Source organism: Phaseolus vulgaris, chromosome 2 (genome assembly GCF_051622355.1).
Source record: "Phaseolus vulgaris cultivar YP4 chromosome 2, ASM5162235v1, whole genome shotgun sequence".
Classification (NCBI taxonomy): Eukaryota; Viridiplantae; Streptophyta; class Magnoliopsida; order Fabales; family Fabaceae; genus Phaseolus; species Phaseolus vulgaris.
In genome coordinates, this window is record NC_143499.1 from 39,490,708 (window position 1) to 39,634,886 (window position 144,179).

General features: G+C 32.2%; 12 protein-coding genes and 1 non-coding gene across 18 annotated transcripts; 5 read left to right on the forward strand and 8 right to left on the reverse strand.

The window, feature by feature from the left end:
- The first annotated feature begins 14,860 nt into the window (after positions 1–14,860).
- On the forward strand, positions 14,861–21,033 carry LOC137811956 (G-type lectin S-receptor-like serine/threonine-protein kinase At1g11410). The gene is made up of 7 exons (XM_068613818.2): positions 14,861–16,211; positions 18,979–19,110; positions 19,205–19,389; positions 19,507–19,717; positions 19,877–20,114; positions 20,220–20,370; positions 20,454–21,033. The coding sequence occupies exons 1-7, from the start codon at positions 14,921–14,923 to the stop codon at positions 20,757–20,759; spliced, it is 2,514 nt and encodes an 837-aa protein (XP_068469919.1). The 5' UTR covers positions 14,861–14,920; the 3' UTR covers positions 20,760–21,033.
- Positions 21,034–21,185: 152 nt separating this feature from the next.
- On the reverse strand, positions 21,186–25,513 carry LOC137809477 (G-type lectin S-receptor-like serine/threonine-protein kinase RKS1). Its single transcript, XM_068610586.2, has 7 exons — positions 24,035–25,513; positions 23,807–23,935; positions 22,838–23,007; positions 22,493–22,703; positions 22,096–22,333; positions 21,860–22,010; positions 21,186–21,770 (listed from the first exon to the last, which is right to left on the reverse strand). The coding sequence occupies exons 1-7, from the start codon at positions 25,365–25,367 to the stop codon at positions 21,468–21,470; spliced, it is 2,535 nt and encodes an 844-aa protein (XP_068466687.2). The 5' UTR covers positions 25,368–25,513; the 3' UTR covers positions 21,186–21,467.
- Positions 25,514–28,793: 3,280 nt separating this feature from the next.
- Positions 28,794–33,208, reverse strand: LOC137809478 (G-type lectin S-receptor-like serine/threonine-protein kinase RKS1). The gene is given in 6 exon segments (XM_068610587.2): positions 28,794–29,275; positions 29,365–29,515; positions 29,601–29,838; positions 29,999–30,511; positions 31,658–31,786; positions 31,886–33,208. Coding segments are annotated over 6 exon segments (2,634 nt in total). The 5' UTR covers positions 33,192–33,208; the 3' UTR covers positions 28,794–28,978.
- A 7,144-nt stretch (positions 33,209–40,352) lies between these two features.
- Positions 40,353–48,779, reverse strand: LOC137811958 (receptor-like serine/threonine-protein kinase SD1-8). 2 transcript variants are annotated; one of them, XR_016518717.1, is made up of 7 exons: positions 47,058–48,444; positions 42,219–42,374; positions 41,942–42,132; positions 41,632–41,837; positions 41,316–41,553; positions 41,064–41,214; positions 40,353–40,955 (listed from the first exon to the last, which is right to left on the reverse strand). XR_016518717.1 is itself a non-coding variant. In XM_068613822.2 (7 exons), the coding sequence occupies exons 1-7, from the start codon at positions 48,328–48,330 to the stop codon at positions 40,644–40,646; spliced, it is 2,532 nt and encodes an 843-aa protein (XP_068469923.1). In that variant the 5' UTR covers positions 48,331–48,779; the 3' UTR covers positions 40,353–40,643. The 2 variants fall into 2 exon arrangements, 1 of the variants encoding a protein (XP_068469923.1); XM_068613822.2 differs by having other exon boundaries at positions 41,632–41,842; positions 47,058–48,779.
- Positions 48,780–52,906: 4,127 nt separating this feature from the next.
- On the forward strand, positions 52,907–54,763 carry LOC137809479 (glycosyl hydrolase 5 family protein). Its single transcript, XM_068610588.1, has 3 exons — positions 52,907–53,476; positions 53,643–54,237; positions 54,339–54,763. The coding sequence occupies exons 1-3, from the start codon at positions 52,907–52,909 to the stop codon at positions 54,761–54,763; spliced, it is 1,590 nt and encodes a 529-aa protein (XP_068466689.1).
- An 853-nt stretch (positions 54,764–55,616) lies between these two features.
- On the reverse strand, positions 55,617–65,135 carry LOC137811957 (Pentatricopeptide repeat (PPR) superfamily protein). Its single transcript, XM_068613821.2, has 4 exons — positions 62,425–65,135; positions 61,721–61,969; positions 61,348–61,449; positions 55,617–56,482 (listed from the first exon to the last, which is right to left on the reverse strand). The coding sequence occupies exons 1-2, from the start codon at positions 64,956–64,958 to the stop codon at positions 61,843–61,845; spliced, it is 2,661 nt and encodes an 886-aa protein (XP_068469922.2). The 5' UTR covers positions 64,959–65,135; the 3' UTR covers positions 55,617–56,482; positions 61,348–61,449; positions 61,721–61,842.
- A 1,965-nt stretch (positions 65,136–67,100) lies between these two features.
- Positions 67,101–70,951, reverse strand: LOC137811959 (G-type lectin S-receptor-like serine/threonine-protein kinase B120). Of its 3 annotated transcripts, none has more exons than XM_068613823.2 (6): positions 69,503–70,951; positions 69,022–69,141; positions 68,697–68,914; positions 68,296–68,506; positions 67,933–68,170; positions 67,101–67,843 (listed from the first exon to the last, which is right to left on the reverse strand). In XM_068613823.2, exons 1-6 carry the CDS (start codon positions 70,773–70,775, stop codon positions 67,387–67,389), a joined length of 2,517 nt encoding a protein of 838 aa, XP_068469924.1. In that variant the 5' UTR covers positions 70,776–70,951; the 3' UTR covers positions 67,101–67,386. The 3 variants fall into 3 exon arrangements, with proteins under 3 accessions (XP_068469924.1, XP_090154913.1, XP_090154912.1); XM_090298787.1 differs by having other exon boundaries at positions 69,022–69,176; positions 69,503–69,640; XM_090298786.1 differs by lacking the exons at positions 67,101–67,843; positions 67,933–68,170; positions 68,296–68,506; positions 68,697–68,914 and having other exon boundaries at positions 69,038–69,176; positions 69,503–70,907.
- Positions 70,952–76,921: 5,970 nt separating this feature from the next.
- LOC137811960 (uncharacterized) lies at positions 76,922–79,232 on the forward strand. The gene is made up of 5 exons (XM_068613824.1): positions 76,922–77,361; positions 77,715–77,778; positions 77,905–78,069; positions 78,255–78,320; positions 78,619–79,232. The coding sequence occupies exons 1-5, from the start codon at positions 77,099–77,101 to the stop codon at positions 78,817–78,819; spliced, it is 759 nt and encodes a 252-aa protein (XP_068469925.1). The 5' UTR covers positions 76,922–77,098; the 3' UTR covers positions 78,820–79,232.
- On the reverse strand, positions 79,213–79,286 carry TRNAT-AGU (transfer RNA threonine (anticodon AGU)). Its single transcript has one exon. It is a non-coding gene; the product is annotated as a tRNA-Thr (tRNA).
- A 3,035-nt stretch (positions 79,287–82,321) lies between these two features.
- Positions 82,322–83,964, reverse strand: LOC137811962 (uncharacterized). Its single transcript, XM_068613825.2, has 2 exons — positions 83,653–83,964; positions 82,322–83,557 (listed from the first exon to the last, which is right to left on the reverse strand). The coding sequence occupies exons 1-2, from the start codon at positions 83,891–83,893 to the stop codon at positions 82,518–82,520; spliced, it is 1,281 nt and encodes a 426-aa protein (XP_068469926.2). The 5' UTR covers positions 83,894–83,964; the 3' UTR covers positions 82,322–82,517.
- Positions 83,965–104,343: 20,379 nt separating this feature from the next.
- On the forward strand, positions 104,344–110,631 carry LOC137811963 (lysine-specific demethylase JMJ28). Of its 3 annotated transcripts, none has more exons than XM_068613826.2 (12): positions 104,344–105,314; positions 105,419–105,564; positions 106,364–106,469; positions 106,562–106,694; positions 106,788–106,851; positions 106,941–107,667; positions 107,834–108,157; positions 108,837–109,394; positions 109,470–109,542; positions 109,623–109,708; positions 110,095–110,214; positions 110,320–110,631. In XM_068613826.2, the coding sequence occupies exons 1-12, from the start codon at positions 104,631–104,633 to the stop codon at positions 110,389–110,391; spliced, it is 3,093 nt and encodes a 1,030-aa protein (XP_068469927.1). In that variant the 5' UTR covers positions 104,344–104,630; the 3' UTR covers positions 110,392–110,631. The 3 variants fall into 3 exon arrangements, with proteins under 3 accessions (XP_068469927.1, XP_090154915.1, XP_090154914.1); XM_090298788.1 differs by having other exon boundaries at positions 104,457–105,314; positions 106,364–106,464; XM_090298789.1 differs by lacking the exons at positions 108,837–109,394; positions 109,470–109,542; positions 109,623–109,708; positions 110,095–110,214; positions 110,320–110,631 and adding an exon at positions 108,274–108,409.
- Positions 110,632–124,582: 13,951 nt separating this feature from the next.
- Positions 124,583–126,226, reverse strand: LOC137811964 (transcription factor MYB102). Its single transcript, XM_068613827.2, has 3 exons — positions 125,987–126,226; positions 125,768–125,897; positions 124,583–125,645 (listed from the first exon to the last, which is right to left on the reverse strand). The coding sequence occupies exons 1-3, from the start codon at positions 126,117–126,119 to the stop codon at positions 124,820–124,822; spliced, it is 1,089 nt and encodes a 362-aa protein (XP_068469928.2). The 5' UTR covers positions 126,120–126,226; the 3' UTR covers positions 124,583–124,819.
- Positions 126,227–138,070: 11,844 nt separating this feature from the next.
- On the forward strand, positions 138,071–142,866 carry LOC137811965 (vesicle-associated protein 4-2). Its single transcript, XM_068613828.1, has 7 exons — positions 138,071–138,668; positions 140,211–140,281; positions 140,559–140,640; positions 140,742–140,854; positions 142,021–142,098; positions 142,318–142,437; positions 142,533–142,866. The coding sequence occupies exons 1-7, from the start codon at positions 138,398–138,400 to the stop codon at positions 142,593–142,595; spliced, it is 798 nt and encodes a 265-aa protein (XP_068469929.1). The 5' UTR covers positions 138,071–138,397; the 3' UTR covers positions 142,596–142,866.
- Positions 142,867–144,179: the final 1,313 nt, after the last annotated feature.

Consider the following 144,179-nt stretch of genomic DNA (forward strand, 5'->3'; position numbering starts at 1 on the left):
GATTTTATTTTAAATAATAAGTTGTAACTAAATATAATATTTTTTATTATTTCTATAACTCTTTTTTATATTATAAAAAAAGTATGAGATTTTAAAGGTATGAGTAATATCTTAAAAATATTCAAATAATAATTATTTAATTTAATTTATAATAAATAATATAATTTAAATTTATGTCTCACAAAAACTATATATATATATATATATATATATATATATAAATATGCTAAATGAAAAACTATCATACATATTATCATAAAATTAATATTAAAAGATTATACAGAATTTTTTTTTTTTAGTATTCTTGTTTGGATCTAGAATTTTCTTATGTGCGATTGTTGTTAATACTGAGGTCTTGTAAGTGTCAGATGGATATGGTAAAAGGTCTTCCAACGGTTAAGTCAATTTTTTATATTTCATAGTTTAGTGTACATTGACATGTTGTGAGTTAATCAATTTACAAGAACTTCTTGTTCTTAATTTTGTATTAATATACGATTTTTCATTAATTTTCTAAAACATAATTTTGTCTATTAAAATTAATTGAAGTTTATTTTGGTTGATGGGTCTCGACCTATAATGATACATTTAATTTTTTATTCTTTTCTTAAATTTTATAAAACTATTAATGCAAATATTTTTCTTCAAAATATATATTTGAATAATAAAAAATTATTTTTTTATATTTTAATTACCATTACAACTTTAAATATTATATATAGAAAGTGAGTTTATCCTATATTTTCTTAAACTTAACCTAACTCTCTTTCTTAAGATAAAAATATACTACAGGATATAATAAATAATAAAATAAAATTATCATATTGGTAGAAAAACTATATTACTTTAAAATATAATAGTTATTATGTTCTATATTTGTCAAATTTATCCACAAAATAGGTCCTAGATTCTATTACTCAAACCTATAACTCTATAGTTACGTTGTGGATATTATAATGTCTAGTGACAAATTTTTTAGGTATAATTTGAGTATGGTGGTCCAGTTTTTTAGTTGTAGTTTTCCTTTTTTTTCCCTTTTCTGTAATTATGCCTTTTATAGAATACATTTTTTGTTAGGATTAAAACAATCTTCTATGTTGTCTGTATTCTTTCAAGTTATAAAAAGTTATGTTGATTTACAAAGGGCATCTCACGAAATTGGACTGGATTTGGCATTTGTATTTTGCTAGTCATGTGACTCGAGCATGCATGGAGTTATTTTATTATTAGATTTTTTCAAAGTTATATATTAAATTTAAATTATAAAAATGTAATATTAGTTGAAAAATAGAAACATTGATAAATATTAAATAAAATAGTAATGACATGTTAAGACTGTGTTTATTAAAAGCAAATAAAATGCCTAAATAGATTAAAATCGAAGTATTAAAGTAATGTTTTATTATTTGTTTGAAATTGAAATGAAGACTTAAATTCATCCTCTAGCACAATCTCCAGGGAAAAAAAAAGTTAATTCTCTAAAAAAATATTCAGATTGATAGTGTTGTACTTTCTGTTAATAAAATCAAATCAAATTTTAGTTAATATGTGTTTAGCCATTAATGGTTTGTATTTAAGATATAAGAAGAGTTAAAGCCTATATATTAGATTATTTGTATGGTATTTTCCATAATGATCAAAGTTTTTATACATTATTTACTTCAGATATCCATAAATATGCTTATATAACTATACTATGAAATTCTAATAGAGTAATTTGTTTTTATTGTACAAATTTAAACAACAGGAATTTAAATTCAACATAAACATTACCTGTGGTTTATAAATTTTGAAATATTTCAGTGTATACAAAAGTAATGTTTGTATATCTTTCCTTTTTTTCACATCAGAATTTTCAATTTTTTTTATGAAATAATCTTTGAAATTGTAACATGTACCGGTTGGGACCGGACGGTTTCGATCGACATGTTTAAAATGTATTAAGATTAAAAGATGATTAACAAGGCTAAACCATACAAAGAACTAAGTAATACGCTTTTAATCATAATTCATATGTTAATCTCGGTCCAACAATAATATAGTCAACAATCATATAAATAGGTACAACCTTCAAGGAAAATGTATATCATTATTACATATTTATTGTACAGAATACCAAACACTTACTTGAACATCAAAGCACCTTTTGTATGTGTCTTTCCGACCAAGAGCGAACGAAAGAACGAAAGCAAAGGAAGGAAGCAGAGTCCAAACAAACCTGAAGAGTAAAGAAGGAACGAAGGAAGGTAGTACTGCCTGAAACGAAGAAGTTAAATTTTCAATTGGTAGAAGTTCTCTTAGTCCCTCGCATAAAAGAAAATTGATTGAAAAAAAAAACTCCCATACTTTAATAATACCTTGAGTTTTATTAATTGTCATTGAAAAATAATGAAAGGAAATGTTTTTTTTTTTTAAATAATTACTAATTTTTTTTTCTTCAAGATCGTTCTTTCCCATTTTGGTAACGATAAGACTAATATCATTCCATTAATAAAAAAGTTTAGTTTATTTCCCTTAATAACATAATTGGTACACTAACCTTATTCTAATCTATCATTTCAAACACTATAACAACTTATGAGGTTGATAATTGGTGGTATCTCATCTACACAACTAATACTTTCATTATCTAAAGATGGATTATTAAAACTTAGATATTATGTTTCTTCTTAAAAAAATATTTAATGATTTTTTACATCACACGTTAAAATTATTTAATAATTTATTATTTTTTACAAGTGTAAAATTAGTCTTTCACATAAAGTTGTTTACATTGGAGTGTTAGAGAATTCAATTAAAACTCGACATTTGTCTTAGATCGTATGTTAGTTCGACATAAATTTACAAATCCTTGGTTCAACGTAAAACTGTTTTTAATTAGGATTCTCAGCTCCTTCTTCCTTAAGATTCCAATACAATTTCTTTCCCCTTCTCATTTTCTTTTATGACGACGGTGGTGTTGGTATTAATGAATATTTTAGAGATTGCTTTTGTGGTCTAAATCAGTGATTGTAGGTGTTTCGTGGTGGTAGATGCTTTTCTCTTATTCCTTAGAAGTTTTTGTTCTTCCAATTCTATCATTTAAGTAGTTGTTTTGAATTTTTATGGTAATTTTTAGGGATCTTAATCACGATATATACGTACTATCAAATTCCTTAATAAATCATTTATTGAAACATAAAATTAGATACATGATATATTTATCATATAAGGAAAATAAATTCAGAAAACTAATAATTTATTGATAAATAAAATTTCAGTAAGATGATTTACCAAGAAGTAATCATAATATTTTAATGATAAAAGATTCTCATTGAGTAGATTCAATCTTCACACATCTCTTCTTTGCACCTTTGTTTGAAGATACGTTACTGTCACTCAAATAAGTAATTTAATACTGTCAAGTTGTCAAGTTCATCTTGAATCATCATCTTCACTATTTATAATATAGTTGTTATTTTTGTGTGTGTAGATTATCTTCGGCTCATTCAACTTTAAACAAAAAATGTTTGCATATTTGTGTCACATTATGCTTAGAATTTAGCAAAAAAAGAAGTTGAAAAATTAATAGTCGTAATTATTTAACCTTAAAAATATAAACCAATTTAGTTCTAAAATTAAAATTATACGAACAAAAATGTAAAACTTCATTTTTATTTGAAAATTGCAATTGAAAACTAAAAGAGAAACAATAATAAAACATTCCAACTATAATTTCTATTTGATAAATCTGTTATTAGAAGGTAACATTCAAATGAAACTTTCTAAGTATCTCCATTTTTTTTTTATGTGGATGAGGTATAGAAAGAACGAGGGTGGTAAAAACAATATCATTGAAGAAACTATATCACAGCTTTTGGACCACACTAGTTTGGACCACTTGTTGTTAGAGCATACAATGGGCCTGTTTCTCTTACTAAAAGGCTTCTTTCTACATCCCAACAAATTTCTTCCTATACCCTCATTTTTAAAAAAAAAGACTGTTTTATTTCTTTTAAAAATAATTTTTGAATTATTTTTTTCGAAATATTTCTGAAACATATATTTTGAAATATATTTTACAAATTTTAGATTTTTTATTTTAGAAGTCAAAGTTTCAAAAAGGATATTTTAGAATAGTATTTTGTTTTCTGAATTTCTTATTTCGAGCACAATTTTTACATATGAAACATTTCCTATTTCAAAATCACCTAAAATTCTAAAATTATTAAAGATATTTTGAATATTTCGAAGAATATAAGGCTGCAGAAAGAAAAATAAAAATGTAGAACCACATGAAAAACACCGCTTACTAAAAGGCCAGATGCTACAAACTTGGGCATTTTTTTGGTAACCATTTACTATTCGCAATCCCATTCCCTATATATTTTCGTAATTTTTTGTTAATTTTTTTTAAAACATTCTACTTTAGGTTCATTGTTGTACATTTGCGAAACTATGAAAAGTAGATCGGTTTCCGGAATTTAAACTTCAGCATTGTACGAAATAAAATTAGACAAAATTTAATTTTTGGTAGTTTCTAAATTGAATTTCCAAACTCTATTTTTACCCATTTTATGATTATTTGATATTATAAAATTATTTTTGCACGTTGCATAAAAATTAAACTCAAAATATTAGTATAAAAATAAATTGAGAAATGCTTAATTTGACTATATATTAAAGGTAACAGATAATAGAGCAAATTGTACTGACACTCAGGCATAAGTTTTGTGTTTTTTTTAACGTTTACAATAAATTTTTTATAGGGTAAAGAGTGTAATATATTTAATCAAATAATTAAGGAGAGACAATGAAATATACAAAGGCTTGAGTGTAATGTTTTTTAAGCAATTAAGGAGATTAGTGTAGGTGTGAAGAAATATTGTTATTTGATAAATTTGACAAAATTTAAAGGATGTCGATTTAATTTACTCAAAAAAATATGATAAAAAAAATCAAAGGAGAAAACTTAGATTTATAATATATATTGCATAAGTTACTATAAGAAAATTATTAAATAAAAAATTAAATAAAAATAATAATTAATTATTATATTAAGTAAATTAAATATAATTTTATAAACTAAAAAGTTATTGATATAGAAAGTAGTTTTTATTATTAATAAAAAAATTATAAATTAGTGTTTAAATTGATATTTATTTAGATATCAATTTAGAATTAGTTACCAATTTAGAAGTTAGTTTAATTTTTTTTATTAATAATAGAAACTACTTTAGACATCAATAAGTTTTTGATTTATAAAATAATATATAATTTATTTTAATAATTAATTATTTTGTGTCTTTAAATTTAATTTCTATTTAATAACTTTTAGTAATAAGTGTGGAGAAAAAAAATTCTTAAATGAATATATATATATATATATATATATATATATATATGATTTTTAATCAAAGGAATACCATCACTCTTAATAAAAGAGAGAAGATCATCCTCATTAGAGAAATGAGAAATAGGAAAAATCTGTCGAACCCAACTCCAAATACCCAAAGCATTAGAACATTCAAAAAATAAATGCTAAATAGATTTTTCGTGCTCTTCACAAAGCGTACACATAGAACTGTACCGGTAGGCACCGGACGAACGTGGCCGACCGACCGAACCAACCGAACCCATAATAAATGTGAGGCATGTGTGACAAAGCTAAAGTGGTTAAGATACACCTACGAAGAATAAGGAATACGCGTTTAAGGAAGATATGTTCCCCGGGCATTCCGGAGCACGATTGGCAAGACCTATCCACAACCACCCTAAGCCCAAGGGATAGAAAGCCCATTAGGCAATCCTATAAATATGTGCTCAAGCCAGAGAAAGGTACGTTTTGATTCACTTACTAAACCACACTTAGAATCTCATACTTACTTGAGCGTCGGAGTGCCTTCGCAGGTACCCTCCCCCGCCCGACCGAAGGAGACACCAAGAAGGAGCGACCGACCGAAAGAGAAGAAGACCGACACGTCAGCAACTACACTACATCAACCGATCGTGCCTGGGCCCCATCTCTCCACTCAGGTACAATTGGCGCCCACCGTGGGGCCGAGGCAAATTTTCAATTTTTGAAGCTATAATGGTTGCAACAAGAAACAACAACGACGCTATGGCAGAACAGATGACTATGATTCAAACCCTCCAAACTCAGATGGAGGAACTGCGACAAAAGGGGATGGAAGATCATCGTCAACATGAAGAAGATAGATGCCGCCAAGAAGAAGAAATCGCCTTATTGAGAGAGCAGAATGCACGACTCCAACGACAGGTCGATAATCCCGAACGAGAAGGCCAATCCCATATGGCCGACCGAACCACCTCTCGCATACCTACACCGACCAATCCTGCTTCCAGAGCTGAAACAGTCGAAAGAAAGTCAAGTAAAAGGGGTCATCCTTTTACAGACGAAATTATCACCACACCACTTCCTGACAAATGGAGAGGTCTCGCTATTAAACTCTATGACGGCTCGACCGACCCGGACGAGCATTTAAATGTCTACAAGATGCAAATGACTTTGTATACCACAGATAATAATGTGTGGTGTAAAGTTTTCCCCACGTCCCTTCAGGGAGAACCTCTTACCTGGTTTACAGAGCTGCCGCCGAACTCCATTGACGACTTTGACATCTTAGCCGTAAAATTCTCCACTCAATATGCCACCAGCCGACCGCATCACATGTCCTCCATGTCTCTCCTAGCGGTACAACAAGAAAAAGGCGAATCTCTCAGGACCTTTCTAGATAGGTTCAACAAAGCATGTATGCACATCCGAGGACTCAAGCAGGAAGTTGCATTGCACCATTTGGTCTCGGCCATCCGGCCGAGCCGTTTTACTGAGAGTCTCATCAAGAAGCCGCCTCAAGACATGGAAGACCTTCGAACTCGAGCAACCAAATTCATGCAAATCGAAGAACACATCGATTACCACCAACGGTTCAAAACCGTCGGATCCGGAGTCCTCAAAGACCAAACCCCGAACAAAGAAAGAGAAGTCGAGACCGAACGAACCGTCCCAACCACTCCTTAAATGTTTGACACCCGACCAAGCTTTCTATGTCGTCCGAGAGTTGCACGAAGGAATTTGCGGAACTCACTCCGGCGCACGAACAATGGCTGCCAAAGTATTCCGGGCCGGATACTACTGGCCGACCGTCCAAGGTGACTGCACCAATTTCGTCCAAAAATGTCTTAAATGCCAAGAGTTTGGCACTTTGTCCCATCAAAAACCTGAGGAACTCCATTTTATGTTATCACCTTGGCCGTTCGTCCAATGGGGTATGGACATCATTGGCCCTTTCGCCCCCGGTAAAGGCCAATGTAAATTCTTACTAGTCGGCATTGATTATTTCTCCAAGTGGATCGAAGCCGAGCCTCTGACTGCAATCACCGCCCGCAATGTTCAAAATTTCGTATGGAAAAATATCGTTTGCCGCTTCGGGCTTCCACAGATCATCATCACCGATAACGGTCGACAATTCACCGACCGGACGTTAGCTGAATTTTACGAGAAGCTCCACATCAAACACATCGCTAGTTCAGTCGAACATCCGCAAACAAACGGACAAGCAGAAGCTGCAAACAAGGTCATCTTGAACGAACTGAAGAAACGTCTCGCCCAGCAAAGGGCAACTGGACTGAAGAACTCTTAGAGGTCTTATGGGCATATCGCTGTACCCCTCAAACGACTACACAAGAAACGCTGTACAGCCTAACGTATGACACTGAAGCTATGATCCCCGTCGAGATTGGAGAACCCTCTCTCCGCCGACAAACCCTTGATCTTGATCTAAACAAGGAAAGCCTCTCGGTCGGCCTCGATCTCATCAACGAACTTCGGGACAAGTGTAGAATTAGAGAGGAAGCATGCAAAATTCGGGCGGCCAGACGATACAACTCCAAAGTCAAACCAAGATTGTTCCACAAAGGCGACTTAGTATGCCGAATGCGGAGCAGCGCCCGGAAGGAAGGAGACAAGTTCTCTAGCAATTGGGAAGGACCATTCCGCATAGCAGATACGGCAGCCGGTGGAGCCTATTACTTAGAACATTTATCTGGGAAGGACATACCGAGAACGTGGAATGCCACGCATCTCAAATTTTATTACAGTTGAACTTAATAAAAGTGCACTCTTTCCTCGCTCGGTCGGTTTTTCCCTAAGGAGGGTTTACGACCGAGAAGGTTTTAACGAGGCACTATAAATTAAAATCAGTCTCCTACTTTTATTACTCTCAATTTATGCCTCGTTCGGCATCCGAATTAACATTACTAACGTAATCAGGATTATTTATGCCTTGTTCGGCATCCGAATTAACATTATTAACGTAATCAGGATTATTTATGCCTCGTTCGGCATCCGAATCAACATTACTTATCGTAATCAGGATTATCTATGCCTCGTTCGGCATCCGAATTAACATTACACGTAATCGCAATTATTTATGCCTTGTTCGAATTAACATTACTAACGTAATCAGGATTATTTATGCCTCGTTCGGCATCCGAATTAACTTATTACTTTAACGTAATCAGGATTATTTATGCCTCGTTCGGCATCTGCATTAACTTTAATGTAATCAGGATTATTTATGCCTCGTTCGGCATCCGAATATACCTATTACTTTAACGGTCAGGATTATTTATGCCTCGTTCGGCACCAGAATTAACTTATTACTTTAACGAAATCGCAATTATTTATGCCTCGTTCGGCATCAGGATTAACTTATTACTTTTTTCAGAATCATCCAGACCTCGTTCGACATTCGCATTATTGCTAACGAAATCAACTACGCCTCGGCCGACATCCAAATTAATAAAATCTACTTACAACAAACAAACAAGGTTCAAAAATACCAATCCGGTCGATCAGCAATCCAAAATAAAACCATGGTACGATGCCCACATGCCGGGTCCAGCAATTATCTATGGAATATTCATTAATTCTTCGAACGAGGCGTCCGGTTGTGGTCCCGGAGTCTCCGCCTCAGCCTCCTCATTAATGTCCCCAGGGTTGGTCGGCACAAGTTTTCCTTCAACCACCATTTTCTCAATGTCATAACGGTCGTCCTCCAGTGGCGTATCGTGCAGACAAGCCACTTGTTGGATGCCCAACCGGAAGTATTCTTCGCTAATGCGAAGCATGAAGTCGTGACACTTGGCCACTTCCGTTTTTAAAGCCTCCTCTCGGTCGGCTCCTCCTTTCAATTGCGCCTTAAGACTCTTCGTGAGTTCTTCTTGCGCTTTTAAGGCCGTCTGCTTCTCCTCCAACTGGACCTTCAACCTCTCGGCCTTCTCGGTCGACATCTTAGTGGCTTGAGTAGCCTCGGTCACATCTTTCTTTAACCGGGGTATGGTAACGGTCGTCACTCTCGCGAGCTCTTCAACCACCGTACGGCTTGCCATAAGCGCCCGACTTTGTAACTCTAATGTTTCCACCATCAGTTTAGTTGTAGGGATGGTGGCAAAAATTTCATTCTCTTCGGCGGTCAGCTCCGCCTGCAGATGGGCAGCTATGTCCATGCCGACCGCCAACAGCGTTGGCTCAGAGGTCGTTCGGGATGGCCCAGCTCGGCCGTCCTGATTTCCCTTTGGAGGCTGACCCCTTTTCTTCGCAGCAGCCGAGGCCCCCGCCGCAGGAACCGTTGTAGACGGAACTGCCGCCAACACCCCGGCCGTGTCGACAGAGGCCGACTGACCATCCCTACTCTGGCACAGCTTGTTCATATACTCATGCAAAGAAGCGTCCGCCCGACTCATGATTTTTGCAAAACACACAGGAATTAAACACTATTAATGAAGTTACTCAACCAAACCAAATTTACAATCACATACCAATAAAATCCGCCCAGGGATCGGACGACGCATATAACGAAATTATCTCCCTCGTAGGTAACTTGTGAGGGAGTTGGTCAAACACCACCATAACAGCCTTATCCAAAGCCGACAGGGCCGTACGGGAACTCGTGTTAAGCACAGTCAGATTCTGGGTCCAATGGAACGAAAACTTGGTAACATCATTATTATAAAAATACTCTCGTCCGTCCTGCTCCACAAATATCTTGAAATATCGTTCCTTGAAGCTCTTGTAGGACGTGGTGAAAGCCGCAAAACGCACACCCCCCGGACGGCTGGTCAACGACACCCAACTTACCGGGTTGGACGAATGTGTGTTATAATAAAATAAAAACACTTCCGCTCTGGGCGTCAAGTCAAAAAGTTGACACACCATTCGGAAGGCCTGCATGCACGCCCATGAGTTCGGATGAAGTTGGGTTGGAGCTAGGTTCAAAAACCGTAGCACATCCATTGTGAACTCATCGAACGACAACGTCACTTTCAAATCAGCGAATAACGTACTATAAACATAAAAGAAATCTACCGGAGCGTTCTCCCTTCCATGACAGACACGGTTGGTATACCCACATATTTCGGCAATAAGAATATCTGAAGGTAAACCCGGCCGCACGACCGGGGCCCTAGCTATCATTTTATCCAGGTCGTCCGGTGTCTTAAAAACAGTGGGTATATTCCTAACGCTAATATCTACCCACTCATAACTCGGACCCACAGACCCACTCGTACTTTCGTCACTTCCGGATGATGACTCCCCACTCTCACTCGACTCCCTACTACTTGCTCTATTTGAAGAAAGTTGAGACATAACTAACCTTTCGTTCACAAATCTACACCTCGGTCGGCAACTATGTTTCGTACAGCGCAACAACTCGCAAAGTGGACTCGGCAATCGGAGCAACTCGGATGCCGAACTCAAGGAAACGTGGTCTCCCTACAACTGGGGATGCTATTTATAGCATTTCCCTCTCACCCTCATCCGTTGGATTCCCGCTCATCCTACGACCCATATCAACTGGAAGTCGAAACGTCATTTAATCCACACCGCCGGATCCATCTCCGCCGTCTTCAACAAAAAGCGAACGTCCCGTCATTCCGTTACATTTAATGCCTGACACCTCGAAAGGCACAACATTCATTACGACTCTTCGGTATTTATTCACCTCGAGCCTGGGGGGGCAAGTGTACCGGTAGGCACCGGACGAACGTGGCCGACCGACCGAACCGACCGAACCCATAATAAATGTGAGGCATGTGTGACAAAGCTAAAGTGGTTAAGATACACCTCCGAAGAATAAGGAATACGCGTTTAAGGAAGATATGTTCCCCGGGCATTCCGGAGCACGATTGGCAAGACCTATCCACAACCACCCTAAGCCCAAGGGATAGAAAACCCATTAGGCAATCCTATAAATATGTGCTCAAGCCAGAGAAAGGTACGTTTTGATTCACTTACTAAACCACACTTAGAATTTCATACTTACTTGAGCGTCGGAGTGCCTTCGCAGGTACCCTCCCCCGCCCGACCGAAGGAGACACCAAGAAGGAGCGACCGACCGAAAGAGAAGAAGACCGACACGTCAGCAACTACACTACATCAACCGATCGTGCCTGGGCCCCATCTCTCCACTCAGGTACAAGAACATATGCAAACCTTTATTTTTAATATGCTAATCTATAAGAAGTCGGCCATGAAAAACTTTCCAAAGGACCAAAGCTTTGGAAGACAGAAGATATGAAGACCAAATAAATTTGCTCCAACCACATGGAACTCCTGGATCCAAGAAAAAGGTCCTAGCTGATTTAAGAGTAAAACGACCAGACTCATCTAGAATCCAATTAGGAATATCCTGTTCCGACCTAACCATGACATGACTAAAAAGATGAGGCATCTGTTGTAAAGACAATAGAATATTCCAATCACTACCTACCCAAAACTGAGAGACTATATCTAGAATGCTAGCACCATCAGATAATCCTACAATATTTTCTATAGAAGAATTACCACACCATTTATCATTTTAGAAATTAATAAGATAACCTGTACGAACAGTCCAAGAAGTATAATCAAGTATAGTAGAATAAAACTGCTTAATTCCAGGCCAAAGAGATGAGGATTTATAAACCATTTGAAACTCGTATTTTGATTTAAAAACCCTGGCTTTAAAGAGCAAAGACCAAGGCTTGTTGCTATAAGAAAACTTCCAAGCAAGCTTAAGAAAATATGCATTATTTTCATGGTGAAGGTAATAATCTTCAAACCTCCATTCTCAAGGGGAGAACAAATCGTATCCCAATTAACAATAACTATACATTTTTTTCAGAATATCACCAGTTCAGATAAAATTTCGACACCACTGCTTAATTTGCTTAAGAAGAGAGACAAACCATTTATACAAATTAAAACTATAAGTTAGAAGACTCGTAACCACCGTATTGACCAACTGAACACGACCCATCATACTAAGAGATTTACCTTTCCAAGAAGCAAGTTTCAATTTGACTTTATCAGCTAAAGGGTTAAGAAAACGACCCCTTGGAGCACCAACAAAAATAGGCACTCCTAAATAAGTGAAAGGAAAATAGCCATGACTACAAGAAAGAATACGCTGAATTTTGGTGACAAATCTTGTAGAATTATCCATGGTGAAGAAAATACTCTTAAAATTATTAACATATTGACATAAGAAATCACCATATGTTTTAAGAAAAATATTCAAATTTCTAATAGACTTATTAACTGCCTTACAAAAAACAAAAATGTCATCCGCATATAAAATATGAGAGGGAGTGAGAAAACCTTGCCTTCTAGCCATATGTAGTATCTTTTTATCATTCACAAGCTTTGAGAGGCCTCTACTAAGAACTTCCTCTGCAAGACAGAAAAGTAGAGGAGACAAAGGATTCCCTTGTCTAACACCTCTACTACAAGGAAATAAACCCACCAAACTGTCATTTATTCTGATAAAAGCATAGTTGAACGGAGAATAGTACTAATCCAACCGACAAATGAAGGGTGAAAACCAAAGCGTGACAAAACTAATTGTAAAAACCTCAAACTCAGAGTGTCAAAGGCTTTGTGAATATCAACCCTGTAAGCCACATTACCTTCATGAACCTTTTTAGAAAGCAAGTTAATAGCTTTAGAAGCAATACCAATACAATCCTGAATCTCTGCCTTGCACAAACCCATACTGATTAGGAGAAATAATTTTGGCAACCACAAAAGCAAGCCGATCGTCTGCGCAGTGCGACTACTTGCGATTAGGGTTCTTGCTGGAGGCGCTAGGGTGTTGTGGCGGCGCGGGCTGTGCAGATCAGGGTGTCATCTTGTGACTATGGAACAACATCCTCTGGCGATGCGCGAATTGCAGATTTGGTGCAACGGTGACGATGTTGCAGTTTACGGAGTGCGCAGTCGTTCGCGACACAGAGTGAGTAGACTTGGTCTGGTCAATGCTACTGAGAAGCAAGTTTGAAACTTGTGAGATTGTCAGTTTGTCGATCATCTCCACATAGTTGTGAGGGGGAGATTTGTTGGGTTGGGCTTACTTCCTATGTAGAGGCTCAGTCCAATATTAATCACCTTTAGGATTTTTTCTTGAACAAATAGAGAGTGTCGTCAGTAGAGACAGAGAGAGAAAATAAAAGGAGAAAAGAGTGAAGAGAGGAAGTTTTGTTCAGCAACTTCCGGCCACCACCGACGCTCTGTCCATCATTGGATCGGGATGAAACTTTGTCACCAGGTTCATAACTTGTGGTACTTCAATTTGACCGTTCAGATCTTTGAGAAGTTGTTTGAGAAGTGAGAAATTTGTCTCACACTGCAACAACGTTTTCAACATTTTTTTGAGGACGAATTGTTTTTGGATCGTCGTTGCTGCTTTGTCTACCGTTGGATCGGGTTTACATTTTGTCAGCAGGTTCATAACTCATGGTGCTTCAATTTGACCGTTATAATTGTTGAAAAGTCACTGGAACATTGACCTATAGGCCGCGTACGGTAGTTGCAGTTTTGTGAATTTTCTGGTTTTTTGTTTTCTATTTCATCTCTGTTGTCTTGTTATTTGGCTAATTATTGAGTACAATTTGTGTTGTGACTTGAGACTCTTTTGTAACCTTAATTTTGACATATAATAATGGAGCTTGATTGACTGACTTGTGTTCGTGGATTTTACTTCTATGTGTCTTTGTTGCCATTATTTGTTATTGTTCTTCATAGATTCTTTCAAGTTGTAAAAATTATTATCCGCTGCTTATTACTTTTGTTGAGTTATTATTTTAATGTGTTGCCTATTCTCAGCTTTTTTTATTTATTTAATTTGTAGTGTCTTCGTAAGCAAATTTTACATTTAAGTTAACTAAAAATTAGCCTCCACATTTAAGTTAGCGTGAATTTGTTTCTCACTATTAACTTATGCTTAATGAAAACTGAACCCACTCTATTATTAGTTTAACCTACACTAGTTAATATTAACAAGGATACAAACAAAATTAGTTTCCAATTTTGGATTATGGAACGCTAAGTCAACACTCTCTCTAGCGTCCACTTCCTCCCTCTTGTGCGTGTTTGGCTCCGTCTAAACCTTACATTCCTTGTAGTGAAAAGTCAACAAAATAAATAACACTTCTCTTGGTCTCTGTCTTTTTTTTTTTGTTGAACTTTTAGCCAACAAAATACATATATTAGTACTAGATTTGACAAAGTGAAGGCGGTTATTTAGATAAGACAGAATTATTAATTCATGAACATTATATTTGATCTGCCTTTTAAGATGGATTGGCTAAAGCAACTAATAACCCAACCCATCTGTACTATGTGTCGCTCTGAGCCACATGGAGAAACCAAGTATTTAATGTGAATCAACCACCCATAATTGAAATTTAGTTGTGTGTCTCAATCACACTCTCTTCACATGCACGACCTTGACTAAAAACAACTCATGCGTATCAATCTTCACGGAAAAATATCAGCACCATCATAAATACCGATTCAAGGAGCTCCTCCAATCATTTAAGGCTTTCTCTTAATAAATACTCCATTCACACACCAACATACAACTACAACACCATTATCATGAAGTTGCTTTCAGCTAAGGAGTTTCTCAGTGTGTTTCTTCTGCTCATGCTTCTTTACCCTTGTTGCCATTCACTCTACAACACCATAACCATAAGCCATCCCATGAAAGACGGCGACGTTTTGGTCTCCGACGGGTTAGGAAACTTTGCACTCGGTTTCTTCAGCCCACGAAACTCCACAAGCCGATACGTTGGGATATGGTACAACAAAATTTCGGAACAATCGGTAGTGTGGGTTGCCAACAGGGACACTCCGCTTAGCGACACTTCCGGTGTTCTATCTATTAACAACCACGGAAACCTCGTACTCCACGATAATAACACCCGAAACCTCGACCCCGTTTGGTCTTCAAAGGCTTCCATGACATCAACGAACGTTTCGGCCAAGCTTTTGGACACGGGAAACCTAGTTTTGATCCAAACAGACAAAAATGTTGTTCGTTGGCAGAGTTTTGATTATCCTAGTAATACCATGCTTTCATTCATGAAACTCGGGTTGGACCGAAAAAGCGGTCTGAACCGGTTTTTAACATCTTGGAAATCAGAAACAGACCCTGGAACCGGGAACTTGACGTATAAAATCGACCCAACCGGGTTTCCGCAACTGTTTCTTTACAAAGGCGACGCCCCGTTGTGGAGGGTCGGGTCATGGACGGGTCAGAGATGGAGCGGTGTGCCCGAGATGACTCCGAATTTTATTTTCAACGTTAGCTACGTGAACGACGAGAATGAGGTTTCGATAATGTACGGAGTGAAGGACCCGACGGTGTTCTCGAGAATGGTGCTGGAGGAGAGTGGGCACATGACGAGGTCCACGTGGCAGGATCACGAGCGCAGGTGGTTTCAGATATGGGACGCGCCAAAGGAGGAGTGCGACAACTTCAGGCGGTGCGGGTCGAACACGAACTGCGACCCTTATCAGGCGGATAAGTTCGAGTGCGAGTGTTTGCCGGGGTTCGAACCGAGGTCTGAGAGGGAGTGGTTTCTTCGGGACGGTTCGGGTGGGTGCACGCGGAAGAAAAATGTGTCCACGTGTGGAAGTGGAGAGGGGTTCGTGGAGGTGGCACGTGTGAAGGTTCCGGACACGTCGAAGGCGCGTGTGGTAGCCATGATTGGAATGAGAGAGTGCAGAGATAGATGCTTGAAGGATTGCACGTGTGCGGCGTACACGAGTGCGAACGTGAGCTTGGAGAGTGGGTGTGTTACTTGGCACGGTGACATGGAGGACACGAGGACGTACACGCAAGCAGGACAGAGCTTGTTCGTGAGAGTAGATGCCCTTGAATTAGGTACATTCCCATTTTCTTATTTAATTAATAGGATTTCCTTTCTTTTAGTGTGTGTAGAGATTAACATTAATTTTAAAATCAGTTATAGTTTATACTGTATACATTATTAAAACTAAGATATACTTTAGTAATAACTTGAATGGAATACTAAATAGTTAACGAGAAATTATTTTATTGTTAACAAAAATATAAAGATTCTATTTTTTATTTAATAAACAGTTTAATTAATGAAAGATTATCTTAATGAAAATTTATAAATGTCTTATTACACTTAATATTAACTAAATAAATGTAGGTGTAAACCAAAATAATAAAAATAAAAACATTACATGACTAGGATCAGATACCTCCTAGTAGACGCCAAAACATCTTACAACATCATTATTAGAAGATCATCCCTCAATAAACTAGGAGTCATTATTAAGGAAATAATAATTATAAAATTATATGCAATTATTGTATGCAATATTTGACGATATTGTACCCAATTATATGCAATTAATTTAATAACTATAGAATCTCATGATTAGTATCTTACCTAATTAGATTGTAATTTGGGAGAGAGAAACTCCCTATATTTGGAAGTCGAGGTCGTCACCCTCCATTCCGACCAGAGGACTTATTACGAAATGCACTTTAAACTTAACTCAACCCCATAAAACCGACTCATGAGGTTGGGGTTTGCACCCATTTATATACAATGAAAGACTCTAATCTTTAGTCGATGTGGGATCTCCAACACACCCCCTCACGCCGAAACTACCAACTCGTGCGTGGGACTATATATTATGGGTGGTCTGATAGCGGTCTGATAGCGGGTGACATGATAGGCCCAACACAAACACTCGCTAGGATAGGCTCGAAATGGCTCTGATACCATTGCTATTTTTCGAGCCATTTTGAGCCTATCCTAGCGAGTGTTTGTTGGGCTTATCGGGTCACCCGTTATCGGATCACCCATAATATATTATCCCACGCACGAGCTGTCACTCTTGGCGTGAGGGGATGTGTTGGAGATCCCACATCGACTAGAGATTAGGACATTTCATTGTATATAAGTGGGTGCAAACCTCACCTCATGAGCCGATTTTATGGGGTTGAGTTAGGCTTAAAGTCCACTTCGTAATAGGACTGCTAGAGATTGTTACGCAACAAGTCTGAGAATACACCCTCCACCTCCAAGCCAGAGGTTGGAAGTCCATTAGGTGACAGTCATGAGCAACTTGGATCCTAGACCACATGACGAACCTCGCGTAGAGCCAAAGGATGAGACAATATTGTGGCAGATGGGCCAACCGGGACAAGATACACGTCTTGGTTCGACCTTGAAGGAGGGGGAGAAGGATTTGATCACCGCTATGTTAGTAGAGAATGCTGATTTGTTTGCTTGGATGGCAGTCGACATGCGGGGTAAGAAAGGAGACTGATCGCTGAACAGGAGACACAAAAGCTCCTAGATGCTGGTTTCATCCGAGAGGTACATTATACCACTTGGTTGGCGAATATAGTCTTAGTGTAGAAAAACAACGAGAAGTGGCAGATGTGCACCAACTCGGACCCCCGGACACGGACGAAAATAAAGTGGTGATGGAAAGGAAGACATGGTTACCTCCGATGACACTTCAACTGGCACACACAAATTAAGTTTTCACTCGACTCTCGGTTACTCGAAGCAAATTCACTGTTCACGCATGAAAAATGGAACCCACTACTACCCCTATTTATAGGTGGGGGAGAAGGCGAATACGAACCGTCACATCTAATCTGCACCGTTGGATCGCTACACCTCAACGGTCCAAATCAACATTTTGACACCATGTCACATCCACGCACCTTGAACACAACAAAGAGATCCCCTACTCGGCTTCTAGGATACATGGGCAAATCACATGGCGACAAGTCAATAGGAAGTGCCAACCACGCGGGGTAACGACTATCCAACATATCTACCATATAAGACCCTGCGTATAGTTCCCATACTAGGGCCTGGGGGCATATGACCCAGGATGAATATCTAGGCTAAAGATAAAACAAATTTTCTTTTATAGACTCTATGTTCGCACTTAAACCGCTCCACTTGAGCCTGGGGAAAATGTACTACCAGATGGCCGAAAGGACGAAACGTTCGAATAGTAGGAAAGACCAAATAAACTCTCCTAATCCGAACACATCTCATAAACCTACAATTAATCATGATTAAGCCATACTTAACAGTAAACCATGATTAAGGGATAGTTGCGCCCTCTCTTGGACCCACATGCAAGCCCATAAACAGCTGAGGCCCATCCAAAAAGTATAAATATCATAGGAGACCCCAACATAAAAGGTAATTTTTCACCCCTTATTCACCTGCATATAGTACTCAGACTGATTTGATCGTCGGAATGCCTTCACAACCTGCCCCCCACCCCCCAATTCGGCTTGGAGGATTGGAAAGCAGACAACAGATTGTCATACCTGAAGGCCGAGAAGACCAGAAGACTTGGATGGAAGAAGTTACTTCGTAGGATCTCGACCTTGTAAGAACAATACCCATTAATGCTGTGAGCAAAAGATCAGGTAGACTACATTCAGAGTTCAAATAAGTCCAAAATCAGAGTAAATCGATGAATGAACCTCACTAGGATAAGCAAACTAATTGAAATAAGTAAACATAATTATAGCAGTAAAAAGAAGAGTTTTACAACCCATTAATTTAACAGTATATAGTTGATTTTTCTGTCATTACTTCTTCTACTTATAATAACTTTACATTTGGATTTTGCAGCTAAATATGCAAAACATCCGTATGGTTCTCTTGGAAAGAAGGGGATGGTGGCAATTTTAACCGTTGCTATTTTTATATTATTGTTTTTGGCAGTCACTTTCGTGTATTGGTTTGTTAAAGCCAGGAAACAAGGTAAGTTTTACAATTATTATTTACCAAGCTTGGGGTTCTCAATTCTAAATTAATAGTGTGCTCAAATGTATTTGTTTCCTTGTTTGTTGACAAGGGATAAGAAGGGATCGCAAGCATTCCTTTCGTCTTAAATTGGAGGACTCTACCCATCTACAAGAATTTGACACTACAAAAAATTCAGATTTACCATTCTTTGATCTTAGCTCCATAGCTGCTGCCACAGACAATTTCTCTGATTCTAACAAGCTTGGCCAAGGGGGTTTTGGTTCTGTTTATAAGGTAGCCATTCTTCTTTAACAAGTTCATATTCAACTCCATTTTGCTCTTTTTAACGCCTAGTATCCATATCACATTACATATCCATATTGTTAAGTTTACCTTGGATGGTGACTTCAGGGTTTACTGAGTAATGGAATGGAAATAGCAGTGAAGAGGCTGTCAAAGTACTCTGGACAAGGCATAGAAGAGTTTAAAAATGAGGTAGTTTTGATCTCAAAGCTCCAACACAGAAATCTGGTGAGGATTTTAGGTTGCTGCGTTCAAGGAGACGAGAAGATGTTAATCTATGAGTATTTGCCTAACAAGAGTTTGGACTCTTTAATTTTTGGTATGTCTTGTTTTCATCTTTGCTGCTTAGTACTTGAGCTCTCACCATTTACAGTAGCCATGTCCATACCTAACCATTTACAGTGAAACGTTCATATGTGAAGTATTAGAACAATGAATCCTACATGCCTCACTCTTGATACCTTGAATTTTGGCCCAGATGAATCTAAAAGGTCACAACTAGACTGGAAAAAGCGATTTGATATCGTATGTGGGATTGCTAGAGGAGTCTTATACCTTCACCAAGATTCACGATTGAGAATCATTCATAGAGACCTAAAAGCCAGCAATGTCTTGCTGGACTCTGCATTGAACCCCAAAATTGCAGATTTTGGTATGGCTAGAATATTTGGTGGAGACCAAATTGAAGCAAACACAAATCGTGTTGTTGGAACCTAGTAAGTAATCAACAAGCACAACATTAATAATCTTCATTGCATTCTCTGTTACTCAGACAGTACATTAGTAAATATGGTGATTTCATTTTTGTTTTCCTTTTGTAGTGGCTATATGTCACCAGAATATGCCATGGAAGGACAATTTTCTATAAAGTCTGATGTATACAGCTTCGGAGTTTTACTTCTAGAGATTATTACAGGCAGAAAGAATAGTGGTCAACACGAAGACATTACAGCCACAAATTTAGTTGGACATGTTAGTATTTTTATGAGAACTTCTGCTGCAATTTAAATATATCCCTTCAATGATCCAATTGACCTGATTTTCAATTAATGTAGATATGGGATCTGTGGAGAGAAGGGAAAACCATGGAGATTGTTGACCAATCACTAGGAGAGTCGCGCTGTGACCTTGAAGTCCAAAGATGCATACAAATTGGTCTTTTATGCGTGCAAGATTATGCCGCTGACAGACCATCTATGTCAGCAGTTGTTTTCATGCTGGGTAATGACTCAACTCTTCCTGCTCCAAAACAACCAGCGTTTATTTTCAAGAAAACTAATTATGAGAGTTCAAATCCATCAACCAGTGAAGGAATTTATTCAGTAAATGATGCAAGTATAACTATGATTGAAGCTCGCTGAAGACCAAGGTTTTTGGAATTTTGTGTGGAAAATGCTATTATGGTGCTTGTGTCATGAATACAACAACAATACTAAGGTTTGCCAAAATCTTGTATATGATAAATTTAAAAATTATCCAATTTAGAAAGATGATGTAAAAATAAAGGGTAATAAGGTAGTGTAGTACACATTTTCCTTCTTGTTGAATAACTACACTGCTCTGAGTACATTTTATATGAAAGAAGCTGTAAATCTCGTTAATATGATGATTAGAGTTACTTCTTTTTTTCTTTGACTTTTTGTTTTGAATTTAGAAATTAATTTAAAGATAAACTATAGTTGTAGGCTGTCATAAAGCTACCACGCAATGCCTTGAAAGAGAAGAGCAAAATAAATGTTGTATGTATGATGGCTATCATTATATCCTTACAATGAAGCAGTGCAACCTGCGAACTTCAAAGCTGGAAAAGTATTTCTCATGAATAAACCATGGCTTCTGGTCTGTTATTTTTAGAGCCTCCAGGCCACCACAATTTCAATGGATATCAGTGCACAAAATTCCATTTATTTATTTTACATGACCATAATGCGCCAAATGATTTTAGGTGCTATAGCTAAGCTAGTAGCTAAAAAGCAAGGATGAGAAGCATATTGGCAAAATGCTACACATGTACCACAAACATTTAAAATAAAATCTACTCCACCTTAAACAACTGAGGTGGCTTTTAGCTAGCGGGCGATGATGGTAGTGGCTGTTACTTCATATATCGAAGATCCTCCCCCTGATGTTGATGGCTCCGGCCAATCTTTGTCTCCATTGAATAAAAATGCTGGCTTTTCGGGTGGGGATAGAGGTGTTTCATTGCCTAGCATGAAAACAACTTCTGACAAGGAAGGTCTATTTGCTGAATTTTCTTGCACGCACAATAGACCAATTTGAATGCACCTCAGAACAAGAGATGGAGAATAAGACTGAGGCAGTGTTGAATCAACTATATCCAAGGCCCTTCCTTCTGTCCAAACTATCCACACCTACACGTGTATAACATAATCATTAAATTAATCAGTGATAACACAATAATTTGTCTGCCACTTTTAATGATTTTTCTCTCTCAACTTACATGTCCAATCAAATTTAGAGAGGGACTTCCCTTTTCACAATCTGTATTCCTCTTCCCAGCAATAATCTCTAGGAGTAAGACCCCAAAACTAAAGACATCAGATTTTGTTGAATAGCGTCCATCCATTGCATATTCTGGTGACATATAACCACTGCATGATGTAAAACGGTTAGAACATTACGAATAATACATATGAATAACTCCTGTCTATAGGTTTACATGAATAATAGACCTACTATGTTCCAACCACTCTTCTCGTCCTTGCTTGGATTTGATCTTCTCCAAATATTCTAGCCATACCAAAATCTGAGATTTTGGGATTCATTGCAGCATCAAGGAGAACATTGCTGGCTTTTAGATCTCTATGAATTATTTTCAGCCTTGAATCTTGATGAAGATATAAAACACCTCGAGCAATCCCCAAAATGATTTCAAAGCGCTTATCCCAAGTCAGTGATGACCTTCGCTTTTCATCTGAATTTAAGCGTTCAAATTCTCAGATATGTATAAAAAATGTCATGAAACAGGAGTATAACATTTTCTTTGGTATGATGTTACAGTGGTTTAATCAGGGGATCTATGAAATTTATATAAAAAGGTTGGGGAGAAATGAGTGAGTAGAGAAAGACATACCGAATATGAAGAAGTCCAAGCTTTTATTTGGTAGGTATTCATAAACTAACATCCTTTCTTCTTTTTCAAAGCAACAACCGAGCAACCTCACAAGATTTCTGTGTTGAAGTTTAACTAATAATCTAACTTCAGTTTTAAACTCTTCTGTTCCTTGACCTGAATGTTCGGACAATCTTTTCACTGCTATCTCTTGTCCATTGGCTAGGCAGCCCTGAAATGTTTATAACTCTTGAACCTCATTTCACCTTTTTTTTCATCATTTTTCTACAATTCTATCGAATGAAAGTAAAGACATAAAAGACACTTCTCACAACAGTAGCTCATGCATGGTAGAGTTTGAGTTACCTTATAGACAGAACCAAATCCACCTTGCCCAAGCATATTCTCATCACCAAAATTTCTTGTTGCTTCTGTAATCACTTTAAGGCTGAAGAAGGGAAGATTTGAATGTGTGTTGCTTTGGATATCGTGGTCATCTTCAGAGGAAAATTGGTTTAAATGTTGCATCACTTTATCTGAAATTATAAATGCACGACATCAAATAATAAGCTGCTCTTACATTTTTTGTGTGCTATTTCTACAAATTATTCCCTTTAATTGAAATAAGGGAAAACAAGTTCTAAAGTCTCTTCTTTTTCAGAGGGTAAATTGTAGTGGATGAGCTATAAATATTTGTATATAAATTGTATACATGTCGATGCGTCTATACATTTTGCTAGTGTTTCCAATGTAAGGATCCCTCTTATTTATTATAAATAAAATCTTAGATGCAATACCTGCAGTTGCTAACGAATCTTAAGATTGGTCAAGTAGCCTTACTAACTATACCATAGTACGCAGTCCATATAATGAGTAAAACAAAACAAAAAAGGAATTTCTAAACCAGAAGAAACTGATAAATATACCAATTTTCATGAATATATCCATAGTTGTTGCATATTGACAATGAAGTTATTAAGAGGTATTCAAGAGACTAACAAATAGTATTGAACCATAAAAAACGGGATATCACTACGGAGGTTATAAAACAGGGAAGCGACTTCTCAAAAGAGGCCACATTGGAATTGGTAAATTTCCTCTAACGGTTTGATCATTATCCGTTGTTATATAAGACAGTTGATGTCAAAAGGTTTGAGCCATAGTTTTTAAATACAAAAGAAATTAATTTAAACACGCATATATATACATTTATATACATTGTCATTCAACCCAAGGCTATACAGAGATCATTATAGTGACGGCACATAAATTTAAAACTTGTCTTTTAATCATTGGAGTGCTGTGTAATAGCATCCTTAATAGTAAATGACGCACCTTTGCTTTTTCTCTTCCACAAGTAATATACACAGGAGAAAAGAATGAGACTTGCTAGTACTGAAGCAATCAGAATTGCAACCATCCTCTTTTTACCGCTTACTCCTTTTGTTTTTTTGTTATAATTTGCTGACAAGAAGAAACAGTTCAGATAGGTTGTAGCAGCAGAATCCTACTATATATACGTGGTGTTAAATTCAAGAAGTAAAAGATAGTGTGAGGGAGTACCTAGTTCAACTGCATCAACACGGACAAATAAATCTTGGCCTTGATCACTCAGTTTTTGTATGTCTATCAAATTTCCATGCCATGCCAAGCACCCACTTCCACCATTTCTTACATCAAGAACTGCATATGCAGTGCAAGAGCAGTTTCTCAAGCAATCCTCCTCACACTTTTCCAAACTCCAACCCTCTTTGGCAGTTGCCTCGGAGGTATCAGGAAGCTTCAAGCCTTCAAGTTTCACAAACCCTTCTCCATTCCCACAAACGGATGCACCTTGCTTCCTCACGCACCCTCCTGACCCATCTCTGTTATCATACCAATCATGTGGGGATTTGGGTTCAAACCCAGGTAGACAAGAACACCGAAATTCCTCAAAGTTCAAAGGGTCACAGTTACTGTTTGATCCACAGGTTCCATAGTTATCACATTGATTTGTTGGTTCAGACCAGTACCTATTCCATTGACTCTTTTGGTTATCCCAAGTGAATACTTGAAAGAAACCTGACGGTTGAACTACTACCCGAGAGACCAAGGGCTTATCAACCGTGTTATATGAGAGTACTACCTGGTTGTCATCTTCTATAAAAGAAACGTTAAAAGTAAAGATTTCTCTCTTCATGTCGGGTATACCCATAAATAATTCACCGTTCCACGATCCGCCTCGCCAAAAGGGAATGTTCAGGTGATAAAAGAACAGCTGTGGTTTCCCAGTGCTGCTTATTTTCAAAGTGTAAGAACCTGTTCCGGGATCATCATCTGTTTTCCAAGATTGGAGGAACCAACTCTGGTTTGTTCTTCTGTTAAATCCAACTTTTAGATCTTGAAGCAAGGTATCAGTGGGATGGTCAAAGCTTTGCCAGATGAAAGCTTCGGTGTTCTCAAGAATCAGAACAAGGTTACCTATATCTGTGAGTTTAGCCATGACTTTGGTGCTGTTTGATTGGGAAGTTGAAATATTGGTAGACCAAACGGGAATGGTGCTATATTTGTGTTGGAGTACTAGGTTTCCATCTGGGTTGATTGAAAGAAACCCAGAAGTGTCATTGATGGGAGTGTTTCTGTTTGCCACCCAAGCAACAGTTTGTTCTTGGACGTTGTTGTACCATATTCCCACATAGCGGAAGTTGGACTTGCCTGGACTGAAGAATCCAAGAGCAAATGTCTGGGCTTTTGAAACAAGAAGCTCTCCATCTCTGATGCCTTTGTCAGCAAATAGGGTATCAGAAGAAGAGCAATACGAGAAGCTGAATAGTAGAATCTTAGCGCAAAGCAGGTAGATGCTATGCTTGTTGTATTGACTCATGAGAAAGCTTGAAGGACTTTTAGCATAGTGCATGGAGTTGTTGTTTCATACTCCTCTTGCATATTATGAGGAGAAATAAATAGCAGTGGTGTGAAATCCAATATGCTCGTACTCCTTGTACTAATTTATCTCTCTAGCAGATTCATGTACCCACAACTACGCAAGACTTTCACTTGGATTGAGGACTAGTACACTTGGGAACACTCATTCCTTTTGTGAAGCTTGTCTTTGGAACGTCGTGGAGGCTGCTGAATGCCCACCCAACAAAGGCCGTACCTAAAACGTCACTCTTTTCTGCCTACAAATAACTGTTGCATGGTGTAACATTGCATTGCTTGCACCACCAATTGCACAAAGACACATGACACATTATGTTTCAAACAATACCGTATTTTTAGGAGGGAGTAGTGGATAAATATACATTTAATAACTTCTTAGAATCATTACTGTTGTTTTGTGTTATCACTTTTCTCGTCATTCTGCATTTCTATGTAGTACTATATTACTATATTCATCTCAGAATACGCGATTTTGCTTAACTCAACTATTAACTTAACCCATACGGTAAGAGATGGTTATCACTAATTAATCTATATATATAGATAATCTCTTGGTCGATATCTCTCTTCTTCTTTTCAAATTTTGAGATGATGAAAACAACTTTTTAATGTTTCTTGAGCTTATCATATATTTAATATATTATCTCAATATCATCAGTACTTCCATTTCATGGAATAGTTCTTCATGATTAGAAACTTTCTCAATTTTTCATTGATTTGACAATTTGAAAAAAAAAAACTTCATTAATTTACAACTATCAACAAGTTAACATGATTTTACCATTGTTAGTCAGATGCAAATTTTTTATCAACAACAAATTAATTCAAGATGAATTTTTACATAAGGATCATTTCATATGTAGTCAAACCCGGGTACATAAAGGCGGACTCAAACACTCTACAAACTCTAAAAAACGTAGTCGAAAAGATACTAACAAAACCAACAAAACCTTTGAAAAATACCACCCCCAACTCAAGAAACACCACCCCACCAACCAAGAACATAAACAAATGAGACTAAGACGACGTAAACATATCAAAGGGGCAAGACACCAATCTGAATAGGAAAAATAAGCAAATGACACTTTAGAAGATAACCTAGACCAAACCTTTAGTTGAGACAAAGATAAAATTTCATAATGATCCAACACTCCATCCTTGAAAATGATTGAAAATGATCTTATTCCTATGTCCTTAGATCTCATTTACCACTGCAATCCAAACATTCCGCAAAACTAAGTTAACAGAATTAGAATCAGAAGCGTTACACAAATTGAACTATAAGAAGTGTGAATGAGCGTCGAAAGGATCAGCTGACATCCACCCTAACCATGCATAACAGAGATTCCACACTAACTAGGTGATTCTACAACCAAAAAACAAGTGATTTAAAGTCTCTTCTTCAACCATACGTCTAACCAAATTAATCTTAGTAACAATCTTGTTTTCCAACACCTTCCAGACGGTAATGTGGACAAAGGGTAAAGCTTAATCCTCCAAAAAACCTTAAACAACCGCGCACGATCGCCATTTAACTCTCCTCTTAGAATATCATAAGCAGATTTAATCGATAACTCTAGCAAACTCACAATTTTTCCAAACCCGTTTATCATCAGTTTCCACAACAGGACACGAGTCATGCACCACATCAAGAGGTGACTAACCTGATTCTTCTCCCAATCAAAAAGACTCATTCTCCACTCCAAATTCCACACTCATACACTATTAACCCAATACCTGCAAAGATCCAACGTTAAAGCTTTGTTAGGATAAAGAGAAAACAATCTTGGAAATTGGTTCTTTAAAACAACATTACCCACCCACCTATCCTCCCAAAAGGTAATGTTCTTACCATTACCAACTTCCCACTTACAACAGTCTTCGAAATCCCTACCCCAGTCTTTTATCTCCCAAATCGCCTTCAAATCTCTCCACCACAGGAGTCTTTGTTATAAGATATGTTTTCTTTCAAACTTCTCCAACCTCCGTATTTAGATTGTAATGCCTCCTTTCATAAACCACTTTGAACCTAACCTCCAAATCCATTTACTTAACAAGGCCAAATTGAAAAGTTTAACATTAATGATACCGAACCCACCACCTTCACCAGACACACAAACCTTCTCCTAAGAGGTCCAAGCGATCTTCCTCCCTTCAAACCCCAAACCCTAAAGAAAATTTCTTTGTACTTTGACAATCTATTTCAACACAACTGAAGGCATCCTAAACATGGATATATAGAACAACTAGATTTTTTTTTTTATCTGAGCTCTTAAATGAGAAACATAGTATATGTGTAGCTTTGTCAAGAAGAAGATAAACCTATCATTTTGGTGAAATAAACATATTCATGGATGCTAGAAGTCAGACCACCACCAACTTATATTTTGTTCGTTGATGTAGTCTTGATTTACTATGTTGGTTAAAGCATCCTCTAGTGTGAGAAATTGGAGAGCAACATGTTCGTCAATAAATTTGGTGAGTTGAAGAACTTTGACAGTAACAAACACCTACTCTTAAATGAGAAAAAGTTATTATCTTCAAGTTTGAGAGAAATAAGTGTATTGAATGTGTGACAAAGAAAACAGGAAGTGTCGTCGAATTTGTAAATTGCATGGTGGGAGAAAAAAATATTATAGCTCGTGATGGAAGTTAAGCAACTCTAATACTATGTTAGAAAGGAAAAGGAGAGTATTATTCATCAATTGTATATTGCATAAGCAATAAATAAATAAATATATATATAAATATATATAATATATATATATATATTATATATATTTATATATATATAATATATATATATATATTATATATATTTATATATATATATATATATATTATATATATATATATATATATATATATATATATATATATATATGCGCGCGCTAAAGAATAACAGATATTTCTGTTAATTTTATTATTTGCTATCACATCAAGAAGTGATTGAGCAGAAAAGTATTTTTTAACTTTATCCCTCTACAAAGAAACAAAATAATAATAAATAGAATATCGGATAAGTGTTGTTATCACATTTATTTAATTAAGTACGATATCCATTGTAGTCACATTTACATGTTGAATTTGTATAAATTAACATTATTTCATTATTAGATTATTATGAATATTATCAATAATGAAAATTAATATTTTATTATGCTAATTACAATAATAAATATTTGTTAATAAAGTTTATGATGTGCTTCTACTTTCAGTTAGATTTTAAGTAATAAGAGGCTCTGCGTCGTTATAAAACTGGAAAAACACTACACAACATTTGGAAGCACCTCTTGATTAAATAAAAACATGAACCACCAGATAAAGTGTACTTTTCCTTCATTCCTTTTCTTGAAATAAAGGTTATAAACATAGATTCAAGATGCCCTTTCTTAGTACACACATTTCAAACTTCTCTGATTAGATTGTGTCGCAAAAATTCAAGATTTAATCTCTAAAGTTTCTACCATCACACACAAGCACATAAAAGAAGGCGATATTCCAGAACTTTAAACTACTATAGAACCTAGAGTAGAAAGATTCACATTTTATGTGAACAATATACATGTCTGAGGTAACTTTTAGCTAACGAGCACTGATAGTAGTTGCTGTTATTTCATTTATTGAAGATCCTCCACCTAATGTTAATGACTCGGGCAAATCTCCATTCAGTAAAAATGCTGGCTTTTCGGGTGGAGAAAGAGGTGTTTCATTGCCTAGCATGAAAACAACTTCTGACAAGGAAGGTCTATTCGCTGAATTTTCTTGCACGCACAATAGACCAATTTGAATGCACCTCAGAACAAGAGATGGAGAATAAGACTGAGGTAGTGTTGAATCAACTACATCCAAGGCCCTTCCTTCTGTCCAAACTGTCCACACCTACACGTGTATAACATAATCATTAAATTAATCAGTGATAACACAATAATTTGTTTGCCACTTTTAATGATTTTTCTCTCTCAACTTACATGTCCAATCAAATTTAGAGAGGGTCTTCCCTTTTCACAATCTGTGTTCCTCTTCCCAGCAATAATCTCTAGGAGTAAGACCCCAAAACTAAAGACATCAGATTTTGTTGAATAGCGTCCATGCATTGCATATTCAGGTGACATATAACCACTGCATAATCCAAAACGGTTAGAACATTACGAATAATACATGTTAATAACTCCTGTCTATAGGTTTACATGAATAATAGACCTACTATGTTCCAACCACTCTTCTCGTCCTTGCTTGGATTTGATCTTCTCCAAATATTCTAGCCATACCAAAATCTGAGATTTTGGGATTCATTGCAGCATCAAGGAGCACATTGCTGGCTTTTAGATCTCTATGAATTATTTTCAGCCTTGAATCTTGATGAAGATATAACACACCTCGAGCAATCCCCAAAATGATTTCAAAGCGCTTATCCCAAGTCAGTGATGACCTTCGCTTTTCATCTGAATTTAAGCGTTCAAATTCTCAGATATGTATAAAAAATGTCATGAAACAGGAGTATAACATTTTTTTTTGGTATAATGTTACAGTGGTTTAATCAGGGGATCTATGAAATTTATATATGAAGGTTGGGGAGAAATGAGTGAGTAGAGAAAGACATACCGAATATGAAGAAGTCCAAGCTTTTATTTGGTAGGTATTCATAAACTAACATCCTTTCTTCTTTTTCAAAGCAACAACCGAGCAACCTCACAAGATTTCTGTGTTGAAGTTTAACTAATAATCTAACTTCAGTTTTAAACTCTTCTGTCCCTTGACCTGAATGTTCGGACAATCTTTTCACTGCTATCTCTTGTCCATTGGCTAGGCAGCCCTGAAATGTTTATAACTCTTGAACCCCATTTCACTTTTTTTTCATCATTTCTACAATACTATTGAAGGAAAAGTAAAGACATAAAAGACACTTCTCACAACAGTAGCTCATGCATGGTAGAGTTTGAGTTACCTTATAGACAGAACCAAATCCACCTTGCCCAAGCATATTCTCATCACCAAAATTTCTTGTGGCTTCCGTTATCACTTTAAGGCTGAAGAAGGGAAGGTTTGAATGTGTGTTGCTTTGGATATCGTGGTCGTCTTCAGGGTAAAATTGGTTTAAATGTTGCATCACTTTATCTGAAATTAGAAATGCCTTTAGATAAGACTTAAAGCAATATAACCACCACATTCTTTAAGAATAAAAGGGAGGGGGCAGAGGAATTCTGTCAATGGAGTGAGCATACATATAATACCTCTGACATTCTGTGTTATTGCTTATTACTAAACAAGTCTTAACATATGCTGTCTTTTTCAGAGGGGAAATATTTAATGTACCACATGCTTTTGCTAACAAACATTTCAATGTTTATAAAATTATTCATTTATCTAGTGTTGAAAATGTAATGATCCCTTTTATGTTATTGTTTTCTTAAATAAAACTTAAATGTTGTCTACTGATACAAAAGAAAATTAGAGATTGGTAAAACAGCTATACTAACTGTAACATATTTTATACAGTCCATAAAATAGTTGAATACCACACACACACACAAAAACAAAAGAATTCGTAATATAAAAGAAACTACCAGATGTTTTTCATGCATACTGGTGAGTGTGTGATTCACAATAATATATATTAGTATTAGTTTAAAGAATAAAAATATTTTGTTTATAATTTTTGTACAATAGAACTTATTTATTGTATTTTTTCTTTGATTTATAATTGTAGATTTATTTCCTTAAATGTGTAATTATAGTTTGTATTGAAATTAGACTTCAATCGAGAACTAATTCCGTTCAATTAAAAAGAGAAAAGAAGAGTTTTAGAAAGCATGGAAAACATGTGTTTGAAGGAGAGTATGAAAACCATGACCAAGCATGGAATGTTCTCTATTTCCACTTCTTATTCATCTTTTCTATTTCTTTAGTTTCATTAGTTACATTACTTGTTTTTTTTTTAACTTCGCACCATTAGTATACTATTTTATGTTCATATTGTTTCCTTTATTCATGACATGTTCTTATTTTAATTCTTGTTTATATGTTGGAATCCTTCATGTTTTTAAAGAAATGAGGTTTATTTTATGATTATGATCTTGGAAAGATATTGAAACTTAAAAAGCTTCCAAGACTTATATGTTCTATCACATACAGAAAATAATAATGAACCATAAAGAACAGGGGATATCATTGCTAAATTTATAAAACAGGGAAGTTAGTTATCTTGAAAAGTCATAATGGAGTTTGAAGTTACTGCAGCCGTTTGGGATGACGATGACGAACCTTTGCTTTTTTTCTTGGAGAGGTAATACAGACCGGAGAGGATAATGAAACTTGTTAGTACTGAAGCAATCAGAACTGTAACCATCCTCTTTTTACCGCGTAATCCTTTAGTTTTTTTGTTATAATTTGCTGATAAGAAGAAACAGTTCAGATAGGTTGTAGCAGCAGAATCCTACTATATATACGTGGTGTTAAATTCAAGAAGTAAAAGATAGTGTGAGGGAGTACCTAGTTCAACTGCATCAACACGGACAAATAAATCTTGGCCTTGATCACTCAGTTTTTGTATGTCTATCAAATTTCCATGCCATGCCAAGCACCCACTTCCACCATTTCTTACATCAAGAACTGCATATGCAGTGCAAGAGCAGTTTCTCAAGCAATCCTCCCCACACTTTTCCAAACTCCAACCCTCTTTGGCAGTTGCCTCGGAGGTATCAGGAAGCTTCAAGCCTTCAAGTTTCACAAACCCTTCTCCATTCCCACAAACGGATGCACCTTGCTTCCTCACGCACCCTCCTGACCCATCTCTGTTATCATACCAATCATTTGTGGATTTGGGTTCAAACCCAGGTAGACAAGTACACCGAAATTCGTCAAAGTTCAAAGGGTTACATTTACCGTTGGATCCACACGTTCCATAGTTATCACATTGGTTTATTGGCACAGACCAGTACCTGTTCCACTGATTCTTTTGGTTATCCCAAGTGAATACATTAAAGAAACCTGATTGCTGAACTACCACCCAAGTGATCAAGGACTTATGAAGCGGGTTAAATGAGAGTGCTACGAGGTTGTCATCTTCCGTAAAAGAAACATTAAATGTAAGCAAATCTCTTTTCATGTTGGGTACACCCATAAATAATTCACCGTTCCACGATCCTCCTCGCCACAAGGGAAGGTTCTGGTGATACAAGAACAACTGTGGCTTCCCACTTCTGCTCAGTTCCAATGTGTAAGAACCTGTTCCGGGGTCATCATCTGTCTTCCAAGATTGGAGGATCCAACTCTGGTTAGCTCTTCTGTCAAAACCAATTCTTAGATATGGAATCAAGGTGTCTGTGGGATGATCAAAGCTTTGCCAGATGACAGTTTTGGTGTCGTTAAGAATCAGAACAAGGTTTGCTAGGTCTGAGAGTTGAGCTATGACGTTAGTGCTAGTGCTATTTGATTGGGTGAGTGAAACACTGGTAGACCAAATGGGACTAGAGCTATAGTTGTGGTGGAGGACTAGGTTTCCATCTGGGTTGATTGAGAGAACCCCAGAGGTGTCGTTGATGGGAGTGTTTCTGTTTGCAACCCAAACAGCAGTTTGTTCTTGCACGTTGTTGAACCATATTCCCAAATAGCGGGATTTGGATTTTCCTGGACTGAAAAATCCAAGAGCAAAGGTTTTGGCTTTGGAAACAACAAGTTCGCCATCTCTGATGGCTTTGTCAGTAGATATGGTATCAGAACAAGAACAAAATTGGAAGGTGAAGAGTAGAATCAAAGAGCTTAGCAGCCATATTTTATGCTTATGTGTTTGGCTCATGGCAAAAAAAGGGAGTGTTTTCATGTTAGTGGAGTGTTACTCTATCATATTTCATTTCATACCACCTCTTGCATTATATGAGAAGGAAACGTGGTTGGCACCAAAATCTGTATATTTGTAGTTAATTTTTTTTCTACAGGGATTAATTATTTACTCTTAGATCCAAGTTCAAAGTATGTTTTATTTGGTTTTGAATGTGATTAAACAATGAAGTGTAAAAAACGATTTTTTTGTGTGTATCATATCATGTCAGATGCAAAGTGTTCACTTTAGTCCAACAAACATAAGTTGTGTGATTGAATAGATAGAAATGTTGTTTAATATGTGTTTCGCTTGACAAATCAAGTATCATGTCAGATGCAAAGTGTTAAGTTTAGTCCAACAAACATAAGTTGTGTGATTGAATAGATAAAAATGTTGTTTAATATGTGTTATGCTTGACAAATCAAGTTTCTTATGTATGTTGTTCATCTTAAACAAGCTTGAACATACGTACACAAGTTTAGTTTATCTACTAAACGTTTACTTGGAGTGCCAATAGAATACTTCATTAATAGACAACGTTCTGAACAATTCATAATATACGTCAAACTAATAAATGTTTATTTTATACTTGCAATATACTCCTTCATTCTTTCAGGATAATCTTGCAATATTTTGTCAACATCAAAACTTCTTGAAAAACACTTTAAAAGTTATTTTAGGCAAACAACTTTTATGAAAAAAGGCATGATGTTAGTGTTGTAGAGTTAGCCAGTTGTACCAGGTCCTATGTGTGTCTCAAAAGGTGGAAGGAAGCTACCGACCTAGGTTTGTGAAGCTATGTCATGTTCCTGATGTGTTGGCAAAGAAGTCACGTGCATTTAATGCTTAACCAAAAGCACTAAATGCATCTTGCAACTTCAAAACATGCTCAAATGTAAGAAGAAGAAGCAATCGAAGAAGAACTAGTCGAAGAAGACCCTCACAACAACTCAGAGGGTTTTGCATCAACCATTTCCTTCTCAAACTATTTAAAGCTCTTTGTGAAGAATGATGACTAACAAAATTCTTGCAACAAGAACTTGCACAAACGTAATTATGAGAAAGAACATTGGTTTTGTTCATCTATGTATAGAAAAGTGTATTTTATCTTTATCAATCGTAAGACATTATCCTATTTTTAGTGAGCAATCATGTAATCTTTTAGATAATCTTATTAGTAAAACCTTATTTTAGTTAGGAGTGATTGCATTCCAAAGAATACTTTATGGTTTAGTCATGAGTGACTATGTTTCAAACAATATTCAGTTTTAGTTAAGAGTAGTTGTGGTCCAAACAATAATATTCGGTGGTTTAGCTAGGACGAGTTGTGTTCCAAATAATACTCATATATTAGACAATAGTGGTTGAGTTAGGACGAGTTGTGTTTCAAACAATACTCATATACTTGATGGTTTAGCTATGAGTAGTTACATTTTAAACAATACTTGTTTTTAGTAAAAAATAGTTGTGTTTCAAACAATACTCGTGCTTAATTAAAAGGGATTGAAACTAAAAAATACTTAATTATACATTGTAGCATTAGCCTGTAATAAAGAAACTTGATCTTGTTAATAAAAGATTCGATATAAACTGAATTATTAAACAAATCATATAAAATATGTAAATATCTTTAACACTTAACTTTTTTTTATCTTATATATTACTAATTTACGACTAACCTTAGAAGAATAGTTATGTGAAAATTAGATTTGATAAAGTATTTTTTGCATTGCGTTTTTAAAGTCTTTTAAATTTGAGGTTGTGCTTGTACTATTAAGAAAATTGATTAACAAAAGTAAACTTCGTCTAATAGTACCTATCAAACAAAATTTTTCTAAAATATTTTAAAAAAAGTCGTAAAACATAATTTAATCTTTTCTTTTCTATTTTCACATATTTTCTACATTAATAAATCATAAAAAAAATTACACTAGTATTATAATTACAAAAAAATGAGTTAATGACATAATAAAATACATACACACAGTAATTTCACATGGCTTAAAAGACTACAAAATTTATCCAATTTTTCTATTAGTAATTTATTATTAGTAATCATTTTTATTATTGGTTAATAATATCTTGACACCTAATAAATTTAAACAACTTAGTTACGTAAATCATTAAAAAAAACTAATTTTTTTTATTATAAAGAAAGAAAAATAATATGTCAACTAATTTTACAAAATTTATTGGAGAAAAATATCATAATCGTGCCAATTTTAAATTTTAAAATCTATATTCAACATAAATAAAATATTCTTAAGATATTATTAGTCTTTTTTTACCAATAATTTTATATATTATTAAAAAGCCGTGATACGTTGATACTATTATTTATTTTCCACATTCACTTTACAACTCTATATAGTATTATTTCATTATATAATGTTTTATTACAAACTCAGTTGTGAAGTAGATATACTTAGTGAATAGTGGTGTTAAGAAATAATTTTTGCATTATTAAATTTGGAGAGGTCAAAAGAGTGGGACTTTAGTTATATTTGCATTAATTTAGCCGCCTATACAGTAACTTGGAATTTTTTATGAAATGCAAAAGACTACTAATGTGTAGAGAATATTTCATATAATCTTGATATGAATTTTAAAACTAAAAACATTAAAGAAACATCATCATTGTCAAAATTAAAACACCGCTAAAAATATTAAATTTTATAAACGAGTGTTGATAGTTTATATATTGTTAATTATTTATATATTACTACGACTTCGATGCAATAATCGTTGTTTCGGTTGTGAATAATTTTATTTTCACTCGAATATATTTTATAATGTGTTTTGATAAAATAAATTAAGAGTATAATTCATTTTAAAAAAATTAAAATAGTTTATTATTTTGAGTAATAAAATTTTAAAAGATTTTTTTTTAACAATTTCATTAGAATAGCTAAAATACTTAAAATTAGATAATTGTAAATTTCCTTAAAAAAATGATTTTTTTTTTATAATCTCAAATTTTTTAATGTACTAAAAATAGTGAAATTATTTATTTAAACACAATATTAACAAAATAATAAATTATTTTATTATTTTATTAGTTAAAAATGTATAGCTCATAAATTTAATTGTGCAACTTTACATATGAGAAAAATGTAAGAATGGTAATTTTAAATAGTTTTTAAAATATATGCTGTCACTAAAAAATTATAAGAAAATATATTATTATTAAACGTAAATCTTTGTATAAATTATTCAATGTACTAAGTCAATCCCAGCGATTTTTTTATTGAATTTTTTTAATATAATTGTTTACAGACAGCAAGACAAGGAAGATAGAAAAAAGACTGAATATATTATATGATAGTTTTAATAACATATATATATATATATATATATATATATATATATAAAATAAAGGTAAATTTGTATTTAGTTGGTTGTTAAGTATCAAAGTCCTAGAAAACATCCATAAATGACATCCATTAAATCAAAGAGACTTTGGCTTACTTGAGCAGTGTATGTCAATTGTTATAAATTCTTTGCATTTGTATTCAATTCCTAAGAAAAAAAAAATACATTTAGTGAAGTGAAAGAACATTTTTTAGCCTATGTTTTCTAATAAATAAAATATATACTAAATAATGCAAAACCTTTTTTTTTACATATTGTCATCTAATTATAAGCTTATATGTATATGACACGGTGAGTTTTATTAGATAAAAGTTTTAAAATATCGTATTAATAATTACCTTTTATTTATTGAATTTACACTTACAATATTAACTGTAACATTTTTGATAAATTTCATTTATTTTTTATTTTTTCTGCAAAGTATTCAGTATTTTTTTCTTGATGATTATTCTAAGTTGAAAAGATATGATCAACTATTTATAATAATATTTTTGTCTCAATTACTCCCTACATTTTTTTATTTGCCTATTAAGAGTTTTATTCCAAACTACAAAATGGAATTCATGTTCTTAGTCTAAGAAAACATTTATGAGATATTATATTTTTTTTATTTTTGTCACAATAAATAAATATATATATATATATATATAATTATTACATTTAAACTTTGAAAACATATGATGTAATACTACAAAAAAAAATTATTTTTAACGGTGACATTACCTGCGGTTTTAATCCTTACTAAGTGCGTTATCTGTAGTTTGTTTTTTTTCTTGGAAGATCTAGCGTCGCTAACTGATTACCGACGGTTTGAAAACCCCCGCTATTTCTGACGATTTAAAATCTCTGTTTTTCCCAGTAGTTTGAAAACCTCCGCTATTTCCGACGGTTTGAAAACTCCCGCTATTTCCGGCGATTTGAAAATTCCCACTACTTTCGACAGTTTGAAAATCCCTGCTACTTCCGGTGGTTTGAAAACCCTATTTTTGACGATTTTTTTTTGCCTTCCATCTAGATGTTTTACATTTCTTATAAAAATCATTATCTTTGTCTTCTCCTAAGTACAACATGCAATCATTTGGACAAACATCAATTTTGGTGTAATGAAGACCAAACTTGTTAATGTTTTTCTTCACCTCATAGAATGAGTGCGGAATTTTAACATGTTCAAAGGCATTTGCTAACAACTCTAGTATCATGAACATTGCCTTGTCACTTATTTTCCATAGACATTTGATGTGGTACAACTTGAGCAAGAAAGAAAGTTTAGAATATTTATCACACCCTTCATATAAACTCTCTTGACCATCTTGCATTAACTCAAGAAAGTCTTCAATATCATCATTCACAATATGGCTTGATTGTGCACTCGTTTCCTTATCATTCACCATGTCATTGCTATATTGATGATGCCCAAATGCATCGTTAACCATATCACACATAAGATGATTCTCAACAATTCTTTCATTATCTTCTTGCGGCATTACATGTGCTTCATTTGTCACATTTACTCATATTCTCTCCCCATGTAGAAGCTAGACTTTATATCCACTTGGAAAAGGTTTAACAATCAAGTGCTCATACACTACTTCACGACACTCCCATTTGTTAAAGTTGCACTTCTGGCATGGGCATATTATCTTCCCCCTCACACCATTATTAGCAAATGCAAAGTTCAAAAATTTATTCAAGCCTTCTATATATTCCGGTGTATTTCTTGGCATGTCTATCCAAGATTTATCCATTGAAATGAGGTCTGTTCAAACAACGATTGATACATCATTTCAAGGAAATAAGAAACTTGGAGAGAAAAGGCAGGGATTGAGTGAGAAAACAATTAGACTAGGAACGAGAAACAAGTATCACAGGGCCCACCAAGCAACAGTTGTTCAAAGTGTGGCAGCTATGCAAGGTGGAGGTGGGGTGGTTGGCACACATAATTTACAATAACAAGAAAGTAAAGTGAATATAGTCCTAGCAAGTTATCAGCAATGTCATTCTATTTCCAAAACAAAACCACCAAACAACGTGTAATTTTAAAATCAAAGGCTCAAATTAAAAAACATATATTCAGACAAATTATACATACAAAAGAACACCAATTGTTCCAGAACACCAAAAAACTAAAAATCATAACAAAGGTTGGGTGAAACAAACAAATGCGGATCAAAATAGAGAAAAATGAAGGTCTCAACCTTGAACATGAAGGATTACTAATATGGGAAGTGCACCACCTATAATAAAGAGATAGTTACAATCCAAATGATGATTTAGTTTATTTATAGACCATATACAACAAAATAAAAAATTAAGAGAAGAATTATTACAGCAAAGTGTATTTTCAATTTCAATTTAAGGAGATTACCAAAAGAATAGGAAAATAGTTCACATATTGACTTAATTAACCATTCTTCTAGTTAATTCATCCTAAACCAATAACTAATTCACTAAAATATCTTAACACCATTTTTATCATGCTAAACATAATTTTCTTTGGATAATTAGATTTCACCCACCATGGTAGATTTCATACACAATAGTCTAGAGTAAGTAACCATCACTCAAATCACAATCTCAAATTACTTTTGAATTATACAATCCCAAAACTAATTACAAGTCTAGAAAAAAAACTTCCAAATTACATAATTCAAAATATTACCAAAGAATTTTTTTAAATAAAAAAATTTATAAAAATGAGAAAAGAACATATATATTTTAAAATAGTCCATTCTATTTTCTTAAACCAAACCCTATATTAGAATCATAGTCCAATGGACCATTTTTGGGCTAATTGGAAATTAAAGAGGTTTACCAACTATCCATAAAAAAAAAATCATGAGATATAATTGTTTAAAGTTTGATATTCATCACACATGCATTATATAATAACATCACATCACTCACTTTTTTCTAATATTACTTGAAACAATTATATTAATCTCTCTATTATTAATAAAATATATAATTAAAACAAGTCAAAATTAATAAAAGTAAACAAAAAAATTAAATCAATATGAATTTGACCACCTTAATTAGAGTAATAACTAATTACATATTAATTTAAAAGTTATTTATTAATAATATAAATTATTTTAAATATTAATAACTTTTTTTAAATCCTAAAATGTAAAATAATATTTAATTTAATTAATATAGTATTTTTATCTTTAAAACTAATTTCTATTTAATAATTCTGTTTTATTTTCACTCATATGCATGATATTAAAATTTATGGAGTATAAATCATCATAATCCAAATCAATTTTACTTTAGAAATTAAATCACATGATTTTTCAGGGAACTACAATTTTTTAATGCTCAAGTGGTAAAGAAGTTCCTTTCTTTTTTTAATGATTAAGTGACAAAGAACTTTCTTTCTCTTATACAAAGAAAGAACTTTATATAAGGCCCTTCATTCTTTACATCAATTGTTTGATGGAGATATAAAATGATTTGAGATAATTTAAAACGTGAGTATGAAATGAGAAAAAAAATTGAAAAAAATAAATCAACATTAATTTAAATATTGATTGTGACATGTAAAAAAGAACAAAATTAAGTATTTATGATGATTGATATAATAGGGGGAAAAAAAGAAAAAAAAATTGCATTGTATAAGAAAACAAGTCTTAAATAGCTAACATTATGTGCAAATAAAAATCACAACTATTAAAAGAAATGTACTATATATCACTCAGTCATTACCAAAAGACACAAACTCTGGTAAAAATGGAAAGTGATAGATTCATACTATCAAAGAGTATATTAAGATAAGCTTAAATCTAAGATAAATATTATATAAATGCATTGGTTTAATAATAGTGAAGATTTGGTGGTATAAAACAATTACTTTGTCTTCTTCTGTTAAGAGAGCTCAATAACTATATAGTACAATTTAACTAAGGCATCTCTAATATACACCAAAAACAAGATCATACTGTGTCTCAAAGACACTGCAATGCAACTATCATCAATGGAGGGATTCTTCTTGTTTAAACTTGAAAAAAATAATGTGATTATACTGGTGTGCTAGATAGATGAGGTCACATTCTCTTACTACCTAGCATCTAGCATTGTGACAGTGACTTGGTTCACAGTGCATGATTCTTCTTGTTTACTTGAAGAAGATTCAGTTTCCATGGGATTCGTTCCTAGACAAAACCCAGGATTTTTGGGTTGTGACATTGATGCAGTATCACTACTCAGCATCAAGACCACTGAAGACATTGTTGGCCTATCTTCTGCGCGCTCTTGCACGCATAAGAGACCCACTTGTATGCATCTTTGAACTTCTGATGCTGAGTTTAAAGTGTCAATAGACGAATCACTCAGTTCCCACGCATTTCCTTCTATCCACAACTTCCACGCCTACAGTACAAGAAAGCACCATCACTTCTTTGCTATCAAACATGACATTATATTAGAACCAACCAACAAACATACAACTAAAAGAGTAACAGCAACGGTTGCACATACATGTCCTAGAAGGTTCAATTCTTTGTTTGCCAAATAGAATCCTCTGTTTTTCTTTCCACTTACTATCTCCAGCACAAGAACCCCAAAACTAAAAACATCAGATTTTACTGAAAAGATTCCATCCATAGCATATTCAGGGGACATGTATCCACTGCATACAAAAATTTGTAAATAGTAAATAGTAAATATCACAATGTTTGTTACTCTTGGCTAATAGTAGTGTGTGTATGTGACATGATACGTAGTACTCACTATGTTCCAACAATTCTCATCGTATTTGCTTCTATCTGATCCGTTCCAAAAATTCTAGCCATACCAAAGTCTGATATCTTTGGATTCATCTCTTTGTCAAGTAGAATATTGCTTGCTTTAAGATCTCTATGTATGATCCTAAATCTGGAATCTTGGTGCAAATATAGAAGCCCTCTAGCAATGCCACATATAATGTTGAAACGCATTTGCCAGTCAAGTGAGGATTTTTTTGCCTTATCTGGATCACGGTTATTATCAATATCAAGTGTTTGAAATTTGAATACACATTAAGAATCAGAATGTTGAAATGACTCACCAAACAAAATTGCATCAAGGCTTCTATTTTCCATGTATTCATAGACCAGCATCTTCTCATCCATTTGAATGCTGCAACCAAGCAAACGAACTAGATTTCGATGTTGAAGCTTGACAATTAACTTGACCTCATTCTTGAACTCCTCAATTCCTTGGCCAGAAGTTTTTGATAATCTCTTCACAGCAATGTGCTGACCTTCCTTCAAACTGCCCTGGTATAAACACAATTATAACAGTTATGTATTCATGGATCATAATTCATAAGTGAATTCAAGGACCCGTTTGTGGCGACATCTATCAAAACTGCTTACTTTGTAAACACTACCAAAGCCTCCTTGTCCAAGTTTATTTTCTTCAGAGAAGTTATTTGTAGCCATTGTTATGGTGTTAAAATCAAACAATGGCAACTCTAGGTCGTCCATGTTACTTTCACCGGACTGTTCTCTGTCACTTGATAACACTCCCTCATTTATTAAAAAGTCCTGACTTCTTTCTGAAAAACCTGATTTTGGAACAAAAACCATAATATATCATCATACTACATAGTTGCAATGTGTACTAACATGTGGGGCAGTAACTGTGTATTACCTCTTTTTTCTGTCTTCCCTTTCAATATAGGTTGCAATTTCCTCTTCTTCCACAAGATAAAGATACCCAATGCCAATAGTATAAAACCTGCAACACCAACTACAATGCCTATATCCCTTATTGTATCACTTGTCTTGCCAGAATCACCTTCTATCCCTAAGTCATTACAGAAACAGCCTTTTTAGTTGAGATATTCACTTTACATTTGATCTAGTTGATGAAAAGTAATAGCTTTCCAACAAAGCAAATTATAACTGAACTGTAAGCAATTTAAAAGAAACAAATAAGCTCCTTAAAAAGAAGGAAAATTGATATCATTGGTTTTAACTACAAGGGAATCACATTCATCTTCCTTGCATGGAATTTCTGCAACAAAGGGATGTGACAAGAAGCTAAAGAAGGAACCAATTAATTTCAAACTGGGAATGGAGATTTAGTTTTTTCATAATATAATTTGTGAATTTGGACCTTCCCGTTTCAGGAAGATCTGCAACTTTCTGAAGACACCTACTACCACCAAAATGGATAAAAAAAATCCCATTTGGCTGCAACCAATAGAATAGAAGGTATTGTGTTGGACTCCATTTTATTGACCAAATCCCCATCCTTTGCAATCTCTTGGTCCCGCAAGAAGGCCATTCAAACATTTTTCCTCTGTCATTAATCAACCTTTTCCACATCCCTCTTAAACCCTCCTTTCTTTTTGTCAAATTTCAACAGCATCATGCTTGCTCTTGATAAGATAAGATGTCAACTTCACCACAACACTGAACATTTTATTGCGAGTACTCACATTATGGGGCCAGAATTATAACTCTATACAACACCACTGTTTAATTTAGTTTCGACAAGTGTAAGTGTGAAAAACGATTTCATTCCAAATAAATGCAAACTCGTTTTTTCTCACATCTACATCTTTGCACTGTCTTATTAAATAGTTGTATAGTTTTTTATTTCTTTATTTATCGATTATAATAATTGTATGCCTAAATTATTTTAAGAGTTAAGGTACAATAAGACAAAAAAATAATAAATATATTAATAAAATTCTAAAAATACAAGTATAAAAGAATAATTTTTTTGTCAGAAGAGACTAATGAAAAGAAAGAAAGAAAGAGAAGGGAGTATATTTATAGTATTGATGCAGAATATTTATCATGATTACTACTTTCGATAGAAGAATTTGATTATTATTTTAGTGTTTTAGTGGAAGTGTTTTTTGTATCTATGATTTGGTAGAGTTAAATTAGAGATTTTATTTAAGAAATTTGAATCTAAAACGCTATTGGTGCAACAACCCTTTCTTTTGCATCAAAGGTTGGACTAAAGCATAGAAAAAAAAAAAAAAAAAAAAAGAGAGGAAGAGCCACGAGGTGTGGGCTCATAGAACCTAAGAAGTAAAAAATATTTGAATCCAGAAAAGTGATTTGACAAAAAAGTAAGAAAGAAAAGCACTTAAGTGGTCCCAGAGAACTTAAAGTAGCTTATTTAATTATTGAGTTAATTTGATTAACTCACGCAACAAATCAAGGGGGCAGCATAGTGGAGTCACTTTGGGTGCCGTCATCAACCTTTATCTTCCTCTAAAAGTAGTTCATCCACGTTGGTTTGTGAGAATAAAAGAATCATTCATCATCAATTGTGAATCTCTTCTTTTTTTAGCACAAAGAAGACAAGGAAAAGCAAATCAATTCTGAATCTAATCCAAAGATAGAGTGAGAAAGACAAAACAAAATCAATCACATCTAATCTTTTATATATGTCTTTAGTGAAGGTAAAGTGATCATGTTTTCATTTTTTTTCCAAATTTAAAAATTATTATTATTTTGTCTAAATATTGCATGACTCTGGTTAAGAGTAAATGAGTTCAACAAAAAGTAAGTGACACTTGTTATATAATGTCAGCATATAACACCTATAAATTTATTAAAATTTGCAAAATAAATACTGTCTATCTATTATAAAATAAATATTAAGGAGTAAAAATATTAATTTGAATTTTTTTAGAGGTAACACAAACAAATGAATAGTCAAAACTTACTTACACATCTTCCCAGCGCAAAGATCTTATATAGTATTCTAAATATGAACTTTTTATGTAAGATATTTGGAACATTCTACATATTAACTGATGGAGATACTACTAATATAGAAAAGGAAAAATATTGCTTGATAACACCTTTTTCTCTTCCATTTATTTTACAATTGGTTTTATTAATAAAATATTATATTAGAATAATAATAATTAATATAAATAAAATATTACAATAAAATAATAATTTATAGGGTTGTGTAAGTTTAGTAAGAGAAATGATAAGATGTCAAAGTATTAACTCTGTATATTAACCAGATAAATTCATGCTGTTGTAATACTGATAAGGAAAAGTTTAAAAGTTTAGGCACTAAAAAGTAAAGCATATCTACTTAACAATTTGTTATAATAATATAATAATATTTCATCTTAAAAATAAATTAAAAATGATTTAAATATTATTTTATTGGATTTTTAAGTGAATATATTTTTATTATTTGTGGTTTGAACCTACTAGCGTGATAAGTAATTCTCGAGATGTATTATTTTCATAAAACATTCTTGCAAGTTTTGTTTCAATTGTTAAATCTTATAAAACCTACACTTTTATAATTTTTATTTGCATTTCAATTTTGTATAACTTAAAAACTAATTTAATTTTTATAATTAACTATTATTTTAATTTGATTATAATTATATGAAAAAGATAATATGGTGTATTGTCAATATTTAAATTAATTATTATAATTAAATATTATTAAACAAAACAAATAATTTTTTCGTGAATAAAAGTATATTTTTTTTATACTGATTATAAATTATGGTTTTGAACTCACAAGGCCAAACTTGGACAACTATTTTTCCTCTTAAATTAGTTATCTAAATACATGTTATTCATATTAAATAAAAATATATAGAATGTGTAAATTAGTGATAGTATCCATATTTCATTACTATTTCAACAACAGTAAGGGAAAATAGTATATATACAGAGTACTTTTAACGTGATTTTAAATTAATTTTATAAAAATTAATAATTAAACACATAAATTAATTATTTTTTATACATTTATAATAAATTTTACATGACAATATAAACTATTTAAATTCTCCATAAGTGGAAATTAAACTCAAATGTTATCACTTCCACTTTGTAATAAGTGATTTTATACAAGAATCAAGATAATTACTAAATAATTTAAGAAGCAAAACAACTTCATTAAATTATTTTATTAGTTATCGAAAAATTTAATGCGCTTATTACCGAAAGGTGTAAATTATTGTTTCAATTATAAAAAACCTTTCAGTGAACCCTTGACCAATACACCACAAAATCTTCCATCAAGAATTTGAGGTGCGTTGGCTTGCTTCATGTGGAAGCATTTGGAAAATCCTATATAGACATAATTAATTTTCTGGTCACCGATGCATCTGCCACAAATGGTATCAATAACCATTCACAGCGACACATCTTGCACCAGACAACACTGATTGCTCATAAGTTAATGATTATTTAACACAGTTTCATCTATTTCGCACCAAAAAGAGTTATTATATTATTATGATATAATATTTTATTTCAAAAAATAATAGTTGAATTCTTGTTCTTTTACTATTTTCTAACTCATGTATCTACCTCTAGCTACACACTTGTAGATGTGTTAGAGGAGGGAGGTCAGAAATATCTAAATTCTAGCTATATCTAACTACTCTTTTACACAACTGCAACTTAAAATGCATTTTGCTGTTATTCTCATGTAATCTTTTTTTTTTAATTCTTCTAATTTCTTAATCAGCTGTAATGGTTAGGGGACGTATTGTTAATACCACCATCATTAGAGTGATAATTAAAAAATAAATTTACAAGAAACAGTGAAATTGGTTAAAATTTAAACAGTGATTCCTAAGTTCTATTTGCCTACATCCATCCGAAGTGGGAAAGGTAACAAAAAATAAAAGATACTGACAGAAAACAAATACTTCATACAGCAGTGGGACCGAACCATTGAATATCACATGTAGCAGCTACAGGCTATGGACAACTAAACACTCTCTCTCATAGGTTTTGTTGTTTCATATATTTGGTCTCCCTCACATTACAATGTCTCACTGAGTTAGTTCCCATTGCAGAGAAAACACTCTCTCTCATAGATTTTATTTGAATTATTACTTTCTAAGACAAAACTCAATCTGCTAATTTTTCTTTTCTTGTTTGTTTGTAAATCTGCTAATGTTCTCATGGATAATATATTTTGATAAAATATTTCCTTGGATTAAATTAAAAATCTTTAGTAACATCTAAAACCAGTTACTACTTCTAGAATCTTATTCCTCTGTATAATATTTCACACACTCTAAGTTACTTCAAAAAAAAGTAACTCTTTCCAAAAAGTTTTCATTTTGAACATGACAGATAAGTACTGCTAAACTTAAATAGGTCTATAAAGGTAAGGTGAGCATGTCAAAGGAGTTATATTCCAGTCATTCATATTTCAATATTCTCTCTAATCATTCAACAACTAATGATGTAGAGCACCCTAAACCCTTCCGTTCCACTCATTTGGTGTACAGTTTTAAAATTCTCTTAACTGCAATATTTATTACACACCCATTTTTATTGACTTTTTTCTCAATGAGTGTAAATATGATTCTATTTCACTCAACTGTGTTTGGTTCAACCTTGTAGTGATCAACAGTTCAAATTAAAACTAAAACTAAAACTAAAAATAACAACTTTTATCAAATTCAAGCAACCAAAATGAAACAGAAAGAAAGTGTAGCAGAATCAGAATTCAGAAAAAACATACCTACATCAGAAGCCGCCAATCTGACATAAAGATCTTGCCCTCCTGAAGGGTAGCCTCTAACGTCCAAGAGCTCCCCAACCCACATCACGCACCCACTGCCTCCATTCCTAATCTCAATATTGGCATAAGCAGTGCACGAACAATTCCTCTGGCACAAATCCCCACACTCCACCAGCCCCATGCTCCTGTTCACGAACACCGACGTAGTATCTGGCAATTTCACCCTCTGCATATGCAGAAACCTGTCACTCCCACACGATAATCCCGTCTTCCTCACACACCCTTCAGACCCATCTCGCAAATTCCACGCCGGCTGGTTCCTGGGGCGGAACCCTGTGATACACTGACACACCGGTGACGCGTTGGTGTCACAGACCCCGTAGGCACCGCACTCTCGGTAGTTGTCGCATTGGTCTTTCGGAGCGTACCAGAATTTGTTCCAAACCTGGGTGCTTTGTATCCACGTGAGGCGTTGGAGTTGCCCGACTGAGTTCACAGAGAGTCTTGAGAACAAGGAGTTGTTCCCAATTGAGAATGTGTAGTATACTTGGTGCTGATCCGCGTAGAACGTGAACTTAATGGAATCGGTGACGGGTTGCATCTCGGGTACCCCGCTGAATCTGTCGCCATTCCAAGGTCCACTTCGGTAGATTATCTGGTCCTTGTTCCAGAGGAATATTTCCGGGAGGCCACGGCAATCTAGCTTGAAGGAAAAATCCCCGCTTGAAGGGTCTTGGTTTGTGACCCTCCACGAGGTTATGTGTTTCTCCATGCCCGTGTCGAAGTTCCATCCTAGTTTCATGCCGGGTAACAAGGTATCTGTCGGGTAATCAAAGCTCTGCCAGAGAAACCTTGTGGGGTCATTCTCGTTTTCTTCTCGAAGAACCAGGTTCCCGGAATCCAAGAGCTCAAGAACTGGGTTGGTTATTGGTGTGGAGTGGTTGGAGGACCACACGGGTTTGTGGGATTGGTTTACAATGAGGAGGTTTCCCTTGTCGTCAATTTTGAGAAAGCCGATGGAATTTTGAAGTGGGGTGTCACGATTTGCCACCCACACCACAGTTTTCTCTGTGTCGTGGATGGTTTTGTACCATATGGCCAAGTACCAGGTGGAATTAGTGTAGGAAAAGAAACCCAGCTCGAAAATTGCATTTGGGGAGAGGAGGGTTTGGTTGGTTTGGAGGGATTGAGATTTTGTTAAGGTGTTTGTGGAGATGGAAAGTTTGGGGAAGCATAAAAGGAAGAATGAGAAGAGAATAGTTGAACCTCCCATGTTTGGAGAGGCAGAATAAGAGTCAGGGGCTTTGTTAGTGAGTGGAGGGTAAATTTAAGTACTTGAGACAAAAGGCGGTGCTTCAACTATTCTTTCTTCTCCTGAGTTTATTAGTGAGACACTACATAACACTCCATTTTTTTCTTTTTCCTTTTCATTGACCCTTTACCAGTTTTTTCAAAACCATGCATTAGGTGGATGTATAGCTTACGTGGCATGTCATTTTTGTAAAATGACATCGCTGACGTGGCATGGCGTTTTTGTAAAAAGGAATTTGAATTTTGTTTCACAAATCCCTGAACCCTAAGTGGGTGCTGCTCAAACGCAAGGAGTGTGGGTGCGAAGCGGCTGCGGTTGCGGTGCGAAGCGGTGGCGGTTCGAAGCGGTTGCAAATCGTGCTGATCGTAGAGGTCACCGGAATCAGAATCGGTACCACTCCAAATCGCACTGAGAAAATGGGGCTGATTTTGGCTTTCTAAAACCTACTCTTTTACTATAGAACCCTAAATTTTAAATTTTGCCACCTCAACAATACTGGCCACATCATAATACTTTATTATATTTTCATCCACATCAGCAGGCGTAATCTGGCGCAACACTTAATTGGGTGTTAAATTATCGGTTCCCTATTTCAATACTCAGAGGTAGACATTCCTTCCTCCTCCTCCTCCATGTATTTATTTCCCCTCCAATTTTATAATATCAATTTTTTATTTTTTTTAATGGTATATTTTAAAAATTATTTTTTATTTTTGGATTATATAATTTAATGATTATTTTTGGTTTTTAATTACACAATCATGGAATTATTTTTGACGTAAAGATTATATAATCTAGAAAACATACAAATATCGAAGTCAAGACTCTAAAATACAAATACTTTTAAAAACATACAATTTAGATAGTATAATTTGAAATTATTTTATTAAGAAAAAATAACTTCCAAATCGTGAGATAAGAAATTTTTTTCGAATTTTACCATTCAAAAAGTTTTTTAAATTCGGATTATGTAATTCAAAAAAATAAAATAAAAATATACATAAATAAAGGAGTGCAGAAGGAAAATGTGGAGGTGGAGGAAGAAACGTTCAAGAGAGGTTATCTTCATTTGTGGTCTTTCAACTAAGGCAGTTTCTTCCTGCACCCCCACATTTTTCTCCCTGCACCCCCACAAGGTTGCGCAAAGACAAAACTGTCCCTCTATAAACTGTATATTTATTTTTTGTTGTATTTTGGATTATGAAATTCGGTAAATTTTCGAATTGGCGCTTCCGGTAAATTTTCGGATTGGTGCATCCGGTAATCTCCTGAATTGATACTTCCAGTAGAACATGAATAATAGTGTCAATTCAAAATACAAAAATGCAAAACATTCATAATTGAAAAAATCATTCCGGATCTGTCAATCCGTAATTCAAAATATGCATTCTGGATTCAGAAATCCATAATTAAAAATATCATTCCAGATCCACCAATCCATAATAGAAATTAGGTTTTCAGATTCAGCAATCCGAAATCAATAATTTATGCAAACTTCAGGAATGCACCATGATTCACTTCCGGATTGATGAATCCGTAGCACACTCCCAAATCTCGAAATTTTGGGGGTCAGTTTCGGAATTTACAAAATTGTGGGGGTGCAGGAAGAAAAATATAGGGGTGCAGGAAGAAACTGCCTTCAACTAATTTGTGTTTCATATTCATAAGCCCACCTCTAGCGCATGAACCCATTTTCTAATGGGGAATTGTTAACTGCACCTCTTTTTTCTTTTTCTAGCATTAATACCCCATGCTTTGTAGTTAATGGGGGAATTATTCTAATCTTTAAAGAACAGATGAACAAGTTATCCCAACCAAACTTAAGTATAACTATAACATTCAAAAGTTCTCTAAATCTGATTTTCACATCAACATAATTGCATGTATAAATTAATTTCATCGCCATATTAATTTTAATTAGAGGGCTATATCAACCCTATGCACATTCCCAAAATCTTCCACCAATATACTTTTCCTATAAAATGTTGTATAAACAATTTTAGTAATATATTTTCATTTTCAAACATTTTAATCATCCACCTATATATTTTTCTTATAAAAAAAATATTATAAACAATTCTAATAATATATTCCCACTTCAAACATTTCAATTTGTCCATCCATAGGTATTCAACGTAAGAATATTTAGAATATCTTATACCCTTCCTCAATATCTTAATCAAAACAATAAGAGTTTTGATTAATTACTCTTACCTAAAAAATTGTATTGTTTTAACTTAATTTCAAGTTACACACAAACAATAAGAGTTTTGACTAATTATCTTATTTCATTCGCAGAGAGAAAATAATTATAATATTCTACATGTTTTGAAGTTACACCTTTGTTATGAAGTTTCTCATTATATAACCTTTTATTTACACAAGAGTCTTTCCTTAGCTTCACCTTTTTCTATGAATTCAAAAGTAACAATTAATAATACTTACAATACTTAGTTTTATGAAGAGATTAGCACATAATAATTAGGAGAGACTTTATATACTTATGTTTGTATAAATATTCTTATACTTATAGGTGATTTATCATCGGATAGCTTGTTGATCTACATAGAAAGAAGTCTCAAACTCTATTCAACTCCCTTTCTAACTAATCATAGAGTGTTTCATATGATTTCGTTTTGATACTAAAGTGATGTAACACATAAGTTCTCAATAAATTTTTCATAAATTAATTTGTAAACAAAGAAAATTATATTTTACACCACCAAAAGGTGGTAAATTGGTGTTTTAAAACCTTTTGAAGAGATTAATAGACTTTGAATCTAGAAAGATTATTAGATTATTTTGTTTATTGTTAAATATAAAAACCCATTAAGAAAAATGTAATTAACTATTTAAATGATATGATTAATCACAAACACGTGTTTTAAAATAAATCCAAACAATAGATTATTAACAAAGATGATTGATTAACTCATTTATATTAGTCCATTACACTAAAAATAAACTAGTTTTTTTCTTAAAGCTTTTTAAAAATATTTTCAAAAATATGGTTAATCCAAAAAATGACAATGAGGAACATAATACACAATTTAATAAATACTTATTTACATACATAAATCACATTCAATCACTCATGAAAGTATTAACGTACAATATTACAATAAATTTGATTTATTATCAAAACAAAAAATTTAAACACAACAGTCTTCAATCTTGTGTGTCCCTTAATAACTTGATCAATAATCTCCCTCTTTTCATAATGACTAAGACTTACATGGATTTTCAAGTAATGGTATGAATTTTGCAACAATAATACAAACTTTTATCCTCCTCTAAGCATTATAAAAAAAGACTTATAGAAAAGACAATATGTATGTAGAAAAAATATATTTCTTCATTGATTATCATATAATATATTCACTAACAAAAAAACAACTTTAATTAGAAAAAAAAAAACATCAAAAATCAAAACAACAAAAGACACCAAACATGGTATGATGAAAAAACATAAGGATTATTTCATTACACTAGAGGATTTAGATCTCTTCCAATATAATTTTTGCATAAACACTTTTGAAAGCTAAAAATCGATTCATCAATATTGTCCATGGACATACCATACTCTTCTTATCTTTCAAACTTTTAGTTGTACATTCTGTCAAGTTTGTTCAACATAGTCATCTCAAAAAGAGTTAGGGATTTTTCAAGTCTCTCAAGAGATTGTTCAAGTTCTACCAGTGCTACTCCTCGAGATCATATTTGAAAAATAATTAGTTACTATATTGATATTATTTTAGAGACTAAAAAATTCTTGGTATCTAAAGTGGTTTCTATTATGAATAAAAAATTATAAAATGATTTCTAAATTAGCTACCAAAGTTAGGCTTAAAGTCCACTCAACCTCATAAAATCAACTTATAAAGTGAGGTTTGCACCCACTTATATACAATGAAATGATCTAATCTCTAGTCGACGTGGGATCTCCAACAAAATGGGACATAAAATTTAATTACACATTTACTTTATATGTCTTAAAATAATATTTATTATATATTTATATTTTAAATTAATGATATAATAATAATATTAATGGTTTAAAATTAATAATTTTATTAAATAAAAGAAAAATAAAATGTAATTTAAATTTAACAATAATAATAGACTATTATTGTAACATATTAATTGTATTATAGGTTTTTTAGTTTGAATTGGATAATGGTTCTATATTACGTCAACTAACACTCTTATCCAAAAGCAGTGATTAAAGTGAAGTATGACTTTGACATCACTTATGTTTCTTGGGTGTTTGTTATTGTTTAAGTGAAATAGAAACTAATGTTAGTTACACTGTTTAGTTAATATATAAAATATAAAAAAAATATTAATATCAGGTTATATACGAATTTTAGAAAGAAAATGTATAGATTTAATTTATTCAGTTATAATTTAAAAGTTTGTTAGATGATTCAGTTATGTATATTAATAAGAATAAGTTAATATTAAAAATATAATCCAAGATTAGGAGTACATATACAAAGACATGCAAAGATGAGAAGTGACAGTTGAAGAAAAAACGATGGTGAAATCCTCTCTTGTCTTAGTGTGCTTCTTGGCCATATTCACATCATGCTGCAACTCTATGCCTCTCTCAGTTCAGAAGAGATGGATCATCGACGACGCAACGGGAGAACGAGTGAAGCTGCACTGTACACATTGGGTGGTTCATGCCCAGCCAATGCTTGCTGAGGGTCTTGACAAATCACCCTTGAATGTCATTGCAGCTAACGTCGCAAAAGCGGGATTCAACTGTGTTCGTTTGTCTTATGCTACGTACATGTTCACTCGCCATGCCAATAACACCGTTCGCGACACCTTCCACTCTTATGACGTTCCAGAGATGGTGACAGCGATTCAGAAACACAACCCTTCGGTGTTGAACATGACCCATCTTCAGGCCTATGAGGCTGTGGTTGATGCTCTAGGGGCACATGGGGTCATGGTGCTCATTGATAACCATCTCAGTTTGCCAGACTGGTGCTGTGCCAATGACGATCAGAATGGATTCTTCGGAGATAGGCACTTCAACACTTCTGAATGGATTCAAGGGTTAGCCATTGTAGCTCACCACTTCAAGGGAAAACCCAATGTAAGTAATCTGCATTCTGGCATTGAAAAACAAATTTTTGTTGTGTTCTTCTTGTCAATAATCAAAAGGGGTGGGTGTAAAATTGAATTGGTATCAGTATCAACCAAACCTTTTTATTCTTGGTCTTGTGAAGTGTTTTACAATTGGTGTTGCACGTGGTATGTAGGTGTTCGCCATGGACTTGCGAAACGAGCTAAGGGGTTCACGTCAAAACTGGAATGTTTGGTACAAGTACGTGAGCGAAGGAGCAAAGACGATTCACGAAATTAACCCGGATTTACTAATCATCATTTCAGGGTTAAGCTTTGACAACGACCTTAGCTACTTGAAGACAAGGCCTCTTCATTTGAACATCCCTAACAAAATTGTGTATGAGTCGCATATATACTCCTTCTCAGGAGACACAGGAAGGTGGCACGTGCAACCAGCGAATTGGGTGTGCAACGCCACCATTCAGACGTTCAACCGGCAATCAGGTTTTCTTCTTAGTGGTAAGAATCCAGCACCTTTGTTTGTGAGTGAATTTGGATACAACATGGATGGTGGGAATTTCGCTGACGACAGCTACTGGCCATGCGTTGTGGCACATTTTACCTCCGTCGACTTGGAATGGAGCTTGTGGGCTTTCCAGGGAAGCTATTACCTTAGACAGGGAAATGTTGGACCTGGAGAATCATATGGGGTAATGGACTTCGAATGGGAAAATTATAGAGACCCAAATTTCACTCAAAAGTTTCAGCTTCTACAAAGGATCATTCAAGGTATGTAGATTTCATATTTGCACAAAAAAAAGGTGTGATACATCTTTGTGAGTGCGTTGTACATTGTGTGTCTAAAGTGTAGTGATTTACTTGTTGTGCAGATCCAAATTCAAAGGCCTCAAAGTCTCATATAATCTTCCATCCATCGACTGGCTACTGTGCACATGTGAATGATAAGGAGCTTGTAATGGGTGATTGTAAGAGTAACAGCCTATGGAGTTTCGAAGGAGATGGCTCTCCAATTAGGTTGATGAACTCTGCTATGTGTCTAAAGGCAGTTGGTGAAGGGCTTCCTCCAACTCTCTCAGAAGATTGTTTGTCTGCACAAAGTTCTTGGAAAGCTGTTTCAATGAGTGGTCTTCACTTGGCCAGTTTTGATAAGAATGGAGACCTTTTGTGTCTGGAAAAGGATTCCAATTCTACCAAGTTAGTGACCAGAAAATGCATCTGTATAGAAAATGATGACTCTTCATGTTTGGACAGTCCCCTAAACCAATGGTTCCGACTTGTTCCTACTAATGTTTAGATGAAAATTAGGGATTGAAACAAGTGTAACAAGAAAGAAACTAAGTGTAACAAGTAAAGAAATCATAAAGAAACAGATTGACACAAGGTAATTGAAAAATTACTTATATTGGATTTCTCATAGAATAAAGTAATTTTCTATTTCTATTATAAATGGAATATGAGAATCATAAATGATATATGCATATGAATTTACTACACACACCATGGATTACAATACCCTAATTTTAAAATTTAAACGAATTAAAATGTAAGATTAACTTAAATTAAAAATAAAAACAAAAATGTAAAGAAGTATCAGTTAAAACCCCTAATTAGAATTAAGGAAAATGAAATCGTTGAACCTTTATACTAACGTGAAGAACCCAATTTTATTGGGCAGGTATTAAAGAGCCTACCCTGAAAAGGAAGTTTCACCCGAATCCTCTTTGTTGTTATCATTTTTTATCTTTAAATACGAATAATTAAGATGCAACCAATGAATTCTCCAGAGAGTTATGATATCTCGCCCCAATCTATCTCATACAACTACAACATAATCACTCTAAATTTTAAATAATTTTTTTTGTTGACTTTATTTTAATTAGCTCATTAAGTATTATATTTTATTATTAAAATAAAGTTGTGAAGTGATTGTTTATAAATATTTAGCTGTCAAAAAGATAATTTTCCTTCTTCAAATGGAATTAGTTAATTTTTTAAATTATCTTATAATCGTTTATTGTCTATGTCTCTTCGATGCTAGTCCAAATTTCATCAACTGTAGCTGCAAACATCATAGACCATTGAATTTGATCCTTCCATTTATTCTGTCTGCTAATGTTATAACACTACAAAACAATAGGACATGAACATACTACTGAACTTTATACTTTCTGACTTTTATTTTCCTCGGGAACTATTTATTGCAAGATGACACAGTCCAAAAAGAGCACAATGTGCGGCACTCAAAACACAAAAGGAAACAATAACCGTCAAAATATTACGTTGTTCTGTTCCAATGAATTTAACATTATTAGATATATTTCGCTAAGAAAAACATCACATTGGATGTTATATCCTTCCATCTCTTCTGTCTGCTAATGTTATGGATTAACCAATCTTTTAGTTGAAGCAGGAAAAAGTCCGTTGGGATCTTCAGAGATTTCCGTGAAGTTTAAAAGTTTTTGCTGTGTATTATATATATCTAAGGGAATGGAATTTACGTTAGATATAAGGGGACATGCGGGTTCAGACGGCTCTGAATATCACAACTGACTCCTCGTGCCAAACCCTGCGCCCCATATCAAGAGCATTTGATGACCTTATGCAGTACAAGAACTATTTCGCAGCCAATTTCCCTCAAAGAATACGGTAACTTCCTACACTTACTCGCCAAAACAGACCAGATAATCAAACATTCATCTCTGTTCCAGAAGTATCAGCTCTCAGCCTTCAGTGGAGTCATGCTCTTTCATGACTTGGTTCTGACCCTTTTATTAGTACTCTTTTGTCCATTCAATTGATAGAAGGATATCAGTTCAAAATAGTGAACCTTGAAATGCTAGCTCTTTATGCTCATGGCTACAACTGGCAAGGTGGAGCTATTACTCCGTTGCATATATTGATCCATCACTATTTGTCCCTAGAGTGTATCTCCATTTCCAACATTAAGGAGCACAATTACTTCCTTGATAGCCATTGAGGTGTTCATGCGCATAAGTTGAGGCACATACACCATCTGTTTCAAGATAAGAGACTTGAGTATATCCTTAACTACAATTGACAGATGATCAGAATATAAGAAAATAAAAAATACAAAGTTTAAGTAGATAACCACATGATCAAAGAAAATCTCAATTCAAAATTACTTGATTTGATGTGTTATCATTTACAAACTCCAATTTAAAATCTTTGTATGGGAATCAAACTAAGATAGGCTGTAGGACAGGATAAACAGAGAAAGTAATGAATAAAACTGTACCAGTGCATGACAATATTTCAACCTGATGCGTTGTCGAGTAGAAAACTTAATTGGAAAATCACCATCTAGATAACAGCTGATCTAATTGGTAAATTAGAAACTAAAACAAACAAATTCAAGAAGTAGGAATTGAAATGGACGAAATGAGATAAAAACCTCATGAATGGTTCAATAGTGAACCTTACACATCTCAGGATATCCATCATAGAATAATAATATTCATATATTGTTGCATAATCAGGAGAATTATGTTATAATTAAGTGCAGATTCTATTTTATATTTATTAGGACAGATTTGTTAGTGATTTGATTTGATTTGTACAGCTTTAAACACTCATTATTTCTGGCTTTCATTGCCTATTATTTCTTTCTTTAATTAGGTTGTAAAACAGTCTATAAATAGAGACTGTAATCACATTTGTAAAATATCTTAGAAATATATTTCACTTATTTCTTTCCACTTGGTATCAGAGCTCCTGATCTAGGAGACTCTGCTTCCGCAAATTTTTTTTTAGCCTTCATTGCTGTAATCATTTTCCTTGACAGCCTTCATTGCTGCAATTATTTGTTGGACAGCCTTCATTGCTGCAACTTTCTATTTTCCTTATCCTTTCTCCATTGACCACCACCACCACCTTGCACCATTGACCACCACCGACCACCACTGCCGTCGCTCGCCGGAAACTGCACCGCTCGCCGGAACTGCCACTGCTCGCCGGAAACCGCCGCTGGCCGCCTGAAACCGCCACCGGAAAATTTTTCCGGCAGATTTTTTTTCCTGTGTGTGTGAACAGGATCAAATTTTGCCAATCTGAAAAACTCAGTTGGTTTTGAACTCTCATGGACTCCCTTAGTAAGCCATCTAGCTATTGTTCCTTTACTATGAGTGGTAAGAGTTCTAGTTTTTTATCCTTTAATGCTTCTAGTACTGAAAATATCTGGATTATAGACTCTGGTGCTACTGATCATATGACACCTCATTCCTCTTCTTTTTCATCCTACACTACTTTATCCGGTAAGCCATATATTACTATTGCTAATGGTTCCACTACCCCCATTAATGGTCGTGGTAACATTCACCTTCAACCTTCATTTCCTTTAAAAAATGTGCTTCATGTTCCCAAACTATCCAATAACCTCTTGTCTATTCAAAAGATTACCCAAGATTTAAATTGTACAGTGGTATTTTTCCCTTCCCATTGTGTTTTTCAGGATCTTGTCACGGGGAAGACTATTGGAATTGCTAAAGAGCAGGGCGGGTTATATTATTTACAGCATGAAGAAAGTAAAAAGGGTGCTAGACTACAGGCACACACTTCTAATCTTCAGCAAGGTCGTGAATCTTGGTCATCCTCTCAGATATGGCTTCAACACAGACGTCTTGGTCATCCTCCATTTAGTACCCTAAAGTCCTTATTTCCTGTTTTATTTACAAAAGTGTCTGCTGAGTCATTTCATTGTGATGTTTGTCAGTTTGCTAAACACCATCGGACAACTTTTCCTCCCAATGGTAATAAAAGTTCTAAACCTTTTGATCTTATTCATTCAGATGTATGGGGACCTTCACCTATTCCTAATATCTCGGGTACAAAATGGTTTGTTTCATTTATTGATGATTGTACTCGGGTTACTTGGTTATTTCTCATGAAAGATAAGTCTGAAGTTTTTCACTTGTTTGTAAAGTTTTACAGAATGATTCAAACACAATTTGAAAGTTCAATTAAGAGATTGCGTTCTGATAATGGAAGAGAATATGTGAACCAAAACCTTTCCAAGTTCCTTGAGGAAAATGGAGTTGTTCATGAATTAACCTGTGTGGACACTCCTCAACAAAATGGGGTTGCTGAAAGGAAAAATCGTCATCTCCTTGAGGTTACTCGAGCTTTACTTTTCCAAACATCTGTTCCTAGATCTTACTGGGGGGAAGCAGTCCTGACTGCCACTTATTTGATTAATAGATTACCCTCTCGGGTTCTAGAGGGTGTTACTCCTATTCAGGTTATGACCACATTCTATCCTTCTATTCCCATGTTGAATAGTCTTCAGAATCGTGTCTTTGGTTGTCCTGCTTTTGTCCATGTTCATAGTCCTAATCGGGGTAAGTTAGATCCTCGTGCCATCAAATGTGTCTTCATCGGTTATGCCCCCTACAAAAAGGGGTACAAATGTTATCATCCTCAAAGTCGTAAAGTTTATATTTCCAAAGATGTCACCTTCCATGAAACAGAGTCTTTCTTTCCTAGTTCTCAGCTTCAGGGGGAGAGTATTCAAGAAGCTGAGGACCTTGAGTTGCCACCTTTTCCTTTGTTACAGGATTTCGTTCTTAGGAAGGATGACAAAGACCCTGCACCAACATCATTACCAGAGAAGAATAATGAAGACAAATATTTTGGAAAACAATATCAGCGAAGGCAACAAGAACCCGTCCTGGTCGAACAGCAACTTCAATTGTCTGAACCGGAGGTAAGAACTCATACCAGTGAGACTCTTGAGGACACCTTAAATACTGCTTTTGAACCTAACCTAAATGATTTACCTATTGCCTTGAGAAAAGAAAAAAGATCTTGTGCCAAATATCCTATATCCCAATTTGTGTCTACAGAAAAACTTTCTATGCAGCACCAGAGTTTTCTTTCAGCTATTGATTCTATCAAAATCCCTACATCGGTACAAGAAGCCTTAAAAGATGATAACTGGATTCGAGCCATGAATGAAGAAATGAGCGCGTTAGAAAGGAATGAGACTTGGGAGATTGTAGAGAGACCAAAAGATAAGAAAGCAGTGGGTTGTAGGTGGATATACACAGTTAAGTATAAGTCTGATGGCACACTGGATCGGTATAAAGCAAGGTTGGTTGCAAAAGGGTACACTCAAACCTATGGGATCGATTATGAGGAGACTTTTGCTCCAGTGGCAAAAATGAATACCGTCAGGATTATTCTCTCCCTGGCGGCACACTTTGGTTGGGCAATGCATCAATTTGATGTTAAAAATGCCTTCTTGCATGGAAGCTTGGAGGAAGAAGTATACATGGAGATTCCACCTGGGTATGGTATTGTTAATGAAGGGAATAAGGCGTGCAGACTTAAGAAGGCCCTATATGGTCTTAAACAATCACCTCGTGCTTGGTTTGGAAGGTTTACTCAAGCTATGGTATCTTTGGGGTACCGACAAAGCCAAGGTGACCATACTCTGTTTATAAAACATTCTCAGAATGGTAAACTCACTCTACTTTTGGTCTATGTAGATGATATGATTATTACAGGTGATGATGAGATTGAAAAACAAAATTTGAGGGAGAGACTAGCTGCTCAATTTGAAATGAAGGATCTTGGGAAGCTGAAGTACTTCCTTGGGATAGAGGTTGCTTACTCGAGACAGGGCATCTTTATTTCTCAAAGGAAATACATCCTTGATCTTCTCAAAGAGATTGGTAAGTTGGGTTGTAAGCCCACTGGAGTGCCAATAGAGCAAAATCATAGGATTGGGAATGATGAGGAAAACCCAAAAGTGGAGAAGACACAATATCAAAGACTTGTGGGAAAACTCATTTATCTTTCAAACACTAGGCCAGATATAGCCTATGCAGTTAGTGTGGTTAGTCAATTTATGCATGATCCAAGAGAAAGACACTTGCAAGCAGTAGATAAAATTATTCAGTACTTAAAAGCCTCTCCAGGAAAAGGATTGCTATTCAAAAAGGGGGAAAACTTATCCATGAAAGTATATACTGATGCTGACTATGCAGGATCGATTGTTGATAGGAGATCCACCACAGGCTACTGCATGTTCTTGGGTGGAAATCTGGTGACATGGAGGAGCAAGAAGCAAAATGTAGTTGCAAGATCAAGTGCAGAGGCAGAATTTAGAGCCATGGCTCAAGGGGTGTGTGAACTCTTATGGATGAAGATCATACTTGATGACCTAAAAATAAAATATGAAGCTCCTATGAGTTTGGCATGTGATAATAAGTCCGCTATCAGTATTGCACACAATCCGGTTCAACATGATCGAACAAAGCACGTAGAGATAGACCGACACTTTATTAAAGAAAAGTTGGATGATGGTCTTATAGCCACTGAGTACATCCCTTCAAGACTCCAATTGGCAGATATGTTTACTAAGGGACTTCCCGCAAAACAATTCGAAGATCTTACTTGCAAGTTGGGAATGATAGATATACATTCACCAACTTGAGGGGGAGTGTTGCATAATCAGGAGAATTATGTTATAATTAAGTGCAGATTCTATTTTATATTTATTAGGACAGATTTGTTAGTGATTTGATTTGATTTGTACAGCTTTAAACACTCATTATTTCTGGCTTTCATTGCCTATTATTTCTTTCTTTAATTAGGTTGTAAAACAGTCTATAAATAGAGACTGTAATCACATTTGTAAAATATCTTAGAAATATATTTCACTTATTTCTTTCCACTTATATTATGGTTTTAAATTACATTTTGAATGTTAATTATGATGGCACGTAACCTTTCCCTGTACATTCAGACCCAAGTTTCATAAACAGTCAAGGAGATAATGTTGCAGTGTTTAGAATTATTCTATTACTTTTTTACCTAGATACCAGAAAAAAATGCAATTCAGCCACATCAAACCCTTACCAATTGTCCAGAAAATTCACTCAAAATCTGAACATTCTGCATCAAACTGTCTTCCCTTGGCATCCAAGAACAAGGAGTCACAATCCTTAAATGTAATCCAACCTGCATTCATTTTAAAGGTGAGGAGTTTCTCAAGCAGATGCAAAAAGACAAAAAGACCCTTAGAGGCCTTGCTAACGGCATGTTCAACTACTCTTTCAAACCAATTATCTGACTGCCTTTCTGTTCACTTGCCAGAAAATCAATATATGTTCCACATATATATACAAAAGGGAAAAAGTATACATCAATCTTTGTACAACTCATAAAGAGATCAGTGGTGTGTATCCTTGCATTGAGAGGAATAGAGATTTTATTGAAAACCTTTACTTACAAGAGATCTTCAATATCTCCAACCCTCAAACCTTTAAATTCTATGATCTGCTGCTCCTCCTGTCCCACCTTTGAGGTTGAAACTTAGGGAAGGGGCAAAAATTCCCCAACAAAAACGAACAATTAACCACTACCATCATAGTAGTCAAGAAAATCATTTGGCTGAGACTGCAAACTAGTTATACTTCCTTGACCCCAGCCTTTCTGCACACGCTTAAGAGTTTTCAGTGCAATTCCGCTGCCACCATCCCTGTCATATAATAGAAAGATCATTAGTGAAGATGGAAGAATATGCAGCATAAGTAAATTATGGATAGCACTCATGAAAAAGCCATAGACATTATAGAACCTGTGACAATCAAAGTTTCAATGCTAAATTAGTAAGATCCATTAGCTTGATAGAAGTACAATGTTTGAGATGACTAATTGGTGATAATTTTAAATGTCACATGATATAGCGACTCTTTCAAATTGGTGATAAAACATCTGTATGTTTGTGAGTTCTTCAACCAAATGGAGTTGGAAACCATCTCACTGATAAGGTTGAGAATGAGAACCCACAAAATCCATCACGTTATGTTGTCCAACTCATCCAAAAACAATTTTCACTCCTACTATCAAATTAAGAACCTTGTTTTCCAAATATGAACAGAATCCAAAAAAAAAAGGAATAATTGATGATCTTCATCACCCATATGGTCATACCTGTTAACTATGTCCTTCCAGTCACTGCCTCCATCATTATGTAGTTTTCCAGGAATGACTCTGTTTCTGTTTTGACAAGTCCTATCGACAGGTCTATCTTCTAATGCCAATTCCATCATCCTCTTTGCTAGTTCATCCGCTTTCTGTTTTTGTCCTCTTTTATTTAAGCCATCAATCACTGGCATGAATGATGCATGGTCGAAGCCATATCCCTTATCAATCAATTTATGAAGAAGGCTACTAGCATCTGCTAACCTTTCATCCTGGCAAAGTCTTTCAATAAAATCTTTATACATGAAATTCTTCAATGTCAGATATCTATCTAACGAAGCTTCAAATAGCTCCTTTGCTTCAGAGAGTTGTCCTCCACCAAGTAATTCATTGAACAACGAACTGTACAAGGCTTCTTTGTGGCCACATATACTCAAAGCTACCTCAAATAATTCACAAGCTACTTTAAAATCACTAGACTTGCAGAGGGCTTTAATCAATATTTTGAAGGAAGATATATTAGGAGATATGCCCTTATCCAACATTTCATGTAAAAGAGTAAAGGCATCATTTGCTTTTCCTCCTTCGCAGAGGCAACTGATTATATTATTATAAGTGAAAATATCTGGATTTATCCCTTTTTCTTTCATCTCATCCATCAATCCATATATTTCAAATATTTGCTTTTTACTTCCTAAACCTAGGATCAATGCATTATAAGTTTGAAGAGTCTTGCTACAACCATTTCTCTCCATATCCTTCAAGACACGGAAGGCCGATGATATCTTCCCTTGTTTAGAGAAACTCCATATGAATGTATCATAAGTTACCGAATCAGGGTGCAAGTTTTTTGCCAACATCTCAATAAACTTCTTTTTCGCTTCCTCTAGCCTCCCAGCTTTGCAAAGTCCATTAATTAAAGTTGTGTACGTGATTCCATCAGGCAAGCAGTTTGATACATTACTGATTGAATTAATAAGAGTGGCAAAAGTGTTTCCTTTATCAAGGGATGTTGGTCCATTAGTCCACATCTCACTTACAATTTCCATTGCCTTGTCCAATTCTCCATTTCTAGAGAGACCATTGACCACAATATTGCATGTTACAGTATCCGGTTGATAGCATTTTTCATTCATCTTTTGCAGCATTTCCTCTGCCTCTAGCGTTCTCCCTTCTTTCCACAGGCTATGCAGCAACGTGTTGCAAGTATAAGTATTAGGCTGACAACCATTCCTTATCATTTCATGAAGAACATGTTTAGCTTCAGAAACCTTCCCTTTAATGCAGTATCCATGCAGGAGTGTACTATAAGTAACCGTATCTGGGAAAACCCCATTGCTTTTCATCACATGCATCAACCCTCTTGCATCTGACAGCATATGGTTCCTGCATAACCCATCCACCATAATGTTATACGTGTAAGCATTCGGTTCAATGCCTTTGGCCGTCATTTCATCAAGAACTAACCGAGCCTCCAATAGCTCCCCATTCCTGAGCAAACCCAACAACCATATGTTATAACTTTTCAGAGAGACGAAATTCCCAGCTTTCTTCATGGTGTCAACCAAACCCCGTGCATCCTCTATCATCCCATGCTTACAGAACCCCTTAAGCATCAAGTTATAAGTTACAACATTGGGTCTAGGAAGCCCCAATGCCTCGTCCATCTGCATATCTCTGAAAATCCTCGATGCCTCATGAACCTTCCCAGCTTTACAAAGCGCCGAAATCCTCGAATTAAAAGTAACAACATCAGGCAACACCCCTAGCTCGCTCATCCTCTCAACAAGTTTCTCAGCTTCATCATTTAGCTCATCTCTACAAAATGCTGAAACAAGAGTATTGTACACAACCCTATTAGCAATACGACACGAATTGTTACTGTTATTGTCATTGTTATTGCTATAACTATTGTTAACAAGCTCCAAGGCTTGTCTGACGCGGCCAGCGCGGCACAAGCCACGAACCAGAATCCCGAGAGTGAACTCGTTGGGGTGACATCCTTTTTGGGACATTTTGTCGAACAGTTGGAGGGCGTGATCGAAGGCGCGAGAGTCGCAGAGAGACCGGATGAGGAGGTTAAAGGTGTAGGTCTGAGGGGTGAAACCTGCGGCGATCATGTCTGTGTAGAGCCACGTGACGAGGTTGGGGCGGTTGTGTTGGATGGTGGAGCGGAGGAGGAGGTTGTAGAAGGGGAGGGAGGGAGGGGATGAGGGGAATTGGGCTCTGAGGGATTTGAAGTGGGAGAGGGCCTCGTCGATGTGGCCCCATTGGGCGAGGACTCGGACCATGGAAACTATGGAAGGGTGCGCAATGTGGTATGGCTGAGAGGCTAGGAGAAGTTTGTGGAGGCCGTGGAGTTCAAGGTGCATGTTGGCGCCTGCGAGGATGCGTGTTGTGACGGTGACAAGGTGCTGCGTCTGATTGGTGACGGAAGAGGCAGAGGAAGGGGAAGAGAGAACGCGCTTCACCAATTGCCACGCCAATTTTGGATTCTTGCTGTTCTTAAGAACACCTTCTATCACCTTCCTCCTTTGCTCCATCCGATTATTTGTTTGCTTTTTCAGAAACAGGGTCGCAGTTTTATACTAGTTATAGTTTCGAAGGAGAGGAAAATTTTGGCCTTTTAATATTCAACTTGGCTCCACTTTATTTAAGTGTTCATGAGTAGAGTTCTCACCTCTTACTGGAAATTTTCCTTATGGTTTCGAAATTTTTATGGCATATGTTTTACTCCATGTGATATATAAAACTAGAAAAAAATATATGCATGCATAAAAAAAAAGTGATATGTGTATATTGAAAGAGAGAATATGGAAAAAGATAAAATGCATAAAACTGAATTTCTAATCGAATGCAAGATGAGAAACAGCTTATTAGTTATATTATATAACTAAGAGGAAAAAACGAAATATTTGTATTCTAAGACAAAACAGAAAACTAAAACCTAACAACCTCATTTCAAGCTATATTGTATATGTCCATTGTTCCGATCTTGGAAATAATGGTGTTGAAACTTCCATTTTGAAGAGGTTTGATGAGGATATTAGTAGTTTGATAAGCAAATGTAACGAAAGCAAATGGAATAATTTGATGTGAGAATCTATTTGAATGTATGTGAAAGTTATATGTCTTGCAAATTGGTTGTTTAACAAAGTGTATTTTAATTATTAAATCATCTAATAGATGTTTCAACGCACATGATGGTTGCAAGATTATGATACTCCACTTCGGATGATGAGTGATGTTTACCAAGACATTTGTATATGCACAATTAAAAATGTAATGATAATAGTCCTTTAGAAAAACGGGTGTTCTTTTGTTCTTGAGTGTATTCATTGACAATGTCTTTATTATTAATTTGTACAAACAAACAATTCAACAACTATCTTTTTGTTGGTTACTTACGGTAACAAAAACACAATTTTTTATATAAGGAAACACATCTTCATAGAACTTAATATCTTTAGAAAAAATATTTCTCTAATCTTAGTATTAAGAACAATATACGTCTTTGTGTCTTTCGTGTTAATAGGAATTACAAGAAAGATTTTAGAATATAGTAATTGATTGTTATTTAAGAATATCATTGAAATACGTTTAGTTAATATATAAAAACGATTTTTATATAAGAATCAATTTTAATACTCGTTATTATTTTATATTATAAATTATAAAGATGTAAAGTAACTCGGTTTTAATTTTATTTCCCAATTAATTTAACCATTTGAGAAGAAAAAAAGGTTAACAAGTGAGTTCAAAACTTCAAAAAAAGGGTACCATTAGTAGTAGTCTTTCTCTTAGAAGAGATAAGAGTTGGGAAGAAAGCGAAGATTCTTTGGAAGACTTTCAAAAGTGATAGGCTTCAAGTAGGCTTAGAAATAACATTATATTCTTCTGCATATTTAAAAGAAGACAAAGTTATTTCAACTTTCTCAATCCGTGTGTTTGAATAGGAAAAAAAACACATTTTCCAGATATTTGTTTTCGTCCAATTATATCTTCCTTTCCACACTAAAACCCTCTGAAAATTAAATAATGATGTCATAAGCCTCTCAAAAAGAAAAATAAGAAAATAATTCAAATTATTTTTTTATAACTTAATCTTGCAAAAAAATTTCAATATGATTTTTTAAAAGTTTATACAAAAATGAGTTTAAATTTATGAGAAATCAAATGTAAATGCCTCCTAGAGAGTAATTTGCTCAAAGTAGAAGGGAAAATTTGATTCAAACGTAAATGTTATCTCGTGAAGGCTAGCGCAAGATTATTTCATTTTTATTTTGTGAAGTTTGAGTCCTGAATTATTTCCAGTAAACATATTTTTGGTTTATGGGAAAAGAAAATTTGAAATGCGTTTGAAATAGTAGTAGACAATGTTAAAAAGATTCAAATGTCAATGTTATGTAGCGGATCAAAGCATACGATTGTTTGAACTTAGTCTTAAACGTATAATTGTCTAAAGAAAAGTTTATTGTCCTTCTTAGTCTTATCTTATCCGAGCCGAATAAGATTATCCACTACAAAGTACCTAAAATCCATATGAAATAAAGTATTCAAATGTAATCACGTTGACAAGTTATACTGAGAGAGATTTAAAAAGGAAGATGCTCCTACCAGAATACAATAATCTGCAAGTGTAGGCATCATAGTACATCAAAACACAAATCAATGCAATATATATATACACACACACAACTTGCATGCAGATGGTCTTGCTATGATCTCTCCATACGAGAGCCATCAAACCAGAAGACTTCTTTATTGATCAGGAATCAAGGCACTTTTTCTGAGTCTCAAAAGATATTTTGGTTTATAAATTATATATATACAAGGACTAAAGATCAAGAAGCTAGTTTCAAAAGGAAGGGAGGCAAAATGAGAAGGAAAACTGCTTTGTACTTTTGTAGATTGAAAAGAGTCTAAACAAAACTGAATAGAAAAGGAAAATATAATGTAATATAAACACTTCTATCTCCCTGTGACCATTGTAGCTGTCAAATCATTTGACACATCAAGGCCTTCGCTATAAGATTGATCTTGGTCATCTAATTTGCTGGTGGAAATTGTGCGCAAAGGTTGTTTAGGCAAAGGAAGAGTTGTGGCTTCACTTGCCAGCATTAACAATACAGAGGCCATATTTGGTCTACGGGATGCTGAATCTTGCACGCATAACATCGCTATGTGTATGTATCTCAATGCTTTACTCTTTGGAGTTGAATCACCAATGGAAGAATCAAGAAGCTCCATTACTCTCTGCTCACTCCAAAGGTGCCAGGCATATCCTATGAGACTTGAATCGTCTGTGTTGCGAAAGCTAGTGTTCCTGCGCCCACTCATAATCTCTAGTAGCAATACACCAAAACTATAGACATCAGATTTAACTGAAAATAGACCTTCCATTGCATATTCTGGCGCCATATAGCCACTGCATCAAAGATATAGAGATTAGTAGTCTACTACACATAGGATTGAAGAGAGTGATTTGTCAAACAAGTGAAATCAAAGCATACTTACTATGTACCAACCACTCTGTTTGTGTTGGCTTCATTTTGGTTTCCTCCAAATATTCTGGCTAAGCCAAAGTCTGAAATTTTTGGATTCATGTTTTCATCTAATAAAATGTTGCTTGCTTTTAGATCCCGATGAATGATTCGTAGTCTTGAATCCTGGTGCAGGTAAAGCAGCCCTCTTGCAATGCCTTCAATTATTTCAAAGCGCTTTGTCCAGTCTAGTTGTGTTTGCTTCACCGGATCTGCAATGATGTTACAAGAACAAGCCAAATATTAAGAACATGCATGCACTGGTTGCTTCTGTTTCAAACTTATCCATATTAAGATGAAGAAAAAGAATATGCTTAGTTAATGGTAAGAAACATACCAAATAAAAAACAGTCCAAGCTTTTGTTTGGCAAGTACTCATATACCAGAATTTTTTCTTCTCCCTGAATGGAACATCCCAATAGTCTAACCAGATTTCTATGTTGCAGTTTGGCTATTAGCATCATTTCATTCTTGAACTCCTCTAAGCCTTGACTAGACTTTCTTGAAAGCCTCTTAACAGCTACTTCCTCTCCTCCTGGAAGGTTCCCCTGGTAAATAGATAAATGAAGCCATTAACCTTTTATTACCAAATGAATTGTGTGTTTATAAAACACCTTTTTTTTCTCTCTTTCCATCACATCCCATACTTTTTTCTCACTCATTTTTGTAAAATTTGTAGCATAATTTGTTGTACAATTAACGTTCTTCCGAAGGTAAGCTTAACAGTTAAATTCTTACCCAGTATACCGGACCAAATCCCCCTTGTCCCAGCTTATTTTTTTGGGAGAAATTGTCTGTTGCTGCTGCAATGAAACTAAAAGTGAACAATGGAAGTTCTGCATTATTCCCTTCCAAACCTAACTCAGTTGATCCTGAAAATTCTGCTGATAAGTCTGTACTCCTCGTTAGATCAATGACTGGAAAATCACCATTGTTATTAGCAGAAGCTGAGGAAACTGTTGACAAATAGAAAGGAAGAGAGAATATAGAGAAGTGAGTATCAAGAAACTGTTTGTAATACCTTGTCATTCATTCATGAGCAGGATGAAAATAAATATATTACCTTTACGTTTTCTCTTAAACCTCCATACCAGCAATACAAAGATTCCAAGGCAGATCAGCCCAACCACAACAGGTACTATTATTATCCAAATTTTGGTCTTTTTCTCCCCATCGACTGCTTCTGAAAACATAAAAATCATATGCTGTAAATACAACCTGACAATCAATGAAACTTGTGAGAACTTGGGTGACATTTGAAGTGATATTTGCCATCTCATCATACTCACAGACAGCAGATTAACAGATATTCCTCCTCCTATATGCCATACGATTAATCTCTAACTGAACGCATTAAGCAAATAATATCGTGTGCATTGAATGGAATATGGACAAGATTTTTCTAAAATTGATTAGTTTGCATATGACAAATTGAAATAGCTCCTCGAGAAAGCATGTAAGGTGGGATGTAAAATGGATTTATAAATCAAAATTAAAAAAAAAAAAATCAATGAAAAAGAAAGAGAAATTACTTCAGATCTTACCAAACTCAGAATCAGCAAGACGGATGTTGAGTACATTTCCAATACTATTTTCAGTGTGTTGAATATCAACTAAGTCCACATACCAAATCATGCACCCAATTCCAATCGTATATGAATACGCAGTACAAGAACTATTCTGCAGACAAAACCGTTGACAATCCCCATCGTCAGAAGGACTCTCCAAACGTGCAAAATCTGGCAACTTTGTACACCTTTGAACGTAGAAATCATCTTCACCAACACTAACCTCAGTTCCAGAACTATTTCTCTCAGCCTTCAGTAGAGTCCTCCTCTTACAACCCCCTGAATTTCCCCCATTCCACTCGCCTCCTTGAAACCCTTGCATGCAACTACAAACATCTGCCTTAGAGATATCACACAATGCAAAATTGCCACAAAAATTATAAGTCTCACACTTATTATAAGGCTCATGTTGTGTATTATTCCATTGTTGTTGATCTTCATCCGATACGAACTTCTTTTCAAACCCATCCCAAGTTATCTGAAACCTCACCTTTTCAGGGCCATTCCATGTATATGTAAAGTTATCCCCATTCAATTTAAAACCAAAAAGAGAGCTTCCAGTCATATTGGAGACACCAACGAATACTCTACCATCCCAATACCCACTTCTCCACCTCTTTTTCTCCCCATCCATAATCAAAATCTGTAGCGTTGATCCCGTAGAGTCAACCCCCATTGAGTAGTTTCCCGGTGCGGGATTCGTTGCTGATTTCCATGACCTGAACAGACCGACTCCAGCACTAGCTGGCAGTGACATACCTGGCACGAAAGTATCAGTTGGGTTCTCAAAGCTTTGCCACACATCTTTCTCATGTTCTGATTCTTCTGAAAGAACAAGGTTCCCATCATCACGAAGAACAGCTTTTGTGATGTTCCTTGACAATGACTTGTTAGTTGACCACACCTCGTTGTTCTCTCCATCGAGAACAACCAAGTTTCCGTCACCTTTGATTTTGATGGAACCTCCTCTTCCGTTGATGGGTTTCTCTCTATTCGCTACCCATATGAATGCTGAAGCTGAACTAGGAAACTTGTGGTACCAAATCCCAACGTATCTTGAAGAGTTATCAAAACCAAAGAAACCCATTTCAAAGGTGAGATTTTCTGACACCAAATTGTCAACACCATTATTGTCTTTGATTTCTGTCTCTCCTGTTAGGGAATTGGCAGCATGAGAGAAGAAGGTATGAAAAGAGAAGAGAAAGATTAGAAGGAGCAGAAAATCTGTATATTTGGCTACAGTGGTCATGCCAATGTCCCTGAGATTACACCGAGGATTACGTGGTTTGGTGTGTTAATGGGAATAACATTGATGACAACTGAGTAAATAATAAATATGAAGACGAATTTTCGATGGCTCCGAATGCTGCACTTCTCTGACCAACTACGTCTCACGTTGACATATGTTGGACCACTTTAGGCTATAATGATGAACACTCCCAAAGTTTATTTATTTATTCCTTTCAACTCATTCATAATTAATAATCAATCATTTTTGTTATTCATAGTTAAACGAATAATTTCATTTATAGTCTCCATATGTTTAAAACATTTTCTATGTGATCCCTTCAATTGTACGATGCATTGTTAAGTTTACGTCTACGCAAAAATTCTTAAGTTTATCATCACAGATAATATATTTTTAATTTGATTCAAGGGTGCTCTTAAATTGGTCTTTCCAGGTAGGGGACCAAATTAAATTATTTCTCTAATATATAGGAGTAAATTGAAAATGTGTAAAATAAATATTGGTGATAGACACCAAATCTATAATATTTTACTTATAGGATTTTCATTTTCATAAGATTTTATGTTTAAGAATTAAATTGAGAAGTTATTCGTAAAAGAAATACTTGTATAAATACTAAATTAGTATACTATATATAACCTCTTAATTTTAATTTTTATTTCATTTAATAATACTATTTTCAAAAGCGAAAACAATCATATGAGAACTGTTTTCTAATAACAAAATCTTATATCCAGAATAAATGAAAAATAAGAAATATTGAAAAGAAAATGACTTGGTACACTAAATTCTCAATTGTCTATGTAAGATAAATTTAATAAAAGACATCACGTTTATTTATCTTGTCAACAAATTGAGAACTTAAAAATTTTTAAGAATGCATTAAGAAAACAAATATAGAGATTAAAAATCCTATTTAACGTAGTAAAAGTTATGTAAAATAAAATAGAAAGTGACTGTGAGCAAGAAGTCGCAGACACAGGGATAAAATGGTACGAAAACTATTCAAAAAATTGAAACACGTGGTGGTTAGTTAATGAATATTGAGAAAGTTTGAATATGGAAATATTCATGGTAACAGGTATACCTTCTGAATTGAATATTATTTTTGCCTCACAAAAGAAGTGGTTGTATAGAATTAGAAGAATTTTATTATGGGTAATATATTGACTTTAACATCTTGGATTGAAAAAGGGAAGACTCCAGGAACCAACAAACCTTGGAATATTTTCCTTTCCGGCTTATGCGCATCATGATACATTTTTCAACCACACGGAATGGGGAAAATTCTCAACATTCAAAAGGGACTCCTATCATCTTCACCATCATCATCAACTATATCACCAAACACCACCATAATACTTGTTGTAGTATAACTGGACTACTGTGAGTCGGTCAAAAACCCTAAACTATCTGAACGTTCGTACACGACAAGAAAGGTCGCGTGATAACACGTGGTCGACCGATTCATGACGACGAATTATGGGTTGACCAAGTCAGCAAGACTAACCCATAATTAAATGTTGCTTAGTGCAACCTTAAACATGAACCAACCTCCTAATTTGTCTCATCAACCAAGACCCATTAAGGTAATATAAATAATGCAGATTCCAAGAATCAAGTACGTCATTATCTACAGTATTTTGACAACCGAATGTCAACACCCTTACTGACTTGTATCTTCTGCAGGTATCATCCGACTGTGTTATCGGACAACCAAGAAAAGAAAGAAAGAACTAGAGAATTTAAAAGCTGAATATGAAAACGGCTGACCGAGAGAAGCAACAAGCAATCATTCTCTAAGTCTCTGTTTGAAACACTTAACTCCTTAACTCCTTTAAATTTTATTCAGTGTATCTAAATCAAATAGGCTTTGGTAACACATTTATGAGGGTTTCAAATTCAATAACATACACGTGGTGTCATGGGTTTGGTCCTATTATTTAGTCTATAAGATCTTGCTTGACCTTAAATCGAGAATTTGTGGTCTCATAGATTATATCCAAAAAAAAATTAAACTCTGGCAAATAAAATTAAAGCTAATATAAATATATTTTTAAATAATAATAAACATTCAATTCGAAATACGAGAATCTCATTATTTTTTCTTCATATCATTATAATAACTTAAATAACGGATGAAGATTGATCTTTTGAAAAAAAAAATTCAGATTAAGTATTGAAAAAAGACTAAACAAATATAAAGGTGAAAAAGAAGAAGTAAAACATATAAGGGACGTATATGATGAAAAAAAAAACATGAATTCAACTAAGGATCTGTTTCTGACTAAAAGTTATTATTGGTAGTATACATCATTTTGCTATAACAGTACCCGATCCAATTCATGAGTTTAAAAATATTATTTGTCTTATCATTTTTCTATGTAGAGAATACAGTGATATAGTTAATTATTCTTCATCCTTGTCATTTCATTTCAATATAATATAATTTTTACATGATAACTCGTCTTAATGGTTCGATTACAAGATAATAAAAGGTAATTGATCCCTCCTCTTTGAAATTATTTTATAAATGTTTTGAGTGAATATTCATGATTAATAAGACTAGAACACTTCTTTTAAATGGTGTAAGACACACGTATCAGTGTCAATATTCGTAGGATACTTATCGGTAAAGTGTTTGATTCAAAAATTATTTGTTGGATTTCTGAAAATTCTAACACGGTTCTAACACAATTTTTAAAATGATAAATAAAATAATATTTCAAAAACTCAAATTTATTGTATAAATTTTTATTATGATTATAAAAATAAGAAATAAATTATTTTGAACTAGTCATGAAAAACATCTTTTTCTTCAAAAAAAATCTGAAATCAGGAAATTAATTTTAATAAAAAATTATAATTTAATATTTCTATTTCAATAGTTATCTAAATCAGGAAATTCCTTTTTTATGTATAAATTTGGTTTTTAAATTTTATCCTTTATATTATTAAAATATGATGTATTTAATGGTTATTTATTTTAAACTGAAAAATTGAATTTTAAATAATTTGAAAAAAAATAAATTTGAAAAAAAAAACAAAAAAAAAACTCAATTTCTTACTATATTTTACCTTTCAAATAATTACCTTTTCAAATAATTATTCTCAATAAAAAAATCACCTACACAATAAAAAAAATTAACCTACAATAAAAAAAAGTTTATTTTTAAATTACTTTGTTAACTCATCGTAAGAGGATATTTTTTTTTATATTCTTATTACTACAAAAACTTTGATTTTTCTCTATAAGTATATCGAATCAACTGGTATAATATCATTTAAAGTAAGAATGTTGAACCCACATAGAATAATTTTAATTAAGATGTTTTGTTATAAAACTCATTAAGTATAGAAAATAAATGTGAGAACTTGTTCATAACCAAATTAACACTTTCACCAAAAATAACTCAAAGTTTATGATTTTATTCAACAAGTAACGAAACTAACTTATCAAATATAGACAAAAAAATAATGGGGATTGAATTGTTTCTATGTCTATCATCTATATTTTGGAATAATACAATATATAATACTCAAAACTATTTATTCTTATGCAGTAATTTAAAGTCATTCATCTTGATTCCTCACCGATGAAATTCACACTAGTGCAAAATGTATAAACAAGTGCGGCTTAAACTACTAAAACTACTTAAACTAAATTAATACTGAAATTAATGTTAAACAAAATGATAAAACCAGTTTTTGTTCATTATGCATGAGAAGTATCAATCTCCTCTTACGATTTTTGTACAATAGCCTTATCTTTGAATCCATCTCGTGAAATTTGGATTCTTTGATAAGTACATTCCACATTATCTGGTAGTAGATTTCCTAAGAATTTGTTGATTGCATTTCTGTCATAGTGAATTCATCTACCTTTGACTTTGACCTTCAAATCATTTGAACCTTCAGCCAAAACATTTGTGTAAAATTCAAGAACTATAGTTTGATCATATTTGGGATAATGATCTGTCAACTTTCTCCAATTTATTTGCATCAACCCATTAAAAAATGAGTTAATTTCTTGAGGTAAAACTGTCACTTTCCTTTCTGAAATGAAAGACTAAGTTTTTAACTCATCATATCTTTGCTTCTTGTCTTTGCTTGACTTAATTTTTCTTGGTGGCTGGGTGAATCAACTCTAACTCTTTTTCCTTTCTTAAAGGGTGTTGGATTAATACCAATTGTAGATTTGGTACAACCCATTTTTCTGCACATGTAAGAATAAACATTTCTCAAAACCAATGTGTTATATTTTATTGGCATTTTAACAAAGACTTGGTATGCATGATGTAGAGTGACATTGAATGAGTAATTTTTTGTATTTAATCCATGAAAAACAATACTTAACTTTGAATAAACCTAAAACAACAATCATATTGATGTTAAGAAGAATGTTTTCTCTCTTATTACAACTTTTTGTTGAGACTATTGTTAGTTGAGATGTTCTCTTATTACAAGAAGAATATTGTTAGCTGAGATGTTCTCTTCCTTTTCTCTTTTCTCCTTTCTTTGATGATAAATATTTTTATAAAGACACTTTAACAGTCAAGATAATTAAGATAATATAAACTAATAAATAAATGAGCAATACATACCTCAATATCTTCACTTATACTTTAATATTTTAATTTATTTTTATCTACATAGTTTAAATTATATGTCCTATACGTCTTAGTACATAATTAGTGTTTATGAAATTATTGAGAAGACAAAAGCCTATAAAAGAAAATTATCACATCTTTAATTGAAATCATCTCATTGTTACGAGGAGGAATTTACAAAAAAGAAATTTCATATCTTCATTTAATATCACTTCAAATTTTCGTCAATATAAATAATAAGATATAAAAATATTTAATTTTAATTACATAAGATAATAATATTATCTTTCAGTAACGATTTATCTTTCGAATAGGGTAAGTGGACAAGTAAATATAACACATGACTTTATATAATTATAAATATTACCAAATTAAAAATTAATTAATTAGATATTGATGCTTATTTTAAAAACAAATGCAACTTGCAAGAAACTATCATGATCAAAGTCAAAGTAGCACCTGGATGAAGAAATGTTTATTTACGTTAAATAAAAGAATTATATATTATATATGACACGTTCTAGTGTTAATTGAATTCTTGTTTGGAAAAAGAAATACTTATAATTTGGTCCGTGTTTTGTTGAAATATAATGGTATTAGCGTTTTTCATGGAAATATGTCAGACAAAAATATAAAGCTTTTTCCCTGTCTAAGACCAGAAGCGCAAAATTTTCTTAAGAAAAAACTAAGACGAAAAATTATTTTAAGCATGTGAATAAAATTTAACATTAAATGATTTTGTCAACAAAGTCTAAATGGTAAATGATGTTTCAAACATTTCAAAGATTAGTTCGTCAAGTTTCAAACCCATCAATAATAATAATATTTTATATCTTCAAGCAAGTCATACATGAACTATATTATGGAACTTAGTACAATTTTGGAAGTAAATCCAAAACAATTATTAACATTATAAAATCACGATCTTTTTGGTCAACAAAAAATCAAACGTATATTTATTCATACATTACCAGTTAATCTACCTATAAACAAATCTTCCAAACAATTTATTTTTGCGTCTAAAACATTACAACAAACTTTTACGTTAAAACAATACATCTAAGATAATATTTACTTACGTGATTCTTCCTCAATTATGTTAAATCCCATAAAATTGAAGTCAAACTGTCACTGGTTGTTTCTTAGTCTTATTGGCATGTCAATTTCCCAACCTTTCTTCTCTCACGCAAACACAAAGTTTCGAGGATTCAGTGGCAATGGCGTGAAGTTTCTGCTATTTTTGGTAGTTGGGTTTGAAGCTGGCTTCTTATAATTGATTTAGTTTATTGTTAGAAACTCTGTCTTGCGGCTAAAACAAAAACGTAGAAACCAAAAACCAACTTGTTAAATTATTTAAAACAGTTTCTGAATTAGTGGGAAAAAGATAGGAATAAGATCCACTATGAAATTGGTAGCACACACCGTTAATTTGGTGTTTAGTGGAGAAAACACAGCTACTATGTTCCACTTTCCACGTGCCAACAGTTGCACCCTTATAATGGATACATATTTTGGGTCCCCATACAATTATTTCCCGCCAACTAAGACATTCATCAATGTGTCAACCCACATTCACCAACAAAACAACCGTCCTTATCTTATCTTCTTCTTTTAATAATATAAATAATCTTGCTTTTCTTTTCTCTATCTATCATTCTTTGTTCAAAACAAAGCCACCAACTGTTTCGGAAGGGTCAACTTTGATTTCAGGCTATGGGGGATTTCGAGAAGCAGGAGAGGACCATGGAAGAGGAAGAGAGAGAGAGTTTGCTGGAGGGTGTGGCGGTTTTGGACTTTGATGTGCTTTGTTCCACTGTGGCTCTGCAAGCTGGGCATGGAAAATGGGGGAAGCTTGGAGTTGGATATGATGATGATGATGAAGAAGAGGGTGGTCAGTTTGGTGGTGTTCTAAGGATGTGGGAGGGTGAGATTCTTGAGTGTTTTGATGATCATCGCATCGCCCTTGAATCCACATGGTAATGAATTGTTCATTCCGTTTTTTTTTTTCCTTCTGGGTATTCATCATTGCTCATTCTGCTCTTTTTTTTTTTTTTCTTTCTGGGTATTCATCATTGTTCATTTTGAGGTCTGTCTTGTCTTTTCAATTATGCCATGTATAACTGTTTGTAAAAAAACCTTTTTTGTTTTTGTTTTTTGGATTGAAGTATTGAAAATGAGCTTAGCTAATATTATTCTAAAGGTAAAAACTGTGTTCATTATTAATTTAGTCCTTTATGGAGTTCAAAATTTCAGTTTCAAGATAGGGGTTAAGATATTTGATATGGTCATGATCTGTGATTTCTGAAAATAGTTCATTTGGTTGTTGCAGTTGTCCTTGCTACCGATTTGGGAAGAACATGAAGAGAGCTGGTTTTGGTTCTTCCTACATTCAGGTATCAGAGCGAACAAACTTAACACAATCTTTAGAAATTTCTTAGAACGCTTTCATCATTTTTACCAACACAAAAGCTGATTAACCTCTCTGGAATTCGAACTTAATTCCTTGTCTTATTTTGCAGGCAGCGATTTATTTTGTTCTTACCATTGGTGCCTTTCTTAACTGCATTGCCTTTGCTGTCACGAGACATCACTGCAATCTATACCTGGCAGTTGCCTTCGTTGTTTCCTTTGGAGCATATTTAGGATTCTTCCGAACACGACTAAGAAAGAAGTTCAACATCAATGTGGGTATTTTCTGTAATTATTTGGATTTAGTGATGGATGATTCAACAATTATGGTTAACATTGAGTCGTGTAACTTCCTATTGCGTGGATTCAAATGCAAGATTATAGTGCTGTTGTTTTATTTGCTTATATAATGTGATATGTTTTGACAAACTCATGTGCTGTTTATTTGTAACTTTTTTAGGCCAGTGACAGTTCCTTGGACGATTGCGTTTACCATTTCGCCTGTCCTTGCTGTACATTATGTCAGGTCACTTTCGAAACTCTCCTTTCCTTCTCAATTAAGTTATCTCCAATTATTTTGATTGCCATGTCTTAAGGTGATATTCTTAACTCAGTTCTTACAACTGAAATTCATATCAGTTTCTTCCAATGATAATACTGAATAAGGATAATTTCTTAGCTAGTTAAAAGAACTTGTATTGGAGATGATGATCTATCAATAAAATCAAGGGTGGCCATGACCAAAACGGGGTATTTGATCTACAGTAATTGGTGTGTGAATGGTGATATATATTTAACATGTGTGTCTTGGAAACATGGTGCAGGAGTCTAGAACGCTGGAGATGAACAATGTTGAAGATGGCACTTGGCATGGTCGGGGTGACAAAATATGCATAGGTGGTTTTGGCCAAAAGAGCAATGGATTCTTTGATCAGTTACATCCTCCTTCCATTGTGTCCATCATGAATATTGATGAAAGTTCCTTTGAAACAAAAGCAAACACAAATGTCAGCAATCCATCTTAAAGTCAAGGTAGTGAGGAACATTTGAAACAATGGTGCTTAATCTCAAGGCATTTAAGATGCAGCTTGGCCACACATTTAAAAATTCCATTGAATTTCCTACCGAGATGAAATGTAGTGACCATTCCTCCATACATGGAAGGTTCATGATAAGAGAAGTGAGAAACAATTATATTGTTTCTGGGATGGCTTTCCATTTGCACGAAGAACACGATGGTTTGTTTCAGATTCCCTTTGGGAAGGAGATGTTGACATAGTGATGGTGTACATAATCTTCTTCCAGTTTTAAGTAATGGGGACTTGTAATATATTCTGATGATGGTACAAAAATGCTGTCATCATGTTGTGCATAATGTAAAAATTGAGAAAATGGAAAACAAAAATTATAAATAGTAATGCTTTCATTGAGAGTCGAACTCAAGACCTCCCGCTTACTAAACGGGTGCTCTAACCAACTGAGCTATGAAAGCTTTATTTACTTATGCAAACTTTAAAGGTAATACCTTTATAACCACATGACTTGATTGGGTAAGGTGGGATAGTGTTAAGTGGGCATGGAACTCCCAATCTCAAGTTCACTTATTTCTTTTTAATAATTTTTTTTCTATTTTTTCTTCTTTATTTATCTTCTATCTACATGTAGAGCACATCATCCATATATTTACTCTTTTTTTTCCTTTTTTGTTTTTTCTTTGTACTTTGTCTTTATTTCACCTTTCGTTGAAATTGTTTCTAAATCTATACAATTTGAAAGTTCTGCCCTATATTAATCATCACATTACTATAAATTATAACAACCATTCTTCCTATATATATATTTTTTATTTATTTTAATTCTTTGTACGTATATAAAATAAATTATCATAATATAGTTAGTAAATTAAAAGGTTTTTAAAGAATCAAGTTTCTATTTTTTTTTCTTAATTAATTTGGCATTAAAACTTTTACACTATTAAACTATTTCATAATTATGTGATATTAATCAATTTCATTGTTAAACTATTTGATATTACATGTATAATCTTAAATGCTTAAAATCCTCAACTAATCTAAAAATGTGACTTTTTTTTCAATATATAGAAAACTATCACACATGATACACTTTATTTTATTTATTTTTTCTGAGTTTCGTAAAAAAAAATTACTCTTCACCGTTGACAACTTGAAAAAAGTTGTCTTCATTGCTGGCAACTTCTATTCAAATAGCATGCACACCTTCATTTCCTCACATGTTATTCTTTCTTTCTCACATAAGTAATTTTTTTCTCAATAGCAATTCTTACTTCGATCATATGAATATAATAATTGAGTAACAATACTCAAAGATTCTCTAGTGTGGATGATTTATTTATAATACCTATTTAATAGACTCCTACTCTGGTCTCCTCACATTCAACCACGCTGAAATGTTTATTTACATGTGCAATTTTTTTTTGAAATGCAAGTGTACCAATTTACTTTCAAAGGTCATTTTTCTCTTTACATATTAATATAATTGTATATTATATATAAATTATGAATATTTTTCTATTATATTTTTTTAGTCTTATGAATATTTTAGTATGATATTATATATAAATATTTTTATATTATATTACTACATATGTATCAATATATTTTTAAGACATTATTTGTACGTTAATTATATATAAATATTTCTATTAGTTATGCATATTTTATATTATATTATATATGAATAATTTTTTTAAATGTTATAAATATTTTATTATTATTTTTTTTTAAACTTAAGAATATTTTAGTATGACATTATATATAAATATTTTTATATTACTAAATATCAATATTTTTTTCGTCTTACCTGTATTGTTACGTTACATTATATATAATTAATTTTTTTTATTATTTATGAATATTCTATATTATATTATACATGAATAAGTTTTTAAGATGTTATAATTTTTTTTTTAATTTTATGAATATTTTACTATGATATTCTATATAAATATTTTGATATTATATTATTACATATCAATATTATTTTTCGGTCTTACCAGTATTTTTATGTTACATTATATATAAATATTTTTTTTAATTACTTATGAATATTCTATATTATATTATATATAAATAATTTTTTAAGATGTTATAAATATTTTTTATTATATCTTTTTTAATGTTTTTAATATTTTGGTATGATATTATATATATGAATATTTTTATATTATATTACTATATATCAATATACTTTTCGATCTTAGTCGTATTTTTTATTATATATATAAATAAATATTTTTATATTATATTATATATGAATATTTTTTTTAAATGTTATAAACTTTTTTTATTATAATTTTTTAGTCTTATAAATATTTTGTTACGATATTATATATGAATCTTTTTATATTATATTATTACATGAGTGATAAAGTGAGTATTAAGTATTTGAATACTCTTTCAAATTGTATTTATGACCTTTAAGCTTCCTAAAATATCTACTTAATTAATATTTATTTTTAAATATAAAGTTGATTTACAAAATAACCGAATACTGTTTTTAAATATACGAGATAATAAAAAATACATTACAATTACCTGAGCATGTATGCTTGATAATGGCTAACTAACCTTAAATATATAACATTAAATTTACTTGAATATAATAATTAGTTTAATTTGACGCGGTTCTTTATTTTGAATTTGAATTAAATGACCCGGTTGAGAAAAATATAGATTGAAATAATTAAAAAATAGTTTTAATGATTTTTTTTTATATTTTAGATGAATGTTTAGTTGTTTGATTGAATTGGTTGGACTTTGAATGATTCTAATTTTAGTTATGGACATGTTGATTTTGTTTTTTGTTTTTTTCTCTCTAATAGAATAACTTATGAAGAAATTGATTTAAATAGAGCCTTAAAACTCATATTAAATGTGAAAATTAGGGGTAGTTGGGGTTGAACAAAGAGAGATATTCGTTTAGGCACTAATGGACCACCATATTCTGTATCGAATAATAACCGAAGGTAAGGAAGAAGAAAATATATAGTTAATTTTTATTTAGTTAATTTTTACTTTAGTTAGTTAATTTTTTTAACGTTATAACTAAAATAATATGCACTGATTGCAGATAATATGGGAGAACCTTAAGACATTCCTTATCCAATATTTCTCCTTGTCATAAAATACGTTTGTTTCTTTAATAGGAAAAATACAAAAGCTTCTTTCTTTTATTCAGGTTGAGATCAGATCAAAAGATTCCCTCCATAGTTTGCTTGTGGAAATAGAATATGCCCAAATACCCATAATTGAATACATATGATTTAAAGCTCCACTATATTTTAACAGCAAAAATATAATAACATGAAAAACAAACCTAGATTTTATTAAAATTTAGAAAGCAATTTAAAAAGAATCGTATTCCTTCTTAATAACTAAATCAATTTTAAAGCTCTGGTTTAATTTTAATTTACATAAAAGGCAGAAAGGCCACAATAATCTGCAAATTATTTTTTATCCGAAAATAAAACCTAAATATAAAAAAGCATTGGCAGCAAAAAGAAATATCATTTATTAATGATGTCTTTTATAATGTACAACCTGATATAACTTGCTCAAACAAATTTATGTAATTACCATTTGTGGCTTGTAATGCATTCAATTCTGCAGGCACGTGTACACACGAATTAAACATTTGCATGATCGTAGTAATAATAATTTAGCATCCCAGGACAAAAACCGGTTCAGTTATTCAGGGAATTGGGGCCCCGACCCACTACATACTCCGCTCCACCTCTCTTGGGTTCATCAGCACCAGTCATCGGCATCATCGGGTGAAGGGGAACCGGACCGGAGTTCGGCACGGCTTGATACATGTGCTGTTTGAAACCGTCGTGAACCACTGCGGCGGAAGGATTGTAAGGTTGCAGTGGACTCACCTGCCTCACGCCTGCACCATATACTTGACCCGAACCCGGAATCAAATGATGGTAGCCGATGGGAACCTGAGATGGCATCACTGCATGGTAAGGTTGTTGAACGTAGGGGTAAGGTGTCTGCTGCAAAGGAACCGGCACAGTTCCCGGTCGAACCGGACTGGGAACGTAGTAAACAGGAACCGGATTTACTGAATGAGCAGAATAAGCAGGTTCTTGGGGATAGTGAATTACAGGGTTACCCGGGTAGAGATTGTGGTTGAGGTTCGGTTGAGGTTCCGTTTCAGGTTCGATTGGACTTTCCTTGAAGTCCGAATCAGGAACAGGGTTCGAAAGTTTAGTCTTTACTGGGGGAAGGTTGGGAAGAGAAGGCACGCAGGGCGCTGATGAGGTGGAACAGTATGGGGAGGAAACAACCGGGGCGGGGGAACCCGGATCCGAAACTGAGACGTTATCTTGGAGCACGGGTCGATCCTTGGGTCGTGGGTCGCGTTGGTGAGTTTCTTCTGAGTTGTCTAATCCGAAAAGGTAATCAGGTACTTCCGAGACCATGGAAGATGCTTCAGAGCGGCCACGCTCGAGACCAGAAACGCCGCCGTTTAGTGCGTCGAGGAACCAGTTCTCGCGTTTGGCTGAGCCGTTCAATAGCGAGCTGATGCTACTGGTTCGAGAGTCCTCGCCTTCGGGAAAGAGGAAGAGCCGAAGCCGCGCCGATCGCGGGTTCTGGTTCTGTGCGACGCGGTCGTACTCGTCCATCATGTTCTCCACGTCTTCGTCAGTCGTGACCGAGATCAACGCGTCCAGATCCTCGTTCGGGAGCTGGTACTTCGCGGTTATATTGGCCATGCCTGCATCCAATAGAACCCCCACAAAAACAAAAAATTATAACTGTAATTAAAAGTTCAAAGACGAAGGATGTGATGTGAGGTTGGTTTTTTCGTACCTGAGAGTTTGGAGAGTTTGAGAATGAGGGTGGAGAAGGAGATGGAGCGGTGGACGGCCACGATTCGAGTGTCGCCGCCGACATAACGGAGCTGGTTGTCATGGGGGCGGGGGAGGATCTTGCCGCCAAAGCTGCACATGAAGCGGACGCGAGGCGGCGCGTTGTGGAAATGGTCGGAGCGAGGGGAAGAGGTGACGGAGTCGGCGTCTAAATCAGGTTGGTAGTGAGAGTGTGACGTCATTATCCGGCGAGTGGAAGTGGAAGCGTTACTTTAGAATGTGGATTCGGTGTCAGAGACACGTAGCTTCCCCCGCTGGCATTGTTGTGGTTGATCTCTGAATTTATATAGGACCCCCTCCTTTACCCACTTTATGTTCCATATTCCTTCTGTTTTCAATATTTTTTATTTTTACAAAATGCCCAGGCTGTAATGTGATGCAATATATAATAACTTAATAATATATACTCAATAAAGATTGTATTACTTTCTATAATATCACTTCTAAGGCTTTCTCTCTTTTCGCGATGAAATAAAAGTATTCGACTAAATATATTCAGTAGTTTTTATTTATATAATTTTATCTTCTTTCATTGCGTAATCTATTTATATATATATATATATATATATATATATATTTTTGTTTGGGTATTGGAGTCCAGAGAACGATTGTTATCTTCTTCGCATTTTGACTCTTTTGCTGGGAGTGGTTCTCTTAATAAAGTTATTGATAATGAGAGTAGTGAGTCTCCTTCGGGTCATACAAAGTCGAACTGTGTGAGAGGAAATTCCTTTTTCTCCTCCATCCATTTTTGTACCTAATAAGATTAGGGAAAACCCTAAAACAAAAATTCACTTTAAAAGAAGGAATGGTTGAACCTTTTCGTTCCCCAAAAAATTTGTTATTTAACTTTTTTAGTTTGTATGCTCCATTTTACAATGAATCAACAACTTTGTATGAATCATCCTAGTTTGGTGCCGATTTACCTTCATTCTTGTCTTTCCGAGCTTTGTCAAGCTTTCGCCAAAATAAGTCTTCTTTATGGAAGAAACACTTTGATAAGTGTCATATTTCATATTAAAATACAAACACTTATGAATATTAATTGATAAGATAACTATAATATAACCCCTAATTTATGAATTTAAACTTTTTTTACATATTTTGTGATTATAATATGAATAAGAACTATTTATTTCTAAATTAGTGTTCATTTCAGGATTCGAGGAAAGAATGTACATGGAAGGGCAAAATGAGAATATACAAGATAAAAAGGAAAAGTTGGAACGCTCCAAACACTCGCCCAAACTTGTCCAAGCCAGAAGCTCCCAGAGGATCTTGCCCAAGCGAGATCACTCTAGAGACGTTGGATTTGTTTTCGTCCAACTCGCCCAAGCGAGCCCAATCACGCCTAAGCAAGAAGTCACATAGTCCAAGTCCAACTAGGTTAAATATGAGGTGTGAGACACAATCCTAGACATCAATTGACAAAATATAAGGTGATATAAAACCCTAGAGGAGGCAGTCTTCAAGGAGAAACATCCTAAATCTTCTTTTCTTGCTTTCCATGCTTGTAATGGCTAACATGAGTGGCTAATTCTACATTTTGGGATTGTGAGTAATATGTTCAAACTCTTTTCTATTTAGGTGATATATAAATATAATATTTTGTTCTTAATTGATGATTAGTATTGTCATTTTATTTGTAATGCTTGTTTATCATGATTTAGATAATTAGATTTGAGTGAAAAGTATCTCTAAGTTTCTGACCCTAATGATAATGCTTAACATAATTGAATACTAGGAATAAATTTAAAATGTTAATTGCTATCAACATCTAATCGTAATGCTAAAGAGCTTTTATAAATATGCAATGAATCGATATTTAGGAGACTCTCTTAATAATTTTATATGCGAGGAATCAAAATAAATGACTTTTATATGAGCATCAACATCAATCAAAGGATAGAATATTAATATGCTTTTCAAAATACAAAAGAGTAAGAAGAATGAACCTTAATCTCAATTTTCCCAATTGAACCAACAAACTTCCGACAAACTTTATTATTTGTTTTCTATTTAGTAAATCTTATACTTGATAATTCAAATGTTCCTTGTGGGTTCGATATTTGTTCTTATGGACAAATTATTACTTCTGACGCGGTATGCTTGTTGTAAAATAGTCATTACACTCTCGGACATGCGTATTGTAGTGTCATGTAGCTCTAATTTTTGCAGTTTCTTCTATGTTTTGAGCTTCTTCACTTATCTCATGGACAATGTCTAGCTTGGCTTTAAGTTTGTGATTATTTCGAATTTTGTCGAAATTTTGTCCTCGCCACGATGATTCACTGAACTTCACATGTATCATTGTGTCATACTGGTATGTTAGCTAGAATGGTGTTTCTCTCATGGATTACAATGATATCCCTCGAGTATGTCAGTTATTTCTTTTGCCATCGGCCTTTGGCGTCACCAAGGTCCTTTTTAAACTACCTAAGGAAGACCTTGTTAATTGCTTTCGCTTAACCATTGGTTTATGGATGTTCAATCGGTGATGCTAAATGTTTTATTCCGAGTTGTTGCAAGATTTGCTCGAACCATTTATCAACAAACTGTCTACCGTCATCATTGATGACAAAACTCAACAAACTCTATATGTATATCACATTGGGTTGTGATCATTGCCAAGGGTTCAAATTTTATCCATTTTGTGAAGTAGTCAATGGACACGATGAGGAATTTTACCTGACCTTTTGCCAAGGGAAATGGGTCGAGTATATAATATACCCCCATGTTGAGAAGGGCCACGAGGATGATATCACATGCAACTATTTGGGAGGTAAGGCTTTGATAGGGGCATATTACACATTTTCGTGAAAAGACGAACATCTTTCTGAATTGTTGGACAATAATACCCTACTCTTAGTACTCTAGAGGCCATAAACTAAGCTCTTGAGTGCATTATGCATATACTTCGGTGTAGCTCGACGAGGACATATGTTTCCTGATCATTATCTAAACACTTTAGTAGAGACAAGGAGAAACCCTTCCATCATTGTGAATAATGTAGAAAGTCGTTTGCCTTCATATTCTCTTGGCTTCTATCACATTGTCTGGAAAAGTGTCATTATTAAGGAAATTGATTATCGGTGTCATCCAATTCGGTGTGTCCAAATTTATTTGTGGGATATTATCATGGTCCCAACTCAAAGTATTCAAGGTTTCCTGGATAAGTGTATGATATTGCCCCACCTTTCTTGTACTTGCAAGTTTGAAGAGAATATTTGCTCGGTCATTTTGGTTTGTGGTTAATCTCAAATTTATCGAATTTTTATATAAGATTTGGCTATATGGTAGTCTTCTCTTACATGGTTGGTAATCAATTAGGAATCACTTTTACCTTTCAATTGTTTGACCCATAATTCTCAGGCAAGATTGAGTCTTGCGATTAGTGCTTCATACTCCGCTTGATTGTTCGAAGTTCCAAAAGTGAAACAGATGGGTTGCTCAAGAACCATATCATCAGACCTTTCCAAGATGATTCTAGCTCTGTTAACCTTTTTGTTTGATGAGCCATTAACATTAACTGGCTACCAATGTGTTTGTCACTGAGTTTTGGTATTTCAACTAAGAATTCGGCCAATAATTTCAGCTTATGAAAAGGTATAGGAAGAAAGTGGAATGTGGGGGTGGACTAGCAAGCATGGACAAGGTGAATATATCTCCTTTAATGTCATGGAACGTCTTCTCACATTCTTTGTCCCACTCAAATTTCATTTTCACCTTAAGGAGCTTGAAAAAAATGTCTTCCTTTCTCAGCTAGCCTGAGAATGAACCTTGATAGTACCACTAGTTTGTAGTTAAGGCATTGAACATCCTTTATAGTGCTTGAACTTTTCAGGTTTAATATAACCTCACATTTTTCAGGATTGACCTTTACCCTTGTGAAAATGTTTAGACATCATACGACTGGTTATTTAACTGAGAAGATCTCAATCATTAAAAATAATTTCAATTTTTCTTAATTAACCAAGATGTTCTCATTTTAGATTATATAGAACATATATATATATATAAATAATACCATGGTAAAATAAAATCATTCTTGTTATATAAGGATTTAATTTTGTTAATTTTAACCTAAGGTATTTTTATCAAAATTAAGTATTCTAAAACTCAAACTAAACAAAACCTGAATAATTTATAATGACATCATTTGACCTCCACAAATAGTAAAAGTACTACTAGCATAAACAAAACAAAAAATGAACTTCATCACTAGCTCCTTTCTTCCACAATTTAATTTCTTTAAGCTTAACTGTCCAAAAGAAAGGATAACATTTCCTTCAATTTTCCAAAATGACACAGCTTCAAGGAACTTCAAATTTGGAATCAAGTGAACAATTATTTGTGCAATGAAAATAACAAAAGAAATGAAAATAATTGTTGAAAAGAAGCAATGATTAATTTAAAATAATTGCTTTCCAAATAGGAGGTGTCATAGTCAAGCTTTAAAATTAATGTAGGTATTCAATAGTTGACGGAAAGGATGGTGAAAATGGAAATATATTATGTGGACACATCTCTTTGAACGGCTTCTGTAATTGAATTTAAATAGAAAATGTGAACAATAGGAAACTGAAATTTATGTTTGTGTGGCTACAAATTGTTCCTCGGATTGAAGTCGTTATCCAGTTCAGTTATTAAACTGTTGGCCGGCAAAATAAAGAAATTAGAAATATGTATTAAAATTGGTGGATTGGTTTGTTTGGGTCTAAACAAATTAGTTAGTTGAATAGAGATGACCTATGAGTGGCCCTTAAAAGCTTTGGTAGGGCGATGTGATGACCATGAATGAGCACGGCTTAAGCTTATGAAAAGTGCTTTTGCCTTTTAAATATTGGACCACGTCACCTACTGTTTGCAGTTCAACGCCATTTTTAATGGAGACATGCTCTTCATTACACTAATGTTAAGCCTTTCACTTATACTTTAGTATTTCAAGTTTTGTGTTGTTGGTTCTCATTTGTATGTATAATTCCATAGTATATAAAGTTTTTTTTTAGGAATTATAAATATTATTTAGAACCGACTCCAAAATGGGTGATCCTAGGGTCATATCAACCGATGCACTTATAGTGAATAACCAGATTTAGGAATGATATGCACGTTTGAGGAGAGAGGAGTTGTGAAGAGACAGTGATTACGATTCTTGAAACTTGAATTTTAGATCCTTGTTTGTTATTGAGTATTCACGTGAGTGATTAAGACAAGGGTGCTGTGAACTCCTTTTCTCCAAGCCATCTTGTTGCCTAATCTTTACTCTACCCTTCATTACCATCACTTCAAATTAAATTCAACCTAGAACCAAATTTGATAACGTAAGGGAAGCAACAAGACAATAATTGGACCTGATTATACATGATTTTGATTCTCGAGTCAGATGTGTTCTTCTTGGTGTGGGATAGTAAGTTGCCTCTATCAAATGCTTCTCTTTTAAGATTCAATCTCTAGTCTTTAGTCTTCCATGTTCGGTTTTGTGATTTATTTAAAATTGTAATTTTTCTCCTTAAATTCTTTTAGGATTTAAAGTCTAAGGTTTAGGCTTTAGAGTTTATGATTTAATTTTTTTTTAAATCTTAGTAAAAGTCTTTCAAAACCAACGTTAAATATCATGAGTTTAAGAATTTCTGTAAAATGAATTTCAAAACCTTCATAAAATATCATGGGTTTCAAAACCTCCGTAAAATATCAAAGGTTTTAGAACCTCTATAAAATATCATGGGTTTCAAAACTTTCCTAAAATACCATATGTTCCAAAACCTCCATAAATTACCATAGGTTCCAGAACCTCCGTAAAATATCATGGGTTTCAAAACCTCCATAAAATACCATAGGTCTCAGAACCTCCGTAAATTACCACAGGTTCCAGAACCTCCGTAAATTACCACAGATTCCAGAACCTCCGTAAAATATCATAGGATACAGGTACCGATAGTATATTTTTTGTATTGTTTACAAGATGAAACTCCTTGGTCTCGAGCATTACAAGATGTTCCCTAAAAGTAAATTTCTTAAAACTAGTCTAATTGTATTTAAAAGTAATTCATCAATATTTCTACTTATTCAATTCCTATTAACAGTAGTGCAGAAAACGCATATAACACCTGTTTTATGGGACATATAACACCGATTCTATCACCAATGTAGATCTCAATGATGTAAAAAGTTAATGACATATAACACCGGTTGTAACAACCGATGTAATATGTCCCAAAATCTGAATAAAATATTAAAAAATATGTGCTCCAGAATCACATGCTAAACCCTAAATCATAAATCATAAACTCAATACCAAAGCGTTCAACCCCTAAACCCAATACCAAAGTGTTCAACATATAACAATCACCCAATTTAAAACATAATACACTATATTCCAAATACAATATAATAAAACTAATTATCTATATAAATAATTATAAACCAAATAATAATTAAAATAAAAATATTTAAAAATAAAAAAATTAACCTAGAACGTGAACGTGAACGGAGCTGTGGCGGCAATGGAGACAATGTGGCAGCAACAAGAGCGACGACAAGAGTGACAATGAAATAGTAGAGAAGCGTGAACGGAAGAATCCCATTTGGTGTGGATGCTCTCATGACGAAGAGAACAAAATAAGAGAGAAGCGACGGGGGAGCAGTGGAGGCAGCGGCGGTGGCAAAAGTAAAATGAACTCTTGAGGAAGAAAACTTAGAATAGCGCAAATGGAGAGTGATGGCGCGATGCAAGAATATAGGATAAAAGCATAACTTAAATATTTTGTTTACCCTGAAATGACATATAACATCGGTTGTGTAACCCAAGTGGTGTTATATCTAATTTTTAAAACTTTAAAACTGTTTTTTAAATCTGGAAATTACATATAACATCGGTTCCTCTACCCAACCGGTGTCATGTAATATCCGGGGTTAATTTTTTCAAAATAAAAAATTAAACTCTGAAAATAACATTTCACACCCGTGTTATATGTCTTTTTTAGAGTATTTTTTTTCCAAGTGAAACCTCTCATTTTCTTGGAATCAATTGATTGAAAATATATTATTATTAGTATTAGTATTATTAACATCAGAATCTTTAATAATAGGAGACTAAGATACTCATTCATCCTTATTATGTTGGATATGGATAAAAATGCAATTGCTTGAATATTAGATTTTTGAACTAAACTTTGAGTTTCAGGGAGAAGAAACAAAAATTAAAATGCTTTAGTGAGGGGTCTCCCGATATTTATCGCCACATGACGTTTGGTAAAACATATTTTGAATCTTTTGATTGAAAAAAGAAGTAATTGCTTTACATGAAAATCGTCTCCTTTGACGTTGTTCAATCGTCAAGCACCGTTTCCTTTCTCAATTTGATGTTAACAATATTAAACACTCCTTAACAATATCATAATTTATATTGATGCACATTATATGAAAACATTTTCCTTTTATCTAATTTTTTTTCTTTACAAACCTTTTTCTTCTTTCCATTTCTCAATCATTTATATCTGCGCTTTATTTTAATTGGTGTTTAGTGATGAACATTTTTAATTTTGTAGTCAATTCCTTGTTTTAGGATAAAAGAAGTTAAGAGTTTTTGACAAACTTTCTTAATATAGATGTTGTTAAAAAATATATAGATGACAAAACTAAAAAAATTATTTCAACCATAAAATAATAGTTTACTTATTGAAGATTTTATCTTCAACTTCGTATTTTCTAGTTTTTTTTTCTTTTATTTTACAAATAGTTATTTTCTTAAACTGATTCTTTTTATTAGTAATAAACAATGAATAGATATGAACTACTTTAGGAATGATCCAGCCCTTATAAAGAACACACAACCTTTAACATTTTCCTCTTAACACGTTCCCGTCAAAGCCTAAAGATACCACTTCTTAATTAAATCGGGAAAGAATCACCTACAACACTCACTCTTATTCCCAAAACAATACATCATGACATCATCCCCATACAGACCAAATGGTCAATACACCAATCAGAGAAGGAGAAAAGCGCAGTCTGAGACTTGGATGTAACCCAAGACCAAACCTTTAGTTGAACCAAAGCAAACACTTCCAATACATCTATTACACCCCCTTTAAATATTACTCTGTTTCTATGCTTCAAAATCTCGTTGACAACTGCGATCCAAATCACTTCTCAAACCTTATTTACCGAAGCAGGCACATTACACATCCTAAACTGAGAGAAATTTAGCAATTGAACATTATGAAACGCACTTTGCACGTCCAACCATGCACAACAATGATTTCACAATAACCACACAAATCTACACCGGAAGAACAGATGTGTATTAGACTCATGCTTTGACATAAAAGAATCACACTTTTTCAATTTGCTACTTAATATTATAACAGATAATTAATATTTAAGTATATCTTGTTGTTTTCAACAACATATACTCCTTATGAATAAAAATTGATATATGAATTTGATAATTAGATCACTTTGTTTAACTATTATTCACTTGACTTTATATAATTAATGCAATATCAATAAAAAAATAATTTTAAATATTTTCACACAATCAGGTGGAAACGAAAAGTTGAAAGCTATTTGTTCTTGTCAATAGTTCTTTTGTTTGATTTCTCTATTATTTCTTCATACCCATTTAATTATATTGTCAAAGTTATTTTAGTCAACAAACTACATTTATATCGTTTACTCTTGTTAAACTCAACAAACTACATTTAGTCTTACAAACAATTCTTAACGAGAAAAAAAAAACATTAAATTATTATTTATTTATATTTCACTTTCATCATGAAAAGTAACATCTCAGCTGAAGTAGAAATAGACATTAAATTATTATCTATTGATATTTTACTTTCATCATAAAAGAGTAAAATCTCATTATAGAAAGTAGTTAAATTCAAGTGTTAACTCTTTTATTTTGCGTACTTTATATAAGAAGTATCTATATTTTTTTTTCACTACTAGCATTATGATGTTATGTTACCAAACAATATTTGTTGTTAAAAAAGGAGAAAAAAAATTCTATTACAAGAATACTACACCTTAAGATTCTCAATCCATACAATTTATGGTTCAGATTTGGGTGATTCATTTTGACTCTTTGACATGATGGTTCGGACCAATTTCGGACCCTTCATTTTAACTGTCATGATAAAATGCATATAACATATATATATATAAACTACTAACTTTTGTCATAGAGAAAAGCACTCATTCACGATTCCTTTTTTTGCTAAAATTTCAAAAAAAAATTCCAATGTTAAGATTCGAGGACAATCAGAAAAAAAAACACAACAATTGTTATTTTAATTTTTAAAATGGCACATAAAAAGGTACTCTTATCCATAAAATATAACAGCTTTAATTATTCCAAACAATAGGTTGTAAAAGAAATAACAGAAAAACTCAGTTGTGAAAAAAAAAAAACATTGTCTTAGGTACTTGAGTCCATTTTAATTTATGACATGTAATACAATTTAAAATAACTGACAATATAAGAGAATTTGAATGGAAAGTTTCTTTTTTTCTTTCTATCCCAAGTTGGGTTCAATTACAAGGACGTGTGTGGCTGCACCACCAGTGGACGGCGCATAAAGCAATTTTATAACCTGAAAATCGCAATAAACAAATCTCACATTATTCAATTGTAACAGCACTTGTTACTCTCTTCAACTTTTTCTAATGCCACTTGAAAATTCAGGCTATGGATTAAGTTTTTTAGTCCCAAAAAGTTCCTTTTCAAAATAAGAGTTTGAATAAATAAAATCATGTTGTTGATATTCAAACTTCGTCACAACATATTTTATTAATGAAAAAAATTATTTGACACCCACTTTTTCATTGTTCCAAATTACATCTTCTATATGTGAAAGGGTATTTTTTATCAATTAAAGAGGTGTAATTTGGAGAAGGGGTGTCAAAGTATCATTGCTCTTTTATTAATTATTTCTCAATTCTAAAACTCTCACTTATGAGAACCTGAGACACATTAGAATATTACGAGCCACCATAGATAAAAAAAAAATAGTGCAATAATAAATATTGATGCATAAAACTAAAAATAATGAGTTTGTTTAGTTGAAAAAAGGAAAGAAAGTAAGTTAAAGTACTAATAATAATACGATTTTATCTTATGGAATAATTATTTAGAATATAAAACCAATTATAAATAGAAGTATATGGATTATATTATGAAAATGAATGACATGAATTTTAAATGCTCCTTCATAGTTTGCCTCTGTTTGAATTACTCCTTCCATAAGATGATTGACCAATCCATACATTAATTTCTTTCTCTCCAATCTTCTCTATTTTCTCACAATCAAACACACCATTAAAGCTAGGATCATTAAATATAAGAGGAGGAGGATAAGAAAATATTTCTCGATCATTTTTTTTATTAAATAATTGTTTTAGAAATAATTTTAAAACTTTGCAAATTTTGGAAGAGAAATTAATTGTTGAATGTTATAAGATTATTTTAGAAAATAGTTTTTAGAATAAATATTGACTCTCCTCTTTTCTCCTTCTATGTCCGGGTATTTTTTTTCTTCTTCGTGTTCTGGGCCTGGAAAAGTAGATTCTCTTAGATCAATTTTAGAACAAAATAGAGGCCTGCACAGTAGAAGGCCCAAAACCTTTTATAAGCAGGAAGTGTAATTTTCAGAGGCTATGTTAGTGTTAGCCCAAATAATAAAAAAGAAGAAGATACAATGATACTCTTAAACCGGACATTATCCAATCTAACCTGTCTTCTTTCCCCTTGCTAAACCTTTTCTTAAAAAAATTCTTTACTCTAATTTTTACTTCAATTGGGTCATCACACCACTGATTGTCGACCTTAAGACCACTAATCCCATTTTGCAACCTCCTCCACTTAATACTAGAATGATAAAACTTTGTATTTAAATCACCCTGACTTAACCAATTCATCCTTGTTTTTTGTTGCAAAATCGCTTCTTGTTTAACTCTGGTTTGCCCCAAGTCAACTAAAAGTTGTCTCCTTTCTTCTCTGCCTTCCACACTCAGCTCCCCCTCATCATCTTTTTCATCTAGAAGTTGAATTCTTTTTCCAAATCCACTCTTTGTTGATTAACATCTCCAAATACAGATTTGTTCCAACTCCTTATGTCGAACTTTAACCTTTTCATATTCTCCTTCAAAATATATAGACCATTTCCCCTAAAGACATAGCTTTCCCATTTAGTCCTTATAAGCTCCCTTAAATGGACATCTTTTTGTCATACATCGAGACATCTAAACGATTTTTTTACCTCAGTTAATGTTTGTATCCTTTAAAATTAACGCACAATGACTCTTTCTTACCTCACTTAACTCATCTCAAATAATTATTTTTTCTCTTAAGGAACCAACACAATATATATTAACTATTGTTATTTATATTGGCGTTCCTATCTTCCACACTCCTTCAATGATTGAAAAGTTATTCCTCTTTCTGTACCTTTTCATTTTAAAACATTTTTTCTTCCACATAGTGACTAGCCCTCCACCATTATTGACTGCCCCATTCTCAATCAAATCAATTTCATTTGACCCCCAAATTTGATGACACCTCTCCTTACTAATATGTTCACATTTTGTTTCCTAAAGACAAATAAATCCAATTTGTTCTTTTCTAATAAGATCACTAATATACTTCCTTTTTATCCTTCCTCCCAAACTCTAATATTCATACTAATTATTTTCATCACCTAAAACATTTAGCCCACTCCTACTTAGACTCTCCTTCCTATTGTCCCTTTTTTCCATACACTTTAAACTATCTAAAACTCTTTTCTCGTTTTCCAAACAAGATAAACATAATTCTTTTCCTACATTCCAAATTCTAACTAGTTCCAAAGACTCATTTAACCAAAAGAGATGATTACAATTTTTAACTAATATAGAAAGTTTATATTACTTGTTTTTTTTTATCATAATCTATATTACTTGTTTTTTTTATCATCATTTATATTACTTGTATCTATATTGGCAATCAACCTAAAAAAATCAATTTTAACTATTATAAAATAGTTTGTGCTATAGTAACGATTATTTTACTTTTTTAATTATTATTTTAGTTTCTAAATTATGACAATAAAAAATATTAGTCTTTAAAATGAAATTTGTCTCATATTTTAGTTATAAACAATAAATTTTATCGATATCATTAACTTTCAGAATTATAAGTATTTTTTATTTTATCTTTGATGAAATTAGTCTTATAAATACAAGTCAATTGGTTTTTAGTATCAAAAATTTAATTGACTAAAACACGGTATTGTTAAATGTTACATTGATTAGAAAATAAATAGACCAGTTATTTTAATTTTAGGGATTAAATCGATCGATGGTTGGCGAAGAATGAAAATAAAAAAAAAACATATTTTCATAATGAAATATTATATCAAATTATAACGAATGATCTAAAATTTGATTGAAAAGAAATTTGTTTCTTTACCAAATTCATTTTAGATCTTGAATGATGGTAGAAAAGAATCAAAAGATAATAAACGGGGAAATATATTTCATCATTTTTGTGTTGTCATGTAAATGCATTTCATTACAGAAACTTCGCTCCTCCTTTCTAGTTTCATGAATCACATTTTCCTCGGACGCACGAAGTTGCTATGAACACAACACGATGCAATTTGGAATTGTCAAATTTAAACACAGCAAATAACTACAACAATATAATTGGGATAGTGAAATAATATCAGTGCTGACGAAAACATGTGATAAATAATAATATTTTCTGTGTAGTACAAGGTTTCATTCTAGTACAATTGACCAGTACAAGAATTTCCCTGATGCTAAATTGGCAAATATATCAGTACAATGATAGATAGAAGAGCATTAGTGGTGAAGTGAGAGTACGAAGAAATGTCTGGTGTGTACTACACTGAACATTCTCTATGTAAGTTTTACCAACGAAATTCATATTATATATAGCATAGACAAATGCAATAAGAAGTATGGGATTTGTGAAAAACACAAAATGAATCTCCTATAGTTTTGGAAAGTCCCCATATTAGAGAAACATCATTGAGTGCAGCGTTGATGAAGTTTCTGTCTCACTTGTGTTCTCAGGTACAAGAAATTGTCATCGACACTGCATTCAATCATGTTTTTCTGGCAATATGGGATTCTGGGAAGTGAGAGACAACCATGTAAGCAACACAGGTTGTGTTTCTCATTTACTTTTACCCTTTTCTTTTGCTTACAATTTGGAGGATTTTAAGGTGCATAAGAAATTTGGCAGCCATATTCTCTGTTTCTTTTCCTATTTTCAGAATGTTTGTGGAATGTTATGTTGTTCATCAAGGAATTTCTGTGCTTTCTGTACCAGCCAAAGGTGAAATCTGGAGAAAAGAGCTGATTCATCAAAAGCATGATGGCCCAAAAATAAATGCATATTGGGCCATCACTTGTTGCCACAAATTCTCTTTCATGCAGTTGAGTGTCTCACGATTAGTGTGAAGACCATTACCTTTTTGTTTTCTCTTTTTAATTTTTTTTATCACAGTCTAATCTCAATGAGTTTTTCGTATATATTTAATTCAATTTTTGAATAATTTGAATATTTTGCAGTATGATAATCAATGTTACTTTTATTTTACATGTTAGAGTGACTTAGGTTTTGGGATGGAAACTTAAAGTTTAAGATAAAATTTGTCATTGTGATAAATTTACAATGGTGGTAGGTGTTAATTAGGATATTTGTGAACTTATTGGTTTATTAGTCCCCGTAATCCGTCCTAAATTAGGCACTTAAAATGTTGGTAAAGTAGTCCATCACATGCAACTGACATAAACAAATAAAAAAAACTAGTTTATTAAAAGCTTTAAATGAAATAAACTTAAGAAATTTTTTTTGAAATAGTTGTGAGAGAATCGTCTCAAAACACTTTATAAAATTCTCGATATGAAGAAGGAGAAAATACATAATTGGTTATCAAATTCGTGGTTTATGCATTTCCATATTTGTTTCACATTAGATTTTTTATTTTCATCTCCAAATATTATGATTTCGATATCTGAATTGAAGCTTCATCTCTCCTACCCTATTTGGTATTTATTTTCATTTTTCACTGAAGCTGAAGCTGGTGCCAAACCAGTATGATAGAATTGGATAAACTGAAACGTCAAGAATCAACACCCCAACCTTGTAAAGTGTTTGGTCATCTTTAAATGTTGGCATTTTAGCATACTCATGCTCGGTCTTAGCTTCAGGACCTTCTACCCAACCAAACAAATAAAATATCGAAATCTTAACATGTGAAAGGTGTATGCGCACATGGGACTACCATGCATACTTCAATCATAGGAAACGTAGAGTGAAAACAGAAGAATTTCATTCGCAAAGTCATTTTACCAAAACAATCCTACAATATATAAACTATAAACTGATTCATATATATAAACTGAGAGGAGAAACAAGAAATCCACAGCATAATAGAAAACAGAACAAAAAACAAAGTATGGTATTAGACGTTATATAGACTCTCTAATGCTATAGTTTACACCGTCTAATTTACATAGTCTAATACACTAAACACTATAACACTCCTCTAAATTAATTGGTTTGGCAACAACCATAAGTTTATTAAGAATAATATGAAAAAAAAATCCTGACTGTTACTAACAAATGATATGAATACAAAGTTTCTAGAAGGAAACTAATATTAATTTTGTTTTTTCTAATTCTTATATGTTTTTTCTTTATATATATGTTTAACATTTATTTTGCCTTTTCTTATTCAAACTTTTATTGACTCTTTATTTTACATTTTGTCTCTTTAACTACCTAGAATGATTGTACTATATATATATATATATATATATATATATATTTGTATATATATATATATATATATTCAGATTCTTTGTTTTAATTTGGTGAAGAAAAATAAGATAAAAAAAATATTCATTCTCATATTCTATGTCTTCCTTTTACTCTTTTGTTTATCTCAGTTCTTTTTTTTATAATATGGTATTAGAGTTCTGAAGAGCTCTGATTGTTACATTTACTCATGGGTGAAGTTGTTGATCCCTCATAAAAAATTTGTTCTCCTTACCATGTTAATTCAAAGAAAAAAGTGTAATCTCTCAACAAATTGATTTTACACATGAGTAGTATCAAATATTGTTAGTTTTTTTACAATAGTCCAAGTCCAATGACAATATTTCTAATCAAGTCTTTATTATTCCTTTCAACATGACAACACAATCTGATAATAAATTTCTTTCTTCCTTCAGTTCTTGTTTTTTTTTTATAATGGTGCTACTAACCACATTTATTCATTCTTAAATCATTTCACTTCATATCATCAAATTAATCTTATTCATGTCAAATTACCAAATGGAAATTAAGTCATTGCCAATTATTTTGGAACTGTTCTTCTCAATCAAAATCATGTCATAGACAATGTTATGTATATTCCTTGTTTAAATTTTAATATTCTTTCAGTAGAAAAAATGATTGATCATTTATCTTGTGTTCTTACCTTTGACTCTAATGGTTGTCACATTTAGGACAAGAACTCCTTGAAAATAGTTAGTTAAGCTAAGAGGCAAGATATGTTGAACCAAGTGGTGTTCAATATTTTGAAGAATCCAAATCCTTTGAAGGATGATGAAGCCTCTGCTTTGCTTGTTGCTGCTGTGTTGGTTTTAGCCTTGTTCTGGGGTAATTCAATGTTGTAATCAACACTTAGATTAAATCTTAAAGCAATTAGCATCTCAATTTTATCAAAGCAAAATGTTTTTCAAACTAAGTTGAAACAACCGATTGTTTTGTCGAAACAACCGATTGTTTACACTTAGGTGTTTTGAGAAAGTTTGAAAACTGTTTTTGAATGGTGTTTTTGTTAAGTAACAAAACAACCGATTGATTCGAGGAAACAATCGATTGTTTGTTTTAAAACCATAACAGAAAAACTGTTTTCTTTGACTGAGCTTTAAATGCTTTGACCAATCTATTTTAAATGCAATTAAGAGTTTGTTAAGATTTGATATATTAAGAATCTATATTCTTAGATATATTATGAAAAACAGTTTTGATATATTAAGAATCTTGAAACATAGTTTTGATCAAGAAGAGTTTTTCAAAGTATTCTGAGATTGCTAAAGAGTTGAGAGATTGATCAAGGTGCTGAATAGGGATTCTACTTGTATTGATTTCAGATTTCCATCTGTAACAAGTGTAATCTTTGTAAACTGCTGAATAGTTTGTTTGTGTGTGTTGTTGAGATGGGTTGTGTGTTCTTGAGGTGTTCAAGATCAACAATTTTAGTGTTGGCCAAGGAGAGTGTGTGTCTTGAGGTTTTCAAGGTCATTCTCTTGGTTGTGGTGTAAGTGATCAAGTGGTGATTGCTTAGTGGATATCCTCAGGGTGTCTGAGAAGACTGGATGTAGCTCTGGATTGGAGTGAACCAGTATAAACAACTGTGTACATTTTCTCTATCCCTATCTCTTTAATTCAGTTTGATATTTTGGAACTGGTATAAACAACCGATTGTTTCGCTAAAACAACCGATTGTTTTTCCAGCTTTGTGCTTTTGCTGTTTGTTTTGGAAAAACTGAATCCTTAATCAAGGTTCTTCTGAAGTATTTTCATTCTAAGCTTAAAAGTTTTCAAAAATCCTTCTTAAACAATTCACCCCCCTCTCGTTTAAGGTCATATATTCTAACAAGATAGACTTTATATATTCAGGATCCCATCCTATCAAAAATGTCAAATCAAAGCCATCAAATATGCACATATCATCAATAATGTTAATGTCAGTACTAGTGATCTAGAAACCCTTTGACATATTCGATTAGGACATATTTCTAACAAATGTATTGATGTTATCATGACTAAATTTCCTTTTGTTAAATATAACAAATCAATTGTTTGTGATGAATGTCATTTTGCAAAACAAAAAAACGCTTTCATTTCCTATTAGTACATCCAAATCTAAAAAATGTTTTGAGAACTCAAAACCTGTGTGAGGGGGAGGCATATGAAAAAAGTTGAAAAACTTGCTATTTAACTTCTAATTAAGGTCAACAAAATGGCACTAAAAGTTATGAAACTCTCAATATAATAGATGTTCATAATTGAAAGTTAAGCAAATCTTCTTCGGAATGAAAGTAATTAATTTCTTAAGCATTGTCTTTTCTTTCACATACATTATCTCAACTTCAACATAAGTTTTCACAATGTTTCTAAAAATCATAATTATATTAGGACACAAGTAGTTTATCAAAGTCTTAAGCTTGAGATACTCAACAAATTTGTAAGACAAATTGTACTTAATAATTATATTAGACAATAATTAACGATGTTCTACTTGATCTATCTTATCCTCCCACTTTTCTTAAATATCTAAAATCATTTTACCATATCTTTAGTTTTATGGTGATGTTTTAAAATTAGAATGACGAATGAAAAGGATCATACTTTCTTTCTTCCACCAGTTACTTTGTCTTAACTATGCACTTTACTCTTTTCTTTTCAATTTTATCAACTTCAATCTTAGTAAAATACTTCTAATCTTAATCAAATATCCCTAACAATTAGATATTTAAACCTTACCACTTTTCTTTTTCTTTATAGGTTCAACAATTTATGATTATTATCAACGTTATTTTCTTCAATTTCATTTTTATAAAAAGGGTATACTAATACTTTCCTCATTCATTCCAATTTTAAAATTAGGATCCTAATTATAAATTACAAATACATTATAAGTTATTCATATAATAGTAAAAATCCACAACAAAACTATACAAAAAGTGATTAAATTATAAACATGCTTTTATCATTCAATTGAACTTTTTTATTTAAAAATATTGAACTCAAAAAGTAAAATTATTACTTTAATTACCTTAATTAAAAAATAGTTCATTCATTTTAGTTAATAAAGTGCTTTCAACTCTACATTCCAGCAAAAGAAACAATGGATAACAATCAAATTTTAACAAAACTAAGAGAACAAAAAGTACCATTAAAGACTTTCTATTTTTGACAGTAGATGGTGATGTTTTCATGGGTCCATTAAAGATAGATGCTAGATGCTACAACCAATGCATCAAAGCTTCTGTCATTATCTTTTAACACATTTTTCCATCAAAGCTTTTCTATCTTCATTCATTACCAGCACATATAATATAAATATGGGTTATTAATGAAACAGAAAATAATGCAAGAGGCATATATCAATTGTAAAAAAAAACACCATTTTTATGTGTGTGTGTTAAGTTATGTAATTGCAATGCATCAACATGAAAAAGAATCTTATTCTTCCAATATAGAGCATCTCACTGTATTTTACATAGTTTCAATGAAGGATAGAAAGAAAAATTTCTAATCATTAACATTGCAATGCTAAAACCCTAATCTGATAAACTAAAATCCTCATGTGAACAGACTGTCTCCTAATTTATAAGATTTAGTTATAATTAAAACAGTATTAATATTATTGGAATCTTAGAAAAAAAAATGACAATTCTTCTATATAAATGTAAAAGTAAGTGATATAAATTTTGTATCTCCTAATAAAGTTTTTTTTGACTCAAGCTTAAATTAATAAAATCACATTTATATGAATCTACTTGCCAAAGCTTCTCTTATTCAATATCAAAGTTATTGAATACACCAGACGGGTTTATATTTCAATGGCATGGACCCAAATATTAATATTTGATGTGATGTTCATAGTTCTTGTACTTTCAATAAACCGAAAGAAAAAAAAACATAACCCTAATATTGTCATGCGTTTAGTGAAATTAAATGAAAAGAAAACAAACCAGGTACTCTATACAGCTTTCTAATATAGTTACTGTATTCAAAGGTGATGCCATTTTTTTCTTGATAAAAGAAATTACCAACTTTAATATTTAGAATTTAAAGTTTTTAAATAAAGACTTTCTAATAGTATTTTCTAAGATCTTTAGACCAGCTATATCTTTTGTTTAGAGTTGGTTGCATTATAATTTCTCTTCTGAGATGATGTATCATGTTCATATCGAACTTAATTCTTTTATCACAAATTTAGTATATATTGACAACTATGATATGTTGCATCAGGTTCTGTTCAAACTAATGCAGGCAAGTGCAGAAGTATTTATGTTGAAAGAACATGACTTAGTTATTTTCAAAACTTCTAGAAATTCAGATAATATAAATTGTGTAGCTTTAAAATAAATATGTGGCCTAATAATAAAAATGTGGTGCAATAACACATTTTGAGTACTTCCAATATATCATGATTGAGAAGTAAAATTGTTTAAGTATGAGATAGTATGATTGAGAAATGACATTATTTTTCAAATGTGTAGTAAGATATTTGATTTTATGTTTGTCCATATGAATAAACATCATGCAAAAGAGGTTAACTTCTGACTAGGATGTTAATTTTTGAAAGGATTAATCTTTAACTGAGGAATACTCCAAATAAAATAAAATACAGCTGCAACACAAATATGGAACGTGCTCTTTGAATACGTACAGCCACTTTGCATGTTCATACTCTGATTTATACGGAATCAAAAGTCCAACAACAATTGACACAACCAAACAACTCAAATTGGTAGGGGTCAAAATTCCATGATGAAAGATTCTCTTTACATCAGAACTGTGCTGCAACATCGTAGTACTCTATCTGCATTTGTGAGTCTGAGCCCAACACTTTAACAAATTTTACATACATAGAACAATGGGCTTTATAACTTTATCAAACAAAGAAAATGTTTGCAGCCTAAAAATATACTTAGTGTTATAATTACACCACTAATTAACAACAACCAAATTAGCTAAGCTATAACACAAAGGAATGGATGTAAAGACTATGTGTGTTTCTGATATCTTCTGTTTTTTTCAGTTTCTTTTGTAAGTCATACGTTAAAAAAAAAAATTGATTGAATTGAGTAGGATTATTACCAAAGACAAAAAAAAATTCATCTTAACATTAAACATAGTTATACTTATTACTTAAATTCAAAACTATTGTTTAAATTAAACGATCTTCTACCAATTAGTCCAAGTTCTCAATAATTAAAACCTAGGATGTTAAAGAAGAAAATGTTGAATGGCAAATTGTTTCTGATTTTTTTCCCTTCCCTTTTTCAAGGAAGTCATTTTGAACACAAGTATAATATAAATCAACTTAAAACCAAAAAACATACTCCCACACTGATCCTGTGCAAGCCAAAACTCAATATCTTGGAGGAGGTAACACATAATTTGCTCATTCGATCACTACAGAGCAAAAAGGCAAAATTCTTTCAGAATAGTTGTAAATAATATACATCAAAGGCTGCTACTAAACACATTGATCACTGCATGGTTCATTCATGAATTTATTCACGTAACTTAAATTCAAATTACTTGATCAAAACCCAAATGAGACATTGCTACATATCAGGACACTGATTAATACTATCGGGCTGGTTGATTTCAGTCCAAGAAACTAAAAAAGTGCAAAATCTGCTAAAGGAATAATTCCAAAGATTGAGTTACATAATTTGGAAGCAAAAATCTGTTACGAAAACAGGATAAAAAAATAGATAAATAAAATAAAATCTACATTTTGACAGAAACACTTCGCATTCTATGAGGTGTCTCAGATTGAGTGATGATAAGATTACAAGTTTTGGATTAGTCCTGATCTTTTCTGATACAATCAAGGGAGATTGAGAGACCAAACAGGACTTTACAATTGCAAATAATTACGGGAACATGCCATTGCAAGACCATTCATACTCACTGTTGTGTTTTTTGTTCCCAATAAATAACACCAAACACTCTCTCTTTGGGCCTGAAAAACAGAAAAACCCTTTTTTTCTCTTCCTCTGCGCTCTCTGCAGAGAAACACGGTTTCTCTGCGCGCATAGGTAAAAAACATTGAAAAGAATCCCAATTCTCTCCCAAAATCGAAATCAATGACGAAAAAGCCCAAGGCGGATGGAGCGGAGGATCCTTTGCCGGACCACCTCCGGTGCGGGCGCACCGACGGCCGGCAATGGCGGTGCCGGCGGCGAGTGAAGGACAATCTGAAGCTTTGCGAGATTCACTACCTCCAAGGTCGCCATCGGCAGTACAAGGAGAAGGTTCCGGAGTCCTTGAAGCTTCAGCGGAAGCGCAAGACAAGCGAGGAGGAGCCTAATGCTGTGGACAATGTCGAATCTAGGGCACGGAGAACCTCGAGAATCGTGAAGAAGAAGCGCAGGCTTTTTGAGGGTTCGGAAGCGCTGGTGGTGGCGGCTCCTTCTCCCGCGAAGAAGAAGGCGCTGAAGCAGGGCGATATGCAGTTGGAACTCATAAGGATGGTTCTCAAGAGAGAGGCGGAGAAGAAGAACAAAAACAACAAGAGCAAGAAGAAGAATAAAAAGAAGAACAAGAAGAAGAAGAAAAAAGAGGAGGAAGAGGAATTGTGTTACGGTGAAGGGGAGCTGAGGAGGGAATTGCCAAATGGTGTGATGGAAATTTCTCCGGCTTCGCCGACCCGTGATTACGACAATGTGGCTTCGCATTTTGACGTGAAAGTTGGTGTTGATTCTAAAACTGTTACTCCACGTTACTTTAGGTCCAAGAATGTTGATAGAGTCCCGGTGGGGAAGTTGCAGGTGTGTTTTGCAGAATATTATTTTCACTCGCTGTTCTAACTAACTGTATATATTGTGATTTTTGTTTTGGGAATTTTGAATTTTTTATCTGTGTTGTTGTGTAGATTGTGCCGTATGGATCGAACTTGAAGAAGGGTACCAAGGGTAAGAGGAAGAAGTGTCATTGGTGCCAGAGAAGCGAGTCTTGCAATCTCATCCAGTGCTTGAGCTGTGAGAGGGAGTTTTTCTGCATGGATTGCATTAAAGAGCGGTTTGTTATTGTTGAACTCACTTAACCCTCTCAATTTTGAGCATGAGAATGAGAACGAACCTCTGTTAAATTATCTGTGTGTGTGCTTGTTCCAATGTTTGATGTTATGTTGAATTCTTTCTTCGCTTTGTTGGTATCTTCACGTACAAGGTTCTTTGTCTGCTTTGTAGGCTCTTTATGATTTATTTCCATTTGAGAAGTTGCTGATTTTGATTCTTTAGGGCCTCACCTGTGGTTAAACTTTTGAGGGTATGCTGAAGCATGACTTTGAGAAACGTGGTTTGATCAATTAATTGCCTAGCTAGAGATTCTTCTGGTAATTTGTAATGTTGTTAAATAACCATTGTAGCGCCATCATAATGTTAATTTGTGGTTTTTGACCCTTCCACCTCGGGCAAATTGAAGGAAGGTCCGCTATGGCAGTGCCATAAGCCGCAATGGTATGTTTATATGGTTGAGTTTTGGCCTTCTTCCATATTCTGCTGTTGATAGCCTTGATAATTCCACAGCTTACCGTTAAAGCAAAGGATGCCCCTTTTTATGTAGTTAAGATAGATGTGTGTGATGTTTATCCCTGTCAACAGTGTTTAATATGAAAATTTACACAGAGAAAAAAAATTCATGCAAATGGAGTCATTATTTGTTTGCTAGTTTTAAGAAATGATAATAGCAGAATGATCAGTAGTGATTAGTGCTTAGATGTTTACAAATATAGTTTCTGTTGTCTGTTTCTTTTAAATTGAGAATCAGGTCATAATCATAATGAGAAATTTGTCATTATTTGTCTAAACAAATTTAGGTATTTGGACACTCAAAATGAAGTTAAGAAGGCATGCCCAGTTTGTCGTGGAACTTGCAGTTGTAAGGATTGCTCAGCAAGTCAATGTAAAGACAGTGAAAGTAAGGTCTGACATCAAACATAAATGCCCTTCTGATTTGAGTAGTGTTTCATTAATAGCATATACTGACACTTTGGTTTATGGCCTGTTCTTTTCAGGAATATTTGACCGGTAAGAGCAGAGTTGATAGAATATTGCATTTTCATTATTTGATCTGCATGCTCCTTCCAGTACTAAAGCATATAAGTGAAGATCAGAATATTGAGCTAGAGACAGAAGCAAAAGTTAAAGGTTATAATTTTTGTTCTTCTAACGTTGACTTTTTCTGAAGCAGCATTTTGTTTGTTATAAAACGTGTATCTTAGATGCCTTTGTTGATTACAGGAAAGAATATTTCTGATATTCAAATCAAGCAGGTTGAATTTGGCTGCAACGAGAAAAATTATTGGTAAGTTCTCTTCTATAGGATGAGTACTGTTGAGAAAAGTGACATGATTTTCTGGTGCTTCGTGTTAACGAATCTAAACCTTGTCCCAGCAATCACTGCAAGACACCCATTTTGGATCTCCATAGAAGCTGTCCGAGCTGTTCGTATAGCCTATGCTCGAGTTGTTGTCAGGAATTAAGTCAAGGAAAAGCTTCTGCAGAAATTAACTTATCTACTTTCAATCGACCTGATAAAATGAAAACTAGTAGTGCTAGTGAGAGCCAGATTTTGGACGAGAAGGCCATATCTAGTGGCAATTTAATTGATACTTCAGTAATGCCTGAGTGGACAAATTGTAATGGCATTGATTGTCTATCATGCCCTCCTACAGAGCTTGGTGGTTGTGGTAATAGCCACCTTGAGTTGAGATCTGTTTTCCCCTCCAATTGGATCAAAGAGATGGAAGTAAAGGCAGAAGAAATTGTTTGCAGCTATGACTTTCCTGAAACTTCAGATAAAAGTTCAAGCTGCTCGTTGTGTTTTGACACCGATCACAATACTAACAGATACAAGGAGTTGCAAGAAGCAGCTCTAAGAGAAGATTCCAATGATAATTACTTGTTTTGTCCGACAGTGTTGGACATCACTGGTGATAACTTTGAGCACTTTCAGAAACACTGGGGAAAAGGTCATCCTATAGTGGTCCAAGATGTGCTCCAAAGTACATCAAACCTCAGCTGGGATCCACTGATCATGTTCTGTACTTATCTTGAGCAGAATATTACGAGATATGAGAATAATAAAAACGTACTTGAATCTTGTTTGGATTGGTGGGAGGTAACTATACCAACTAATTGTATAGTGTGTCGCAATTCTTTTCAATTAATTTGTTAAACTGATACTATTATTTGTCTTAAGGGTTATATATAACTATCTTAAAATAATATTTATTCAATTCAATGCATTCTTATATTGTGGACTGAAATTTTGTGTATAATGGCAGGTTGAAATTAACATTAGGCAGTACTTTACTGGCTCTGTAAAACGCCGTCCTCAAAGAAATACTTGGCACGAGATGCTCAAACTAAAGGGGTTGCTTTCTTCCCAAATATTCAAAGAGCAGTTTCCAGCTCATTTTGCCGAGGTAATTGATGCTCTACCAGTTCCAGAGTACATGCATCCCTGGTCAGGCCTTCTGAATTTAGCTGCAAATTTGCCACATGGGAGTGCAAAACATGACATTGGACCATATCTCTATATTTCTTATGGCTCTGCTGACAAAGAAACTGATTCTGTGACAACACTCTGCTATGATCCATATGATGTGGTATATGTCCTTATTATGTTACACTTCATTTCTTAAATATACATGGTGTGATACTGTCCTGCACTTTAACTCGTTATTTTATGAATTTAAACTCTATCTTGTTAAAGTGATTTCAGATATTATGAAGTAAGCTTCTTTTGAAATTTCCTTTGGTGAAAAAAGTGTGTTTGTGCATATATCCTGTCATGACAACTTAAAGTCGATCTGATCTTTTATAGCAATCCTCATGGCATGCTTGCTTTTCTTGAAGATTGTTTTTCCCTTGTAAGTTCTTTATTATCTACAATGATACTCCTGCATCTCCTAAATATACTTGTTTGAGGTCTGGAAGTGAGAATATGAAACGTTTTCTCTATACAAGTTGTAGTGAATCTTTTGTTCGTACAGTTGTCCAAATCCGGCAATTACTGTTTAGCTTCCTTTGTATACTGAATACCAGAATCAAAACTTGATCAAATCCTTAGTCTAACTCAAATTATAATCAATTTATTAGGAATTCTTCTATCTATATAATAAGCATTTAATTTTGGTCCCTGTTACTGACCTGTGCCTAGGAATCATAAGTTGTAACCGATTCCTTCACACGTTCTCTCAACTAGCAGTTGCTTGCACTTTGTTTGTGAAAGGAATGTTGTGTTGATTCTCCATGATGTTTTCTGTATTTGATTTGTAATTCCAGGTTAATATTATGACACATACCACAGATGCCCCCCTCTCTACAGAACAACTTACAAAAATAAGAAAATTACTGAAAAAGCACAAAACTCTGTGTCAAATGAAGACTATTGCTACTGAGGAGCCGCAGGAACAAAAAGTGAATGGAATGCAATTATTGCATGTTGAAGAAACGGAGCAAGGAGGCTTGCAGAGTATTGTTGAAGAAAGAATGAACTTTTTCAGGAGAGTCAATAGAACGTCTTGCATCTCAACTGAAGTTAAAAGAGTTTCTAGTCAGAGCATGGACAGCAATATTTCCCAGAATGGAGAATGTGATTTCTTCACTGAATCTGATTCCGGACGCACTTTACTTCTCCTTGGGACTGTTCAAACTACTGAAATCTCTAAACAGGATATTCCTAGAAAATCCTTTGAAAGCTCAAAAGGACGTAAAAATAAGTTTACTGAGCATTTGGGCGCCCAGTGGGATGTCTTTCGCAGACAAGATGTACCAAAGCTTATAGAATACCTTAAACGACATTATGATGAATTTTCTTATACACGTGACTATCACAAGAAGGTAAGTTCAAAATAAGACAATTCCTAGAAAGAATTTTGATTAAGTCGATGATTATTCATTTTCTCTTGCCTGCAGATGGTTCACCCAATTCTAGATCAGAACATTTTTCTTGATAATACTCACAAAAGGAGACTAAAGGAGGAATTTAGTAAGTAAATATCTTCTATTTGTTTGATCATTCGCTACAGTCATATATAACTTTATTGACCATGCCTGTCACTATTACAGAGATTGAACCATGGTCTTTTCAGCAACACGTTGGACAAGCTGTCATCATTCCTGCTGGATGTCCATACCAGATCAGGAATTCTAAGGTATTAGTGTAAAATGCACTCTCGCTAGCCAGAAAAGCAGAAACCTTATGAAATTTGCTTGTTATTGAAGTCGATATCCATTCTTTTGGACTTGTATTTTGAATGTTTTAAAAATTCCAACTAATTTCAATGTGCTATGTTAAGCCGCACCTTTTAGAAAATTATTTCTCAGAATATATGAATGTGTTTAGCTGTAAGCACTTACATTTATACGAAAATTGTAAGGAAAGCAAAAGGATGATTGATTGCAGAATAATAATATTAATAGTGGCTTTCCTTTCGTATGATGGCTATTGAAAATTATGTCATTATCTCAATATAAGTTTTCTTATCCCTTCAATATACTCTTGTATGAATGTACGACACATTTGTTTCCTGATCTGCAGTCTTGTGTTCATGCGGTATTGGAATTTGTGTCCCCTGAAAATGTTACCGAGGGTATCCATTTGATTGATGAGGTCCGACTATTGCCTGAAGATCATAAAGCAAAAGCAGATATGCTGGAGGTAGATCTTGTAATGATATCATTTATCAGTTCCTGCTTTCTCCTATTAGTTGCTGCATTGCATAGAATTGACAAGCCTTTCTCTTTTTGGCATCCATGAAAATAGGTAAAGAAAATGGCGCTTCATAGTATGAATACCGCAATTAAAGAAGTACGTCAGCTTACAAGCAAAACATGATTGCACTAGCTAAACTATACTTACATGTCTCCCAGGCACTAGAGATCTCATGTCTCAACCTGACTTGCATATTTTCATTCTTGTATAGATTAATGCCCAGACACATTGATATGTAGTTTAGGTACTTACTAAAATTATTAACTTTCGTCTTATCCCTTTATTTTCTGCTGTGAAGTTTATGCCTTAACTGAATTTGAAATAAATTTTATGGTTTGTATATATTTCTAAAGTTTATTTGAAGCGGAATGATATATTTAGAGTGAGAAGAATTTAAATTTTAAAAAATTTCTGTAGTTTTAAATGCAAGTACATTGATCTGAATGCAAATACTCCTGGTATGCTGCTTGATGAATTAGTTTAAAAATGCTTTAGATTTGGATTCTTCTATTGTGGGTGTTTTTAAGCCGCAGTTTTATTTGGAGACTGTTAAGCTACAATTGAAGTGACATCAATTTGGCGTAGTTCTTTTTACCATTTAAATTTTGGTAGATCAGCTCTTTCATATGGGGAATATGGGCTTTTCAAAATGTATTATAAACTGAATTTACCTTGTATTATGACACGGATGTCGATCATATCAGTATTATTCAGTCTATAAGCTCTATTTTGCTTTTGTTTGATTATGACTTGTGTTTTAAGCACTCTAGCACAACAGTTTTATGGCTTATGATTTAAGTATTCTGTAAAGTAATTCGTTTTATTCAATGAGACTCTTAGCAATATTTTTTCACCTAATAATCATGTGAAGAATATCAATGTATTTTTTAGTTTTTCATTATCATTAAAGGTGGTTTTGAGGTATTATAAAGTAGCCTACTTATATAAAGTAGCCTACTTATATAAAGTACCAACTAAATGATGACCGTCATCATATCATTTTAGGAAATTAAAATATAAACTGAAAGTGTTAAAAGATATTATCTAAATCATATAAAAAAAAGAAGAATCCAAAATGGATCAGTGTTTCGGCCCTGCTCCAGTATTTTTGAGTTTCGTATTAGTTGTTAAGTACATGTATTAAAACAGTGATAATAATATTTATTTTAAAATTATCTCTCATGGCATGTGTGTTTGGTATAATTATTGACTAGTTTATTTCACCACCTTGTTAAGTAGTTTATCAACGTACAAATATATTTAAGGTAATTTAAAGTAATTTATTTTAAAATTTCCCCCTATTTACTTCACCCACTTTCTAACGTATAATTGCTTTAGTTTTCTTCCATATTTGCCTTTATAATTTAAAGGGATTTTTTTATTTTTTATTTTATTATTATTATTAACTATTTTAATTGTTACACTATTTTTTATATTTATTAGACTCTTTTTTTAAATTATGTAATTGAAATTAATAAAAATTTAATATTACAAATTAAAGTAACTAATATTTCATTACTCAATAATATGTCAAAATTGCACACAAAAAAAAACTATATAAAAGATATTTCAATATGAGTAGTTTAAATTTATAAATAAAAAAAAATAAACTTTTAAGAATAAATTAAAATTAAATTTAACTAATACTCATTAGATAAAACAGTTTAAATAAAATAGAGCGTAACAGAAATTTTAAACAAGTAAATAATTAGTTTAATACTTTACATTTATTAACATCAAATTTTAACTTAAAAGAATAATTTAGCGACATACAGTTATTGAGTTCTCACATCATAAAAACTTACCTTTCTTTGTATACGTTTGTTTAAACTTTTTTTTTTGGATTTTTTTTAATGAATTAATAATTTATTATGATTTTTAACATGTTTGGATGAACTTATTTTAAAAAGTAGAAATAGAAAAAATAATTGTGTATTTCTTTATATAACATTGTTTTTCATGAAAAATTAGACGTGGTAAAAGAAAGAAAAAAATACTTTTAATTTAAAGAAGTACTTTTTTTACTGTAAACAAACACAGCTTAACTTTTGTTTATATGAGAATCATATAAAAATAAACCACTTCTTTAAATATCTTTTTTAACATAAACATTGAGACTTTATCTTATCGCTTATGTGGGTATCTTTTGAATGAACGAGCATTTTTTCCAAAAATAAAAATTGGTATATATAGTTAGTTCAATAATTATGCAATTAAGTATACGTTTTCAAATGTATAATTGTTTTGATACAAAAATTTTGTTTGTGAATCTGAAGGAACATGGAAATAGGTCGTAGGGTGGTAGCTGTAGTTGTTAAATTGACCAAATCGTGCGTCATTAACAGTTCTCGAAGTCATTTTCCACATAATAATTTAGACTTGTGCATGTTGTACCTCATTTTTGTTTAAGTGTCACAATATCATGAATTGTTGCTACAGAGTGCAGGTAACAGGTGTACTTTATCTAAGACCACAAGTTTAGTTGCACGCAATCTTAAACTAATCAAAACTATTTTACCACTCAATCACTTCATTAAACTAATTGAACCGATCCAACTCTACTCTATAATGTCGCATTTCTAATCACTGGATTCGACAAGATTCGTTCTTCAAACCAATTTCATTTTGATAAATCCGCCGAAAGTTTAAGTGTATTTTTCTGGAATAGTCACTTCTTTTGTGGAGGGTTGAAATTTGGACTTGGAACTTTCATTTGTCATATCTTCAAAATAAAATTATATTTAATTGATCATATGGTGAAAATATATATGGTATGGTATTTTGTTTTAGCTATATAAATGAAAGGGAACGCATTCATGAATTGGAATCTCAGTTCTCTAAAAAATATGGTGACTTCAATTATTTTTGTAAAGTTATGATGATTACTATCACTTTCATTCCTATTATCAGCCATAGACATACCAGCTTGGTGTTTTGTCTGAAGTATTCCAACAGGAAAAAGGCACTTAATTATTCATGCTGCCACCATTCTTTCTCTCTGTAATCTGACGTTTGTACCAATCATCATCTTATCCACCCAGACATTGTTTAAGTGCCTAATTAGGTGGAGTTTTTATTCTTTATAATGCAACCTTTGACCATTTGAAATTAGGTGTTTCATCTGTTTTGAGGTTTTTTCAACCTGGGGGTGGGTTAATTATTCACACAAACCACAACAAGTCTTTTACTTTGGACTTTGGATCTCTGAAAATTGAAGTCGAATATTTTTAAGCATATTTGTTGAATTTTTGTCCTCTATGCAGTGGGCATTAACTAGTGAGTGAGTCTGTCAATTATTTTAGGATATTGAACTGGACTTTTTCTACGCAAATTAATATCACAGTGTCTTTGTTTGAATTATTAGTTGACATTCAAAATAATTGAAAAGTAAAGGATCAAGCTTTCCCGCGGACGAATTCCCCCATTTCTGACTTTCTACACATCAAAATGGAGAAATAAAAATATGACAAATTCAAAGGTATACTGACTCCAAAAGCTCAGGTTTTGGCTTTTATACAAATGTTGAACTTCGTTATTAATTTGAAGTTTATAAAAAACTTTGGGTAATTGCGTAGTTCCAAACCATAACATCTAAAACGTTTTTGCCTCTCCATTACCGACAACACAAAAGACGATGGTAAACTTCGTGTGTGCCAATGTTAAGAGCGAAAAATGGTGAAGGATAAACTAGCTAGGAAAGAAATAGTAGCATGGGAAATTTTGTTACAGCAGCAAGTATCACGTGGCAAAGAATATGAAAAATGGAAAAAGAAAAGGTATCAAAGATGATAAAGTTACATTGAGACATAGAAATGGTGAACAAGTACATGAGTGAGTAAAGAACATATGTGTTTGAAAGACACAAGAGAAGTCCACTCAAAAGAATATTTGGAACGAAATATATATATATATATATATATATATATATATCATTTATTTATTTTATTGGTATAAACTACATAGATGTGATATATATAGAAAAAAAAATTTGTACTAATGTAATTAGGGCATTGCTAAGATAAAAGATTGAGAGAGAAAATACCCTAAGATTTGATTGAACTGGGTATAGGTTATGAGTTACATCTACAAAATGTTGGAAAGCGTACCACATGTGCCCAGCTTGTCATACACTATCCAAAAAAATAAAAGAAAAAGTTTGAGTATTTACATGGTCTAAAAGGACCATAGGGATAATCTTTAAATGTTATGATTCTTGTTTCCATGCAAAATTTGAAATTAGATGGTTTAAAGTGTCAAGATTATAATGTGTTGATGCAACAACTTTGAACAACTTTACAACATTTTGTGTTCTAGTATTAGAGTTTTTGTTACTTGATTGTATTTATTTTATTTGCAAGAAAGTTATGAACTCTCACAAGTTAGATGTGTCAGAAAAATTTATTATGTAACTAGGTTTATTTGAGATAAATGTATCCTATTGAGAGATATATGAAGATCTTTAAAGTATATGTAAATAATTAGTATTGGCTAGAAGTTTATATTCTACATACGTACATTTTTTTTATAAAATTTTGTATGTTAGGCATCACTATGCAACTTGACATCTTAGTTAGGTTGACACCTCAAGTAACAACAATAATTTGTCATCACATGAAAAAAGTGTTATTAAAAAGAGAAAATACAAAAAAATATGGGGATTAGACCAAAACCCATATGTTAACAAAAACGATACATATGTAAACTATACATATTCATAAAGAATTCTAAAAACAGACTAGATGGAAGCCTATTATATCAATGAAATGATTCTTTATAAATAAATTCTAAATTAGTCAACTTATCAACACACGCATTCCCTTCACGAAAAATATGAGTAACCCTAGACTTATTTTTCCATAGTAATTAAGACAAATATTTCATTCAATTATAAGCATTCATGAAACATTAATCCTAGTAATAAATGATGCACAAAGCAAAGCAAAATTACATTCAAGTCATACATTAGTAAGCTCCATCTTTTGAGCTTCCTCCAAAGCATGTATAACTCCATAAAACTCAACAATCATAGTAGTCTGAACTTCAAGAAACGCAGAAAAAACACCAATAAACTCCCTCATACTCCCACAAAAAATACATCCACAAGTAGCAAGATCAGAATATTCCCTAGTAGCCCCATCAGTATTAATTTTAACCTAACTTGGTGAAGGGAACTCTCATCTAATAAGAAGAGGACAAGGAACTTTACCAATACGAGTATTAATACCAAAAAAATTAATCACGTAAAATCCAACATATCATTTTTCATTGAAGTTTTAGACAAATTTTCCACTAGACAAGTTAAATCTTTAATTACCGAAATAGCCCTAGAAACATCAATCTTATCCTGAAATCTAGCATAATTCCTCATATATCGTATCATCCAAATAGAAAAGGTTCTCACAGCAAACTTAACAAATTTAACCAAAGGACTATCATCACTCTTAATAAAAGAAAGAAGATCGTCCTTACTAGAAAAATGAGAAGTAAGAAAAATCTGTCAAACCCAACTCCAAATATGCAAAACATTAGAGCATTCAAAAAATAAATGTTAAATAGATTCCTCGTGCTTTTCACAAAGCGTAAACATAGAACATATATGCAAAGCTTTATTCTAAATATGTTGATCTGTAGGAAGCCGTCCACGAAAAACTTTCCAGAGTACTAGAATTTTGGAAAACAAAATATATGAAGACCAAATGAATTTACTCCAACCACAGGGAACTCTTCGTTCCAAGAAAAAAGTCCTAGCCGATTTAAGAGTGAAATGACCAAACTCATCTAGAATCCAATTAGGGAGATCTTGTTCCTCCATAACTATGATATGATTAAAAATATGAGGCATCTACGACAAGGATAAGGGAATATTCACTACAAGAAAATCATGAAATAGAAACCAATATGTAGAAACCAAAATAATTAGTTGCAATAGTAACTAAATTAGAGACCATTTTAGAAACTAAAAAGAAATTTAGTTTCTAAATTAGTTTCTATTATTTTCTATTATTGTTAAATAGTTTCTAAATTGGTATCTAATTAGCAACCAAGGTTTTTGCTACCAAATTTAGAAACTAAATAATTGGTAGTTAAAACCTTAGTTGTTAATTAGATATCAATTTAGAAACTATTTAACAATAATAGAAACTAATTTAGAAACCTTTTCCTTTTTTTTTAGTTTCTAAAATTGTCTCTATTTTAGTTCTTGTTGTAACTAATTATTTTGGTTTCTAAAAATTGGTTTCTATTTCATGATTTTCTTGTAGTGATTTCAATCACAACCAGTTCAAAACCGAGATATATTGTGCATAAGTACATTGCAAAGGAAGCTATCGATTTTTTTTTCAAAGTATATGTCAAAGACTAAATCAATAGAATTCGTAAGCCACGACATGATAAAAAAGAAGAAGTAAAGTACTCAAACTAAAAAAAACTAAAAATGTGATTTGAAAAAAACTCGGAGTAAACACATTTGTACATATTAAACAATAATGATGAAGTACTCTCTTACATAATGCAATACATAAGTGAAATCAATGAAACATACTACCAACTAAGTGAGAAATGGACAATGAATGACTATAATAAGAGTTTCTCAATTTGGTTTGAGAAAAAGGTGAACAATGAGATTAATGCTTCAGAAACACTTTTAAGGCTAACTCATATGCCTAATAACAATGTCACTATTTTTTGTGGGTATGATATTAACAAATATTAATTTATACAAAATATTGGAATTACCTTTCAACTGAGGTTATGCATTTTGCTAATTCTAAAGACAAAAATCTCAATACAACATTCATGGGTTATTTTAAAAGACATGTACAAAATTCATTATGTGATGTTTAGAGTATCAATGTTCACGTGTAAATGGATTAATATGAGTGTCTAGACAAATGATTTAGGGTTTAATTAGGTGGATTTGAACAAAATTAGTTATGAACCTTTTATTATGACATATCAAGTAAGATAAATATTTTATATAAATGACCCCTGAAAAGTTGTTAATGGTTCTAAAAGAAACACCAGAACGAGTCTCTAAATATTTGTGAGATACCTTGTTCCTCAAAATAAACAATTATTGTCACGAAGCATAATGAAGTGAACTATATGCATGCTATATGATCATGATGAAGAGATATAAGAATACATAATAACTTAGGTGTCGGTCTAATATATTATTTTTATTATTTATTATTGTAATTTATTTATTTATTTGTTGAAATTATTTAATGTAATTTTTATATGTTTCTAGGATTACGGTAGACTTCCAATCTAACCGTAGGAAAAGCATACCATGTAGATCTATGACGCGATTGCCTCGATTGTCTGTGTGACAAATTGCTAACGAAAGGACACATGCTTATGTGTATCATCAATCTGACAACTACTTATAAATTTATGAGTTATTTGGGAGTCCTAGTTCGACTCCCTATGATTATTACCATTTCTTGATGGGATAATGTTCAAGAGGTTTACAAAAACCATTCCTTCCTAGAATGATTTTCATTAGTCATATCGATGCTAAAATATTAAAGAACAAATTTATTAAAAATTAACAATTTCATATATAACGTATACATTGATAAATTGTATATTTCCTGATCATAATCTTTAATACTTTAATTATATATATATATATATATATATATATATATTATTCAATCTACATAAAGTCTGAAAAATAAAAAATAAATTAAATAATTTTTAAAAAATATTGTGACTAAATAAAATAAATATAATAAAAAAATTTCAAAAAATAATATTAATTAATGAAAAAATATAATATTTAATTATTAAAAAATAATTATTTAAGAGAATTCATGGATAAGAAGGAACAAAATAAAAAAATAAAAAGGAATAAGATTATATTAATGAATATAATCATGACTTTGAAGAATTAGATAAATTAAATTTAATATATATATATATATATATATATATTACTTATTTATCTTTTTATAAATATTGTTTAAATCATACCCTATTTATTTATAACGGTATCAATATTTTACGAATATAATTTAAATTTTTTAAAAACAACAAAAATATTTTTAATTTTAACAATATTTAAAAAATAATAAATATTTTTAATTTATTGTGCAACTTAATTTTTAACCAATTTATTTAAAATATTTCTTATATTTTTAATATAAAAAAATTATTTAGGATAAGTTTGTTATTTTAAAAAAAAAAATTTAATTCTTCAATTTTATTTATAATTTTTAAATAAAACAAAATTAAATATTTTAAACTATATATATAAAATAAAAAATTTCACAACATATCATTTTTTAAATAATTTCTAAATTATTATATACATAATTTTTTATTTAAAAATAATAATTATCATTTTAATAAAAATATATATATTTCAATTAAATTGTTAGCAGAGATGACAACTTTCATTAAAATAAAATACATAAAAATCTCCAACTCAAAGTCCAAAGTACGATTTTTGTGTGTGTTTTATTTACACTAAAATTAAAATTGTCATATCTGTGAACGATTTTTTATTAAAAAAAATAAAATAAAATAATAAATTTAATTAAAGTTTTTTTATCAGCACTTAATTAAAGTTGTACTCGTGAATAATTATTTCTATTCAAATTTTTAAAAAAAAATCATTTTTTTAACAATAATAATTGTTTCAAACTAAAATTCGTAGTCACACTATACCGGTTTAAAAATACTTGTCCATAATTTTTTTTTTATTTATCCATTTTCCTATTTTCATTACCAATCTACACCATGTTAGTCTAATTCCCTATATAATGCGTCTAACAATATGATTAGAATAAAGTGTGATAAAAGATAACGTAGTCTTCAAATACAAATTTATAACTTAGCCTTAGGAACCGTGTGGGTTCCTCCCCCACACTTACCCCTAATGTAAACAGAGACACACAATAATAGTTAATGCTCTAATACCGCAAGACAAAGTTGAGGTTCAGGACAAAATTTTCTGTGCAAATTGCACATATTTTCTCCAATACATGCTCATCTGAACATGTCATCTCAAAACAGACTAAAAGAAGAGAACAAACAAGTAACAAAAGGAGAGGAACTCAAACAAAGACATAAACCCACTTTTGAGTTCTGCTTTCAAAATCTCTGAACCACCTTTTTCTTTGGACGGTCGAGAACGAAAGCGAGAGAAGCTCACGTACAATTTCACAAATCCTCTTTGGTCGGTTCCTCGTCAACACACTCATATGCCCTTCTCTTACGTAAATTATTATTTCATATTTCTCTTTCTTAATGACACATTTTATTATTTAAATTGTATATTTGTTCATTTTAGTTTTAAAAAATAAATTTAAATGAACTTAATACTCTAAGAAAACATATTTAGTGAGAATGCAATTTTAAGATTTTAAATTACATAATCACTTGTAAAATATTATACCATCTCCATATTCTCAGAATGTATTAATAATTTCTGTGTTTAATGAACAATGTGGTTTACTTTTGGGACAAGTTGAAAAGGCCAAACATCAACGTTGAAGTTTGAATAAGACGTATTTTTGTAGACGCGAAAGTGACGAAGAGCTTACATGCATGGGCTTGGTGACCTGCGGAATCGGTAATCCAGTCACAATAAGAACCTTCTAATCCTATAGGTGGCTCGTGGCAATTTAATGCCAACTATATTTCTTCAAAATATGTGGTTCAACAGTACGTATGCTTCACCAATATATATATGCCATGTAATGTAACCGGATCTTTATTGGAACTTGGAGATCCTACTTTATCTATAATATGACCATATAATTCTAATTTAATAAAGATAGTGATATGAGCTTTAATTAAATTTAAAAGTTCACTTTTATAAATTAATATTAAAGTTTATTTTATTAATATTTTTTTTCATATCCATATTTTCTCTATTCTTATGTTAGATGAGAAATGTGTTGCACACTTCAATGAATATATGATCAAATTTTATAAAATATAATAAATACAAACACCATTTAAAACACATGTTATGTTATTATTAAGAAAATTAATTTTAGAGATAAAAAATAAAATTATTATATTGATTAAATTAGATATTATTTTAATAATTAAAAAATATTTATATTTAAATTAAATTTTATTATTAATAAATAATTTTTAAATTTATATGTAATTAGTCATCAACGTTTTAACTACTAATTTTAGATCTAAATAATTAGTAGTTAAGATCTTAATATCTAGTTAGATACAAATTTAAAAGTTATTTATCAATAATATAAACTAATATAGATACTAATAAATTTTTTACTCTTTAAAATGGTATTTAACTTAGTCAATATAGTAACTAATTGTTTTTTTTCTTTAAATTTAGTTTTTATTTAATAATTTTTCTAGTAATGATATATATATATATATATATTAAATATTCAATCTTATTTATAAAACTTGTTTTTTTTTCTAATTAGCATTAGCTTACAAGATAATAAATATTAGAACAAATTGAACTGACTAGATTAATTTTTTAAGTAAGTTTTGTTTTTTATCATATCTCTAATTTTCTTTTTTCGTATGTGGATTTTCTTTATGTATGTGAGATTTTAACCAAACTGATTAATCTCTTTTGATTTAGGACTAGAATGATATATTTTGTTTCTGAACTAGGATATCTGGTTGTAAGTTAGAATTATTTTTTTTAACGTTTTATTTGTTGTTGTTTTTATTTGGAGCACATGATCAAAGGTAAAGAGAATTAATAATTTTGATTTAATTCAATATTTTGGATTTTTGAAATTTAATTGAAAATTTGAAGATGATTTGAGATTATAAATCTGAAAAAGGCAAAGTTAGCATAATTTGGATAGTTGTAATTTGATTGTTGACTTGTAGGAATGTTTGCTAACAATATATATTTTTATGATAATATGTATAAATTAAGTTGAAATGTATTAATAAGTTATTGATTTTAATGTTTGAAACATATTATATTTTGTGAAATTTATATTCATAAATATATAATGTTATATATATATATATATATATATATATATATTTATTGTTCTTTTATTAGTGTTGTGGTGAGGGATACCATAACTTGAATGACATTGTGGTGTTTAAGAATCAAATATTGAGCCCAAGATCTATATTTAGTAAAGAAAAGAGATACTTAAGGCAATGTAACATAAGAGTAGATGTATTATTTTATTCTAAAATTAAAGAAAAGATATACCTAAGGCAATGTAACATAAGAGTAGATTTATTATTCTATTCTAAAATAAGAGAGTTAAGATTGTATTAAAATATGATAGAACAAATGTTAGTATTGTTTTTACGTGTTTAATATGATTTTTTTTTTAAATGTCGATACAAGATAAACATGTCACTTAATTGTTTTTGTAAATATAGTTGTGAATGGATTTGAGTTTTATATATATATATATATATATATATGTATATATATATATGTATGTATATATATATATATGTATGTATATATATATATGTATGTATATATATATATATGTATATGTATATATATATATATATGTATATATATATGTATATATATATATATATGTATATATATATTAATGATGTTGTAATTAATTATATAATTTATAAATGTATTTATTTGTAACTGAGAATATTTATAGTTTGACGTAATTATTAATATTCGGTAATCAAATTTTTAATATTATAATTTTTATTATAGTCCATTATAAGAATAAATGGTCGATTTAATAGTCATAATAATTAAGTAGTTATTTATGAATCATAATGTTGATGTACATTTTAAAATGAATCCAAGGAGTAATTGTTTGAATAATCTAAAATACAAAACTCAAGAAAGTATAGATTTTTTTTTTTATCAGCAAGAAAGTATAGATTATTCTATTTTATTCTTATTACTCAGTATTATACTAAAAAAAATTTACGACTTAAATATCAAATAGTGTTTTTCACATTAAATTTCCTCCCTTCCTTATGATAAAAACTTTGGCAAAATCTAATTCATAGAATAGCTACCTATTTCTCCATCTCAATACTCTTCGGACTCTTTTTAGTAAGAAGAGTAAATATTATAAATATTCTTTTAAGAAATGGAATCTCAATATTTTATAATTGTACAGTTTTTTGAATGATGAGTATAAATATATGATTTCTCCTTCTTAAAAATAGTTAAAATCGATTGAGAAAAAAATAATTTTTAATAATTTATTTTCGATTTAGGGTTTATTTTTTTAATAGATTTAATTTTGAATAGTCTTGTCTGACATAAACGTGTTGTAGGTTCCATGGTCAAAAACATGAAAAAATGTGATCCAGCGGTCGGTCCTGTTGAAGTAGAACACGCACACCAACCAAACATGCCGCCACTACTTCTTGTTTACTTAAGTTGTTCTGTTTGTCGTGTATTATTTTTTCATGGAACACATGACAAGCAAATAAAAGTTAAACTTGCATCTCATTATATTCTTTAGTTAAATACCTATTTTTAGCCAACTTTTTTTTTGCACGAGTAGGGAGAGTTTCGTCTTTCTGATTATGGATATTTTTGGTATTGGTGTCTCACACTTCTTAGATTTTCGATTTTGGTTTGAGGTGGGATATGTATAGAAGGTCATTTAATCTTTAAGTTAGTATTTAGTTACTTGTGAGTAAATGTGTGTATATTGATGTATATAAAACATTAATTATCATTAATTTTAATTAAATTTTTTTAATAATATTAATGTTTTCGAATAGGTGTTGGGAGTTTCTGTTTTTACTTTCGGTCAGTTGTTATCATCAAGCTTTCTATTTTCTCTTTTTCTTCTCGATCGTCTGGTCTCATAGCGGGGGATGGTACCTGCAGAATACATTTTTTGTAAAATACATTCCAATGCTCAAGTCAGTCAGGGTGTCGGCACTCGGCTGTCAGCGTACTGTAGATAATGACGTACTTAGTACTTGAAATTTATGTTATTTATATTACCGTAATGGGTTTTTGTTGGTAAACCGGATTAGGAGGTTGATTCATGTTTAGAATTGTGTTAAATAATTCTTAATTGTAGATTACTAACTCGGTTAGTTCATATCTCGTCGTCATGGATCGGTCGGTCATATATTATCTGTGACCTTTTCATTTGGCTGATTAAATGGTCAAATTCTCGATCGAGATGTTGTGGTTGCCTATTAAAAATAAAGAATAAAAAGTTGAAGATACAAAATCGATATATGCTACCAGATTAAAAAAAATTATTCAACCCGTCTATATGAAACGAGCTCTGACTTTTGTCATCCTACATTTGGCCTATATTGTAGAGTTTCGTTTTTGCAAATTTATTCTTAGAAATGTGTCTTAAATGAAGTAGATTATATTTGATTTAAAAATAAAGGGACGTGAGAGTGGATAATAAGAGTGTCCGGTTACTGAAGGTACCAAACCGGTTGCTTTCCGTATTATTGAGCCCACGTGTCCCCACTGCTGATGCAATTAATAGTGTCTCGTATGTTCCCATTGAAGTCTGACCTTCTTCCTAAAAACAATATAACAAAAGAAGAGCACAAGATGCATGCCATGATTTTCAATGAAAAAGCAATCCATGCTTGGTGGTGGGCCACGTACGCATGTCTTACGGTCAAACCCCGTACAAACTCATACTTTTTACTACTTTATTTGTGTCACTACGTGAGAAGACACCAACCTCTTACACGTGTCCACCTCAAGTGCTCCGGCGTCTTTCTCCCCTCACTTCGCCGCCATCTTTAATTCACTGCCCCAAACCTTCCTTCCCTCTCACTCCTCCTCTTCTGCGTATTTCTCCCTCCACAATATTTATACTTTTCAAATTTATAATTATATATTACTTTTTATTTCTTTTTACTTATCTTCTGAAGTTTAAATATAAAAACTAACAAAATACAATATTTTTCTTCATCTTAACGCCCATTATCATTTCTATTTTATCTCTTTCACTTTACTTCCATATAAATACACCACTATAAATTAGTTAAAATTATGTGAAAAATAATTATATAATTGACAAAAAATTAATATTATTTCGAACTTTAAAAAGCACAAATACATAAAGACAAAAAATAAAAAAATGATAATTAAAAAGGAAAGGAGGAACATTATTATGGTTGTTCTGTGTTTTTTTTTATACAATCATCTAATATTAAAAAATGCTGTATAATAATCTTATTTGGTTAGAATAAGATTGATTACGTGTTGCCTTACGAGCATAATACTATTCCTTGCCTTGAGTGAGTAGGTATGGTTCAGTGGTTTGTTTATATAATAAGATTAATAGATGCTAATATTAGGAAGAAAACAGAAATGCAGACTAACATAGCAATAATAGAAACTTTAAACAATAAATAATTGGAAGAGGATAAGGACTTTTTATTTACTAACTTCCTAACGCATAGAAAGCCTCAAAGAAGAAAGTCAACTATGAATACTATTAAAAGCATAGAAAAATGTTACATGTATCAACACAATCCATAGTTGCAATTGTCTAGCCAGCCCAGATAAATCAATGCGAGGAATAATGAATCCTTTGATTAATTCACTTTTGTTTGAGACGATTGTTTCATTGTGTGAATACATTAACAACTATAGGAACTCATTCACACCTAACATGTTTGGGATTTCAAATCTCAACAAGTTGCTGCTGACATAGCTTTCTATCTCATCCTCAGTGCTGCTACTTCCATTGACATGCGTCGAGTTCGAATTCAACGGCGTGGGGCTTGATGAAGGCGTTGACATAACTGAAGCGAAGCCGAAGTTCTGATTGCTGTTATGGGAATGGTTATAGGTTGAGGATTCAGACATTGGAGGGTCCATAAGATTTGCGTCATAATCAGAGCCATGGTAGTTATAGCTTGGTAATTGAGCAACATAACTTGTATCAATTCCGTTGCATTGCAAATCACTCGGTTGAGAATGTTGTTGGAAGCAAGAGTCATGGAAAACAGAAGGGTACGGGTTCATATTGCATTCAACCAACTCTTCTTCAGCAAAAGGCCATGACAATGAAGAACAAGGAGGATTCATTGTATTGTCTAGTGTTTTACATGGTTCTTGAGCAAAGTCCTGAGTTTGTACCAGGTGTGGGATTTGGTTAATTTGGGGATCACAATTTTGTGCGCACATGTTGAGGTTTTCACGTTGCTGAGAAGAAAAGGGCGATGAAGCAAGCTTCAAGAGTTCAGGGTTCACCATTGCCTGTGTACCAAACAGTCTTTGGATGTTCATCTGTGTTGGACCATAAAGGGATGAACTTAGGATGGAAGAGAGGTCCAAAAGATCAAGCCTTGGCCTATGTGTCACGGGGTCAATTCCCATCCTTAGAAGCCTTTTTCTAATGTGTGTATTCCAGTAATTCTTGATTTCATTGTCTGTTCTTCCAGGCAAACGAGAAGCAATAGCTGACCACCTACACATTCCAAATATACCAAGTTAGAAAAACCCTTATTTTAACGAAAGATAATATTTGACTCATGCTGTTCAGTGTGTATTATAAATTGACAAAAGCAACATATTAAACAAGAGACTCACTTGTTACCAAGAATGCTATGTAGTTGTATTATGGTCTCTTCCTCTTCAAAAGTGAATCGACCACGCTTTATATCTGGTCGGAGATAGTTTGTCCATCGGAGTCTACAACTCTTTCCACACCTTTGCAACCCTACTCAGCAAGAAAAAAAGCAAAAGCCATTTATTTTATAGCTCAAGTATACAACAAAAGGCAAAAACGTACTTTATTTTATGACATACCAGCATTCTTTGGGAGTACTCTCCAATTGCCGTAGCCATGTTTCTGAATGTAATCAACAAGTTTCTGGTCTTCTTCTGTTGTCCAGGGTCCTTTCTTGAGGCCATTTTTGTCACAACAAGGTGATCTACCCATTAGCTTTCTTTGTTTTGATGAGGAAGGGAGGGAGAAGTTCTGGAGAGGTGAGAAAATAGAGAAAGAGAGAGGTTGGAGTTAATTGTGATGTTTTGTACGAGACTCAAAGAACGTACTTGGTGTTGTATAAATAGCAATTAAGGAGAAGAAGGTAAGAAAAAGGAGAAGTCAATTGGATTTGGTGCCGGCCTCTGTTATCTCTTCCGCTACGTGTCTCCTTCTCATATGGTTTAATCAATTTTCTTTACGTGGTTTCTGTTTACATCTATCTTGCATTGCAAATCAAATCTTTACTGAAAAAAAATAACATCTTAACTTTTTCATCTCACGTTGAAATTTAATCCTTGTTTTCATATGTTTGCTTCCAACTGGTACATTTCACAAATACTTGTAACATTATCCAGGAGTCAAACCAACCATCGTTTTCTGGAAAGTACTGACCCCTTGCTTTCTAGATTCGTATTAGCTGTAAATCAACACATCACTAGCCACGTAACCCCGAAAACACATGTCTTTCTTTCGGATTCCATGTTGTAGAGGAAATCTTCTTATTTACTTCTCATTATTCTTAATTATAATTCAAAAAATCATTGCTAAATCTATAATTAGATGTATGTAATTAGCTTCATTTTAAAACTATAACTTGCTCATTAATGTTGTAGTGAACTTAGTCTCTTATAAACAACGTCTTGTGTTTCATTTATGAAATGGAAAAAAAAAATGAACAAATATAGATCCAAAATACCTATATAAAAATTTAAGAAATAGAGTTTTAAAAAATTATTTTGTTTTTATTTTTTACTACAAAACATCCTATTAAATGTGACAGTTTTAATATTATAGTGTTGATAAACGGTCACTTATACGCTATAACACAATTTTTTTTTTATCACCACGCTATAACACAATAATTGTAAAATTGTATTTTTTTTACGAAAAATTATGATGTTTATAATTGCTAATTTGTTAAATTAGGAATGGTAAAATGAGTTTGTCCTCAGTCTTCATCATTTAAGATGAGATGGGTTGACTTTTTGAACTCGTCGAATTGGTCTGATCCACCTAACTCGTTAATCTGGCGGATCAGATGAAACAAGGCAGTCTGACCTATTAGTTCACTTTTTTTTCTTTTTTATACTTTTAAAGAGTGATCTCGTCCATTGGAATAAAATTGGTGGTGGTCAATGTTTTATATAAAATTTTATTTACATTAATTTCTTTATACATCATTTGATTCATTTAAGTATTATTGATATTTACTTTACTTTGTTAGGTATTAAACCTTCATTCATTAAAATATTAAAATTTGATTTAATTTTATTATTTTTTCTTATATTTTAATTTATTATTTTTTCTTATATTTTAATTTATTATTTTTTCTTATATTTTAATTTATTATTTTTTCTTATATTTTAATTATCCAAAAAGTGATATCAATGATTATAAACAAGTAGATAAATATAAAACATAAAAAAAGAAAAAAAAATTTAAAAAATATTGAAAAGTGACAGGTCAGCCTGTCAATTCGCCCTATGACGGAGCGAGTTACTATTTTCAGCCTACACAATCTTAACAAACCAGCCCACCCCACTCCGCTTTTGATAAGCCAATAGCAAATCAGGCTAAAACAGATCGCATTGACTCATTTTGTTATCCCTAATGAAGTGTTGTACTAATATTAAAAGTTATAACATTTTGAAGAAACATTCTCTTATTTCTCAAATATAGTTTTTTTCGAAACTCGCTTTCTCATTTCTCCAAACTCACACCAGGTTGTGTTTTGATAGATGAATGAATTTGTGAGAATTTTATTAAGTAGATTTAGAGTGATTTAAAATAAAAGTATGAAGAAAGTGAGGTTCTTTTAGGGATATGCTCAAGTGAATTAGTGAGAAAATTTGTTAAATTTTTTTGAATAATATGATGGTTGTGAGAATTTTTTTTAATTTTTAAAAATGTGTGAATTTAACTTTACAAATTTATCCATATTTTTTAAAATATTTAAATAATAAAATATGAGATAAAATAATGAATATGAGACAAAATAACAAAATATGAAATATTTTTGTATAAATTTGATTTAATTAAAATTTTGTAAATAATTTCCAGTATTTTTGAACAATTATTTTCAGAAGAAATACGAGTAACGTGATTTTTTTTTTACAAAATTAGTTTACCCTTATATTTTAAAAAAAATTAATTTATTTCTTTACATATTTATTTTTTAAAATTAATAATACTGTTAATATAAAAATTTATGTTTTATATAAATAAATATATTTATTTTTATTGTATTAAAATTCATATTTATTATTATTAATTATTTTATTAATAATATTATTAAATATTTTATACAAATAAAATTAATATTATTAATAATATTCATAATTAATAAATTTATTTAATTATTATTATTATTTTAATTTATATTTATTATCATTATTTTAAAAAATTATTTTAGTTAATATTATTATTTATAATTTTATTATTATTTTATAAATAAGTTTTAAATATTATTGTTTCAACATTTATATCATTAATGCTAATAATATTTTTTAGTATTATAGATATTTAAATATATTTATATTATTATTATTATTATTATTATTATTATTTTATTATTATAAATTTATATACATAATCAATTATATAAAATATATAATCGATTATATATGTAGTTAAATAACATAATAATTTATAATATAATTATTTTTTGTTTTTATGAATATATATAATATTTTTATTTTATTAAAATATATAATATTTTTATTTTTATTAAAAATATATTTAATATTTTCTTTTATAATATAATTAATATGTTGTTGAATTTTATTTTTAATAATTTTAATAATTTTTATTATATATGATTGTTAATCAAACATTTAAATAAAATTTAATAATAAAAATCATAAATAAGTTGTAAATAAAAAAATTATAGAAGTTTAGGTGAAGTGTTTTTTTTTTCTTTCTATATAAGTGATGAATTTTATTAATGACACCAATGCACTTTCGATCTCTTTTTTTCACTTTCCTTAAAAAGCAAACACACAATATCCTTTCACATATATCGTTCTAAACTTTAAAGCCAACACACATTTATTTTTATTCATATGTTTTTTCTTTCACACAAATATGGTCTACCATCTTATTTGAGTCTTCTTTGTCCATCGGTTTTAGTCTCCAATTTGACTCTCACTTTTTAATAAGAAAACTCACAATTTCGCCTTCTTCGTCGGTATTAATAAGAAAATCTACACAATTTTTTTTTCAATTTTACACTTTTAACTATTTTATGGTGTTTATAATTTTATCTATTAAGTAACTATTTTTTAAATTCAAATAACCACTTACAATAAAAAAAAACCTCATATATAAAAAACAAATCACCTACAGTAAAATCATAAATTTATAAACAAACATGTAAAAATATAAAAAAAATGATAAAACATCACAACAAAAATCATCAAATAGAAATCAATTTTTAGAGAAAAATAATAATTAGTTACAATAGTAATTAAATTAGAGACCATTTTAGAAAGTAAAAAAAAAATTAATTTATAAATTAGTTTCTATATTGTGAAATATTTTTTAAATTGGTATCTATTTAACTATCAAAGTTTTAACTACCACTTATTTAGATTCTAAATTTGGTAGTAAAAACCTTAATTGCTAATTAAATATCAATCTAGAAACCATTTAATAATAAGAGAAACTAATCTTGAAACCAAAATTTTTTATTATTATTATTTTGTTTTTTTTTTATATTTTCACTTTTTAGGATATTTGTTGTTATATTTTGAGGTTATAAATGTTAATTGGTGATTAATAACAAAAAAAATAAATTCAAATTTTATGACAGTTGAAAACCACGTATTACTTTCCAAAATTTATTAAAATAATAATTATTAAAAATGACAAATACATTGCTATTTATATTAAGTAATTTTTAATTAAAAAAATTACAACAATTTTAATTGACATTGTTTACAAGTATAAAACGCCACTTTATACTGTATATTATACAAATATATTTTTTAGTTATAGAATTCATATTTTAGGTTGTGTTTTCTAATTTTTAAATAAAATATAGATAGATGGAAACATTTATACTAAAGGTCAAATCACCAAAAAGACAGTTGGTTTTGAAACACATTTCAATTAAAAAATATGTTGAATTTGAAGTTTTATTTTAAAGCACAAGAAGAGAAATCCTATAATCTTACTATAATGTAATTTAATTTATAGTGATAATTTTATGGCCTCAACGCTGAGATAGTTATCACTCTCCTGCACCTCCAAGCTCAAAGCCTATTCGTTACTAATCAGAGTCGTTGGTTCAAACAGAAGCATTGTTTTGGTTCAGAAATGCATGGCAACGTGAATCCATGAGTCCAATGGAAATGCTCCAAGTCCACGTTCAAATCCAGATGTTGCATTTATTAAATTGGGTTCCATAGTCAGTTGTAAAATATGAGTTTTTCTCTCTTTTACACATTATTTATTAAATATTACAATTATACAAAAAAAGTAAAAGAAAATTATGTTGTATAAAATAAAGTGGGTTAAAACATGTTTTTCTTGTCCAATTTGGTCATTGAATAGTAGTGATGATATTAATGATTTTTTGAAGAGAATAATGTGTGGTGTCGATCACCGCCATTGATAAGAGATGTGAGTGTGTTTGAGGCGTAGTCAAAGTTGGGTTGTGTTTGTGTTTGACTGTGAAAGTTAAATAACACGTTTTAATTTATTTTTCTCAATTTCAGTCTGAACTGGAACAGAAGGATGTCCGGTCAGAAAAGGAAGTGCATCCAACAAGCCTGGCCTTTTTAAATTTTTCAACCATAAAGCAATCATTTAAGAACTCATCATTTTGTTTCCTTATGCCATTCTTAATATTTTATAACAAAAAATTATTTTCATAAACTCTGTACAAAATGTAAAAATATATTTTAAAAATCAATCACGCGCGTAACTCATTGCACATCTTCCTACCCTGTTTATTTTCATATCTGAATATATTTGAACCAACATTCAAAGCACGTTTTATTCTTTTTAGGGTACACCTGGCCAGTGGTAGGCTATTCTATGGCATGAATCTCAATAGAATCAATCAAGTTTAATCCTGAATTTGTTTTTATTTATATTTTGGTTGAAATAATTTTAAATAATTTTTATGTCTAAAATTTGAATATAAGTTTTTAAACTTTAAATAAACATATTTATTATATTTATCAATAATTGAATTTTTGTCTGATATTTAATTAAATTTTATTTCTTCATACACTAAAAAAATTATTAAATATAAATTATTTTTAAGATAAAAATAATTAATTATTATATTAATTAAATTAGATTATATGTTAAAAGACTAAAAAAAGTGTTATGTAGTGACTATTTTTTATATAATATTATTTATAAACATTGTTATTTACGTGTATGATGATTTTATATACTATCACAAATTTGATCACCATAAAATATAATATAGTAATAATTTAAGTATTATTTTTACTTTATTATTTAACTCTTTTAAATATATGTTTATATCGGTTAGTATTTAAAATTGTTTATATATTTTATATCTATAATTTAATTAATATAAAATATATTTTATCTTCTGTAAAATATATTAGTGATCAAGATGATAGAAAACCTATATAAATTATATTTTTTTAGTATTGAGGGTTTTATTTTCTCTCAAAGCATACTATCCATTTCAATCATTAATACAATAATAAAAAAGGGAAATGCCTAACATCAGATTAAACTTTTGACCAATTCTCAAAGATGTGAAAAAATGTGAACATAAAAAATTACTCTACATTCATATTTGTCTTCCCTATATACTTAACTCTAACCCTAGTCTTTGGTCTGCTTTCCTTTTTTATGTTGTGTCAATTCATGTCCAAAATACAATACAATGTAAACTTATAGTTTAAACAACTTTATTTACTTAAAATAATTGTGACACTTTGAAAAAAAATATATCTTTTAACCTACTGTTAACCTATAACATAAAACTTTTTCTTCCAATTTCAATGTGAACTTCACAGATATTCTTCCACACTAGGAATTATATATTATAGAATTACCTAAACCTTTTTAAAATATAATATACGTAACTTTGTAAGAGATGAATATTTTTAGTATTGTTAATGGATATGAATTAGCAATGTTCGAATTTAGGGGGACACCTAATTTTGTTTGCGTGGTGCAGTGAAATAGCTGAAAACTGAGACGTGTTGTCAAACAATAAGGGGCGCTCACTTCTCCAGTCCCAACAGTGAGACAAGACAACGTCACACATTATCGTCTGATTTTGGAAACTGCCACGTGACCAAATCTAACTTCTTAATGCATACGGAACAGGGAAAATCAAATTCAAAAGTGTTGTGTGTTCTCAGAGTCTCGTGATGCTTATCAAAATCTTAATAATTCTACTAAATACTAAATTATTGTTTTATAATTAATTGGTCACGTCTATTTTTGTGATTTGTCTTGTGACTATTGCGCTGAAGCTGGCGTCTATGACCTCAATTTATTTGAAAAACCAATCACTTTAAAGAAGAAATGTCTGTTTCGTTATGTTTTTAAAATTAAAACATCACTGTAATGGTCAAGTGCCTTCCTTTTAGATATTGATGTTCTTATTTCTATCATACTTTTATTTCATACTGGAATTCCAAAAGATGACTATAATGTAATTGTTTTTTATATAAAAAAAAATATAGATCACTCAAAGTGATCTAATTCTTATATAAAAAATAAAAAGTAAATAAGATAGTGTTTTACATTCGAGGCTATTTCAAGCTATTCTAACAAAACCTATCAACACTTTATATTTGTTTAGATTAGAAAGTGAAATTGAGAGAGTGAATTATTACGAAGTGGACTTTAAGCCTAACTCAACCTCATAAAACCGGCTCATGAAATTGAGGTTTGCACCCACTTATATACAATGAAAAGTTCTAATCTCTAGTCGATGTGGGATCTCCAACATGAATTTCAGATGATTTGAAGGGAAAATGTAAAAAAAAAGTTATGGTGTTTAAATTAAGGTAAATACATTGGAAAGTGTATGAAAAATTTATGAAAGTTTGTGAGTGATGTGGTGGTGTAATTGAAATTGTATTTTTTTAATTGATAAAAATGTAACTTTACACATTTTCCTTATATTTAAAAATTGTTAAAAAAAATAATTTGATTATTATTTGTGAATTATATCTGTTTTAAATTAAAATATTATTTTCGGTAATTGACACATTATTTCCAATATGTTGGAGTTAACTTAGGAAAAATATAAATTATGTAAAATAAATTGAACTATATTTATGATTTTCATAAACTTTATTTAGAACAAAGTTGTAGTTGTGGATTATTTATATTTGAATTATAGTTGTATGCAATTAAAAGATTACTTTTAGTACTGTGTTGGAGCAGATTATTTCTGATATTGTGTTGGAGTTATAATTTGATAAAGGAAAAAATATTTATGAAATAAATATTAATGCAGTAAATTTTAATTTATTAAAGCAAAATTCATGGATAAAGTCTATGCATAACAAATATTAAACATACAGTATAATTGTATATATAGAGGAAACATGAAATAAATAATAATAATAATAATAATGTTATGGAAAATCATATGAATGATACATTGAAATATGTATCATTCAAAAGAGTCATGAAAATCCTTAATTTGTTTTTCCATCTCCTTAATACGGTCACGAACCCTATCGAAACGTGTATCGATGTTGTTGAAACGTCTGCTAATGTTGAGGTTCATAGTCTAAATGGGATTCCTGCAACGCTTGGAATCCACTCAAATATTGCAATGACATTGTAGGGTTATCCTGCATTGGGACCTGAGGCACAGTGCCATCAACATGTTCCTCTGGAATGGCTAGGTCTACATCATCTCTGTCATCCTCCTGGTCATCCCTTCCATGTTGCCACACACCATGTACCAGATGGACATTTTACTTTTTCGTTGATTTTTTTCCAAAAAAGTAGCACCATCCTAGATTCATTCATGATTTCCAGGGATAAATTGATTTCACGTGTTGTCATAAACCGTGAGATCAACGTAGCATATGGAAGAGACATGTTGTTGTTCCGACATTTGACCATGTGTTGCAACATGTAATATGGTCAGTTAATAAAAATATTATTTTTTATTGCTCGTAGCATGAAAATATTTGTGTTGCAACTGAGAATAGTTATTGTGTCGAGGACACAAAAATGTGAACAAACATCTAGTGAAGTAGTTGGTCATTCACTGACAAAACACCAACATTCCTGAGATTATGAGCCTTCATCCCTAGCCTTAACATGCCTATTAATGTCATAGTTTAGGTGTTCATGAGGGGTTGCACTATTCAATTGAAGTCCCTTATAATTCAATTTAACCAACGAAAACCAATATGGAGGTTGTGTAATAATCCTCTTGTGGTTGACCTCTAAATAGAGGATATCATCAAATATAATCCTAAGATTTGCATAAAGAACTTTGATCATAACGTCAATGCATGAATATCTCAGCATTAAAAATTGTTTCAGTCCTGGACGTTCCCTAGCCTTAACATGCCTATTAATGTCATAGTTTAGGTGTTCATGAGGGGTTGCACTATTCAATTGAAGTCCCTTATAATTCAATTTAACCAACGAAAACCAATATGGAGGTTGTGTAATAATCCTCTTGTGGTTGACCTCTAAATAGAGGATATCATCAAATATAATCCTGAGATTTGCATAAAGAACTTTGATCATAACATCAATGCATGAATACCTCAGCATTAAAAATTGTTTCAGTCCTGAACGTTCCAAATGATTTTGGAACTCAAACCTTACTTCTTCAAAGAACCCAAAATGCATGACCTTAGGGGGGGCACAATTAATCTGTGAGCAAAGCCCGTCCCAAACTCCAGCATTTGGTCTTGGTTAGAAAAATGCCAAGAATGATTAAGAACATCCTCTATACTGGGATTAGGTGCATTGGGAACTAAATCATTAGTAGGGGTTTTTTCCTTACCCTATTAACTATTCCGTTGTCTCTTTGTAGATGAAGACGACATATCCACAAAACTTAGATAATATTCATAATTACACTCAGTGAACATTTGCATAAAATTTTATTATAACAACCAAAACAAGCATATCACATAAAATAGATAAAACATATTTAAATAAAAATGTGCATAGAATTCGTGTCATAAATAAGATTACATGATCCAAAAAGAACAATACACATGCATAATTTTATATTTTGACAACCCAAAGCTGAAAATAATAGCTCTTCAACTAGTCCAGCCCTAAAACTTATGTATATTCTTGTTTAGTTATTGAAGCCAACTAAAAATGTATCATATAATGTTGTTGCTAATTCCATACTTAAGATGATACTTGGACAACTATATTGAATGAATTTTTTATTTCACATAATTCTTGCTAAATTATTATCATCCTGAAAATTTATTTATTTTATTTTTTATTTAAAAGAAAAATAAAGATTTAGGAAACATAATTGTTCTGTAAGTTGATGGAAACTGTTTGGACTTACAAGTTTGGGAAGAATTTTGTATAAAAGAAAAAATTAAGGTAAAGTGAATAATATATTTAGAACTCTCCAAATTTATTTTTGATAAGAACAAATTACCTTATAAAGTATATTTGACGTTGTAATATTTTGTTGAGAAAAACTTACTTAAAACGTTTTTTTAAACTTTTTTTTAACATACAGTAATCACTCGTGTTAACTGAATCGATTATGTGAAGTTGTAAACTGAATTGATTGTGTAAACTTTTCATTCATTACTTTGTATTAAATAAAACGCAAAAGGGCAAATTCGAAAATTCAGGTTTTAGTAGGGTGTAGGTTCAAATTTTTGGGTGCGAAGTAAAAGCATTTCTTTAAAAGGAATAAGTCAAGGTCCAATAATCAATTGGAAAATAAAGTCAGATTTCAATTAGGTTGGACCCAATCTAATAATGGAAACAGCAGAACGTTTGCTATTTATATATCCCCGTATTACTAAGTACAGTTCCTTTCCTTTTTATTTTTTACTATAAAAAATACCCTTTGCTATAAAAATATACAATATCCTATTTTTGCACCCATCTTTTTAATTTTCTAAAAACTGTTTTTGCATTTCTCTTCTCATCCTTGAACCATATTTTTGAACTCTCATCTCTATTATTCTTTAAACTCCTTGTAGTTATATCTCTATTTTTTTTTCTAATCAAAATGATAAAGTTTCATCATAATCAAACAAACATTAATGTGAATTTAAACTCGTGTTCTTTTATGGAACATTTGAAACCAGTAATTTTTTTTTCAATTCTTCAAACATTTTTCTTAAACCTTTTAAAACAGTGTAGGAGATTACTATGTACGTTAATGTATATTTCTTAAGTCTTCCAAGTTTCGTATTAAGTAAGAGAGACAAATCTCAATTTATATATTAATACCCAGCCTTAGTTTTGAAGATAGCTACAATGCAGTGAATTTGTACATGTAAAGGTTTGGGCTAATTCTTTAAATTAGTTTGTTTGCTTGGAATTTTTTTATCCATAAAAAAATGTATTTTAAAATTTAAAATCACTTTATTTATAAATGCTTATATTTTGCAGAGTTCACAAAATTTTTAGAATTTTGATATTTGATTATCCAACTTTATTTTTAATGATCTTATATTATGTTATTTTTAATTTATCCAAAAAAATTAGTCATTTTATAATATAAATAACTTGTAAATTAAGCAACTCTCGTACATATACACCCTCAATTATTTTGTATCTTATTATTTTCTTAAGTACTTTTTTTGCTTACAAAAAGGATTGCCACTTTTTTCTTTTTTCACTTTTTGTGTACTCTTTTAATTTCCTTTCCCACTAAGTGAACGCTTATTCCTTTTTGTTTTATCAACTGAATTGGATAAAACTCTGTTATAAGCAACATGATTAAGTTTCATGTTGCAACAAGAAAATAATAAACCTTTGCACATATTTTTTTATTACGTATTTTACTTTCTTATTTTTCAAAGAATCTAATTAAATTGGTTAAGCAATATATGAGTAATTGTCCTAGCATCCCTGCTTATTTTTTTTATAAATAAAATAAAATTTACTTAAATTTTTTGCTATCAATCTAATTCTTCCTGAGACTTTTTTTCCCTTCATGTTGTAGTATTGGATTAAAAAGGGCATTTGTATATATTTGGCATTTAAATTTTCAACATTTAGTAATTTTGTTCAATATAATATATTATCTAATTGCCAAAAAGCTGCTAACGTTTTTCTATGATAATATTAAAGCTTACAACTAAATATTATTAATATTTTACATAAATAAATAAGTAGTATTATTATTAATGTTGGATTATATAAATTATAAAACATATTAATAGCATTTTTTAATTTTAGAAGGTTGAATGATTGAATATGTAACTAAATTTTTATAAAGATGCAAATGTCACGTTTAGAAAACTTTAGAAGCTAAAGTAAAATTAAGCCCAATTATTACTTAAAATATAATATAACTCTAAGTCGTGTAATTAAGTAATAATAATAATAATAATATATGTAATGTTTATGAAGAGTAATAGCAAAATGAATAAAGTTTTAACTCTTATTCGATAAATCAGACCAATAATGTTAATATATAAGATAAATAAATCTGATATAGTATAAATCTTGTAAATTTCTTTTTTAGGAACGGATTTGTCAAGGAGACTTTTAAAAATTGAATTTGAATTCTAAGTATGGTAAGACTTTTAAATACACAGAAAAATAAAATAATATTAATATTAATATATATAATAAATTTGAATTAATGAATAATATTTTTAATAAGGTGGAAAATGGTAGAGAAGTCAACCCATAACGTGTAATAGACACTACTAGTTGCGTTGCTTCAAAATGGAGCCCACCATGTTTTCTGCGCTCTTGGGTTCACGTTTTTTCACTCTTCCACTCATTACACTACCCAAACCAACCAAACAAAACAAACAAACAAACGGTTAAAGGAAAAAGAAAACCCAAAACGCGTGGACGTCAAACGCTTTTCGTGACCATAATTCATAATTCTCCTCACATCCGCGTCTGCAACACTTTTCACATTTTCAAAACCAGACCCAGAAAATAAGAGAAGACGGAGTAAACGACGGCGTTTAGAACCTTTACCTCTGTCATCTCTCAACTCAAAGTCAATCCTCTTGCTTCTCCAGTTCATCTCTTGCGCGATTACCGTTTCTGGAACCGGAGAGGACGAGAGCATGGCCGTAGCTGATCCCAAGCCTCACTCCGAACCTAAGGTCTGGAATTTCTTCAAGCTTCCCTTTCGCCATTCCACCTCTGCCACAACTACGACGTCGTCTTCTGCTAACCTTCACCTCCACCACCACCATCACCACCACAATCATAACAATCTTCCACTCGAGGGCTCCACTTCCAACACCTCCAGTTCCGTTTCCTCCGTTGCCAGATCGCTTCTCCCAACACGACGCCGTCTCAAGCTCGATCCATCCAATAAGCTTTACTTCCCTTGTATAAATTCGTCTTCCCCTTCAATTTTTTTATATCGTCATTCTTCGTTATGTGTCTCTGCTTGCATGCAATAATTGCTTTCATCGTGATCTAATTTGGATATTTTGTTTTAATTTCTATTTACCGTTTCTAATTGCGGTTTCTTAAAGGTGTTTTAAGGCTTTAATTGGACTCTGCCATAAATGGAAGTCTTTGGTTCGGGTGAAAATCGTTGCCCGTACTTCCAACTTCGCGTGAAAGATTACGTTTATTTATTCGTTGCTTGTAGTTTTTAATGATGTGCTTTCCTTTCTTGGCATTTATTTGTGGCTTGTGAGGTAACAGTGCTAGTAATCACAGTCCATTTCTTTCCGAAATTGAAAGCGAGCTGGAGATGTAATTTGGGTAGGCCTTGTTTGGATAAATTTTTATGTGGACACGTAAGAAGACGATGAAATTAAAAATGTAAATGAATCGAGTTTCTTTCTTGAGAAATCAAATTGTGTACTTCGATTTTGGGATTTGAAAGTAGTTAACTGATATAGCTTTTTATAAAAGTTTATGTACATAAATTGGTTTTAGCTCAGAGGCAAAGTTGGAAGTTCAATTCGTTTTACTTATTTTTTTGCCCTCTTATAAGCACTGATTTTTCAAACATGACTATAGTAACAAAGGTAATTATTCAACATTGATAGTTGTTGCTGTTGATGGTTTTTGAGTATGCTTACCATCTCTGTTTAAGTGCATAGTGGTAGTCTAGGGATGGAAACTGTAAATGTATAGTTTATTGCTTAGGAGGAAAGTCCAAGAAAAGATTGACATTAGTTCCAGGGCTAGTTTTGTTGATTTCAGTGTTGAAGATACTTATGATAGAAACGAAAGTACTGTTTTTTCCTAATTTCGATTTTTGTTCCTTTATAGTTGTTAAGTCATTTTCTTTCAAATTGCTTTGACCACGATAGGATAGACAGATAAGTGTTCATCTTGAATTCATAAGTCTTTCAAACTAAATGGTTTTGGAATGAATGCTAGAGATGGATTATTTTCTGAAGATTAATTACTTCTTAGTTTTGTGCTGCTATGCTTTTTGTATTTTCTCTGTATTAAGTATTTCATTTTGAATGGTAGCAACAATATCTTAATTTTGCATGCTGTGAGTTACGAAGTGTTTTTACCATGCTACCAAACAGTTTCCTCTCTTGAAAAGTTTCTTTTGCATGTAGATATCAAATATAACAACGTTAAATTTGCTAGGCTTTGATACCAATCAGAAATTACATGTAGTGGAGAGTGTCACTGGTGTGACAATCATAAAGTTTGAATGTAATTGGTCAAATTATGGAGATACAGGAGAAAATAAGATGTAAATTCTCTTTGCCTCTCTTGGCTTCTCACGTGACTGCGCTTTTGGGTGCAGAAATACACACACAGACTTGTCTTTGCTTTCGTGGCTTTTAATTTTATTTTTTATAACCTTTTTATTGTAATATTCAATATGATTGGTCGATTTACTTATTCTTATGTTACATAACTTGTTTCTTATTTCCTTACTATCTTGTGCAGATGAACCGGGCAAACAGGTTAGGAGTGCCATCAGGATTAAAAACACCAGTAAATCTCATGTAGCTTTTAAGGTATGGGGAAGCATGTTCAGCTTTTTTTTTTAATTTTTTTATTTCTGTTTTTATAATTTTTATTTTCTTCGTTTGCAATTTCTGACTTTTAGTTATTTGAGGTAGTTCCATAATGTCTTGAACTTAAACTATCTATTATTGCTGTTACTACGTTACAGTTTTGCCGGAGAATAAGTCTTTAACTTATTGATTTCACCTATTAATCTATTAGTAATAGAACTAGACTATCTATTCTAACAAAAGTTCTTTGTTTTCCATTTAAAATATGCATGTTTAGTTTCAAACAACTGCTCCCAAAAGCTGTTTCATGCGTCCTCCCGGAGCTATTCTTGCACCTGGTGAGAGTATCATAGCAACAGGTAAATAATATTTTATTTCTGTCTATGTCCCTTCTTATAACAAAAGATCATTGTAAATACAAGGTCTGGTTATCCCACTAATTTGTGTTTTTGTTATTTAGTGTTCAAGTTTGTAGAGCAACCAGAAAATAATGAAAAGCCTGAAAAAACAGGACTGAAATTTAAAATCATGAGCTTGAAGGTGAAAGGATCAATTGATTACGTCCCTGAACTGGTTAGTTAATTTTGTTTTGACTGAAAACTTACTATTGCCATGAATAAGATAAAATGTTGTTGCTATTGATTTTAGTTTCATTACTTTACTACTGTTGTCTTTCCTGCCTACTTGTTTCAGTTGGTCACTCTTCCACCAATCTTGCAACTGTATTTTAGATTACCTATCACACTGATTATATGCATAGTATTTATTTTACGGCAATAAATTGTTTGTTCCTTAGGTTTAGTTATATATAAGTGGAAAAGGACAAGGTTGTCAAACTCTCAAGTTTACTCTTCAACTCTTACAAGCATACGATCCTAGGTAGATGAAATGAGTTAGCTCACTATGAAACTATTTTTTGAGTAAACTCAGGTAAATTCTTTAAACTCACATAATCTTTGGAGTCAAGAAGGAATTAACTTTCAAATCAATGTAATTTTCCCCCTTTAATGACCCTATCGGCATAACATTTTATTTGGACTCAAAGTATTTGAAGAAATTTGAAATGTTTTCACTTTAAGAACTTCTTTTTTATGAATTTATATGTGATTACGCCATTTAGGTAAGTTTAATTTTATTTAAGACTAATATACTATCATACTTTATTATTGTGGTTTGCTACTGTTCTTTATTATGAAGTTGAAATGTTGGTTGCTGTTGTGCTAAGGTATTATGTTATGCATATATGCCATTAATAGATTTTTAATATTGTTTTTTATATTAGGTAAACTTTTACGAGTTTACCCATCAAATCTACAAGTCTGAGTATAAGGGATTTGGGAACCTTGAAAAAGGATGTATTTTCTTGGTTTTGTTAATTATTCTATGCATATAAATTTTGTCCTTTTAACCATTAAAACTTTATAGCCTTTAGTATATTCATGTGCATGGTATTATAAGCTCTGGCGGTTTTTGTATTATGATTAATAATAAGAAGGCTCACTTCCCATTCATCCCTCTTTCTCTCTCTCTCTCTCTCTCTCTCTCTCTCTCTCTCATACACACACGTCATAAAATTCTGCACAATCAAAATTTTAGTTCTTCTGTTGTATGTATGTGCTCATTTCATTTCAGTCACTCTAGCGTCTCCAAATCTCTGCTTGATCTGAAGATATCTTCTACACTGCGAACACACTTACCTGTTTCTAAAATAATATTATTTTTTCTCTCCCTGGAATCAGTTTGATGAGCAGAAGGACCAAGTAGCAGTGGAGCAGATTTTGCGAGTTGTTTTTCTAGATCCAGAGCGTCCTTCTCCTGTGAGTACTGAATTTATTTTCTTCACTTTTCATTTTTTGTATAATTGAGCCAATGTTAGTAATCATCTCCCTTTTTTTTCTTCACTTTTTTTTATATATCCATTGTTTTACTGTGGATGAGACATTGAGTATCAACTATTGATGCTGTATTTATCAGATGTCTCATGTAATATATTAACTAATTGCATGCTAACAAGGGTCTATCTTTCTCTCGTTAAGGCTTTGGAAAAACTGAACCGACAACTAGCGGATGCTGATGCTGCCCTTGAGGCACGTAAAAAGCCTGTGGAAGATGCAGGTCCAAAAATTATCGGGGAAGGGCTCGTCATAGACGAATGGGTATGTTTACTTAGCTTTTGATTAGAAGTTTTCCTTTGGTTTTGTTACTTTTGACAAATGCTTCATCTGTTAATAACATATGATTATGTTTTCAGAAAGAGAGGAGAGAAAGATACCTCGCAAAGCAGCAGGGTGAAGTGGTTGTAGATTCTGTATAGGGCGTTGGTCTGGAATACCTATAGGAAATGATATTGCCGCCAAGGGAAATGTTATATTAAGAGAAACAATTACTAAAATTACAGCTTCGCTTTCTTAGAAAATTTTCAGATGAATGGCAAGTGTACTTTGGTGAAACCTATGCGTGCGTGTGTGATCTGATCATTATGTAGATAAATGTCATTTTGTTTTTAGGCTCTTTTTTTTCGTGGGAATAATTTTGATGGATTGATGTGAAATAGTTTTGTTCAATTTAAAATGTGATCAATGGTATGCTCTTCGTCTGTGTGGCTGAGATTCTCGAAACGAAGATAGTAAGATATCGATTCGGTTAAAAAAATTTCTTTCATGATACATATTTGTAGGGGAATCGTGGAATCGTGACATGTATCGAATTCAAATTGTGATTTGCTTATTTAGTAGTTCTGTTACACATGATTTATGGTGACACGTACATTTCACAGTGTCATCATGCATGGGAATGAAAAATGTCTAAAAACAAATAATAAAAAAACAGTCACACGTCTTTAATAGAATTATTTGCCTAGGGCAAGAAAGATGAAAATAATGAAGAGGTGGAGAAGAAGCACAATAGGTTGAGTAAAAGAAATGTAGTGAAAGCACAAGCACAGTGGAGAAGAGAAAAGAAGCTCCTAGTAGAAGAAAATAAAATTAGTAAAGAAAAAGAACAAAAGAAACTTACCGAAGTTGGAGAAGATAGGTTTGCAGAAAGTTATACTATTAGGTTTTCAAATGAATACTAGCTTTCACACTTTTTAGATATTTTTTATTGTATTTTCTTACTTTTAATAGATGTAGTACGATATGCTTAAATATTATTTTAATATTTATCTCAATTTTTTTATATATATAGTACCGTATGTTTTAATATTTAAATATTTATATTACTTTATAAATACTTCTAAGTTTTATTTTCTTACTTTTGAAATAAGTATATGTTTTAATACTTACTATTTTAATATTTATCTCACTAAGTAGATACTTCCAATTTTTTAATTTTTTTTTAAATTAGTAGATGTAGTACCACTCTATATGCATTACTATTATTTTAATATTTATTAACTTTATAGATACTTTTAGCTTGTGTTTTTTTTCACTTTGAAATAAGTAGATGGAGTATCATGTATGTTTAGAAATAAGTACGACTACATTAATATTACTTTTGGTGACAATAATTTTTTCTAACTTCTCATGTTTTTATATTTTTTTGTTATATTTCATTTTTCTATGTAACATTAATTATTGTTAGTGATTCTTTTGTTTGTTTTTTTTAAAAAAAAAATGCATTTTAAATTATATTCTTATGTTTTTTAATACTTTTTTATATAAAATTATTTAAGTTTCTATTTATTTTATTTTTTATATAGAAAGTACTTGTTTTATTTTATTTTATATAAGATTGTTTAAGTATATGTTTATATAAAAAATTTAACTTTTTATAGATAATTGTTCTTGTATTTGATATTATATTTTTGTTTTTTTGTAAAAAAATCAGTTGTTGTCTAGAATTGTTGGTAAAACAATGACTTAGAAAGAGGAAAAAAAAACTAGATATTACACTAAAT

Coding starts and splice junctions, on each gene's coding strand:
- LOC137811956 (XM_068613818.2), top strand. CDS start 14,921: ATGAAGTTGCTTTCAGCTAAGGAGTTTCTCAGTGTGTTTCTTCTGCTC. Junction 16,212..18,978: donor AGTAGATGCCCTTGAATTAG/GTACATTCCCAT, acceptor TGGATTTTGCAG/CTAAATATGCAAAACATCCG. Junction 19,111..19,204: donor TGTTAAAGCCAGGAAACAAG/GTAAGTTTTACA, acceptor TTTGTTGACAAG/GGATAAGAAGGGATCGCAAG.
- LOC137809477 (XM_068610586.2), bottom strand. CDS start 25,367: ATGCACTATGCTAAAAGTCCTTCAAGCTTTCTCATGAGTCAATACAAC. Junction 23,008..23,806: donor GTGGAAGAGAAAAAGCAAAG/GTGCGTCATTTA, acceptor TTATAATTTCAG/ATAAAGTGATGCAACATTTA. Junction 22,704..22,837: donor GATTTGGTTCTGTCTATAAG/GTAACTCAAACT, acceptor TAAACATTTCAG/GGCTGCCTAGCCAATGGACA.
- LOC137811958 (XM_068613822.2), bottom strand. CDS start 48,330: ATGGGAGGTTCAACTATTCTCTTCTCATTCTTCCTTTTATGCTTCCCC. Junction 42,133..42,218: donor AGGGAAGACAGAAAAAAGAG/GTAATACACAGT, acceptor TTCCAAAATCAG/GTTTTTCAGAAAGAAGTCAG. Junction 41,554..41,631: donor CCTTGATGCAATTTTGTTTG/GTGAGTCATTTC, acceptor ACCGTGATCCAG/ATAAGGCAAAAAAATCCTCA.
- LOC137809479 (XM_068610588.1), top strand. CDS start 52,907: ATGGTGAAATCCTCTCTTGTCTTAGTGTGCTTCTTGGCCATATTCACA. Junction 53,477..53,642: donor ACTTCAAGGGAAAACCCAAT/GTAAGTAATCTG, acceptor CGTGGTATGTAG/GTGTTCGCCATGGACTTGCG. Junction 54,238..54,338: donor TCTACAAAGGATCATTCAAG/GTATGTAGATTT, acceptor CTTGTTGTGCAG/ATCCAAATTCAAAGGCCTCA.
- LOC137811957 (XM_068613821.2), bottom strand. CDS start 64,958: ATGGAGCAAAGGAGGAAGGTGATAGAAGGTGTTCTTAAGAACAGCAAG. Junction 61,970..62,424: donor TGGAAGGACATAGTTAACAG/GTATGACCATAT, acceptor ATTATATGACAG/GGATGGTGGCAGCGGAATTG.
- LOC137811959 (XM_068613823.2), bottom strand. CDS start 70,775: ATGACCACTGTAGCCAAATATACAGATTTTCTGCTCCTTCTAATCTTT. Junction 69,142..69,502: donor TCTTGCTGATTCTGAGTTTG/GTAAGATCTGAA, acceptor TTATGTTTTCAG/AAGCAGTCGATGGGGAGAAA. Junction 68,171..68,295: donor CTTGGACTGTTTTTTATTTG/GTATGTTTCTTA, acceptor ACATCATTGCAG/ATCCGGTGAAGCAAACACAA.
- LOC137811960 (XM_068613824.1), top strand. CDS start 77,099: ATGGGGGATTTCGAGAAGCAGGAGAGGACCATGGAAGAGGAAGAGAGA. Junction 77,779..77,904: donor TTGGTTCTTCCTACATTCAG/GTATCAGAGCGA, acceptor CTTATTTTGCAG/GCAGCGATTTATTTTGTTCT. Junction 78,321..78,618: donor CTTGCTGTACATTATGTCAG/GTCACTTTCGAA, acceptor AACATGGTGCAG/GAGTCTAGAACGCTGGAGAT.
- LOC137811962 (XM_068613825.2), bottom strand. CDS start 83,893: ATGACGTCACACTCTCACTACCAACCTGATTTAGACGCCGACTCCGTC. Junction 83,558..83,652: donor CAAACTCTCCAAACTCTCAG/GTACGAAAAAAC, acceptor TATTGGATGCAG/GCATGGCCAATATAACCGCG.
- LOC137811963 (XM_068613826.2), top strand. CDS start 104,631: ATGACGAAAAAGCCCAAGGCGGATGGAGCGGAGGATCCTTTGCCGGAC. Junction 106,695..106,787: donor GACAGAAGCAAAAGTTAAAG/GTTATAATTTTT, acceptor TGTTGATTACAG/GAAAGAATATTTCTGATATT. Junction 108,158..108,836: donor GCTATGATCCATATGATGTG/GTATATGTCCTT, acceptor TTGTAATTCCAG/GTTAATATTATGACACATAC.
- LOC137811964 (XM_068613827.2), bottom strand. CDS start 126,119: ATGGGTAGATCACCTTGTTGTGACAAAAATGGCCTCAAGAAAGGACCC. Junction 125,898..125,986: donor AGTACTCCCAAAGAATGCTG/GTATGTCATAAA, acceptor CTTGCTGAGTAG/GGTTGCAAAGGTGTGGAAAG. Junction 125,646..125,767: donor CATAGCATTCTTGGTAACAA/GTGAGTCTCTTG, acceptor TGGAATGTGTAG/GTGGTCAGCTATTGCTTCTC.
- LOC137811965 (XM_068613828.1), top strand. CDS start 138,398: ATGGCCGTAGCTGATCCCAAGCCTCACTCCGAACCTAAGGTCTGGAAT. Junction 140,855..142,020: donor TTGATTACGTCCCTGAACTG/GTTAGTTAATTT, acceptor CCCTGGAATCAG/TTTGATGAGCAGAAGGACCA. Junction 142,099..142,317: donor ATCCAGAGCGTCCTTCTCCT/GTGAGTACTGAA, acceptor TCTCTCGTTAAG/GCTTTGGAAAAACTGAACCG.